Here is a 144,179-nt window from a genome sequence, read left to right on the forward strand (position 1 = left end):
GTGGGACCGCTCATTAGAGATATGAATAAGCGGCTCCACCTCCCATAGGGGCGGAGCCGCCTATTCATTTCTCTAATCAGCGGTGCCGGTGACCGCTGACAGGAAGATGCTGCAGCACAGAAGACGGGGAGGAAGGCAGGGACAGCGCGAGGATCGCTGGGACTAGGTAAGTATGTTATATTCACCTGTCCGCGTTCCAGCCGCCGGGCGTCGCTCCATCTTCCCGGCGCCTCCATCTTCCCGGCGTCTGCGCTCTGACTGTTCAGGCAGAGGGCGCGATGACGCATATAGTGTGCGCGGCGCCCTCTGCCTGATCAGTCAGAGCAGAGACGCCGGGAAGATGGAGGCGCCGGGACCGGACGCTGGGAGCTGCAATCAAGGGAGGTGAGTATGTGGTTTTTTTTTTTTATAGCAGCAGCGGCAGCACAGATTTATGTGCAGCATCTATGGGGGCAGTATGAACGGCACACAGCACTATATGGGGGCAGTATGAACGGCACACAGCACTATATAGGGGCAGTATGAACGGCACACAGCACTATATGGGGGCAGTATGAACGGCACACAGCACTATATGGGGGCAGTATGAACGGCACACAGCACTATATGGGGGCAGTATGAACGGCACACAGCACTATATGGGGGCAGTATGAACGGCACACAGCACTATATGGGGGCAGTATGAACGGCACACAGCACTATATGGGGGCAGTATGAACGGCACACAGCACTATATGGGGGCAGTATGAACGGCACACAGCACTATATGGGGGCAGTATGAACGGCACACAGCACTATATGAGGCATCTGTGCAGCATCTATGGGGGCAGTATGAACGGCACACAGCACTATATGGGGGCAGTATGAACGGCACACAGCACTATATGGGGCATCTGTGCAGCATCTATGGGGGCAGTATGAACGGCACACAGCACTATATGGGGCATCTGTGCAGCATCTATGGGGCAGTATGAACGGTGCAGAGCACTATATGGCACAGCTATGGGGAAATAATGATCTATTTTTATTTTTGAAATTCACCGGTAAATGCTACATTTCCACCCTAGGCTTATACTCGAGTCAATAAGTTTTCCCAGTTTTTTGTGGCAAAATTAGGGGGGTCGGCTTATACTCGAGTATATACGGTATATATATATATATATATATATATATATATGAATATATATAGAATATATATATATATATATATATATATATATATATCTAAGTGGTATAAAGATAATATGCTTTGAGTGGGATGCTAACGTTCATGCCATTGTGCTTTCATGTTGATACAAGAGGCTGCTCCGGGGGACTTCTGAATGTACAGAGGCCACTAACTGATTAATAGTGACCATGAATATTCATAGCTTTTCTGGAGATGAGTAACTGTATGCATGTATGTAATATGGAGAACATGTAGAAGAAGCATTATGTTTTGTGTATACATTATTCAGATATGTATCTAATTTGCAGTCTTGTTCCGGTGACTCAATATAAAGTGACTCATTTTATTTGCCTCCATTACCACATTATGTCACCCAGGAATGTGACAGCTGTGGAAGGTCAGATATACAACCATGCAATTGCAGTCCAATTATGCAATTTTTCTAATTTTCCGAGAAGTTTTCCAATACCTTTTCACCTGGCCTGAGCTGAATTATTATATATCATTAATACTAATGAGCCAAAAAAAGAGAGTGAGATTCTACTTTAAATGTCTCATTCACTCTGTGACTATATTTACGGATTATATCGTTGAGTACAGAAATTTTCTGTAAAAATTGGAATTTAAATGGATGCACAATGCAGACTATGAATTAATCCCAATTACAGTTTGTTTATATATATATAATCTTAGAATGGGTGAGGGGGCTGAAGGAGCAGGAACAGGATAGGGGCAAGGCAAGTATGATTTTTTTGAGTTTTTAACCATTTCCCAGACAATGTATTTATTATGTTTTGTGGTTTGGAGATCTTCATAGGATAAAAACTGGCTTTTTATGGCAAGATATAACCTGTTAGATGACATTCTCATAGATAGAACCAGACTCAGAGATGGAAAGCTTTGCAAAAAGTATGTGCAGTTCACAGTCAAATATTAGCCTGTGTTATGGGTAACTTTCTGTGTCTATCAAACTTTATATTTCAGCTCCTTACCAAACCAGAGTACTAATATGTATTGCTTCAGGATGTTGTACGCTTACAGCTCCATAAGATGATCCATGTCTAGTTAGATCAAAAATAGAGAAAAATTATGTATCAGCTCTCTCAAGGTCAGGTATAACTTCTGGATCCACAAATTCAAAGAGAGATGCACGGATGATGAAATCCCAGCTGGTCACTGGGTGGAATGCTTAAAAAGAAAAATGGAAATCCAGCAATCACAATGAAAGATTAAAAATTCACATTTATTCTAAAAATGTTTTAAAAGTTCTAGACATTATAAAGGGATGTGAATAAAATCACATGTAAGACGCGTTTCGAGCAACTCTGGTTCCTGATCATAGCCTTTTTCACTTCTACCGGTAAGCCAGGTAACCAGTGTGGTCTGAAACTTGTCATCCATGTGATTTTACCCCCCCCCCTACCTTTTTTTTTATTTCTAGTTCATTTTTAAAGTTTTTGGATTAAGTGTAAATTTTTTAAGCTTTTATTGCGATTGCTGGATTTCAATTTTTGCTTTAAATCTTGTCAGATGAGCATAGCGGCCTAGGGAAGTGAGTTTTTACACATCATGAGATGATTAGATGCATCTTAAACCTGTAACCTAAATGGATAAAGACAAGGTGAATACAGATCCTTAAAGGTGCTTACCTCCAACATATAGCAAAGAGGAACTTTATACCTGGCACTTGACTTCTGACCTTCTGTCTTCCATAGCATGGAAAACTTTGAGTCTCCATAAGGTTAGTAGAGGTTTCATATTCCCATTGTAACTTTGCTTTTGTAAATATTCTTGCAAAATATTTATAAAATGTTTTTCACTATATACATAACATTTCCTTTTCTTACCTATTGCCTAGAAGAATCAACGCTTTATTTGTATCATTTTGTACTCACGTAGTGTTCTCTGATCATGCTCCAACCAGTGACTCTACAAAATATGGAAACCATCGCAAGAATTAATACAGAAAAATAAATAACATATATTTGGATACCAGGCGCAAAACCGAGTTTAAGCAAAGCTGCAATCACAACCCCTCCAATCGCCTTTTAATTGTTATTCCGATGGCATTAAAGACAAATAAATTGCCGAGCATATGATTATTTGTGGACGTGAAAGCTTCTAGTTATAAAAAGGGAAAATGCATATTTTTGTGAAAGTGGAGAGATAATTTGTACTAAAAGAATGCATATCCAGCCAGAACCCTCCCATTGGAGAAGGGAAAATTTAATGAGCTTTTAATGGAATGCAATGCTTGGAGTGGTAAATTATTTGTTAGTTCACGATGCAATCAGCATGCTGATTAAGGGTGCTTGGTGTTTTTTTTTTTAACTAAACATTAACTGAATGAAGACAGTTAGTCCTTGTACTTCTGCTTGGGGGGCTTTTGTGAAACAAATGGACTTCAGAATCCAGACTGTCAATAAAGGTGAGTGCACTTCAAATGTCATTAAAATACTAGTGATAAATATTTAAAATCATATTTATATTTGCCCAGTGCTTTTCTTAAACCACATTTAAAGGAGCATTCCTCCTGGAGAGGCCTCCATATAATGCATGTCATTTTAGCTCTCTCCTCTTAGCCCTTTTATTGTGAGTTACAGCGGTTGCTTACATATAGAATACAATTTTACTTCATTACATCGGTGTTTGTTTGAGCCTCTGAATCTTACGTTTTACTCCCATTAAGACAATCATGGGCAACCTGCAGAAAGTAGTCAGCTATTAACGGTTCTCCTCTTCTGATTTATGTACCGATAAGGGCTGGAAAAAAAGAAATGGCAAACAACTTCTATTAAATAAGGAAAACGCATCTTTATACATTGCCCAAGCATATATCAAATCCTTTTTAAAACACTTCGGCAAAAGAAAAAAAAAGCTACATTAACATTAGAAAGGGAAGGAGAATCTGCGGGCAGCCTATTGTTCAGTCCTGTCTGTTGACTGTAAATAGCAAATCTTTACACGTTGCTTATTGTTACTTGGAAATGCAAAGACGAGAATCTTAATAAAGGGTGTTGTTTTCTCTCAGATCTGTTTTTACTTCATGTTTTCTTCCAAACATACCCCTAATTCCCAAGGCATGGGGGTGATCATCATCACTGCTGTGTAGTCGTTAGTAAGGACAGTACATAGGCACCCTTTAAAACCCAATGAATAACTTGCTTTCTTTTTACTACGTGTTCCTGTTTATGACCCAGGAGGTTAAAAGCCTCTGACTGGCATTTGACTTCTGACCTCCTATAAATGTTATGTTATCAGTTCCTGCTTGTTAACTTGTATTCACTGCGTCTCCCCGATGGCTGTCAGTTAGAGGATTTGATTATATTTCCTAATGGAGCTCCTCAGCCTTTTTCCTTTTGTTTTAGGGTGTGATGTGTCATTTTGCTTGTTAACCTGAGATTTTTTTTTCACCTATTGGGAATGGACAATTCATTTGAATCTTATCAAATTCATCTTAAATTGAGTATCATTTTATACATAGAAATATGTATTTACAATTAATTGCATGTTCATTTAATTGCATTACAGTAATAATAATTTCTATTCCTATATCGCCATCATATTCTGCAGATTTTTACATCTACACTACTAATATATATATATACATTTTATATCTATTATATCTAATACATATATCCAATTGTACGTGTGAATATATATTATATATGTATGTGTGTATATGCATGTATATATATTTATAGTTAATATATATTTAAGTGTACATGTATTTATATCTATATATACATATATGTGTGTGTATATATGCATATTATATTTATATTTAATATATATCTAATTGTACATGTGTGTGTATGTGTATGTGTACATGCACAAGTGCTTCTCACTAAATTAGAATATCCTCAAAAAGTTAATTTATTTCAGTTCAATACAAAAAGTGAAACTCATATATTATATAGAGTCATTACAAACAGAGTGATCTATCTCAAGTGTTTATCTCTGTTTATGTTGATGATTATGGCTTACAGCCAATGAAAGCCCAAAAGTCATTAACTCAGTAAATTAGAATAATTAACAAAAAACATCTGCAAAGGCTTCCTAAGCATATAAAAAGGTCCCTTAGTCTGTTTCAGTAGGCTCCATAATCATGGGGAAGACGGCTGACTTGACCGATGTCCAGAAGGCAGTCATTGACACACTCCACAAGGAGGGTAAGCCACAAAAGGTAATTGCTAAAGAAGCTGGCTGTTCACAGAGTGCTGTATCCAAGCATATTAATGGAAACTTGAGTGGAAGGAAAAATTGTGGTAGAAAAATGTGCACAAGCAACCGGGATAACCGCAACCTTGAAAGCATTGTTAAGAAAAGGCCATTCAAAACTTTGGGGGAGATTCACAAGGAGTGGACTGCTGCTGGAGTCATTGCTTCAAGAGCCACCACACACAGACGTATCCAGGACATGGGATACAAGTGTCGTATTCCTTGTGTCAAGTCACTCTTGACCAATAGACAACGACAGGAGCGTCTTACCTGGGCCAAGGAGAAAAAGAACTGGACTGTTGCTCAGTGGTCCAAGGTGTTATTTTCATATGAAAGTAAATTTTGCATTTCCTTTGGAAATCAATTTCCCAGAGCCTGGAGAAAGAGTGGAGAGGAACACAATCCAAGCTGCTGGAGGTCTAGTGTGAAGTTTCCACAATCAGTGATGGTTTGGGGAGCCATGTCATCTGCTGGTGTAGGTCCACTGTGTTTTATCAAGACTAAAGTTAGTGCAGCCATCTACCAAGAAATTTTAGAGCACTTCATGCTTCCCTTTGCTGACAAGCTTTTTGGAGATGGAAATGTCATTCTCCAGCAGGATTTGGCACCTATCCAAACTGCCAAAAGTACCAATACCTGGTTTAAAAACAACAATATCACTGTGCTTGATTGGCCAGCAAACTCGCCTGACCTTAACCCCATAGAGAATCTATGGGGTATTGTCAAGAGGAAGATGAGAGATACTAGACCCAACAATGTAGATGAGCTGGAGGCTGCTATCAAAGCAACCTGGGCTTCCATAACACCTCAGCAGTGCCACAGGCTGATCGCCTCCATGCCACGCCGCATTGATGCAGTAATTGATTCAAAAGGAGCCCCGACCAAGTATTGAGTGCATTTACTGAACATACATTTCAGTAGGCCAACATTTCTGATTTTAAAATCATTTTTCAAGCTGGTGTTATAAAGTACTCTAATTTACAAAGATAATGACTTTTGGGTTTTCATTGGCTATAAGACATAATCATCAACATTAACAGAAATAAACACTTGAATCAGATCACTCTGTTTTTAATGACTCTATGTAATATGAGTTTCACTTTTTTGTATTGAAGAACTGAAATAAAATAAATTTTTGATGATATTCTAATATAGTGAGAAGCACTTGTGTGTGTGTGTGTGTGTATATATATATATATATATATATATATGTATCATGTCTCAGTTCTTCTGTGCATTATATCATTACAATGCATTACAGTTCAACAGATTAAAAAGAGAATGATAAAATGTTTCAAATAAAATGCCCAGATTATAAAAAAAAGTATAATTAAAAAAATATGTTTGTAATTAAAAAACAGGTAATTTTTTTTTTTTTTTAACTGATAAAAGTCCATCTATATTCAGTGCTGTATCATCTCTTTACAAGACAGGTGTACTTTAGATTAGCTGAAATACCAATTTCTTTAATTCAGATTACCATTGCTACTTAAATGTTAATATGGAACAGAAACTGCAAAATTGAATAAAAAATATTAGATTTTGGCTTGTGTTTTGTTAAAAAAAATGTTTTTTTTTTCCAATACATATTGTGATCTGTTGAACTAGTAATTGAAAGCAAAATTAGTGATAGAGATCATTAATAAGGAAATAGTGCTGGCAACAATTAACACAATGATTTAAAAAGTATTATGCCTAGTGTTGACTTACAGTAATAAATGTGTAATTTCCGATAGTTCTGTTACTACATAATTTCTACATTTTTACATAAATCTGAGCTCCTTTTCTGATGTATACCATTGGTCTTTGTTTCATTTTAAATAGTTCATTCTTATGTTGAAATACATAAGTAATTAAGCAGGTTCAATCCAGAAGTAATTCAGTAAAGATGAATGGCTCCCATGCCTAAATGTTCATTTTGTGTGTTGCTTAGTTTAATGTACTTTTGTGTTTTAAAGTGAGTATTAATGTAATGTGAATACTACTAATGTTACTGTAGTATATACGAAATAGGTCTTTGATCATCTCCTGCAAATTCAGTAAAGTCTTTGACATCTATTAATTCATTGATTTGTATTTCTACAATAATATTTCTACTGTGATATATATAAACATGCATATGTTTATTTATATATATATATGTATGTGTGTGTATATATATATATATATATATATATATATGTATATACATATATATATGTATGTATAATTCATAAAATGCATACATGTATATATTATTACCATTCGTCTCATTATTATTATAGTAGTCCTCCTCTTCTTTACTACTGAAATTGCATGCACATTATTGTTATTTCTCTCTGATGTCAGTGTTGGGGATTAATTAGTATGCCGCATCCTTTCATCTTTTCTTTTACTTACCCAGAATGAAAACAGCACTTTCTAATAGAGCAATTTATTCCTAGAAGTGTCTTTAACTCTTTCCTGACATTTTCTCCCTATCTCTTTGCATTATTCACTTTTTAAGATTTCATTGCATTCCTGTTTATCATAAAAAAGGAAAATACAAGCATTGGCTAATATCCACTTGATATAAGCACATTATTTTCATCATTATATTTTACCTACTTTTTTTTATTAGCGTGTTTTTTGTTTTTTTTTAAATATCCTTGATTGTTTATGGATTTTGAAAGTTTTGTGCACCTCTTTCTTCAATATGCAAATTTTCTAAATCGGAGGCATGGGAAAAAATATATATAGTCTAGACCTAGACGGGGTGCTGTCTAGATTTTGACTGACATTTTATGACCTCTCTTCCTCACAGAAGGGGCAGAATGTTCCTTTTAAAACAAGAGCTTCTCCACATTCACAAAAAAAGTAATTATAATTAAACCTTATTTCTTTATTATTTATATAATTTTTTATAAAAGCTTGACTTTGTGGTGGGTTTTGCTGTCAGGCATTTTTCTTGAAATTGGTTTTTGGAAGTAGAGATTTAATCAGCAGACTCCCAATGACAATAAAACAGGGCGTGCAATAAATGATCAGACTGTCCTGGTATTTGCAGAGGAAAAGTGACAACTTATTGGAAGTTCTCAAGGAATCATTTATATTTTACACTCCACTTGGCAGCTGATTTGAGATTGTCTGTTAGCATAACAAAGGCTCCGAGCATGTGAACTTCTGAAACCTTTTGACCTCTTTGCTGCTAGCATGAATAGCTCCCAGTCTTGCCTATACAGATTTCCCAAAGCTCCCCTGTTCGTGGCTAAATTGTTAATCAGGGTAATTTAATATAGTTTTCAATATGCCTCATCTCTTATTAGGAACGGTATTCAGAGTTTTTCTCCCTCCCCTACCCAAAAAACAGCCCCCCTCGCCCTATTCAAATTATAAGAGGGGCAGCTGCAGACAAACCCCCATGAACTATATGTGAAGACAGGGCAGGAGAGGAAATTCTCACAACTAACACTTTTTCTCCTTGTACTTCAACGTAAACTCTGGATCCCAGACTATTTACCATAGCGCAAAACAACAAAAAACTGCATCTCAATGTCAAATAGCGCAAATAATAGGCCAGGCTGCCTCAGACACTACAACAGAATCTCCTCCTCTCTACACCACACACACACACTTTCCAGACATAAGGCCATTTTATTGTAATTTATCACACACAAAAACAACCTTGGATCAATTCAAATGCACATTAGTTTGGCTGAAAAGAGACTTTTTATAAATAAATTCATTTTAATCCAGTTAATACCTAAAAGCTCTCATAAGGAGACATTCGGTATGGTGAAAACATCCATAAGGTCCCGATTTTAGAGAAAAAAATTGATGACAAAAACAGTCAAAAGCGTATTTTTCATTTTTTTTTATGCTGAAATTAAGACCGCTCCAGGCAGATGTAGATCTTTAAGAAATGGATTTTTGGCATAAATCAGGTTTACTCTAAATACAATCAATTTAGAAAAGTCATTTTAGAAAACAAAATTTTGAAATGCCTGTTTGCATTGTATAAAAGTGGTAATCCTGGTTCCCTACTGTGTTGATGATCTAGAAACTAAACTGCATTCATAATGTTTGTTCACTTAGATGTTTTGGACGTAAGAGTTTAAATGCCTATTTTTATACCTTTTTTCTTTTTAGCTCTGCAGTTTCCCGTTTTGTCCCTTTGGATTAATTTAAAAGCAGCTTCTAGTTCCATTGGGTTGCATTAAAACTTGTACATTTTAAGTTTGTTTTCTTTGATATCTCACCATGTATAATAATTCTTGAGATTTGCCTAAGAAGGGAAAGATCTTAAAAGCTTAGGCTTCGTATTGACATAGTTTTTTTTATGTTTGGGCTAACTTGAAATATTTTTAATTCCTTCAGGGCTAACAAAATCTCTACAAAATATCCCTCTGGAGAAATATGTTGCTAGAATTTTATTTCTACATGGTTATAATCAACAGCTTTGATGCATGACCAGCCAGAAACACAAACAGTTTCTCGGAAAGTTACTACATATATTAAAATTACTATTAGCATATTTATTTGGATCCAACATTTTCCATATCCTTGTACATAGATGAAGAAATATGTATGGGTTTTGATATGAGAATTTTGCCTTCTGACTTGTTTTAACTACCGTATTTAAAAAAATGGTTATTATTCAGAGCATCGGATATCATATAGATTGGTATGAAATAAGACAATACATAATCCTAATACTCTATAATTCTTTGCACTCACACCACCTTGTCTGACTAATAACTATAAGCACAGAATACCTAACAAGAATGGAAGATATTAGTGAAAATGAGTTTAGAACATTTAAAAAAAGACCTCTTCATAGTGGTTGTGTGAGCCACGTATTAACAGTTTAAGCAATACTTGTATTATGTGGATATTGGATGTAGTCTTCATCAAAAACTGTCAAATTTCTCTATGCAATAAGTTATATAAGTAGAGAAGATACCAGAGATCATCAACTTACAGTCTACAAGAAAAGGGGTTTATACAATGAAAACATGGTATTGTGGCCCTACTGAACCAGCCAATATCAGCAAACAAGATTCATTTAATATCTATAGATAAGTGCAAACTTGGCTTAGCGGACCAGCATCCAATATTTCAGTTCTCTTAAATCATAATTGCTTTGAGTGGAGATATTTTAAGGTGAGGAGACTGAAAAAAAACATACACAAGAATGATCATTAGCTAATCATTTTGATTAACTTTCTCTAAGAACTAATTTTTTTTAGAACCCTCTTTAATTTTTGTCGGCTTGTATGGAATGAGTATACCAGATTGGTAGGTGGTTTCAGCAGATAAAAACAGTGGTTGGTACTTATCAAAGCGCAGCAAAATGCTAGGCTTTAGGGATGAGCAAAAAAGATTTACATGACCCTGGTCCAGTGACCACATCAATGGTCAATGGTGCCAGACCAGAGCCCCAAGAACCTTCTCCTATGTCAGCATACCCTAGTAACCCTTCTACTTAGTATTATTTTTTCCACATCAGGCATGCATCACGTCATATCCATGACATCGTGTCGTACCTACAAATCAGGTAGGAGGAGGTTTGTGGGGCTCTGGTCCAAGGACTTGCAAATGATTTTGCTCATCTCATAAAAAAAGAACACTAAATAATTACCATGGTGTACTTGCATAAGATCATTTAAGTTATTTGCATTTATGGGAAAAACTACATTTTGGTTGAATGTTCAGAAAAAAAAATTAGCTCCATTTCTCCTTAGTCAATGATTGTTATTTTTGGCAGGAGTGTTTGTAATGCTGTTTATTACACAGTTGTATACATCTGCTATTGACTCCTTTCAGAAATATGTATACAGATCAGATTTTTTATAAACGTGTATTAACCCCTTCATGACCAGGGGATTTTTCGTTTTTCCGTGTTCATTTTTCGCTCCCCTCCTTCCCAGAGCCATAACTTTTTTATTTTTCCGTCAATTTGGCCATGTGAGGGCTTATTTTTTGCGGGACGAGTTGTACTTTTGAACGACATCATTGGTTTTAGCATGTCGTGTACTAGAAAACGGGAAAAAAATTCCAAGTGCGGTGAAATTGCAAAAAAAGTGCAATCCCACATTGGTTTTTTGTTTGGCTTTTTTGCTAGGTTCACTAAATGCTAAAAATGACCTGCCATTATGATTCTCCAGGTCATTACGAGTTCATAGACACCAAACATGACTAGGTTATTTTTTATCTAAGTGGTGAAAAAAAATTCCAAACTTTGCTAAAAAAAAAAAAAAAAAAATTGCGCCATTTTCCGATACTCGTAGCGTCTCCATTTTTCGTGATCTGGGGTCAGTTGAGGGCTTATTTTTTGCGTGCCGAGATGACGTTTTTAATGATAGCATTTCGGTGCAGATACGTTCTTTTGATCGCCCGTTATTGCATTTTAATGCAATGTCGCGGCGACCAAAAAAACGTAATTCTGGCGTTTCGAGTTTTTTTCCCGCTACGCTGTTTAGCGATCAGGTTAATACTTTTTTTTATTTGATAGATCGGGCAATTCTGAGCGCGGCGATACCAAATATGCGTAGATTTGATATTTTTTTTATTGATTTATTTTGATTGGGGCGAAAGGGGGGTGATTTAAACTTTTATGTTTTTTTTATTTTTTTCACATTTTTTTAAACTTTTTTTTTTAACTTTTGCCATGCTTCAATAGCCTCCATGAGAGGCTAGAAGCAGGCACAAGCCGATCGGCTCTGCTACATAGCAGCGATCTGCTGATCGCTGCTATGTAGCAGAATTGCACGTGTGCTGTGAGCGCCGACCACAGGGTGGCGCTCACAGCGACGGGCAATCAGTAACCATAGAGGTCTCAAGGACCTCTATGGCTACAATGGAGACGCATCGCCGACCCCCGGACATGTGACGGGGGTCGGCGATAACGTCATTTCCGGCCGCCCGGCCGGAAGCGGTAGTTAAATGCCGCTGTCTGCGTTTGACAGCGGCATTTAACTAGTTAATAGGTGCGGGCAGATCGCGATTCTGCCAGCGCCTATTACGGGCACATGTCAGCTGTTCAAAACAGCTGACATGTCCCGGCTTTGGTGCGGGCTCACCGCGGAGCCCTGCATCAAAGCAGGGGAGCCGGCATCGGACGGTATAGTACGTCCGATGCCGGTAAGGGGTTAAAAGTATAGCCAACAGTACTTCTCAATACAGTGTAGTCCAACCTGGTAAAAGCCTAGCGTTTCACGTCAGCTTTAGCAGAAGCTTTCAATCTACCCACAGTCAGTTTAAAATTGTTGCATACTCATATGCACTCTGTCTCTCTACGTATATATATATATATATATATATATATATATATATATATATATATATATATTACGCTGGTAATGTATGGTATGCTTATAATATAACATAAATATCAGCATAATACCATGTAACAATAATAATGCCAGGTTTACTTTGCATTTGGAAGTTTGAAAGCTTTCTAAGTTTTTTATGTTTATTAATTGTTCCTACAGTGCTCATATTAATATTTGCCAATGATATATTTTAATCAGACTAGAATAGTTGCTATTTGCATTGATATTCTATTTAATGACCTAGTAGAGATTCTAAATAAGGCTTTGTATTTATAGGTTGGATCATTGATTGCTTTTTTTTGCATACATTTTCCTTTTGAGTTTTTTTTAAATATTTTGCTTTCTCTGAATGTCTTTTTCTCACGTAATGATCTTTCCAAGGCCTTTAAGAACATAAAGTACACATTTTGGGTTGGGCCGAGTATATTCAAATAGAGGGATGTATATTTAAAATACCATTTGACAAGGAGAATGAGCACAGATACCAGAGCAATTACACCACGATCCCTTTGGGACTGCCAGCGCCAAATTTAGCCAGACTGAGAGCACTGTCTAGACGTTCTCTTTTGTGTATCAGCTGTGTCTTTCTTTTTTATTGTCCCATCTGAATGTGACAGTTCAAACTGCATATGGAGACCAAACATCACTATCCTCGAAACCATATTTTACAATAAATATTAAAAACCTTGACAAGGTGATAATTAAAAGCTGTCACTTTAATTGTAAATTACTATGGAATTATTATAGGGAGATACAACTAGGAAGAACCAGTGAACCTTTTTTGCTGATAATTACCAAGTAGAGGGCCTCTGTTTAGTTTTTCATAATATATAAATTGACAAAGTATCTTGCAAATTATTTAGTAAACCTATACTTTATACCACATGTGACATATTTTTTCTATACTTAAATTGTCTTATGAATATTTTTTTCTATTAGTCATATTTCATTCATCACAGTCGTAATATCACATCACTATCAATATATAATTCCATATGTTGAAAAGTGGATATCTTTCATATCTTTGTTTAAGCTGTCAAGACATTATTACAAATCTTGAACTTGTATGAAAGTTATAACATATAAAATGTATAATTTCTTGATTTGGCAGTAGACTGGAATATCCTTAACATGAAAAATGAAATATCTTTAATGGAATTTAAAAAAAGTCATAATAACATAAAAAAGAACTGATACTCTTGTCTCTGATCCCCTGCTACTCAGAGATTGCCCAGTCTCTCAATTGTCTTTACTTCTCGCTATAGTAATGGTGCCCAACTCAAAGACATGTGATAAGCTGCAGCCAATATCTGCAGTTGCAGAACATTTATCCTCAGAACGTCCATGTATGACCATACCCTAAGAAATCTGACCTAGATTGGGGTCCTCTTTTAAATAGATTTCCCTGTGATCATGTGCGGAGAAGAAATTAGAAAAGCCTAAAAATATGTAAACACCTCTATTCAAGGACAGATTAACCTTGGTGAATCAAACATATCTTTTTACAGAGACTAAAATGATTTATAATAGAGAATATTCATAACTACTTGCATTTTTTCCCACACTAAATTGTGCTAAAGAAAAACACTAAGAACCCAAATACGTCACACCATATCCAGACGTCCATTTTTCACGTACATGTTCTAGCTGTTTTTTTTTCACAGATAGAACATATACTGTACCTATTATAATCCATGGGTCTGATCACATATTTGTGTTTTTTTGGGGACAGTATATCTTCCCAAAAATCACTGAGACATATTTGTTTTGTTTTTTATCTAACTCATGGATCAAAATTACCCATATATGTCTATGAATCACTAAAAATGGGCAGCACAATGGCGCAGTGGTTAGCACTGTTTGCAGCGCTGGTGTCCTGGGTTCAAATTCAGCCATGGACTACATCTGCAAAGAATGTGTATATTATTCCCATGTTTGTGTGGGTTCCTGGTAGGGATATGTGGGATACTGATAGGGAATGTAGACTGTGAGCCCCAATGGGCCCAGTGATGATGTCTGAAAAGTGCTGTGAAATTAATGGCACAATATAAGTAGACATAAATAAAAAAATTATGCCAACTGTGCAAAGTGAAACATGGATGGTAATAATTGGCACACTGAGAAAAATGTAAATCTAAAACAGGAGTGAAAATTAGTCTTTTTTTCTTCACATACGAATTAGGCCTTATTGTAATATTTTGTTTTTTAAGACTCAATGCACTCAATGTTTGTCATATGTTAACAGAAATATATAAGGGGCTTCCATGTTACTGATAGTACAAAAGCTCTGTACAAGTGCTATGGGTCCTCACCTCCCAAAAGAAATCCAACAAATTTTACTCTCCCAAATACAAATGCCACCCTCCCTCCCTTCTGAGTGCCACAATGTGCCCAATCCACATGTTTGGCATTTCTGTAGCAATGAGAGAATGCCTAATTTATTTGTCTCCAAAAGCATGAGCTGGGCATAATGTACTGGTCACTACAATGTACTGGTCACTGCAACATACTGGTCACTACAATGTACTGGTCACTACAATGTACTGGTCACTGCAGTGGCAGTTTGCATTTATCACTCAGCAGCATCCAAAGCACTTATGGAGTCTAAATCGTCATTACACCTGTAGATAAATTCCCAGAAGGGTGTAATTTCCAAAATGGTGTCACTTGAGGGGTAATCCTATTCTTCTGGCACTTAGTGGCTCTGTATATGGAGTCTGCAAACTACACTATAATAATTTGTTCTCCAAGAGTCAAACAGCACTCCTTCCCTCCCAAGTCACGCTGTGTGGCTATGCAATACTGTACAGTCACATCTGAGGTATTGCCACATTCAGCAAAAATTGTGAGAACGCTTTGTGAAAATGAAAAATCTGGGGCTTAAACAATTTTTTGTGGCAAAAAGGTAATTATTTTTTTCTTTCCTCCTTGCCCATTGGAATTAAATTCTGTGACACACCTGTGCTGTCAATATGATAAGTGCACTCCTAGATGAATTCATTAAGAGATTTATTTTGTAAAATTGGGTCACTTATGGGGGTTTCTGCTGCTCTGAAACTCCAACGGCTCTGCCAATGTGCCATGGCACCCTCAAACCAGTGCAGCAAAATCTGCACTATAATATGGCGTTCCTTCCTTTCTGAGCTTTGCACTGTGCATCAAAAGTAGTTTTTGACCACTTATGGGGTACTGATGGACCCAAGAGAAATTGCGTAACACATTGTACTGTTCATTTTCTCCTATTACCCTTTTTGAAAATTGCAAACTTGGGGTCAAAGCAACATTTTAGTGGAAAAAATAGTAAAAATGTTATACAAGTTTGTAAATCGCCTGAGGGTTAAAATTGCTCACTGCTTCACTAGATGAATTCATTGATAAGTATAGTTTCCAAAATGGGATCACTTGTAGGGATTTCTGCAGTTTTGGCACGTCAGGGGCTCTTCAAATATGACTTGGTATCCGCAACCTATTTCAGCCAAAATAATGCCCATTCCCTTTTCCAGCCCTGCCATGCGCCCAAGAAGACATTTTCCAACAAATTCTGGGTTTTCAGTGTACTCAGGAAATATAGCAGAACATTTTGGAATCCATTTTCTCCTGTTACGCTTGTGAAAATAAAAAAAAAAGGGCTCAAAACATTTTTGTGGGAAAAATTTGATTTTTTTTTTATTTTTACTGCTCAACATTAGAAAATTCATTGAGGGGTCTAGTTTCCAAAATGGGGTCACTTGTGAGGGTTTTCAACTGTTTAAGCACCTCAGGGACTCTCTAAATATGACATGGCATAAGCTATCGATTCCATCCGTTTTTGTATTCCATATGTCAAATGGCGCTTCTTCCGTTCTGAGCCCTGCGTGCGCCCAAACTCAAGAGAAATTGCACAACATATTTTTGACCATTTTTTTTACTACCCTTTTGAAAATCAAAAATGTAGGCTAAAATAACATTTTTGTGGGAAAAAGTTAAATGTTCATTATTTCTTCCACATTCCATTAATTCCTCTGAAGCACCAAAAGGGTTAATAAACTTCTTGAATGTGGTTTTGAGCACCTTTTGGGGTACAGTTTTTAGAATGGTGTTACTTTTGGGTATTTTTTGTCATACAGGCCCCTCAAAGTGACTTCAAATATGATGTGGTCCAAACAAGAATGGTTTTGTTACTTTTATGGAAACACGAGAAATTGCTGATCAACTTTTAACCCTTTCTAACTTCGTAACAAAAAAAAAATAGGTCTCAAAAATTGTGCTGATGCAAAGTAGACATGTGGTTAATGTTATTTATGAACTATTTTGTGTGGCATAACTCTCTGATTTAAGGGCATAAAAGTAAAAAGTTTGAAAATTGTGAAATTTTTACCAAATTTCCAATATTGTCAGAAATGAATGCAAGATATATCAAACAAATGTTACCACTATCATGAAATACAATATGTCACGAAAAGACAGTCTCAGAATCACTGAGATATGTTGAAGCATTCCAAAATTATTACCTCATAAAGTGACACTAATCAGAATTGTAAAAATTGTCCCAGTCATTAAAGCAAAAACAGGCTCTGGCGTGGAAGGGTTAAAGGGAACCAATCTTGCCTTGCGCAGGTGTGTACTACGGAAGACAGAGAATGAACTTCAATCCAATATTGCGGCCAGCATGCAGCCAGTGGGTAAGGAAAGGGTGAATCAACCACCTGAAAACTCCGCCCATATGACGAAAACAGGTCCCGCCAAATTCAGGTGACAGGTACCCTTTAAGTACTTATTTTCAATTATGAGAAATTACTTCTCTTTAATTCCTTTGACAAATGGGTATTACCAAACCCCTATATCAAAGAGATGTGGCCCTACATAGTCTGACATTGTCAGCAATATTTTGAAAGTGTGCAGACACACACCTTCCATACCTTTTAAGACTAAGTTGACTATTAATAAATTTCCTGGAGGAATAAAGTGGAAGCAGCTCAACTCTTAGTGGTATGAAAAGAGAATTTAAATACATGCTAAAATAGTCATACCAAGAGATCTGACAGGCTGTGTCGAAATTTGGTGCTTATGTGGTTTAATGCAAAATCTCCAACAAGTCTCCCAAATATCACAGGCCATTAAAGGAGTTTTCCGGAAATTTGCCTATTTTTCCCCATGTGACTAAGAACTTACAGGGAGATAGTTACTAACTACATGCTTTTTCTGCCCGGCATTAACCTCTCCAGTCTTAGAACCATCACAGACCGGTGACTCTGCTACTACATTTGACCTCTTATCAACAGAGCAGCCAATCCTTTTCTGGTTTTCTCTGTTGATGGGACATCACATCACTGATGATGACATGTGACATTGGCAATGACACCCTGTCAACAGAGAAGAGCAGAAGAGAAGAAGCTGCTCTGTCGAAGTGACATCACTGGAAGCTGCAGAACACCAGTAGGAGCGGTCATTGACAGCTCTGAGACGGAGGATATTAGCGCTGGCCAAAACAAACAGGTAGTTAGCTACATAGGAGAAAATATGCAAAGTCCTGGATAACCCTTTTAATAGAATTGGATTTCACAAATGGGCTCTAGAGCCCTAATGAGACTGCAACTTCTGCACCTACTATAGTTACCCCAATGCTGGTCCTCTTCAACCACTTTTGCTAAATGCTCTCAGATAATTGTTCAGAGGCTTCACTGATAAAGGTTAGCTTCCACCAATAAACTAAATCCATATTGGAACATGACTAATATTGATCGAAGAAATAGACAGTAAAGTAAGGAACAAAATTTATTTCAAATATTCAATTAGTATAATACACTGTATTTATGTGTAACTAATTAACAACTCAGCTCTTTTGGACCTTTAGAACGCAGCATTTTAATTTATGTTTGCTTCTTAAATCTCCACTTTTTATTTTTCTTTTATTACATATATATATGATTACAGCAATACCAAATATATTTTAATACTTTGCACAATTAATACTTTGGAAAACACAATTTATTTTGCAAGATTCTAAAATACACATCATCATTTTTCATTAACATATCTCTTTGAGTGCTTGTTACAGGACAAGATGAAATGTTGTTGCTACCTCTCAATGAAGTGATTTGTGAACGTTCTATGATGGATTTTTTTTTTGAGGCAGATAAAACCAGAATTAGAAATTGTAGCATTATTTTTTATTTTCTAACTTAGGACAGTAAATAACACAATTTAATACTTCATTTATTAGTGATGTGAGGATATTAATTATGTCTACTTTTCATTTCTATTTATCTCATAATTAAGGATTTTATGAAGAAAAAAACTTTTTTTTTACATGCAATTTTTTTTTCCTATAAACTTTATTGACCTTTTAGTTTACAGGTTTTTTGTAATCCTACTTTAAGACTTGAACGATAGATTGTTCGGTCACATATATATAAGGTTTTGATTTGGTTAGAGATTTCACAATCCATATAAATGTGCAAAAAAATAAAGATGCAATTAAAATGCAAAAAGATCAGAAGTAAACGCATTTAAATTAATTGTGAGGTATATGGAAATTCTAGTTTTTGCATCAGTAGTGTAACATTTGGGCAGTGTAATATTTTTTCTTACATACAGTAAGTGGTAACAAAAACAGCCTTTTTCAGTGCATCTTTACTGCAGCAGGTTGGTCTGCAAAGTTTACACAAGATGAGCAAGAGAAACTGGATTGACAATAAGTGCAATAGGGTCTTACCCAACAAAGAGCAGGGAGATAAAAGCCAGTTTTGCTCACCTGAGGGGGTTGTAAAGTCATTCTTGTTTGTCCAGATGAAGAAGTGTGTCACTTTCAAAAGCGTCCACCACTAAACCACATTTCTACATGTCTTGTCTCCTGCTCATCACTGGACTTCTGGCAGCACAGATATTAACCCACTAGTTCCCAGCCTCACTAGTAGTGTTGAGCATTCTGATACTGCAAATATCGGGTATCGGACGATATTCGCCGTATCGGATTTCCGATACTGAGTTCCGATACTTTTAAGATATCGAATACCGGAATCGGAAGTTCATATAATGCAATGATGCACTATAATGGTGTGGGCGGAGACTGTGTGTCTGTGTGTGTGGGTGGGGTCTGTGCATGACCATGGGGGGTGTGTGTGGGCCTGCCGGGGGTCTGTACGGGCCTGCCGGGGGTCTGTGCGGGCCTGCCGGGGGTCTGTGCGGGCCCGCCGGGGGTCTGTGCGGGCCTGCTGGGGGTCTGTGCAGGCTGCTGGGGGTCTGTGCGGGTCTGCCGGGGGTCTGTGCGGGCTGCTGGGGGTCTGTGCGGGCCTGCTGGGGGTCTATGTGGGCTGCCGGGGGCCTGTGCAAGCCTGACGAGGGTCTGTATGGGCCTGCCAGGGGTCTGTATGGGCCTGCCGGGGGTCTGTGCGGGCCTGCCGGGGGTCTGTATGGGCCTACCGAGGGTCTGTGCAGGCTGCCGGGGTCTGTGCGGGCCTGCTGGGGGTCTGTGCGGGCCTGCCGGGGATCTGTGCGGGCTGCCGGGGGTCTGTGCGGGCCTGACGGGGGTCTGCGGGCTGCCGGGGGTCTGGACGGGCCTACCTGGGTTTGTGTGTGTGTGTGCTGGCATCGTCCGATGGGACAACAAGTCCCATCGGGCTATGCCTGCTACAATGACAGTGATTGACACATTAGACAATGATGGGACAGTAGTAGTCCCATCATCCGGCTAATGTGTTGAATGTAAAAAAAACCCACACACATACATACTATATACAACATGCTACATACATACTACATACATACATACATACTACATACAAACATACTACATAAATGCTACATACAGTACATACATACCACCTACATACTACATGCATACTACATACATACATACAACATACATACTACATACAACATACATACTACATACATACTACATACACACAACATACATACCATACTACATACATACATACTACATTCATACATACTACATACATACAACATACATACCACATACATCATGCATACTACATACAACATACATACTACATACATACAACATACCGTATATATTCGAGTATAAGCCGAGATTTTCAGCCCAAATTTTTGGGCTGAAAGTGCCCCTCTCGGCTTATACTCGAGTCACGGTAGCGATGCGGTCGGCGGGTGAGGGGGTGAGGGCGCTGAGGCATACTTACCTAGTCCCAGCGATCCTCGCGCTGTCCCTGCCTTCCTCCCCGTCTTCTGTGCTGCAGCTTCTTCCCCTCTTCAGTGGTCACGTGGGACCGCTCATTACAGAAATGAATAGGCGGCTCCACCTCCCATAGGGGTGGAGCCGCGTATTCATTTCTCTAATCAGCGGTGCCGGTGACCGCTGACAGCTGACAGGAAGAGGCTGCAGCACAGAAGACGGGGAGGAAGGCAGGGACAGCGCGAGGATCGCTGGGACTAGGTGAGTATGTTATATTTACCTGTCCACGTTCCAGCCGCCGGGCGCCGCTCCATCTTCCCGGCGTCTGCGCTCTGACTGTTCAGGTCAGAGGGCGCGATGACGCATATAGTGTGCGCGGCACCCTCTGCCTGATCAGTCAGAGCGGGGAGACACCGGAACGAGACGCTGGGAGCTGCAATCAAGAGAGGTGAGTATGTGTTTTTTTTTTTATTGCAGCAGCAGCGGCCATGGCACAGATTTATGTGCAGCATCTATGGGGCACAATGAACGCTGCAGAGCACTATATGGGGCATCTGTGCAGCATCTATGGGGCAATATGAATGGCACACAGCACTATATGGAGCATCTGTGCAGCATCTATGGGGCAATATGAACGGCACACAGCACTATATGGGGCATCTGTGCAGCATCTATGGGGCAATATGAACGGCACACAGCACTATATGGGGCATCTGTGCAGCATCTATGGGGCAATATGAACGGCACACAGCACTATATGGGGCATCTGTGCAGCATCTATGGGGCAATATGAACGGCACACAGCACTATATGGGGCATCTGTGCAGCATCTATGGGCCACAATGAACGCTGCAGAGCAATATATGGGGCATCTGTGCAGCATCTATGGGGCACAATGAATGCTGCAGAGCAATATATGGGGCATCTGTGCAGCATCTATGGGGCACAATGAACGCTGCAGAGCACTATATGGGGCATATGTGCAGCATCTATTGGACAATATGAACGGCACACAGCACTATATGGGGCATCTGTGCAGCATCTATGGGGCACAATGAACGCTGCAGAGCAATATATGGGGCATCTGTGCAGCATCTATGGGGCACAATGAACGCTGCAGAGCAATATATGGGGCATCTGTGCAGCATCTATGGGGCACAATGAACGCTGCAGAGCAATATATGGGGCATCTGTGCAGCATCTATTGGGCACAATGAACGCTGCAGAGCACTATATGGGGCATCTGTGCAGCATCTATGGGGCAATATGAACAGTGCAGAGCACTGTATGGGGCACAGATATTGGGCAAAAATGAATGGTGCAGAGCATATATGGGGCACAGATATGGGGCAATATGAACGGTGCAGAGCACTATATGGCACAGCTATGGGGAAATAATGATCTATTTTTATTTTTGAAATTCACCGGTAAATGCTGCATTTCCACCCTAGGCTTATACTCGAGTCAATAAGTTTTCCCAGTTTTTTGTGGCAAAATTAGGGGGGTCGGCTTATACTCGGGTCGGCTTATACTCGAGTATATACAGTACATACATACTACATACATACAGACAACATACATACTACATACATACTTCATACATAGTACATACATACAGCATAAAACATACTACATATATACAACATACATACTACACACATACTACTTACATACAGTACAGACCAAAAGTTTGGACACACCTCATTTAAAGATTTTTCTGTATTTTCATGACAATGAAAACTGTAAATTCACACTGAAGGCATCAAAACTATGAATTAACACGAGGAATTATATACTTAACAAAAAAGTGTGAAACTGAAAATATGTCTTACATTCTAGGTTCTTCAAAGTAGCCACCTTTTGCTTTGATGACTGCTTTACACACTCTTGGCATTCTCTTGATAAGCTTCAAGAGGTAGTCATCGGAAATTGTCTTCTAACAATCTTGTACTTGTTGGCCCTTTTTTCTTCACTCTACGATCCAGCTCACCCCAAACCATCTCAATTGGGTTTAGGTCTGGTGACTGTGGAGGTCAGGTCATCTGGCATAGCACCCCATCACTCTCCTTCTTGGTCAAATAGCCCTTACACAGCCTAGAGGTGTGCTTGGGGTCATTGTTCTGTTGAAAAATAAATGATGGTCCAACTAAACGAAAACTGGATGAAATAGCATGCCGCTGCAAGATGCTGTGGTAGCCATGTTGGTTCAGTATGCCTTCAATTTTGAATAAATCCCCAACAGTGTCACCAGCAAAGCACCCCACACCATCACACCTCCTCCTCCAAGCTTCACGGTGGGAACCAGGCATGCAGAGTCCATCCGTTCACCTTTTCTGCATCGCACAAAGACAGTGGTTGGAACCAAAGATCTTAACTTTGGACTCATCAGACTAAAGCACAGATTTCCACTGGTCTAATGTCCATTCCTTGTGTTCTTTAGCCAAATCAAGTCTCTTCTGCTTGTTGCCTGTCCTTAGCAGTGGTTTCCTAGCAGCTATTTTACCATGAAGGCCTGCTGCACAAAGTCTCCTCTTAATAGTTGCTGTAGAGATGTGTCTGCTGCTAGAACTCTGTGTGGCATTGACCTGGTCTCTAATCTGAGCTGCTGTTAACCTGCGATTTCTGAAGCCAGATAAACTTATCCTCAGAAGCAGAGGTCACTCTTGGTCTTCCTTTCCTGGGGTGGTCCTCATGTGAGCCAGTTTCTTTGTATTGCTTGATGGTTTTTGCAATTGCACTTGGGAACACTTTCAAAGTTTTCCCAATTTTTTGGACTGACTGACCTTCATTTTCTTAAAGTAATGATGGCCACTCGTTTTTCTTTACAGTCTATTCAGTAGGACTATCAGCTGTGCATACACCAGACTTCTGCTCAACACAACTGATGGTTCCAACCCCATTTATAAGGCAAGAAATTCCACTTATTAAACCTGACAGGGCACACCTGTGAAGTGAAAACCATTTCCGGTGACTACCTCTTGAAGCTCATCAAGAAAATGCCAAGAGTGTGCAAAGCAGTCATCAAAGCAAAAGGTGGCTACTTTCAAAAACCTAGAATATAAGGCATATTTTCAGTTGTTTCACACTTTTTTGTTAAGTATATAATTCCACATGTGTTAATTCATAGTTTTTATGCCTTCAGTGTGAATTTACAATTTTCATAGTCATGAAAATACAGAAAAATCTTTAAATGAGAAGGTGTGCCCAAACTTTTGGTCTGTACTGTACATACTACATACATGCATACTACATACATACTACATACAATACATACATACATTACATACAATACATACATATAGACATAGAGTACATATAACATAGAGTACATACTCACCATCACTTGTCACTTTGATCCCCGAAGCCAGTGTCATCTGTAAAAAATATGAAAATAACAAACAAACAATATACTCCCTGATCCACAGAAATCCACGAGTGTCCCACGATGATCTCCTGTGGAGAACGGCAGCATCAGCTGATGCGACCGCTCTCTAGGGGCTCCAGGAATAAAATGACGGGAAGAATGTATCCTTCCGCACTGTATTCCACTGCCGCTGTAAAAAATTAGTCTCTAGTCTCACTTTTGGCAGCATACAGACATGTCATATGGAACTGACAACACAGCCTTAAAATCAGCTTTTCACATTTCTATCTGGCATACAATTTCATATGTTTCTCTATGCATTTGGCATATACATTTGGACCTCCTGCCAAATGGGCCCTGAGAGCACAATGGGTAAATGGCCTAAACCACACTTGCAGTTAAAATTTATTAGACCCACGTTGGTCTTAATTTTACACCATTGACAAATCTGCCATAGGCCAGACTAAATCTTCCTTAATATTGGTAATATGGCAATTGATTGATCAAATGCCTTATCTTTTGGGGCACAATATAGGCTGAGTTTTTCACACATCTCACAGTGCTAAAAGCATATGTGTATTTACCTACAGTGGGGGAAATAAGTATTTGATCCCTTGCTGATTTTGTAAGTTTGCCCACTGACAAAGACATAAACAGTCTATAATTTTAAGGGTAGGTTAATTTTAACATTGAGAGATAGAATACCAAAAATAAAATCCAGAAAATCAAATTGTATAAATTATATAAATTTACTTGCATTTTGCAGTGAAAAATAAGTATTTGATCCTCTACCAACCATTAAGAGTTCTGGCTCCTACAGACCAGTTGGACGCTCCTAATCAATTTGTTACCTGCATTAAAGACAGCTGTCTCACATAGTCACCTTTATAAAAGACTCCTGTTCACAGACTCAATTAATCAGTCAGACTCTAATCTCTACAACATGGGCAAGACCAAAGAGCTTTCTAAGGATGTCAGGGACAAGATCATAGACCTGCCCAAAGCTGGAATGGGCTACAAAACCATAAGCAAGATGCCGGAGAAAAATGTTGGTACAATAGTAAGAAAATGGAAGAAATACAAAATGACTGTCAATCGACATCGATCTGGGGCACCATGAAAAATATCACCTCATGGGGAATCCTTGATCATGAGGAAGGTGAGAGATCAGCCTAAAACTACAGAGTGGGAACTTGTTAATAATCTCAAGGAAGCTGGGACCACAGTTACCAAGAAAACCATTGGTAACTAGTGTTGAGCGATACCGTCCGATACTTGAAAGTATCGGTATCGGATAGTATCGGCCGATACCCGAAAAATATTGGATATCGCCGATACCGATATCCGATACCAATACAAGTCAATGGGACATCAAGTATCGGAAGGTATTCTCATGGTTCCCAGGGTCTGAAGGAGAGGAAACTCTCCTTCAGGCCCTGGGATCCATAGGGATGTGTAAAATAAAGAATTAAAATAAAAAATATTGATATGCTCACCTCTCCGGCGGCCCCTGGACATCACGCTGCTAACCGGGAGGCTTCTTTGTTTAAAATGCGCGCCTTTAGGACCTGCGAATGACGTCCCGGCTTCTGATTGGTCGCATGCCGCCCATGTGACCGGCACGCGACCAATCAGAAGCCGCGACGTCATTCGCAGGTCCTTAATTCCTAGAATTAGGAGTTTTTGTGAATGAGAATGACGTCGCGGCTTCTGATTGGTCGCGTGCCAGTCACATGGGCGGCACGCGACCAATCAGAAGCCTCGACGTCATTCTCATTCACTAAACTCCTAATTCTAGGAATTGAGGACCTGCGAATGACGTCACGGCTTCTGATTGGTCCCGTGCCGGTCACATGGGCGGCACGCGACCAATCAGAAGCCGTGACGTCATTCGCAGGTCCTAAAGGCGCGCATTTTAATCAAAGAAGCCTCCCGGTTAGCAGCGTGATGTCCAGGGGCCGCCGGAGAGGTGAGCATATCAATATTTTTTATTTTAATTCTTTATTTTACACATCCCTATTGATCCGATACCGATACCCGATATCACAAAAGTATCGGATCTCGGTTTCGGAATTCCGATACCGCAAGTATCGGCCGATACCCGATACTTGCGGTATCGGAATGCTCAACACTATTGGTAACCCATTATGCCGTGAAGGTTTAAAATCCTGCAGTGCCTACAAGGTTCCTCTGCTCAAGAAGGCACATGTGCAGGCCCGACCGAAATTTTCCATTGAACACCTGGATGATTCTGTGAGTGATTGGGAGAAGGTGCTGTGGTCAGTTGAGGCAAAAATTGAGGTATTTGGCATTAACTCAACTTATCGTATTTGAAGGGAGAGAAATGCTGCCTATGACCCAAAGAACACCATCCCCACTATCAAGCGTGGAGGTGGAAACATTATGTTTTAGGGATATTTCTCTGCTAAGGGCACAGGACTACTTCACTGCATCAATGGGAGAATGTACCGTAAAATCCTGAGTGACAACCTCCTTCTTTCTGCCAGGACACTAAAAATAGGTCATGGCTGGGTCTTCAGCCAGATAATGACCCAAAACATACAGCCAAGGCAACAAAGGAGTGGCTCAAAAAGAAGCACACTAATGTCATGGAGTGGCCTAGCCAGTCTCCAGACCTTAGTCCCATAGAAAGCTCCAAGTTGCCAAGCGACAGCCTCAAAATCTTAATGATTTAGAGATGATCTGCAAAGAGGAGTGGACCAAAATTCCTCCTGACATGTGCGCGCAAACCTCATTTTCAACTACAAAAACATCTGACTGCTGTGCTTGCCAGCAAGGGTTTTGCCACCAAGTATTACGTCTTGTTTGCCATATGGATTAAATACTTATTTTTCACTGCAAAATGTAAATAAATTTAATTAACTTATACAATGTGATTTTCTGGATTTTATGTTTGATATTCTAACTCTCAATGTTAAAATTAACCTACCCTTAACTCCATTACCCCCAAGGGTGGTTTGCATGTTAATGACCGGGCCAATTTTTACAATTCTGACCACTGTCCCTTTATGAGGTTATAACTCTGGAACGCTTCAGTGGATCCCGGTAATTCTGACATTTTTTTCTCGTGACATATTGTACTTCATGATAGTGATAAAATTTATTTCATATTACCTGCATTTCTTTGTGAAAAAAACAGAAATTTGGCGAAAATTTAGAAAATTTTCCAACTTTGAATTTTTATGCAATTAAATCACAGAGATATGTCACACAAATTACTTAATAAGTAACATGTCCCACATGTCTACTTTACATCAGCACAATTTTGTAACCAAAATTTTTTTTGTTAGGGAGTTATAAGGGTTAAAATTTGACCAGCAATTTCTCATTTTTACAACACCATTTTTTTTTTGGGACCACATCTCATTTGAAGTCATTTTGAGGGGTCTATATGATTGAAGAAAATTACCCAGTGTGACACCATTATAAAAACTGCACCCCTCAAGGTGCTCAAAACCACATTCAAGAAGTTTATTAACCCTTCAAGTATTTCACAGGAATTTTTGGAATGTTTAAATAAAAATGAACATTTAACTTTTTTTCACAAAAAATTTACTTCAGCTCCAATTTGTTTTATTTTACCAAGGGTAAAAGGAGAAATGGACCCCAAAAGTTGTTGAACAATTTGTCCTGAGTACACTGATACCTCATATGTGGGGGCAAATCACTGTTTGGGCGCATGGCAGAGCTCGGAAACGAAGGAGCGCCATTTGACTTTACAATGCAAAATTGGCTGGAATTGAGATGGGACGCCATGCTGCATTTGGAGAGCCCCTGATGTGCCTAAGCATTGAAACCCCCACAAGTGACACAATTTTGGAAAGTAGACCCCCTAATGAACTTATCTAGCTGTGTGGTGAGCACTTTGACCCATTAAGTGATTCACAGAAGTTTATAATGCAGAGCCGTAAAAATAAAAAATATTTTTTCACAAAAATGATTTTTCGCCCCTAATTTTTTATTTTCCCAAGGGTAAGAGAAGAAACTGGACACCAAAAGTTGTTGTACAATTTGTCCTGAGGAGTACACTAATACCCCATATGTGGGGGTAAACCACTGTTTGGGCACTTGGCAGAGCTCGGAAGGGAAGGAGCGCCATTTGACTTTTCAATGCAAAATTGACTGGAATTGAGATGGGGCGCCATGTTGCGTTTGGAGAGCCACTGATGTGCCTAAACATTGAAACCCCCCACAAGTGACACCATTTTGGAAACTAGACCCCCTAAGGAACTCATCTAGATGTGTTGTGAGAGCTTTGAACCCCCAAGTGTTTCACTACAGTTTATAACGCAGAGCCGTGAAAATAAAAATTCTTTTTTATTCCCACAAAAATTATTTTTTAGCCTCCAGTTTTGTATTTTCCCAAGGGTATCAGGAGAAATTGGACCCCAAATGATGTTGTCCAATTTGTCCTGAGTACGCTGATTCCCCATATGTTGGGGGCACCACCGTTTGGGCGCATGGGAGAGCTCGGAAGGGAAGGAATGCCATTTGGAATGCAGACTTAGATGGAATGGTCTGCAGGCGTCACATTGTGTTTACATGGCCCCTAATGTACCTAAACAGTAGAAACCCCCCACAACTGACCCCATATTGGAAACTAGACCCCCAAGGAACTTATCTAGATGTGTTGTGAGAACTTTGAACCCCCAAGTGTTTCACTACAGTTTATAATGCAGAGCCGTGAAAATAAAAAATTCTTTTTTTTCCACAAAAATTATTTTTTAGCCCCCAGTTTTGTATTTTTCCAAGGGTAACAGTTGAAATTGAACCCCAAACGTTGTTGTCCAATTTGTCGTGAGTACGCTGATACCCAATATGTGGGAGGGAACCACCGTTTGGGCACATGGCAGAGCTTGGAAGGGAAGGAGTGCCATTTGGAATGCAGAGTTAGTTGGATTGGTCTGCAGGCGTCACGTTTCATTTGCAGAGCCCCTGATGTAACTAAACAGTAGAAATCCCCCACAAGTGACCCCATATTGGAAACTAGACCCCCCAAGGAACCTATCTATATGTGTTGTGAGAACTTAGAACCCCCAAGTGTTTCACTACAGTTTATAATGCAGAGCCGTGAAAATAAAAAATCTTTTTTTTCCACAAAAATTATATTTTAGCCCCCAGTTTTGTATTTTCCCAAGGGTAACAGGAGAAATTGGACCCCAAACATTGTTGTCCATTTTGTCCTGAGTACGCTGATACCCGATATGTTGGGGTAAACCCCTGTTTGGGTGCACGGGAGAGCTTGGAAGGGAAGGAGCACTGTTTTGCTTTTTCAATGCAGAATTGGCTGGAATTGAGATCGGATGCCATGTCGCATTTGGAGAGCCCCTGATGTGCCTAAACAGTGGAAACCCCCCAATTATAACTGAAACCCTAATCCAAACACACCCCTAACCCTAATCTCAATGGTAACCCTAACCACACTCCTAACCCTGACACACCCCTAACCCTAATCCCAACCCTATTCCAAACCGTAAATGTAATCCAAACCCTAACTTTAGCCCCAACCCTAACTGTAGCCCTAACCCTAGCCCCAAAACTAACCCTAGCCCTAACCCTAGCTTTAACCCTAGCCCTAACCCTAGTCCTAACCCTAGCCCTAACTGGAAAATGGAAATAAATAAAAAAAAATATTTTAATTTTTTCCCTAACTAAGGGGCTGATGAAGGGGGGTTTGATTTATTATTTATACCGGGTTTTCTTGCGGATTTTTATGATTGGCAGCTGTCACACACTAAAAGACGCTTTTTATTGCAAAAAAATATTTTTTTCGTTACCACATTTTGAGAGCTATAATTTTTCCATATTTTGGTCCACAAAGTCATGTGAGGTCTTTGTTTTTTGCGGGACGAGTTGACGTTTTTATTGGTAACTTTTTCGGGCACGTGACATTTTTTGATTGCTTTTTATTCCGATTTTTGTGAGGCAGAATGACCAAAAACCAGCTATTCATGAATTTCTTTTGGGGGGGGTGTTTATATCGTTCCACGTTTGGTAAAATGGATAAAGTAGTTTTATTCTTCGGGTCAGTACGATTACAGCGATACCTCATTTATATCATTTTTTATGTTTTAGCGCTTCTATACGATAAAAACTATTTTATAGAAAAAATAATTATTTTTGCATCGCTTTATTCTGAGGGCTATAACTTTTTATTTTTTTGCTGATGATGCTGTATGGTGGCTCATTTTTTGCGGGACAAGATAATGTTTTCAGCGGTACCATGGTTATTTATATCCGTCTTTTTGATTGCGTGTTATTCCACTTTTTGTTCGGCGGTATGATAATAAAGAGTTTTTTGCCTTTTTTTTTTACGGTGTTCACTGAAGGGGTTAACTAGTGGGACACGTGAACAGCTCCAGGCTTACAGGTGCCTGCTCTGAGCAGTTGCCTGTAAGGCACCTCCCTGCAGGACCCGGATACAGCCCCGTGGCCATTTTGGATCCGGGCCTGCTGCAGGGTGGAAGGTAGGATCACATCGCGTTGCTCCGAGGGTCTCAGGGAAGCCTGCAGGGAGCCCTCTCCCTGCACGATGCTTCCCTATACCGCCAGAACACTGTGATCATGTTTGATCGCAGTGTGCCGGGGGTTAATGTGCCGGGGGCGGTCTGTGACTGCTCCTGGAACATAGTGCCAGATGTCAGCTGCGATAGTCAGCTGACACCCGGCCGCGATCGGCCGAGCTCCCCCCGTGAGCACGGCTGATCGCACTGGATGTACTATTTCGTCCTTGGGAAGTAAGGCTCACCCCACATGGACGGAATAGTACGTCCAATGGCAGAAAGGGGTTAATATTATAAACTCTTCATGTCTTTATCAGTGGGCAAACTTACAAAATCAGCAAGGGATCAAATACTTATTTCCCCCACTGTAGAAAAGCTGTGTATATCCAACTGTTCACTATTGATTCAGGATAAGCTTTCTCATAGAGCACTGAAAGAAAAAGAGATAAATTATTGTTGATTGTATGTCAATTTTAGTCTTTTTTCAAATTTTTATTAATTAAAAAAGTGTCAAAATATTATAAAAATCAATCCTTTCACACAAAAGTAAAAGGGATTTATGAAGTGACTATTCTACAACATGGTAAGGTGCCTGTGTTGAAAAAGAGCTTTATTGTTTTGTAAAAAAAAATATATATATGGAGCATTGTCCAGATTTCATGTTGTATAGAAGGAGGTAGATAGGGAGAGAATGGAGTTTTGGCCAGCTGATTGTTACTCAGGTGCGTTATTTTGAGCCTTTGATGTCTATCTAATATATACAGCTGAATGTGTGTATGTGTGTTTGTCCGGGATTGGCATCTGCTCCGTCGTAGCTACAACCACAAAATTTTGCACAGTCACACGTCTGGACCCTGAGAGCGTCATAGGCTATGTTGTGAGGTGAAATTTTAATCCCGCGCGTTCCAATTCACCAAACAATTTTGCCCCTATCTACATAATGGGGAAAAAGTGAAAGGAAAAGTGTTGGAGGCAAATTGACAGCTGCCAGATATGAACAAGGGGGACTTAAAGAGTGAGAGCGATGGCGCCAAAGAGTATATACTGTACAGTTGCTAAGATGGGGCCCCGACATGGGATACTCACCACACACGGGGATATGAACACACACACAAAATACGCCACACACTACCACGTGCTTGAACACATATACCACCCTCAGCACACATTTCACCACACATACACCAACCTCGCCACATAAAAGTCGAAACACAAAAGTCGCCGCTCAAAACTCGCCACGTGCAAAACTCGCCACATGCAAAACTAGGCTCACGCAAAACTCCACACGTGAAAAACTCACCTCATGGAAAACTCGCCGCACGCAAAACTTGCACATGTGGAATAATTGCCACATGCACAAAAGTTGCAACACATGCAAAAGTTGCCTCACACAAAACTTGCACATACTCAAAACGCACCACACATAAAACTCGCCACGAGCAAAATGCGCAAAACTTGCTGCACACAACTTGCTACATTAACCTGTCACATGCAACTCGACACACAAAAAGTTACTACATGCATGTCACCACATGCAACTCAACACACACAACTTGACACATGAAACTCACCCTAAAACATACACAAGTCTGGTATTATCCTTCAAAAACAAAAATGTGATTAATAACCAGACAAACTACAAGAGCAACAAATGTACCATATAGGACATACGGCAGCTGTCCGTCAGATGACCTGTCCATTATGTGTATGTGTGAGCTAATATATACTGCCAGAGGGGAGGGTGTTATGTTTGCTAATGACAGGTGTTATGAAGGCAATCCAGAAACACAGTGTGCTTAGCGATCAGAGCGCACAAAGTGATCTGACAAATACCCAAAAATACAAGAACGAGCTCTGAGACGTGGAAACTCTGTAGACTGCACACCTGATCCTATCCTAAACACAACTAAAAGCGGCTGTGGATTGCGCCTAACAACTACCTAGGCAACTCAGCACAGCCTAAGAAACTAGCTAGCCTGAAGATAGAAAAATAGGCCTGACTTGCCCCAGAGAAATTCCCCAAAGGAAAAGGCAGCCCCCCACATATAATGACTGTGAGTAAGATGAAAAGACAAAACGTAGGGATGAAATAGATTCAGCAAAGTGGGGCCCGATATTCTAGGACAGAGCGAGGACAGTAAAGCGAACTTTGCAGTCTACAAAAAACCCTAAAGCAAAACCACGCAAAGGGGGCAAAAAAAAACCCACCGTGCCGAACTAACGGCACGGCGGTACACCCTTTGCGTCTCAGAGCTTCCAGCAAAACAAAAGACAAGCTGGACAGAAAAAAAGCAACAAAAAAGCAAAAAGCACTTAGCTATAAAGAGCAGCAGGTCACAGGAACAATCAGGAGAAGCTCAGATCCAACACTGAAACATTGACAAGGAGCAAGGACAGCAGCATCAGGCGGAGTTAAGTAATGAAGCAGTTAACGAGCTCACCAGAACACCTGAGGGAGGAAGCTCAGAAGCTGCAGTACCACTTGTGACCACAGGAGTGAATTCAGCCACAGAATTCACAACAGTACCCCCCCCTTGAGGAGGGGTCACCGAACCCTCACCAGAGCCCCCAGGCCGACCAGGATGAGCCGCATGAAAGGCACGAACAAGATCGGAAGCATGAACATCAGAGGCAAAAACCCAGGAATTATCTTCCTGAGCATAACCCTTCCATTTAACCAGATACTGGAGTTTCCGTCTAGAAACACGAGAATCCAAAATCTTCTCCACAATATACTCCAATTCCCCCTCCACCAAAACCGGGGCAGGAGGCTCAACAGATGGAACCATAGGTGCCACGTATCTCCGCAACAACGACCTATGGAATACATTATGTATGGAAAAGGAGTCTGGGAGGGTCAAACGAAAAGACACAGGATTGAGAACCTCAGAAATCCTATACGGACCAATAAAACGAGGTTTAAATTTAGGAGAGGAAACCTTCATAGGAATATGACGAGAAGATAACCAAACCAGATCCCCAACACGAAGTCGGGGACCCACACGGCGTCTGCGATTAGCGAAAAGTTGAGCCTTCTCCTGGGACAAGATCAAATTGTCCACTACCTGAGTCCAGATCTGCTGCAACCTATCCACCACAGAATCCACACCAGGACAGTCCGAAGACTCAACCTGTCCTGAAGAGAAACGAGGATGGAACCCAGAATTGCAAAAAAAATGGAGAAACCAAGGTAGCCGAGCTGGCCCGATTATTAAGGGCGAACTCAGTCAACGGCAAAAAGGACACCCAATCATCCTGGTCTGCAGAAACAAAGCATCTCAGATATGTTTCCAAGGTCTGATTGGTTCGTTCGGTCTGGCCATTAGTCTGAGGATGGAAAGCCGAGGAAAAGGATAGGTCAATGCCCATCCTACCACAAAAGGCTCGCCAAAACCTTGAAACAAACTGGGAACCTCTGTCAGAAACAATATTCTCAGGAATGCCATGCAACCGAACCACATGCTGAAAGAACAAAGGTACCAAATCAGAGGAGGAAGGCAATTTAGCCAAGGGCACCAGATGGACCATTTTAGAAAAGCGATCACAGACCACCCAAATGACTGACATCTTTTGAGAAACGGGAAGGTCAGAAATGAAATCCATCGAAATATGTGTCCAAGGCCTCTTTGGGACCGGCAAGGGCAAAAGCAACCCACTGGCACGAGAACAGCAGGGCTTAGCCCTAGCACAAATCCCACAGGACTGCACAAAAGTACGTACATCCCGTGACAGAGATGGCCACCAGAAGGATCTAGCCACTAACTCTCTGGTACCAAAGATTCCAGGATGACCAGCCAACACCGAACAATGAAGTTCAGAGATAAGTTTATTAGTCCACCTATCAGGGACGAACAGTTTCTCTGCTGGACAACGATCAGGTTTATTCGCCTGAAATTTTTGCAGCACCCGCCGCAAATCAGGGGAGATGGCAGACACAATGACTCCTTCCTTGAGGATACCCGCTGGCTCAGATAAACCCGGAGAGTCGGGCACAAAACTCCTAGACAGAGCATCCGCCTTCACATTTTTAGAGCCCGGAAGGTACGAAATCACAAAGTCGAAGCGGGCAAAAAATAACGACCAACGGGCCTGTCTAGGATTCAAGCGCTTGGCAGACTCGAGATAAGTCAAGTTCTTATGATCAGTCAATACCACCACGCGATGCTTAGCTCCTTCAAGCCAATGACGCCACTCCTCGAATGCCCACTTCATGGCCAGCAACTCTCGATTGCCCACATCATAATTACGCTCAGCGGGCGAAAACTTCCTGGAAAAGAAAGCACATGGTTTCATCACTGAGCAATCAGAACCTCTCTGTGACAAAACCGCCCCTGCTCCAATCTCAGAAGCATCAACCTCGACCTGGAACGGAAGAGAAACATCTGGCTGACACAACACAGGGGCAGAACAAAAACGACGCTTCAACTCCTGAAAAGCTTCCACAGCAGCAGAAGACCAATTAACCAAATCAGCACCCTTCTTGGTCAAATCGGTCAATGGTTTGGCAATGCTAGAAAAATTACAGATGAAGCGACGATAAAAATTAGCAAAGCCCAGGAACTTTTGCAGACTTTTCAGAGATGTCGGCTGAATCCAATCCTGGATGGCTTGGACCTTAACTGGATCCATCTCGATAGTAGAAGGGGTAAAGATGAACCCCAAAAATGAAACTTTCTGCACACCGAAGAGACACTTTGATCCCTTCACAAACAAAGAGTTAGCACGCAGGACCTGAAAAACCATTCTGACCTGCTTCACATGAGACTCCCAATCATCTGAGAAGATCAAAATGTCATCCAAGTAAACAATCAGGAATTTATCCAGATACTCACGGAAGATGTCATGCATAAAAGACTGAAACACAGATGGAGCATTGGCAAGTCCGAACGGCATCACTAGATACTTAAAATGACCCTCGGGCGTATTGAATGCAGTTTTCCATTCATCTCCTTGCCTGATTCTCACCAGATTATACGCACCACGAAGATCTATCTTAGTGAACCAACTAGCCCCCTTAATCCGAGCAAACAAGTCAGATAACAATGGCAAGGGATACTGAAATTTAACAGTGATCTTATTAAGAAGGCGGTAATCAATACACGGTCTCAGCGAACCATCCTTCTTGGCTACAAAGAAGAACCCTGCTCCCAGTGGTGATGACGATGGGCGAATATGTCCCTTCTCCAGGGATTCCTTCACATAACTGCGCATAGCGGCGTGTTCGGGCACGGATAAATTAAATAATCGACCTTTAGGGAATTTACTACCAGGAATCAAATTGATAGCACAATCACAATCCCTATGCGGAGGTAGAGCATCGGACTTGGGCTCTTCAAATACATCCTGATAATCAGACAAGAACTCTGGGACCTCAGAAGGGGTGGATGACGAAATCGACAAAAATGGAACATCACCATGTACCCCCTGACAACCCCAGCTGGATACCGACATGGAATTCCAATCCAATACTGGATTATGGGTTTGTAGCCATGGCAACCCCAACACGACCACATCATGCAGATTATGCAACACCAGAAAGCGAATAACTTCCTGATGTGCAGGAGCCATGCACATGGTCAGCTGGGCCCAGTATTGAGGTTTATTCTTGGCCAAAGGTGTAGCATCAATTCCTCTCAATGGAATAGGACACCGCAAAGGCTCCAAGAAAAACCCACAACGTTTAGCATAATCCAAATCCATCAGATTCAAGGCAGCGCCCGAATCCACAAACGCCATGACAGAAAACGACGACAAAGAGCATATCAAGGTAATGGACAGAAGGAATTTGGACTGTACAGTACCAATGACGGCAGACCTAGCGGACCGCTTAGTGCGCTTAGGACAATCAGAAATAGCATGAGTGGAATCACCACAGTAGAAACACAGACCATTCAGACGTCTGTATTCCTGCCGTTCAACTCTAGTCATAGTCCTATCGCACTGCATAGGCTCAGGTTTAACCTCAGGCAGTACCGCCAAATGGTACACAGATTTACGCTCGCGCAAGCGTCGACCGATCTGAATGGCCAAAGACAAAGACTCATTCAAACCAGCAGGCATAGGAAATCCCACCATGACATCCTTAAGAGCCTCAGAGAGACCCTTTCTGAACAAAGCTGCCAGCGCAGATTCATTCCACTGAGTGAGTACTGACCATTTCCTAAATTTCTGACAATATACTTCTATATCATCCTGACCCTGGCACAAAGCCAGCAAATTTTTCTCAGCCTGATCCACTGAATTAGGCTCATCGTACAGCAATCCGAGCGCCAGGAAAAACGCATCGACACTACTCAATGCAGGGTCTCCTGGCGCAAGAGAAAATGCCCAGTCTTGAGGGTCGCCGCGCAAAAAATAAATAATAATCAAAACCTGTTGAATAGGATTACCAGAAGAATGAGGTTTCAAGGCCAGAAATAGCTTACAATTATTTTTGAAACTTAGAAACTTAGTTCTATCTCCAAAAAACAAATCAGGAATAGGAATTCTTGGTTCTAACATAGATTTCTGATCAATAGTATCTTGAATTTTTTGTACATTTATAACGAGATTATCCATTGAAGAGCACAGACCCTGAATATCCATGTCCACACCTGTGTCCAGAATCACCCAAATGTCTAGGGGAAAAAAAAAAAGTGAACACAGAGCAGAAAAAAAAAAAAAAATGATGTCAGAACTTTTTCTTTCCCTCTATTGAGAATCATTAGTTAGGCTCCTTGTACTGTTATGTTTGCTAATGACAGGTGTTATGAAGGCAATCCAGAAACACAGTGTGCTTAGCGATCAGAGCGCACACAGTGATTGACAAATACCCAAAAATACAAGAACGAGCTCTGAGACGTGGAAACTCTGTAGACTGCACACCTGATCCTATCCTAAACACAACTAAAAGCGGCTGTGGATTGCGCCTAACAACTACCTAGGCAACTCGGCACAGCCTAAGAAACTAGCTAGCCTGAAGATAGAAAAATAGGCCTGACTTGCCCCAGAGAAATTCCCCAAAGGAAAAGGCAGCCCCCCACATATAATGACTGTGAGTAAGATGAAAAGACAAAACGTAGGGATGAAATAGATTCAGCAAAGTGGGGCCCGATATTCTAGGACAGAGCGAGGACAGTAAAGCGAACTTTGCAGTCTACAAAAAACCCTAAAGCAAAACCATGCAAAGGGGGCAAAAAAAACCCCACCGTGCCGAACTAACGGCACGGCGGTACACCCTTTGCGTCTCAGAGCTTCCAGCAAAACAAAAGACAAGCTGGACAGAAAAAAAGCAACAAAAAAGCAAAAAGCACTTAGCTATAAAGAGCAGCAGGTCACAGGAACAATCAGGAGAAGCTCAGATTCAACACTGAAACATTGACAAGGAGCAAGGATAGCAGCATCAGGCGGAGTTAAGTAATGAAGCAGTTAACGAGCTCACCAGAACACCTGAGGGAGGAAGCTCAGAAGCTGCAGTACCACTTGTGATCACAGGAGTGAATTCAGCCACAGAATTCACAACAGGAGGGCTTCCTGTTGGCTTGGAATTTATCAGGCTGCCAATTTACTGAGGTTAAAAAAAATTCTGACCAAATAACGTGTGAATGCGGTCTAATACAGGAGGAGATGACATACAGATATATACTATATACAGGGGAGATGACACACAGATATATACTATATACAGGAGAGATGACACACAGGTATATACTATATACAGGAGGAGATGACACACAGGTATATACTATATACAGAAGGAGATGACACACACATATATATATATACAGGGGAGATGACACACAGGTATATACTATATACAGGGGAGATGACACACAGGTATATACTATATACAGGAGGAGAAGACATACAGGTATATACTATATACAAAAGGACATGACACACAGGTATCTATAATATAACGCTGGGAGCGTCACTCTGTCCGAAGCCTTTATAGACTGCGCAGGCGCAAGCGCCGGCGCAGTCTGGCCCCCACAGAGTGACGCTCCCAGGAGATCGCGGTATGCGTAAGCACTGAATGCATACCGCGATCTCCACCGGAGAGTCAGGGACCGCCAGGAGGGTAAGTATATTCACCTTTCCCCGTTCCAGCGCTGCGTGCGGCTCCGTCTCCCGGCTCCTCTGCTGTGACAGTTCAGAGGGCGCGATGACGCGCTTAATGCGCGCCTGTGCCGCCCTCTGACTTACCAGTCACAGGCAGAGGAGCCGGAGTGTGTCTTCAAGAAAATGGCACCGGAAAGCGCGGACTGCGTAGGCGCCGATTCCTGCTGCCGGAAGCGGCGCCTGCGCAGTCCGCGCTTTCCGGCGCCATTTTCTTGAAGACACACCTGCAGTGGAGCCGGACGATAGGTGAGTATGGTATTTTTTTTTGTATATGGCAGCAGCATACGGGGGCATACACACTGGAGCGTCTTATGGGGGGCATATAATACAATGGTGGCGCAGGATGGAAGCAGCACATGACAGAACGGGGGCAGGATGGCAGCAGCACATGACAGAATGGGCTCAGGATGGCAGCAGCACATGGCAGAACGGGTGCAGGATGGTAGCAGCACATGACAGAACGAGCGCAGGATGGCAGCAGCACATGACAGAACGGGCGCAGGATGGCAGCAGCACATGACAGAACGGGTGCAGAATGGCAGCAGCACATGACAGAACGGGCGCAGGATGGGAGCAGCACATGACAGACGGGCGCAGGATGTCAGCAGCACATGACAGAACGGGCGCAGGATGGGAGCAGCACATGACAGAACAGGGGAGCAGGATGGGAGCAGCACATGACAGAACGGGCGCAGGATGGCAGCAGCACATGTCAGAACGGGCGCAGGATGGCAGCAGAACATGACAGAACAGGTGCAGGATGGCAGCAGCACATGACAGAACGGGCGCAGGATGGGAGCAGCACATGACAGAACGGGCGCAGGATGGCAGCAGCACATGACAGAATGGGCGCAGGATGGGAGCAGAACATGACAGAACAGGGGAGCAGGAAGGGAGCTGCACATGACAGAACGGGGGCGCAGGATGGGAGCAGCACATGACAGAACGGGAGCGCAGGATGGGAGCAGCACATGACAGAACGGGGGCGCAGGATGGGAGCAGCACATGACAGGATGGGAGCAGCAAATAACAGAATGGAGGCGCAGGATGGGAGCAGCACATGACAGAAGGGGGGCGCAGGATGGGAGCAGCACATGACAGAACGGGGGCGCAGGATGGGAGCAGCACATGACAGAACGGGGGCGCAGGATGGGAGCAGCACATGACAGGATGGGAGCAGCAAATAACAGAATGGAGGCGCAGGATGGGAGCAGCACATGACAGAAGGGGGGCGCAGGATGGGAGCAGCACATGACAGAACGGGGGCGCAGGATGGAAGCAGCACATGACAGGATGGGGATGCAGGATGGAGCAGCACATGACAGAATGGGGGCACAGGATGGAGCAGCACATGACAGGATGGGGACACAGGATGGAGCAGCACATGACAGGCTGGGGACGCAGTATGGAGCAGCACATACCAGGATGGAGACCATATACCAATATAAATGCTCGCCACCCGGGCGTAGAACTGGTTCAATAGCTAGTATACTATATACAGGGGAGATGACATACAGGTACATACTATATAGAGGGGAGATGACACACAGGTATATACTATATACAGGGGAGATGACACACAGGTTTATACTATATACAGGGGAGATGACACACAGGTATATACTATATACAGGAGGAGATGACACACGGGTATATACTCTACAGGAGGAGATGACACACTGGTATATACTATATACAGGGGAGATGCCATACAGGTACATACTATATACAGGGGAGATGACACACAGGTATATACTATATACAGGGGCAATGACACAGGTATATACTATATACAGGGGAGATGACACACAGATATATACTATATACAGGAGGAGATGACACACAGGTATATACTATATATAGGAGGAGATGACACACAGGTATGTACTATATACAGGGGAGATGACACACATATATACTATATACAGGGGAGATGACACACAGGTATATACTATATACAGGAGGAGATGACATACAGGTATATACTATATACAGGAGGAGATGACACACAAATATATACTATATACAGGGGAGATGACACACAGGTATATACTATATACAGGAGGAGATGACACACAGGTATATATTATATACAGGAGGAGATGGCATACAGGTACATACTATATACAGGAGCAGATGACACACAGGTGTATACTATACAGGAGGAGATGACTTACAGGTATATACTATATACAAAGGGAGATGACACACGTATATACTATATACAGAAGGAGATGACATACAGGTATATACTATATAAAAGAGGAGATGTCACATAGGTATATAGAGGAGGAGATGACATACAGCAGGTAAATACTATATACAGGGGAGATGACATACAGGTATATACTATATACAGGAGATGACATACAGGTATATACTATATATAAGAGGAGATGACATACAGGTATATAGTATATACAGAAGAGATGACATACAGGTATATACTATATATATGAGCAGATGACATACAGGTATATAGTATATACAGAAGAGATGACATACAGGTATATACTATATACAGGAGGAGATGACACATAGGTATATATAAAATACAGGAGGAGATGACATACAGCAAGTATATACTATTTACAGGGGAGATGACATACAGGTATATACTCTATACAGGAGATGACATACAGGTGTACATTATATATAAGGGAGATGACAAACATGTATATACTGAGGGGAAAATGAGAGGTGTGAGGTGAAAATGAGGGGTGTGAGGTGAAAATGAAAAGGTGTGAGTGCAAAATGAGAGGAGTGAGGGAAAATAGTGGAGTGATCGGAAAATGACAGATGTGAGGTCGAAATGACAAGTGTTAGGGGGCAATGAGAGTAGTGAGGGGGAAAATAAGAGGAGTGAGGGGGAAAATGAGAGATGTGAGGGGGAAAATGAGAAGTGTGATGGGGAAAAAAAGTGAGGTGCTATAACTAACTGTTAGGGCTAGCGGAACGCACCAAATAATGAGACAGATAGAGTATGGTGCGTTCGCAGCCCGGGGTCCACCGTGCAGAGATGGAACCTGCTGCCAAGTAATGACGGACTATATGGCGGTACTCATAAGTATACACACGTGGGTTAGACTTCACCCAGCGTGAAGGAAGCAATCCTGTTGCGTCACAGGATCGCGGTACCGCACATAGAGCGCAAGCAAGTAGTCAGCGAACTCAACCCCAACTAGGATTGAAGTCCGATTAGACCCTTGCTGGCACAACACCGCAACTGGGTGTGTAAGGAAGCAGAATAACAATATTAGGGCACAAGAGTGCATGCGGTGCCGCACTGACGAATGCCACTAACCACCCAGGCTTGGGTAAGGAAAGCACAGAGGAAGTGCACGGCGCCGTACTGGCGGTCACAGCAACTGGACGCTGTAATGTGTGATTAGTGCTGTAGGATAAGTCGGGTGCTAGATAGCAACCATACACCTTCCGCGAACAGACATTCAATAGGGAAGGGGTATCCAAGGACGACTTGCACTCACAACAAACACACGTATGTAAATGTAAACTAGCGCATGGCCATGCGGTCATGCGCAGTTTATATAGTTGCAGCACAGGAAGTGGCCACAGAAACTTTGCCCTTTCAAGACCTGCCAAGAGGACCAATGGAATGTGCTGCAGGGCCTGAGCACATGACCCTCGATCTCCAACGGGAGATCTTGCCCTGGGCATGCTCAGTGTGTGCAGACAAGGACTTAGTCCCAGAGAAGTCTGCTCGCTGCTGACCAGCACTGGCTTTAATGGCAGAAGCTGAAGAAGCAGCAGTAACTCTCTGTACAGAGTGAGACTGAGCAAGACGCTGGGACCGACGTCCCTGCTGAGCAGACTCCACTGCGGCTGGATAAGAATGGGAGACCGCAGCGGAGATGGCTCGAGATTCCCCCTGTGCAGAAGCGGGAACTCGAGACCTAACATTACCCCCCCTCCTAGGGCCCCCCCCCCCTCCTTGGGCCTCGCTACGCTCGAAGGCAGCAATGAGCTGTGGGCCCGAATGTTTTCAGCAGGCTCCCATGACCTGTCCTCTGGGCCATAACCCTTCCAATCCACCAGATAGAACTTTTTGCCGCGTACCACCTTGCACCCCAAAGTAGCGTTCACCTCGTAATCGTCCGTAGATGAACCCTTTGTCCCGGCAGATGACTCGGAAAACCGGGACATGTATACGGGTTTCAAGAGGGACACATGAAAGGTGTCGGTGATACCCAAGCATGGAGGAAGAGCCAAACAGTAGACCACAGGATTAACCTGTTCGAGGACCTTGAAGGGACCCAAGTAGTGAGGAGCAAGCTTAGTGGACTCAACTCGCAGCCTGATGTTACGGGCGGAGAGCCACGCCAAGTCGCCAGGAGCAAAGGTCGGAGCGGGGCGCCGATGAACATCGGCGGAGGACCTCATTCTCTCCTTGGAGGCCCGAATGGCATCCTGCGTGCGGTCCCAAATGTCCCGTGCCTCCACAGCCCAGTCTGCCACCCTGGAGTCAGCAGAAGACACAGGCATGGGCACAGGAACACGCGGATGCTGGCCGTAATTTAGGAGGAATGGAGTCTGACCGGTGGAGTCGGCTACGGCATTGTTAAGTGCAAACTCTGCCCACGGTAGCAAGGATGCCCAGTCATCCTGCCTGGCAGAAACAAAATGTCGTAAATATGTGACCAAGGTCTGGTTGGCCCTCTCTACCAACCCATTCGTCTCGGGATGATATGCCGAAGAGAGATTCAACTCAATACTGAGTAGACGACAAAGCTCTCTCCAGAATCGAGACGCAAACTGGGGACCCCGGTCACTAACAATTTTGTCTGGCATACCGTGTAGGCGAAAGATATGCTTGACAAACAAGATAGCCAACGCCCGTGCAGAAGGTAGCCGTGGAAGAGGCACCAAGTGCACCATTTTGGAAAAATGGTCGGTGATCACCCAGATAATGGTGCAGTTACGAGACTTGGGTAAGCCCACCACAAAGTCCATCTTGACCATCTCCCAGGGCCTGTCCGCCACCGGCAGAGGATAAAGCAAACCAGCTGGCCGTTGCCGAAGAGTCTTGTTCTTGGCGCAAGAGACACACGCCTGAACATACTCTGCGACATCACGAGCCATATGCGGCCACCAGTATGTCCTCGCCAGTAACTCAGATGTCCTTTTGGTACCAAAATGTCCACCCACCCTGGACGAGTGTGCCCAAGAGAGGACCTCCGGTCGCAAACTGGATGGTACAAAAGTCTTGCCCGGAGGCACAGACTCTAGCGAAACCGGGGCCACAGTTCTCAAGCTCTCGGTGGGGACAATAAGCCGAGGCTCCTCCTCCTCCTCCGCAGATGACACAACGGAGCGAGAGAGAGCGGCGGCCCGAATGTTCTTCTCCCCAGAAAGAAAATGGAGGGTGAAATGAAACCAGGAGAAGAATAAGGACCATCTGGCCTGGCGAGAATTCAACCGCTGGGCTGTCTGCAGGTACACCAAAATTTTATGGTCTGTGAAGACTTGGAAGGGAAAACGTGCTCCCGCCAAGAGATGTCTCCACTCCGAGAAAGCCAACTTCATGGCTAGCAACTCCCTGTCCCCGATGGAATAATTCCTCTCTGCTGGTGAGAAGGTCTTGGAGAAAAAGAAGCAAGGATGCTTCCGACCTTGAGCATCCTTTTGGAAGAGGACTGCTCCAGCACCAACAGAAGAGGCATCCACCTCCATGATAAATGGCTTATCAACATCGGGGCGATGTAGGATGGGAGCGCTAGCGAAGTGTGACTTTATAGAGTTAAAGGCCTTGGAGACCTCCTCAGACCACAATTTGGGATTCGCCCCCTTCTTGGTGAGGGCAACCAAGGGAGCTACCAAAGTTGAGAAGTGCGGAATGAACTGGCGATAATAATTAATGAACCCCATAAAGCGCTGCACCGCTTTAAGAGAATGGGGTTCCTGCCAGTCCATCACAGCCTGTAGTTTGGCAGGATCCATAGCCAATCCCTGGGCAGAGATGATGTAGCCTAGGAAAGGTAAGGACTCCTGCTCAAACATACACTTCTCCAACTTGGCATAGAGGGAGTTTGCCCGTAGGAGGTTGAAGACTTTGCAAACATCTCTCCGGTGGGAGTCAATATCTGGACAGTAGATGAGAATATCATCCAGATAGACTACGACCGAGGTGGAAAGCATATCCCGGAAGATATCGTTCACAAAGTCTTGGAAAACGGCTGGGGCATTACAGAGCCCGAAGGGCATCACCAGATATTCATAGTGCCCATCCCTGGTGTTAAAAGCCGTCTTCCATTCGTCCCCCTCACGGATGCGAATCAGGTTGTAAGCACCCCGCAGATCTAGTTTAGTAAATACCCTTGCTCCCCGAAGCCTATCGAAGAGCTCAGATATCAAGGGCAAAGGATACTTATTTTTAACGGTGATGGCGTTAAGACCCCTGTAGTCTATGCATGGACGCAATTCCCCATTCTTCTTCTGCACGAAGAAGAACCCTGCCCCAGCAGGTGACACTGACTTCCTAATGAATCCTCTTGCCAGATTTTCCTGGATGTACTGTGACATTGCCTCCGTCTCCGGGAGAGATAGCGGATAGACTCGACCCCGGGGAGGCTCAGCACCAGGCAAGAGATCAATAGGACAGTCATAGGGGCGATGGGGCGGAAGGATCTCCGCTGCCTTTTTGGAGAACACGTCTGCATAAGACCAATACTGCTTGGGGAGAGAGGAAAGATCTGCGGGTACCTCTGTAGTAGCAACCTGAACGCACTCCCTCTGACACCTACCCCCACAAGATTCGCCCCATCCCAGGATTCTGCCAGAGGACCACTCGATATGAGGAGAGTGGTACCGTAGCCAAGGTATTCCCAACAGGACCTCATCAATTCCCTCAGGAATGACGAGCAGAAATATAATCTCCTGATGAGATGGCGACATGGACAGAGTAAAAGGGATGGTTTGGTGTGTTATCTGTGAGGGCAGTGTCGACCCATTCACCATTCGTACCGTTACTGGTTGAGCTAGCATAACCAGGGGTATTGCGTGACGTTGGGCGAAGGCAGAAGACATAAAATTGCCCTCCGCCCCAGAATCCACGCAGAGCTCTACCGAGTGGGAGAATGAGCCTATAGTAATTGTCCCCTTAAAGAACAATTTAGAGGCAAACGTCGCCGTGTCTAGTGTACCTCCACCTACTACCACTAGACGCTGACGTTTCCTCGACCGCTGAGAACATCTGGTGGCTAGATGTCCTGACTGCTGGCAAACATAACAGACCTTGAGTGCACAAGCGGTCCGGGACTTAGATCCCGCTTGTGACACTTCCCTGGCCTCATGTGACTCAGGAACCAGGACCGGAGATTCCAGAGGTTTGGCGAAGGTAGGAGCCAGCCGAAACCTCTGCCTACACTGGGCTCGCTCTAACCTCCGCTCGTTAAAACGGAGGTCAATTCGAGTGGAGACAGTTATTAACTCCTTCAGTGTGGCAGGAATCTCCCTAGTGGCCAGAGAGTCCTTAACGTGGTCAGCCAGGCCCCTCCAAAATATGAGGATAAGAGCTTTATCCGACCAATCCAGCTCAGAAGCTAAAGTGCGGAATTGGACGGCAAAATGACTGACCAAGGACTCACCCTGAGTTAATGCCAGCAGTTGCAGCGCAGTATCATGGGTGACTTGAGGTCCTAAAAAGACCTGTTTCAGAGTGCTCAGAAACAGCGGAGCACTCTGCACCACATGATCGCCACGCTCCCACAGCGGCGTAGCCCATTCCAACGCCCTGTCCGACAAGAGAGACACTATAAATCCCACCTTAGCCCGCTCTGTGGGAAAACGTGCAGCCAGGAGCTCGAGGTGAATAGAGCACTGACTCACAAATCCCCTACAAAATTTGCTATCACCAGAAAATTTTTCTGGCAGCGGGAGGCGAGAAAATGTCAGAGCAGGGGTGGCAATGGACAGGGTTGCTGCAGCCACGCTAGCAGCCTGTACAGCAACTGCGGTAACATCCACAGCTGAGGTTGCGCTCTCAAGAGCCGCCAACCTACCCTCCAGCTGCTGGATATACCGCAAGGATTGCTGTTTGTCCGTCATTACTAGCCAGACCCTGGCGCTAGTGTAATGTTAGGGCTAGCGGAACGCACCAAATAATGAGACAGATAGAGTATGGTGCGTTCGCAGCCCGGGGTCCACCGTGCAGAGATGGAACCTGCTGCCAAGTAATGACGGACTATATGGCGGTACTCATAAGTATACACACGTGGGTTAGACTTCACCCAGCGTGAAGGAAGCAATCCTGTTGCGTCACAGGATCGCGGTACCGCACATAGAGCGCGAGCAAGTAGTCAGCGAACTCAACCCCAACTAGGATTGAAGTCCGATTAGACCCTTGCTGGCACAACACCGCAACTGGGTGTGTAAGGAAAATAACAATATTTAGGGCACAAGAGTGCATGCGGTGCCGCACTGACGAATGCCACTAACCACCCAGGCTTGGGAAAGGAAAGTACAGAGGAAGTGCACGGTGCCGTACTGGCGGTCACAGCAACTGGACGCTGTAATGTGTGATTAGTGCTGTAGGATAAGTCGGGCGCTAGATAGCAACCATACACCTTCCGCGAACAGACATTCAATAGGGAAGGGGTATCCAAGGACGACTTGCACTCACAACAAACACACGTATGCAAATGTACACTAGCGCATGGCCGTGCGGTCATGCGCAGTTTATATAGTTGCAGCACAGGAAGTGGCCACAGAAACTTTGCCCTTCCAAAACCTGCCAAGAGGACCAATGGAATGTGCTGCAGGGCCTGAGCACATGACCCTCGATCTCCAACGGGAGATCTTGCCCTGGGCATGCTCAGTGTGTGCAGACAAGGACTTAGTCCCAGAGAAGTCCGCTCGCTGCTGACCAGCACTGGCTTTAATGGCAGAAACTGAAGAAACAGCAGTAACTCTCTGTACAGAGTGAGACTGAGCAAGACGCTGGGACCGATGTCCCTGCTGAGCAGACTCCACCGCGGCTGGATAAGAATGGGAGACCGCAGCAGAGATGGCTCGAGATTCCCCCTGTGCAGAAGCGGGAACTCGAGACCTAACACTAACCACAGATATTTACTATGCCCAGGCAACGCCGGGCTCTTCAGCTAGTCTATTTATATATCTGTTGTAGGGATAAGTATGTTACGTTCTTATGCATTCCTATTACTACAGTGTGTTACAGGTCATTGGGATTAATGGATATCTATTGAAAGTTACTGCAAAATAATAAGTAATTTTTATGGAGCACCACACTCGCTGAGGAAGCAACAGATGTGAATCGCGGGTTGGGGATTCGGGTCGAGGATCTAAGCAATGAGTACTTGTTATAATTTATGCATAGCACATAGTGTCTTTCACATTTGACTTGTATGAGGCATATGTATACTTCATTTTATTTGCAATATTCAGTAAACTACTAACGTCTGCTGGTTGTAATCTGTAGATAGCATGTTTCTGCCTTGTTTGCAATAGGCACTCAACTTCTGATGTCTATTGGCAAACGCCAGAAAGTGCATGCAGATACCCACCTAACTCATTCATATATATTGTGCCCCGTGCCATTTGGTGGAACATTTGTCATGTCAGAATACTCTACAATTAATTGACTACCATTTCTAGCTAGCATTCACAATGGCATATTGGCAATACAATTGGCCCAATTTTTTCGGGATCTTTTCACTGATACTGTAATTTGCTCTCTGAATCCAGTCATTATCACTTGCGTTACTTTGTTTTCATGTTTTTAATGTGTATTAAATAAAATTGATATTTTAACAGCTGCACCGACTCTTGCTCTGCTCTCATGCAAAATGACTAATAATATATCTTGTTGAGCTTTTACAAGTAATGTGGAGTAGAAAGTTATTTAAGTTATTTGTGCACAAGGTTGTAAAGGTTGTAGTAGTGTGGCAGAATACAGAGTCATTAACTTTCAGCAAAAAATTTGTAAATAAAGTTTTTTAAGTGATTTTGAATAGAAATAAGAAAAGTTATCAGGGATTGATTTGAGGGAAACCTTGCAATGGAATGGCAATACCAACTATAGTTTCCCTATAAATAAGTTCCAATGGGATAACTATAGACTCAGGATGCCTGGCTGACAAGAACAGATGCATACATGCCCACTGTACCATCCTGTAGTGATGCCCGCTCTAACACCCTTTGCTCATCACTGCTGGGCTCTCTTGCCTTATCATCCACCCAGTGAGGGCAAGAGTTCAGCAGTGATGAATGGGTTGGGCCTTATTCAAAAGTCTCCTGTGGGACCTGTTAGTGATCCTGTAATAGGTATAGATGCAGGACTTAGTAGTGCAATATCACCAAAATAATATCATAACAGTGCCAGTCTCTGGGTCACACAACAGTGCCTACCTTCAAACTGCACCTGTACATCAAAAGGAGAGGCATTGTGATTAAAACCCATGCTACTGCACTAATATGATCAGTGACAACTGGTGTGGTAATGTTAAAGTAAGAGGTTCCCCATAACTACTGTACTTCTATCTCTGGAATATTGTTTGGAAAGGTTACCTTTTATTGCAGCAGCAACCAAGGGCCTAAGGAAGGTTCCAAGAGTTGGGTAGTATTAATGTGTTGTAGGTTAATCCCATCCTGATATGACCAATTTCTGTTTTGGCATTTTCATTTTTTCCCATTAATTCTTCCAAGAATCATTACTTTTTTTTTTGTCCATATAGATGTTTGAAGGCTTGTTTTTTGAAAGACCGTGTGAACTTTTAACACTAGAACTACTGCAGGTTTCATAATACCTATAACTACTGCACCATTAAGGGTCATTTTGACCCCCATTCAAAAGTACTGACTCTGGAGTAAAAATAAGTTTTTTTTTGCCAACAAATTAAAGAACATTTATTTTAACTTAGTAGGAACAGTGTTAAGATCAAGAACAGCACACATTTTCCTTTTACATGGTCATAGCATGAAGCTGAAGAATGATCTCCCGTTTGCTAATTTTACTCCCAGTTGCTGTTTTATAGAGTATAGTTGCGTTTATCAAAACGCAAAACTGCTAAATCAAGTACATTACAAAACACCTGAACAGGCCATCGGCGGCTTCCAGATTTTGTGGTGTACTTTCGAGCCATCTGGTCTTCTGTGTCCACTCCAACCTTTGTTTTATTGTAAAATTGTACCGTTTCTGTTTTTTTTTTTGTCGTTTCCAACTGCTACATCTGGGTGAAGACTACTGAGCAAAATGACATTCTTATTTGGCTTACCTTGGTAAACTGTAAAAGTGCTGTCACCATTCTTCATCAGAGTAGTCTCATATGTATTTGTTATTAGAAGACTTGCCTACTACTACTTTTATGTATGGGGTCAAATTGACCCCTTCAGTACTTAAAGGTATGAATTGTAAAATCCGGGCCCCTGAAAAAGTTTCAATTCATTTTTGTGAATATACACTACCATTAATAAATAAAAGTCACAAAAAGTCAGAACTCATTTGTTAAAATTTTAGAAATTATAGGAAAAAGAAATAGCAAAAGGGTCAAAATGACCCCTCTGGTAGTTCTAGTGTTAAATGATACCATTCATTTTAGGGGGAGAACCAGGAGAATAAATGAGGTCTCATAGGTAATGAACCAAGAGAAAACAAACTATAAAATTTAGCTTTCATTGTATTTAATCTAAAAAGCTCAAACATTAATCTATATATATATATATATATATATATATATATATACATATATATATATATGTATATATATATATATATATATATATTTGTCTAAGGGGCACTTCCATCTGTTTGTCTGTCTGTCACGGAAATCCAACATCGCTGATTGGTCGCGGCCAGCAGTTAACACTGCTATTAACCCTGTGTGACCAACTTTTTACTATTGATGCTGCCTATGCAGCATCAATAGTAAAAAGATCTAATGTTAAAAATAAGAAAAAAAAAATCATTATATACTCACCTTCCGGCGCCTTTCCCGCTTATCGTGACGCTCCGGGCCATGCATTGCGGTCTCGCGAGATGATGACATTTTTATTTTCATTCTTTTTTTAACAGGGATATGGTGCCCACAGTGCTATATAGTACTTGGGCTGTGTTATATACTGTGAGGCTGCTATATACTACGTGGGCAGTGTTATATACTATGTGGGCAGTGTTATATACTACGTGGGCAATTTTATATACTACGTGGGCAATGTTAAATACTACATGGGCTGTGTTATATATTACGTGGATGCTATATACTATGTGGGCAGTGTTATATACTACGTGGGCTGTGTTATATACTACGTGGGCTGTTATATACTACGTGCACAGTGTTATATACTACGTGGGCAGTGTTATATACTACATGGGCAGTGTTATATACTATGTGAGCAGTGTTATATACTATGTGGGCAGTGTTATATACTACGTGCGCAGTGTTATATACTACGTGTGTAGTGTTATATACTACGTGGGTAGTGTTATATACTATGTGGGTAGTGTTATATACTACATTGGCAGTATTATATACTACGTGTGCAGTGTTATATACTATGTGTGCAGTGTTATATACTGCGTGGGCTGTGTTATATACTACGCGGGCTGCGTTATATAATACGTGGCTCCTATATACTACATGGCTGTGCTATATACTCCGTGGCTGTCTGTGTTACGTGGCCTCTGCTATATGCTATGTGGCTGCTATATATATATATACATGCATACATACATACATATTCTAGAATACCCGATGCATTAAAATCGGGCCATCATCTAGTAAAGATATAAGTGAGTAGGTTAGATTAGGGTCACAAATAGTCCCATATAAGGACAGAGAAATATATATTTATCAAAGAAAAATATCTAAGGGAACAGAAAATAATCCTTAGTTCCCTACCTGGCAGCAGAATATGGCACCCGAAGGGGAACATAATGGCGCCCACTCTCAACGTAAACTAACCTTGTCTGACCCTAGAAGGAAATCCCTCACCAAGCCATTACCAACACCCTTTAAAATGCTTAAGTGCATTACAAAGTCTCTGAACCTGACACTGTAATCTTTATATGATCAGTGGGTGCCAAGCTTACACATGTATCCAAGCAAAACAAAGGCCAATCCCAGCCAGACAAGACATATTTAGACTGGGAAAGCCTAAATGCTTCTTGGCTGCTTGGGATTGGCCTTTGCTATATGCAGCCATTAATAAGGAGAGATATTCTCTAATTTATCTAAACACATCTGTACTATACATTGAGCACTTTATTTGGATTCGTGTGTAATCTTGGCACCCACTGATCATATAAAGATTACAGTATCAGGTTCCGAGACTTTGTAATGTACTTAAGCACTTTAACCCCTTAGCGACCGCCGATACGCCTTTTAACGGCGGCCGCTAAGGGTACTTAAACCACAGCGCCGTTACGGCGCTGTGGAAAAAAGTGAATAGCGCCCCCCAGAGTCGGATTTTCTCCGGGGTCTCGGCTGCCGGGGGTAGCCGAGACCCCAGAGAACATGATTCGGGGTTTTTTTAACCCACCCCGCATTTGCGATCGGCGGTAATTAACCGTTTACCGGCGATCGCCAAAAAAAAACGCGATCTCTTTTTAATTTCTCTGTCCTCCGATGTGATCGGACATCGGAGGACAGAGAAAAGGGGTCCCAGGTAGCCCCCCAATACTCACCTATCTCCCCTGATGCTCCTCGTGTCTCCCGGTGGGCGCCGCCATCTTCAAAATGGCGGGCGCATGCGCAGTGCGCCCGCCGGCCGGCCCTGCGAGAATCTTTGGGGTCTCGGCTGCCGGGGGTAGCCGAGACCCCAAAGAGCATGATCGGGGTCGGTTTTACCGACCCCTGTTTTGCGATCGCCGGTAATTAACTGTTTACCGGCGATCGCAAAAAAAAAAGTAAAGTGTAATTCTTTGTCCTCTGATGTGATCGCACATCAGAGGACAGAGAAATAGGGGGATTCGGGGACCCTGCCATACTCACCTGTGTCCCTGGATCCTCTTGCTGCTCCTCCTGGCCGCCGGCAGAAGAAAATGGTGGGCGCATGCGCAGTGCGCCCGCCATCTGTCTCCATCTGCCGGCCGGCAGGAGAAGAGCAGTTGGGGCTAAAATCAGGGTTAGGGTTAGGGGTAGGGTTAGGGGTAGGGTTAGGGGTAGGGTTAGGGCTAGGGTTAGGGCTAGGGTTAGGGGTAGGGTTAGGGGTAAGGTTAGGGGTAGGGTTAGGGGTAGGGGTAGGGTTAGGGGTAGGGTTAGGTTTAGGGGTAGGGGTAGGGCTAGGGTTAGGGGTAGGGGTAGGGTTAGGGGTAGGGTTAGGGTTAGGGCTAGGGTTAGGGGTAGGGCTAGGAGTAGGGTTAGGGGTAGGGTAAGGGCTAGGGTTAGGGTTAGGGCTAGGGCTAGGGTTGGGGCTAAATTTAGGGTTAGGGTTGGGGCTAAATTTAGGGTTAGGGTTGGGGCTAAATTTAGGGTTAGGCTTCTTTCACACTTACGTCGGTACGGGGCCGTCGCAATGCGTCGGCCCGACATACCGACGCACGTTGTGAAAATTGTGCACAACGTGGGCAGCAGCTGTAGTTTTTCAACGCATCCGCTGCCCAATCTATGTCCTGGGGAGGAGGGGGCGGAGTTACAGCCACGCATGCGCGGTCAGAAATGGCGGATGCGACTTACAAAAAAAGTTTCATTGAACGTTTTTTTGTGCCGACGGTCCGCCAAAACACAACTGATCCAGTGCACGACGGACGCGACGTGTGGCCATCCGTCACGATCCGTCGGCAATACAAGTCTATGGGCAAAAAACGCATCCTGCGGGCACATTTGCAGGATCCGTTTCTTGTCCTAAATGACGGATTGCGACGGATGCCAAACGACACAAGTGTGAAAGTAGCCTTAGGGCTAGGGTTAGGGTTGGGGCTAAAGTTAGGGCTAGGGTTGGGGCTAAAGTTAGGGTTAGAGCTGGGATTAGGGTTAGGGTTTGGATTAGGGTTGGTATTAGGGTTAGGGTTGGCATTAGGGTTACGCTTGGGATTAGGGTTAGGTTTGGGACAAGGGTTAAGGTTAGGGTTGTGATTAGGGGTGTATTGGGATTAGGGTTAGGTTTGAGGTTAGGGTTGAGATTAGGATTAGGGGTGTGTTGGATTCAGGGTTTTGATTAGGGTTATGGTTAGGGTTGACATTTGGGTTGTTTTGGGGTAAGGGTTGTGATTATGGTTAGGGTTAGTGATTAGGATTATGGATCAGGTTGGGATTAGGGTTAGGGGTGTGTTGGGGTTAGGGTTGGAGCTAGAATTGGGGAGTTTCCACTGTTTAGGTACATCAGGGGGTCTCCAAACACGACAGCCAATTTTGCGCTCAAAAAGTCAAATGGTGCTCCCTCCCTTCTGAGCTCTGCCGTGCGCCCAAACAGTGGTTTACCCCCACATATGGCGCATCAGCGTACTCGGGATAAATTGGACAACAACTATTGCAGTCCAATTTCTCCTGTTACCCTTGTGAAAATAAAAACTTGGGGGCTACAATATCTTTTTTGTGGAAAAAAAAATATTTTTTATTTTCACGTCTCTGCATTATAAACTTCTGTGAAGCACTTGGGCATTCAAGGTTCACTTGTGGAGGGTTTCTACTGGTTAGGTACATCAGGGGCTCTGCAAACGCAACATAATACCCGCAGACCATTCTATCAAAGTCTGCATTCCAAAACGGCGCTCCTTCCTTCCGAGCTCTGCCGTGCGCCCAAACAGTGGTTTACCCCCACATATGGGGTACCAGCATACTCAGGACAAATTGGACAACAACTTTTGGGGTCCAATTTCTCTTGTTACCCTTGTGAAAATAAAAACTTGGGGGCTAAAAAATCTTTTTTGTGGAAAAAAAAAATATTTTTTATTTTCACGGCTCTGCATTATAAACTTCTGTGAAGCACTTGGGCATTCAAGGTTCTCACCACACATCTAGATAAGTTCCATGGGAGGTCCAGTTTCCAAAATGGGGTCACTTGTGGGGGATTTCTACTGTTTAGGCACATCAGGGGCTCTCCAAACGCGACATGGCGTCCGATCTCAATTCCAGCCAATTCTTCATTGAAAAAGTAAAACGGCACTCTTTCTCTTCCAAGCTCTGCGGTGCGCCCAAACAGTGGTTTACCCCCACATATTGGGTATCGACGTACTCAGGAGAAATTGCACAACAACTTTAGTGGTCTAATTTCTCCTGTTACCCTTGTGAAAATAAAAATTTATGGGCAAAAAGATCATTTTTGTAGAAAAAATGCAATTTTTTTTTCACGGCTCTACGTTATAAACTTCTGTGAAGCACATGGGGGTTCAAAGTGCTCACCACACATCTAGATAAGTTCCTTAAGGGGTCTAGTTTCCAAAATGGTATCACTTGTGGGGAGTTTCCACTGTTTAGGCACATCAGGGGCTCTCTAAACGTGACATGGCGTCCGATCTCAATTCCAGCCAATTCTGCATTGAAAAAGTCAAACGGCGCTCCTTCACTTCTAAGTTCTGCGGTGCGCCCAAAAAGTGGTTTACCCCCACATATGGGGTATTGGCGTATTCAGGAGAAATCGCATAACAAAATTTATGGTTATATTTCTGTTTTTACACTTGTGAAAATAAAAAAAATGGTTCTGAATTAAGATGTTTGCAAAAAAAAGTTAAATGTTCATTTTTTCCTTCCACATTGTTTCAGTTCCTGTGAAGCACGTAAAGGGTTAATAAACTTCTTGAATGTGGTTTTGAGAACCTTGAGGGGTGTAGTTTTTAGAATGGTGTCACACTTGGGTATTTTCTATCATATAGACCCCTCAAAATGACTTCAAATGTGATGTGGTCCCTAAAAAAAAATAGTGTTGTAAAAATGAGAAATTGCTGGTCAACTTTTAACCCTTATAACTCCCTAACAAAAAAAAATTTTGTTTCCAAAATTGTGCTGATGTAAAGTAGACATGTGGGAAATGTTATTTATTAACTATTTTTCATGACATATCTCTCTGATTTAAGGGCATAAAAATACAAATTTTAAAAATTGCAAAATTTTAAAAATTTTTGCCATATTTCCATTTTTTTCATAAATAATCGCAAGTAATATCGAAGAAATGTTACCACTAACATGAAGTACAATATGTCATGAAAAAACAATCTCAGAATCAGCGGGATCCGTTGAAGCGTTCCAGAGTTATAACCTCATAAAGTGACAGTGGTCAGAATTGCAAAAATTGGCCTGGTCATTAAGTACCAAATTGGCTCTGTCACTAAGGGGTTAAAGTGTTTTGGTGATGGCTTGGTGAGGGATTCTCTTATAAGGTTAGACAGGTTTAATCCACATTGAGTGGGGGTGTCATTATGCTCCCCTTAGGGTGCCAACCTCTGCTGCCAGGTAGGGAAACAAAGGATTGTTTTCTGTTCCCTTAGATATTTTCATTGTATAAATACAGTATATACTCGAGTATAAGCCGAGATTTTCAGCCCCAAAAATGGGCTGAAAGTGCCCCACTCGGCTTATACTCGAGTCATGGAAGGCGGGAGGGTTGGCGGGTGAGGGGGAGCGATGCCTGTCAAATACTTACCTGCTCCCAGCGCTCCTGACATGGTCCCCGCATGTCCCATGGTCTTCGGGCACGGCAGCTTCTTCCTCTGTTCAGCGGTCACTGGTACCGCTCATTAAAGTTATGAATATGGACTCGACTCCCATAGGGGTGGAGCCGCATATTCATTACTGTAATGAGCGGTGCCACATGACCACTCACTACAGGAAGAAGCTGCTGCTCCCGGAGACGTGGGACATGCAGGGACCGCGTCCGGAGTGCTGGGAGCAGGTGAGTATGTCATATTCACCCTTCCGCGTTCCACTGCCGCCTCGTCTTCCGCGTCGTCTGCACTGACTTCAGGTCAGAGGGTGCGATGACATATTAGTGCGCGTGCCGCCCTCTGCCTGAACAGTCAGGGCGGAGAGACGGGACGCTGAGGAGCAGAGGGCAGCGACGAGAGGTGAGTATGTCATTTTTTTTTTTAGTGCAGCAGCAGCATTACATGTGGCTATAGGGAGCGTCTATGTGGCCATAAAGAACTGCATGGAGCATTATATGGGGCATCTATGGGGCCATAACTGCATTGAGCATTATATGGGGCATTATATGGGGCCATAAAGAACTGCATGGAGCATCTATGGGGCCATAACTGCATGGAGCATTATATGGGGCATTTTATGGGGTCATAAAGAACTGCATGGAGCATTATATGGAGCATCTATGGGGGCATAACTGCATGGGGCATTATATGGGGCATCTAAGGGGCCATAAAGAACTGCATGGAGCATTATATGGGGCATCTATGGGGCCATAATGAACTGCATGGAGCATTATATGGAGCATTACATGGGGCCATAAAGAACTGCATGAAGCATTATATGGGGCATATTTGTATATGGAGCATCTTATGGGGCCATAATGAACTGTATGGAGCATTATATGGGGCCTATTTTGTATGGAGCATCTTATGGGGCCATAATGAAGTGTATGTAGCATTATATGGGGCCTGTTTTGTATGGAGCATCTTATGGGGTCATAATGAACTGTATAGAGCATTATATGGGGCCTATTTTGTATGGAGCATCTTAAGGGGCCATAATGAACAGTATTGAGCATTATATGGGGCTCCTGATTCAATATGGACATTCAAAAACACTTAACCTACTGATGTCTCAATTAATTTTACTTTTATTGGTATCTATTTTTATTTTTTTGACATTTACCCATAGCTGCTGCATTTTCCACCCTAGGCTTATACCCGAGTCAATAAGTTTTCCCAGTTTTTTGTTGCAAAATTAGGGGGGTCGGCTTATACTCAAGTCGGCTTATACTCGAGTATATACGGTATATGTATTTCTGTCCTTATATGTGACTATTTGTGACCCTGATCTGATCTACTCACCTATTTGTTTATTAATGTTTGAGCATTTTAGATTAAATACCATTCATTTTACCATGTAGTATACTGGAAAAAAAAATTCCAAGAGCTGTGAAGTTGTGAAAATAAGCACGCAATTGTGACAAGTCTTTTAAAAGTTATTATTATGGTGTACATTGTGTGATAGAAATGACTTGGCAACAAGTTTCTCCTCATCAATATGATTATGGTGATGCCAAACTTGTCTAGGTTTTTTATTATCGAAGTGGTGAAAAAATCATACATTTCCCCAAAAATAATTTTTTTTTAATTGCATTTTTTTCTGGGACCCATAAGGTTTTCCATTTTTGGTCAATAGAACTGTGTTAGGGCTTAAATTTTGTGAAGCAAACTTTCTTTCACCGTATTGCTGCATATAGTAAAATTCACAGTCTCATGATGACAGACACACAGTGGTCATCAACAGACCCCCACCTATTATACCAACCCATCACCCCTCCGCGATCTCTTTATGGGGGCACCGATGAGCACATAAAATGTTGATGTCAGATGTTCATGTCATGTTCATGTCAATATCAGAGTTTGACAGTATCTTTTAACAGGTTAACAGTCGTGGGTGGAGCATCATTCCACCCATGGTTGTTAGTGATAGCTCCTGTCTATGTGTCACAACCATTATCTACTGTGTATGGGTTGACTCACCCTGTGAGTCCGCTCCATACACCTGCTACCCAATTCCGCATGTGTACACCAGATGTCGGAAAGGGGTTAAGGCATACCTTAGGCCCTATCAGATGCTTATGACTTTTATATGCACAGGCAATAAGGCAATAATGAATAAAATGTGAAACTAAAGAATATTAAACAGTTAGCAGTTCAGTGAATTATTTTTGTAATATATGAAACTAGTAGAGGTGATTGAAATTTTGAAATTTAATTTCAACAATTTTTTTATTTGATTTGCCATGAATCTCAAATACTGCTAAGCTTATAATTGTTAAGAAAACGCGTAACACTCTGAGGTTTTCTAGGACTGTATTGAACTCCTTTTCATCTCCTTAAGGCAACCTCTGCCTAATAAATACCATAGTGACCTCAACCTGCTGTATTTAGCTAAAGGAAAATGGCTGGTAATGAGTAATAGCTAAGAGCCAATTTAACAACACACCACACTACAAATGTTTTAAAGGAAATCTGTCAGTAGGATCAACCTTCTCTTGTCGCACACGCTGGGTATTCGCCAAGAACCCCATTCCCACCCGCTCAATCCCTTTCATATCACACCCGCCTCCAACAGTCAGGTGCAAAGGTCTACTCTGGTCAGAAAGTCCTTCCCCCGATAACAATGGTGACAGTCCCGACAGTTCTGGCCCGGACGCGTAAGAGAGACCACTATTCTGATCCATCGTCCTACAGAGGAAGCTGAATAAAATGATACCTTGATATCTGCTGTTCAATGTCTTATTCCAGACAACTCCACATTTTTCTTATATGAAAATGAGCTGTTCTAGGCTATGGACTGGACACTGATCTTCCTGAGAATCAAACTCCAGAGCAGTTACTAGAGTGACATATGTAACTAACGCAGAACAGTAGAGCTGAACTTTGAATTTTTTTTGTAGTCCTTATGGTTCTCTGCATAGCAACAATACTAGAACAGCCGATTTATGACCTAGCTGTACAGCTGGTGCATCTCTGTTTGCAAAAAACTTCAGGTTGGCACAGAGGCAGATAAAATATTCATCATGTCAAATATACATGTAGTTGTTGCTGCTGCCTCGGCTACTTGTTGCAGCCTTAGAGCTGGCACAGCGTTAGTTCTGTTGGGAGCAAGAGTGGCATTTCCTGGTCAGTCATGCTGTTGGAAGGCATTACCTCTATAAAACTTTATTGAGCAGAGAACACAGCTTATCATGGTAATGTGCCAATTTGTACTTTCTTTTAGAAACCAGAAAAAAAATCTCATTTTGCTTTTATACCTAGGGTCTAAAAGTATGTTTATTCAATAGTTATCCCTTTTTCTTGTAGGTAACAAACAACAATATGCTAACAATATGCATATCATCATAAAATCATTCAACCATACAACTTTCCATGTTCCCCAGCATGACCAAGAGCATCATTGGTTCACTTCTCACACCCTACTGTGACTTTGCTCATGGCACATGTCATGTTAGCTTTATCCCCTGTCTGTCACATCTCAAAGTACACCTCGCTATCCACCAACTGCTGCTCCTCCTCACCTTTTTCATCCTCCTCCACATTGTCCACTTCTTGCTGCATGTAACATTGACCTCAAGGGTCCCAAAGAACCACAGGGTGGTCATGAACATATGCAAATTGCTGTTGTTCATTCCATTTTGTACTAAGGTAAGTGATCTTGACAGGATAAATATGAAGGGGATGATATAGTTGATGCCACAGTTGTTTTTACTCACAAATTTTGTCACCTCTTTGAAAATCTTCAGTATGGGACCCATATCCATCATCAGCTACATAATATAGTGTGTTACTGCTTTACACTGCTCGTACAGACTCTTCAAAATAAGCGGCATCTAAATTGAGCAGTGTGTGATTTTTTTACAAAGCTAGCAGATCGTGCTTCACGTTGTAAGAATGGTTGAAATGAAAATACACATTCCTGATAAAAGCCACTACCTTACTCAAGAGTGTATATTTCTTAAGGAACTGTACAACTAGATTCAGGACATGGATGCACAGCGGAAACTTTTATGGCTGTTTTTTTCGCCTATGCTTTCATACTTTAAAATGCATATCAATGCTTTACTCTTCATGAGGAAAAAGAATGAGGAAAAATAATGAGGGATATGTGTGTAATCAACGCTCCGCCTAGTTGCTGTTGGGGGTGGGGTTATATTTTTTGAGTGGGATGTGAAAGTAATTTGGGAAACAGATAATCACAACTTGGTGATGGATACAGACATTGCTTTTAGTTATGGAGGCTTAACCACCTGTTCCGTTTTGTGGTTTTCATCTCTGAAAACATTCATCCAGTGAACTGGGAAACTTAAGTTTTGTCCATGCCCATATTTACTGCCCCAGAAAGGCAAAACTTAAACACTGGACCCCCAAAACAATAAGTATATAATTACTATTTTCATGTATTTCATCATGCAAAGGTCACATTATAAAATGCTAATTTTTTTACCGAATGGTGCCTTAAAAAGTGAAACTTTTCTTTCCAAAATAGGATTTCAAATCGCTATACAGATAAAATAAAAACAGTAATGGCTGACAGAAAGCATTGAGAAATAAATGGATTGCTTCATGAAGACAGTGAGACCACCTCACTTTCCCCCATTCATTTGCCCTCTTAGGGCAAGTGGACATTCTGCAAAGGAAATTCCTGCTTGGCAATCTCTCTCAATCAGAATAGAAAGAGTCTACAGCAACTGAAAAATGATTTAATTATAAGAAAAATGTTTCTTCAATTTTTTGAAATTTTTGGTTTACCATAAATTGGAATATTATGAAATTCAGTTGGCAAATTGAAAAAAAATAAATTGAAAAAAACCTACATCTCCCACACTGCTGGAGCATTAGAGAGTGAAAGAATGTCATTCTGCCTTGCGGCATTGTGCTCCCCTTAATACCCTGCAACTATGACAACTTAAGGATGACATAATTTGTGGCATAAGGGGGTCAGTACCTGGACAAACACAGTCATTTTCCATCACTGGGTAAATTTCTCTTTCCTATAGAGTGTAAGCCGTTATGGTCATCGGAATCTTCTCTCTACTCTGACCTTTTTAGAGCAATTACAAGCTTTCCAGCATTGAGATTCGTTCAAATTTATTTGAACGTTGGAATAAGGCAAAATGGCCGGCACAATTCCCTCCCAGCACCCCTCTGAACTCCCTGCGTACCCTGTCCATGTCCTGATATACGGAATAAAGGACTTCATTTTAATCGACTTAATGAGTGCCGCTTTCCTTTTTCTCTTGTCAGCAGTGTTTCATGATTGTTTCAGCTGAGCACTATACACCTGTCCATAAACCAACTTTATCTCTTGAATCTGGCTGTCATACAAATGCATAAAACACCACAGTCAATAGGGCCATGGTATTTCTTCTTACTTCATTGTTCAAATTTATTTGCCTCAAATTGAATATTTAAGGAAAATTTGGCAAAATCAGCAAATTCACATTTCAAAAGATCATGCTTCATCTCTAACTTTGTCCTTGAGAATATTCAAATTTTAAAATAGTAAAGCTTGGGACCTATATTGCAACACAGACTCATTGTGGGTCTTTTCATAGACCTTTAGGCACTTTATCTGTTTCCATATCATTTATTTGTAAAAAAAAAAAAAGTTCCTGTGAACACTGTTTTCTGGGTTCACAACAGCCCTTAAGTTGGCCATATGCATGAGATAACTGTCAGCCTAAAAGGTACCGTCACATTAAGCGACGCTGCAGCGATCTAGACAACGATGCCGATCGCTGCAGCGTCACTGTTTGGTCACTGGAGAGTCATCACACAGACAGCTCTCCAGCGACCAACGATCCCGAAGTCCCCGGGTAACCAGGGTAAACATCGGGTTACTAAGCGCAGGGCCGCGCTTAATAACCCGATGTTTACCCTGGTTACCATTGTAAAAAGTAAAAAAAAAAACACTACATACTTACATTCCTGTCGCGTCCCCTGGCCTCAGCTTCCCTGCACTGTGTAAGCGCGCTGGCCGGAAAGCAGAGTGGTGACGTCACCGTTGTGCTTTGCTTTACGGCTGGCCGGCGCTGACGCTGGGGGACGCAGGGAAGCTGACGCTGAAGAACGTGACAGGAATGTGAGTATGTAGTGTGTTTTTTTTACTTTTACAATGGTAACCAGGGTAAACATCGGGTTACTAAGCGCGGCCCTGCGCTTAGTAACCCGATGTTTACCCTGGTTACTAGTGAAGACATCGCTGAATCAGCGTCACACACGCCGATTCAGCGATGTCAGCGGGTGATCCAGCGATGAAATAAAGTCCTGGACTTTCCCCAGCGACCAACGATCTCCCAGCAGGGGCTTGATTGTTGGTCGCTGTCACGCATAACGATTTCGTTAACGATATCGTTGCTACATCACAAAAAGCAACGATATCGTTAACGATATCGTTATGTGTGACGGTACCTTAATGTTCCTCTTTCAGATAGCTATCTCTTTTGACCTTTCATACATGTGCAAGCTCAGCCAAGTAACAGTGAGAGGAGAAAACCTCTACCAGTCTTCACTGGCAGCAAATTATCTTCTCTGAAAACAAATGGAATTGAAATTCTCATGGTCCGAAGGTCTCAAAGTACATTAGATGGTCAGCCGGTAACATTGAAATCAGCAGGTTTGGCCAACATTTTCATCTAATAGATTTTTTTCGCTATATAATCTAAACATAGTAAAGAAACATGAGAGATTCAATTTGCCATTTTTTTGGGGGGTAGATTACTGTAAAGTATTCTTAAAGAAAAACATTCCTATACCTGGCAAATGAGGAAATATTCTGGGAAGCAAATTGTCAGATCATAAAAAGATACTCTGTACAATCACATCTTAGATTTTTTTGAACTTTTAAATCAAATTCTTTAAAAATGTATTGCCTGGTTTGTGGACATTTAGGAAATTTATATTTTGTACATTGATAAATTTTGAGTATATTTTCATTTAATTTACATTTTCTGTAGACATGCCATTTGTCAAAGAAGACACTTCTGAATTCATCTGTGATTGCAATAGTGCATACAATGTTAAAGCCATTTGTCAAAAATGTTATAAGCATTGATACTTAGCATGGGTACCCACATAGAGAAGTTTCACAGAGGTCACATTACTCGAAATCAGTCATTTTCTGTAAATCCACTATTATTATTGCCAATCTATGTAATAGTTACAGTAGGAAAGCATCCTGCAAGTAAACAGTTAAATGGTCAATTGAGTTAGGTTTTAATCGTAAAATTAAAAATTAGCATATTATTTATGTTTAAATATAATTTCTAGAATGCTTATTTTATTTATTTATTCATTGCAGAACATTTATACTAGCGCTGTACAAGAGAAGTGGAGACTTCATTGCACAAAAGATCCAAACACTGTTATAGTTTTCTGTTAGTTGTCCATTTTTCATGTATGAGATCTAGGCACATGTTTCACTGGTAGAACATGTCCCCATGATAATCTAGAGTGCTGTTCATGGGTCAATGGGAAGATGAACTGTGGATGTTTGATTGCTGAGAATACAACTACGGGGGTGTTCAGTGACCACGGAAGGTAAATACAGAGTTGGAAAGGTGTATTCAAGAGGGTTGCTTTAGGACTTTTTTTCCCTCTCTCGCCACATTTCAAAAAATAAAAAAATGGAGCAAATCTATGCTTATATTTGTCATAAAACCATTTTTAACATGCACAGAATTTAGAAATGTTGTCTCCTTTAAATAAATTTGGAATACATCTCAACACCTACCCTTTTTGATGTAAAAGAAGAGATATTAATAACTCTTTATCTATGTTTTTTTTTTTATACTTGCTTTTGCCCTAGTGATATTTTTTTAGAATTTGGTGTTTTTTCTTTTCCTGACCCATATAAACAGCTAATTTTATGACTAGAACACTTTTAGGGCTCAATCAGACATCAGTTTTTCATGTAAGCATGTGTTCTATCTGTGGTTTTCATATTCGAGCTTGATGTTTGATCAAACTTGCCAATGCAAGGTTATAAATCTGTGAAAAATCGTCCAGCACTTGAATGCCATCCGTTTGCTGTTGTTTTTCACAAACTGCTTGATACCAAGAGCTTGAGAAAAAACTCTGATGAAACGCTGACAAAAATACTGATAACATTCCAACAATTTTTGTGTAAAGAAAAATCACTGATTTCTGTATGAGACCTTAAGCTTAAGGTGCTTTTCCCATTGGCTTAAATGAGGTGAAGAAAATCCGCAGGTAAAAAAACACAGCAAAAATCCATTAGAAACTCATGTAATCTGTACATGACAATAATACTTTATCAAAGCTAAGTAGCAGGAGGGTATCCAAAACAAAGAAATTTAATTTAAAACATGACATACCAAGAAGAGACAAACACTAAAGCTGAAAAAATGCAATAAAACATTTGTAAATAAATACACTCAAAAAAGCAATGAAAAAGCAAGAAATGTAATTACATAAAAAATGCAATAAGTACTCACGGGGAAACTTAGCATTTCCCGTAAAATAAATGCATATGTGTATTAAAGAAGCCACAAACAACCATGAAAATATGAAATTCATGGGGTCCAATTTGTAAAGCACTTTATGCAAGTTTTCTAATGTAACATTTTTCTACATTTCAAGTTTATGTGCAATTCATAGAAAAAATATCGCAAAAATATCTGAGTAAAATAAATCTAAGGCTACATGCCCATGATGAATTTTTGATGCTGAAGATTTTCTGCACCATTTCTGCACTTGTTATGTAAATTTTGTTGCTTTTCACTTTTTCATTGCGTGTTTTAAGTGCATTCTTTTATATGCAGTTTTGTCGCGTTTTTGACACTGTGATTTTGTATATTGTTGGTGTGTCATGTTATAAATAAAACTGCTTAGATTTTTTTGATACCTCCCGGTATTTGGCCTCAACAAAACTTTATTGCTACAGTCATGTACGAATTACATTTGCATTTGATGCGTTTCCTCCTCAGAAACGCACTAAAGCCGCATATGCATTTTTTTACCCCGGCCTAAGGGTATGTTCACACTTCATTTTTCCACGTTTGAGTGACTTCACCTGAAAAATTGCTCAAAAGAATTGTCCTATTTTTTGCTGTTCATGTGATGATGCCTTTGAGCCTCTTTTAACCCCTTAGCGACTACCGATACGCCTTTTAACGGCGGCCGCTAAGGGTACTTAAAGCACAGCGCCGTTAATTAACGGCGCTGTGGAAAAAGTCAATAGCGCCCCCCAGAGGCCGATTTTCTCCGGGGTCTCGGCTGCCGGGGGTAGCCGAGACCCCAGAGAACATGATTCAGGGGGTTTTTAACCCACCCCGCATTTGCGATCGCCGGTAATTAACCATTTACCGGCGATCGCAAAAAAAAACAAAAAAAAAAACGCGATCTCTTTTTAATTTCTCTGTCCTCCGATGTGATCGGACATCGGAGGACAGAGAAAAAGGGTCCCAGGTGGCCCCCCAATACTCACCTAGCTCCCCCGATGCTCCTCGTGTCTCCCGGTGGGCGCCGCCATCTTCAAAATGGCGGGCGCATGCGCAGTGCGCCCGCCGGCCGGCACCGGGAGAATCTTTGGGGTCTCGGCTGCCGGGGGTAGCCGAGACCCCAAAGAGCATGATCGGGGTCGGTTTTACCGACCCCTGTTTTGCGATCGCCGTTAATTAACTGTTTACCGGCGACCGCAAAAAAAAAAAAAAAAAGTAAAGTGTAATTCTCTGTCCTCTTGCTGCTCCTCCTGGCCGCCGGCAGAAGAACATGGCGGATGCATGCCCAGTGCGCCCGCCATCTGTCTCCATCTGCCGGCCGGCAGGAGAACAGCAGTTGGGGCTAAAATTAGGGTTAGGGGTAGGGTTAGGGGTAGGGTTAGGGGTAGGGTTAGGGTTAGGGGTAGGGTTAGGGGTAGGGTTAGGGGTAGGGGTAGGGGTAGGGTTAGGGGTAGGGTTAGGGGTAGGGTTAGGGCTAAATTTAGGGTTAGGGTTGGGGCTAAATTTAGGGTTAGGCTTCTTTCACACTTACGTCGGTACGGGGCCGTCGCAATGCGTCGGCCCGACATACCGACGCACGTTGTGAAAATTGTGCACAACGTGGGCAGCAGCTGTAGTTTTTCAATGCATCCGCTGCCCAATCTATGTCCTGGGGACGAGGGGGCGGAGTTACGGCCACGCATGCGCGGTCAGAAATGGCGGATGCGACTTACAAAAAAACGTTTCATTGAACGTTTTTTTGTGCCGACGGTCCGCCAAAACACAACTGATCTAGTGCACGACGGACGCGACGTGTGGCCATCCGTCACGATCCGTCGGCAATACAAGTCTATGGGCAAAAAACGCATCCTGCGGGCACATTTGCAGGATCCGTTTCTTGTTCAAAACGACGGATTGCGACGGAATGCCAAACGACGCAAGTGTGAAAGTAGCCTTAGGGCTAGGGTTAGGGTTGGGGCTAAAGTTAGGGCTAGGGTTGGGGCTAAAGTTAGGGTTAGAGCTGGGATTAGGGTTAGGGTTTGGATTAGGGTTGGTATTAGGGTTAGGGTTGGCATTAGGGTTACACTTGGGATTAGGGTTAGGTTTGGGATTAGGGTTAAGGTTAGGGTTGTGATTAGGGGTGTATTGGGATTAGGGTTAGGTTTGAGGTTAGGGTTGAGATTAGGATTAGGGGTGTGTTGGATTTAGGGTTTTGATTAGGGTTATGGTTAGAGTTGACATTAGGGTTGTTTTGGGGTAAGGGTTGTGATTATGGTTAGGGTTAGTGATTAGGATTATGGATCAGGTTGGGATTAGGGTTAGGGGTGTGTTGGGGTTAGGGTTGGAGCTAGAATTGGGGGGTTTCCACTGTTTAGGTATATCAGGGGGTCTCCAAACACGACAGCCAATTTTGCGCTCAAAAAGTCAAATGGTGCTCCCTCCCTTCTGAGCTCTGCCGTGCGCCCAAACAGTGGGTTACCCCCACATATGGGGCATCAGCGTATTCGGGATAAATTGGACAACAACTTCTGGGGTCCAATTTCTCGTTACCCTTGTGAAAATAAAAACTTGGGGGCTACAATATCTTTTTTGTGAAAAAAAAAATATTTTTTATTTTCACGACTCTGCATTCTAAACTTCTGTGAAGCACTTGGGCATTCAAAGTTCTCACCACACATCTAGATAAGTTCCATGGGGGGTCTAGTTTCCAAAATGGGGTCACTTGTGGGGGGTTACTACAGTTTAGGTACATCAGGGGCTCTGCAATCGCAACATAATGCCCACAGACCATTCTATCAAAGTCTGCATTCCAAAAAGGCGCTCCTTCCCTTCCGAGCTCTGCCGTGCGCCCAAACAGTGGTTTACCCCCACATATGGGGTACCAGCATACTCAGAACAAATTGGACAACAACTTTTGGGGTCCAATTTCTCTTGTTACCCTTGTGAAAATAAAAACTTGGGGGCTAAAAAATCTTTTTTGTGGAAAAAAAAATATTTTTTATTTTCACTGCTCTGCATTATAAACTTCTGTGAAGCACTTGGGCATTCAAGGTTCTCACCACACATCTAGATAAGTTCCATGGGGGGTCTAGTTTCCAAAATGGGGTCACTTGTGGGGGATTTCTACTGTTTAGGCACATCAGGGGCTCTCCAAACGCGACATGGCGTTCGATCTCAATTCCAGCGAATTCTACATTGAAAAAGTAAAACGGCACTCTTTCTCTTCCAAGCTCTGCGGTGCGCCCAAACAGTGGTTTACCTCCACATATTGGGTATCGACATACTCAGGAGAAATTGCACAACAACGTTAGTGGTCTAATTTCTCCTGTTACCCTTGTGAAAATAAAAATTTGTGGGCAAAAAATCATTTTTGTAGAAAAAAATGCAATTTTTTTTTTCACGGCTCTACGTTATAAACTTCTGTGAAGCACATGGGGGTTCAAAGTGCTCGCCACACATCTAGATAAGTTCCTTAAGGGGTCTAGTTTCCAAAATGGTGTCACTTGTGGGGGGTTTCCACTGTTTAGGCACATCAGGGGCTCTCCAAACGCGACATGGTGTCCGATCTCAATTCCAGCCAATTCTACATTGAAAAAGTAAAACGGCACTCCTTCTCTTCCAAGCTCTGCGGTGCGCCCTAACAGTGGTTTACCCCCACATATTTGGTATCAGCGTACTCAGGAGAAATTGCACAACAACTTTTGTGGTCTAATTTCTCCTGTTACCCTTGTGAAAATAAAAATTTGTGGGCAAAAAGATCATTTTTGTAGAAAAAATGTGATTTTTTTTTTTTCACGGCTCTACATTATAAACTTCTGTGAAGCACATGGGGGTTCAAAGTGCTCACCACACATCTAGATATGTTCCTTAAGGGGTCTAGTTTCCAAAATGGGGTCACTTGTGGGGGGTTTCCACTGTTTAGGCACATCAGAGGCTCTCCAAACGCGACATGGCGTCCAATCTCAATTCCAGCCAATTCTACATTGAAAAAGTAAATCGGCGCTCCTTCTCTTCCAAGCTCTGCGGTGCGCCCAAACAGTGGTTTATCCTCACATATGGGGTATCGACGTATTCAGGAGAAATCGCACAACAACTTTTGTGGTCTAATTTCTCCTGTTACCCTTGTGAAAATAAGAATTTGTGGGCGAAAAGATCATTTTTGTGTAAACAAAAGCGATTTTTTATTTTCACGGCTCTACATTATAAACTTCTGTGAAGCACTTGGGGGTTCAAAGTGCTCACCACACATCTATATAAGTTCCTTAAGGGGTCTAGTTTCCAAAATGGTGTCACTTGTGGGGAGTTTCCACTGTTTAGGCACATCAGGGGCTCTCTAAACGTGACATGGCGTCCGATCTCAATTCCAGCCAATTCTGCATTGAAAAAGTCAAACGGCGCTCCTTCACTTCTAAGTTCTGCGGTGCGCCCAAAAAGTGGTTTACCCCCACATATGGGGTATTGGCGTATTCAGGAGAAATTGCATAACAAAGTTTATGGTTACATTTCTGTTTTTACACTTGTGAAAATAAAAAAAATGGTTCTGAATTAAGATGTTTGCAAAAAAAAGTTAAATGTTCATTTTTTCCTTCCACATTTTTTCAGTTCCTGTGAAGCACGTAAAGGGTTAATAAACTTCTTGAATGTGGTTTTGAGAACCTTGAGGGGTGTAGCTTTTAGAATGGTGTCACACTTGGGTATTTTCTATCATATAGACCCCTCAAAATGACTTCAAATGTGATGTGGTCCCTAAAAAAAAATGGTGTTGTAAAAATGAGAAATTGCTGGTCAACTTTTAACCCTTATAACTCCCTAACAAAAAAAAAATTTGTTTCCAAAATTGTGCTGATGTAAAGTAGACATGTGGGAAATGTTATTTATTAACTATTTTTCGTGACATATCTCTCTGATTTAAGGGCATAAAAATACAAAGTTTGAAAATTGCAAAATTTTAAAAATTTTCGCCATATTTCCGTTTTTTTCATAAATAATCGCAAGTAATATCGAAGAAATGTTACCACTAACATGAAGTACAATATGTCACGAAAAAACAATCTCAGAATCAGCGGGATCCGTTGAAGCGTTCCAGAGTTATAACCTCATAAAGTGACAGTGGTCAGAATTGCAAAAATTGGCTCGGTCATTAAGTACCAAATTGGCTCTGTCACTAAGGGGTTAAACTCTTCAGACTTTCAAAGTCAGTTGTTTACCTCTTTAATGATGGGTATTTCCATTTTTGCATTTTCATTTTTTGTTCCCCTTCTTCCCAGAGCCATAACTTTTTTATTTTTCTGTCAAATGGCCATGTGGGGGCTTGTGTTTTGCTGGACAAGATTTACACCATTGGTTTTACTACAGGGTGTGCCATTTATATGGATACACCTAAATAAAATGGGAATGGTTGGTGATATCAACTTCCTGTTTGTGGCACATTAGTATATGTGAGGGGGTAAACTTTTCAAGATGGGTATGACCATGGTGGCCATTTTGAATTCTGCCATTTTGGATCCAACTTTATCTTTTCCAATGAGAAGAGGGTCATGTGACACCTTAAACTTATTGAGACTTTCACAAGAAAAACAATGGCGTGCTTGCTTTTAACATAACTTTATTCTTTCATGAGTTATTTACAAGTTTATGACAACTTATAAAATGTGTTCAAAGTGTTGCCCATTGTGTTGGATTGTCAATGTAACCCTCTTCTCCCACTCTTGACACACAGATGGCAACACCGCAGAAGAAGTGCTAGCACAGGCTTCCAGTATCCCTTGTTTCAGATGCTGCACATCTCGTATCTTCACAGCATAGACAATTGCCATCAGATGACCCTAAAGATAAAAGTCTAAGGGGGTCAAATCCGGAGACCTTGGTAGCCTGGAAAGTGGATTGGTCGTCATGGGCCAGTTGAATGTTTATACAGTATGTTTTTAATTTTTTTAATATTTGTTAAAACTTTATTTTCTTATTTTTTACTTGCTACGTGGGAGGCTAGAGGCTGTGATCATCTGATCACCTGTGCTACAGATAGCAGGGCTGAAGTCTTGCTGTGTGTAACAAAAATGCTCATCTGCGCCGGGCAGTGCTCATAGCAGTTCAGCAATGACAACCACAGGGGTCTCCTGCAGACCCCAGTTTGTCATGCCAGCCAATCGGCGAACCACGATCATGTGACGGGGTGCCGTTAAAATGCACATCCGGTTTACGCTAGCTAAATGCCACTGTCAGAGATTGAATGCAGCATTTACCTAGTTTACAACCGCAGATGGAATTGTGATCGCTATTAGGGGCACATGATAGCTGATCAGATTAGTTGTCATGCGCTGGAAAAGGTGCGGGCTCAGTGTCAGAGGCCACACCAAAGAGGAAGAGGCGACCAATGATGTATACACATGTTACAAGTCGCTAAAGAGTTAAAAGAAGTTAGGTCCATTCTTCTGGTGTTTTCCACTAGGAAGGCTTTACATACTATGCAAAAGAAGTAAATCGAAAGATTCCTGAGCATCTTCATTGCTTTTTGCATTTAAAACAATGAATGAAAAATGGCAATGCAAAACGCTGGAAAGATGTTAACCAAAAATTCTGGCAAAGAAAAATGTTGATAGACTGCTTCAGGAAAATAAATGACCCCCTCCAAAATAACAAAATAATATTCAGGCTTATAAAACACAGAGAAAACATCAGAAAAAAAAACAAGCAATTCCTGAAGCATTTTCCACTTGAAAGCTGATATTTTTTCGAGAAAAAAATTGGAAAGTTAAAATTTCCTACATATGCATACTACATATTTTTCATCCAGATTTCACCTGAAAACGCCTGAAAAAAAGATCAATAAACATAATAAATTGTTAACATATGCACAGCAATATTGTTTTACGTAGCTGTGCATATGTTCATAATACTTGATGTTTTGCAATTAATTGCAACCATTTTAGGCCTCAGAAGCCATGAAAAGAACTAACCAGAGCAATAAAAAAAAAAGAAAAATGTTGATGGCAAAGCCGCCACAAAAACTACAAAAAAGATGACAAATAAAAGACACTTAAGGAAAGTAACAGCTAGTGTTTTCCTGAAGTGCCTTCTATTTAAAATATGCTGTGGGTATGCATCTAAAAAATACCATGTGCACATATCCTGAGTGGTTTCACAAACTGCATTTTCACAAAACATCACTTTTTTTGTGGCAGTATTTGGTGCAGTTTTTTTAAATCATTGTAGAAGCATGTTCACAAACAATTGCAGAGATAAAGAACAAATTATACATTTCTTTTGTCCTGGTCACACTTCTGACTTTTTTGTTAAAAACCTGCTTTTAACCCCTTCACAAGGCGGCCAATTTCGTTTTTTCTTCTGCTTCCTCCCTCCCAGAACCATTTTTTTTATTCCACATAGACTTATGAGGGCTTATTTTCTGCAGGACAAGTTGTACTTTTAAATGAAACCATTCATTTTACTACATAGTATACTGGAAAACAAGAAAAAAAATCCAAGTGAGGAGAAAGTGTGAAAAAAATGCAATTCTGACATTGTTTTTTAAGACTTGTTTTGATGGTATACATTTTGTGGTAAAAATGACCTCACATTATGATTCTGCTCATCAGTATCATTACGGCAATACCAAACATGTCCAGGTGTTTAATTATTTTAGGGGTGAAAAAAAATCAGAAGTGTGCAAAAAAACAACATTTTGGAGTTATGTTGCCATTTTCTAAGACCATAACTTTTTTTTTCTGTCGATGGAGCTGTGTGATGACTTTTTCATTGATACCATTTTGAGATTGATGTGATGTTTTGATCGCTTTTTACAGCATTTTTTATGGAATTACAGTGACCAAAATACTGTAATTTTGGCATTCTTGATTTTTGTTTGTTTACAGTGTTTACCGATCCTGTTTATTATTTTTATATTTTGATAGATCGGCCTTTCTTAACCCGTCAATACTACATATGTGCTAATTTTTTTAAATATCTTTACTTTTAACTAGCTGAAGAGCCCGGCTTTGCCCAGGCATAGTAACTAACTGTGGTTACTTATAACAAATTATAATGATTATACAGGTCCTTCTCAAAAAATTAGCATATAGTGTTAAATTTCATTATTTACCATAATGTAATGATTACAATTAAACTTTCATATATTATAGATTCATTATCCACCAACTGAAATTTGTCAGGTCTTTTATTGTTTTAATACTGATGATTTTGGCATACAACTCCTGATAACCCAAAAAACCTGTCTCAATAAATTAGCATATTTCACCCATCCAATCAAATAAAAGTGTTTTTTAATAACAAACAAAAAAACCAACAAATAATAATGTTCAGTTATGCACTCAATACTTGGTCGGGAATCCTTTGGCAGAAATGACTGCTTCAATGCGGCGTGGCATGGAGGCAATCAGCCTGTGACACTGCTGAGATGTTATGGAGGCACAGGATGCTTCAATAGCGGCCTTAAGCTCATCCAGAGTGTTGGGTCTTGCGTCTCTCAACTTTCTCTTTACAATATCCCACAGATTCTCTATGGGGTTCAGGTCAGGAGAGTTGGCAGGCCAATTGAGCACAGTAATACCATGGTCAGTAAACCATTTACCAGTGGTTTTGGCACTGTGAGCAGGTGCCAGGTCGTGCTGAAAAATGAAATCTTCATCTCCATAAAGCATTTCAGCCGATGGAAGCATGAAGTGCTCCAAAATCTCCTGATAGCTAGCTGCATTGACCCTGCCCTTGATGAAACACAGTGGACCAACACCAGCAGCTGACATGGCACCCCACACCATCACTGACTGTGGGTACTTGACACTGGACTTCAGGCATTTTGGCATTTCCTTCTCCCCAGTCTTCCTCCAGACTCTGGCACCTTGATTTCCGAATGACATGCAAAATTTGCTTTCATCAGAAAAAAGTACTTGGGACCACTTAGCAACAGTCCAGTGCTGCTTCTCTGTAGCTCAAAAGTGGCTTTACCTGGGGAATGCGGCACCTGTAGCCCATTTCCTGCACACGCCTGTGCACAGTGGCTCTGGATGTTTCCACACCGGACTCAGTCCACTGCTTCCTCAGGTTCCCCAAGGTCTGGAATCGGTCCTTCTCCACAATCTTCCTCAGGGTCCGGTCTCCTCTTCTCGTTGTACAGCGTTTCCTGCCACATTGTTTCCTTCCAACAGACTTACCATTGAGGTGCCTTGATACAGCACTCTGGGAACAGCCTATTTGTTGAGAAATTTCTTTCTGGGTCTTACCCTCTTGCTTGAGGGTGTCAATGATGGCCTTCTTGACATCTGTCAGGTCGCTAGTCTTACCCATGATGGGGGTTTTGAGTAATGAACCAGGCAGGGAGTTTATAAAAGCCTCAGGTATCTTTTGCATGTGTTTAGAGTTAATTAGTTGATTCAGAAGATTAGGGTAATAGGTCGTTTAGAGAACCTTTTCTTGATATGCTAATTTATTGAGACAGGTTTTTTGGGTTATCAGGAGTTGTATGCCAAAATCATCAGTATTAAAACAATAAAAGACCTGACAAATTTCAGTTGGTGGATAATGAATCTATAATATATGAAAGTTTAATTGTAATCATTACATTATGGTAAATAATGAAATTTAACACTATATGCTAATTTTTTGAGAAGGACCTGTATTGCACATAAAAACATTTCACATCATATATTCACCACTACAGATTTGCAACACAAATTAACTAAACGATTACCTAAGTATTGAAAGTATTTTATTTTCAACTCATTCAAGAGCCTTTTGATAAACAACATTTTTGGTTTTTCCTTCCAGTGCAAAGATGAACAGATTTTTGGCAGTTCCAACTCTTGAACAGGCCACGTAAAGTTCACCATAAGAAAAGCATGGAGATTACAAATCGATCCCTACTACTTTCAAGGACTGTCCCTGAGCCATGTTAATGGACATTGCAAAAGCCAGTCGAAGTGGAAACTGGAGGCGTTTAAAATCAAAAGGCAAATTAGATGAAATGAGTGGAATTCTTGGAATGAAAAGGTCCTCTACTTTGGCACATCCTGTTGCTGAGCTGTGTATCTAATCCTATCCTGTGTGATACTGTCTGCTGAGCTGTGTACCTAATCCTATCCTGTGTGATACTGTCTGCTGAGCTGTGTATCTAATCCTCTCGTGTGTGATATTGTGTGCTGAGGCGTGTATCTAATCCTATTCTGTGTGATACTGTGCTGTGTATCTAATCCTATCCTGTGTGATACTATATGCTGATGCGTGAATCTAATGGTATCCTGTGTGATACTGGGCTGTGTATCTAATCCTATCCTGTGTAATGCAGTCTGCTGAGCAGTGCATCTAATCCTATCCTGTGTGATACTGGGCTCCCCCTGCAGTCTGTGTCAGAAGGTGGTCTGTGTCGACACGGTAATAAATTATGTTATTTCCAGCTTTACAAAAGGGCGGTCACACCATAGAAATGATAAGACTAATAGGCTTCAGTTACCACAACTGTCTACAAGGAAAACTGTTGCTCATAGCAACCAATCACAGCTCAGCTTCTTGAAAGATGCTTAGTGATTGGTTGCCGATATATACACACACACACACACATACATACATACACCCATTTTTATATATATATATATATATATATATATATATATATATATATATATATATATACTTTATATATATTCTGCGTGCAGAATTATTAGGCAAGTTGTTTTTTGGATCACATGATACTCTTTATACATATTGTCCTACTCCAGCTGTTCGAGCTTGAGAGCCAACTACCAATTAAGTAAATCAGGTGACGTGCATCTCTATAATGAGGAGGGGTGTTATCTAATGACATCAGAACCCTATATAAGGTGTGCGTAATTATTAGACAACTTCCTTCCCCTTGGCAAAATGGGTCAGAAAAGAGATTTGACGGGCACTGAATAGTCCAAAATTGTGAGATATCATGCACAGGGATGCAGCAGTGTTGAAATTGCCAAACATTTGAAGCATGATCACCGAACAATCAAGCGTTTCATGGCAAATAGCCAACAGGGTCGCAAGAAGCGTATTGGGCAAAAAAAGGCGCAAAATAACTGCCCATGAATTGAGTAAAATCAAGCATGAAGCTGCCAAGATGCCATTTGCCACCAGTTGTGCCATATTTCAGAGCTGCAATGTTACTGGAGTATCAAAAAGCACAAGGTGTGCAATACTCCGGGTCATGGCCAATGTAAGGAAGGCTGAAAAACGACCACCTTTGAACAAGAAACATAAGATAAAACGTCAAGACTGGGCCAAGAAATATCTTTAGACTGACTTTTCAAAGGTTTTATGGACTGATGAAATGAGAGTGACTCTTGATGGGCCAGATGGATGGGCCAGAGGCTGGATCAGTAAAGGGCAGAGAGCTCCACTCCGACTCAGACACCAGCAAGGTGGAGGTGGGGTACTGGTATGGGCTGGTATCATCAAAGATGAACTTGTGGGACCTTTTCAGGTTGGGGATGGAGTGAAGCTCAACTCCCAGACCTACTGCCAGTTTCTGGAAGACAACTTCTTCAAGCAGTGGTACAGGAAGAAGTTGGTATCATTCAAGAAAAACATGATTTTCCTGCTGGACAATGCTCCATCACATGCCTCCAACTACTCCACAGCGTGGCTGGCCAGTAAAGGTCTCAAAGAAGAACACAATGACATGGCCCCCTTGTTCACTTGATCTGAACCCCATAGAGAACCTGTGGTCCCTCATAAAATGTGAGATCTACAGGGAAGGAAAACAGTACCTCTCGGAACAGTGTCTGGAAGGCTGTGGTGGCTGAGTGTCATCATAAAGAAAGGTGGCTATATGGTCACTTATTTTGGGGGGTTTGTTTTTGCATGTTAGAAATGTTTATTTCTAAATTTTGTGCAGTTATATTGGTTTACATGGTGAAAATAAACAAGTGAGATGAGATTATATTTGGTTTTTATTAAGTTGCCTAATAATTCTGCACAGTAATAGTTACCTGCACAAACATATCCTCCTAAGATAGCCAAATCTAAAAAAACCACTCCAACTTACAAAATTATTAAGCTTTGATATTTCTGAGTCTTATTGGCTGATTGAGAATATAGTTGTTGATCAATAATAAAATTAATCCTCTAAAATACAATTTGCCTAATAATTCTGCACGCAGTGTATATTATATATATATATATATATATATATATATATATATATATATGTACAGTTAGGGCCAGAAATATTTGGACAGTGACACAATTTTCGTGAGTTGGGCTCTGCATGCCACCACATTGGATTTGAAATGAAACCTCTACAACAGAATTCAAGTGCAGATTGTAACGTTTAATTTGAAGGGTTGAACAAAAATATCTGATAGAAAATGTAGGAATTGTACACATTTCTTTACAAACACTCCACATTTTAGGAGGTCAAAAGTAATTGGACAAATAAACATAACCCAAACAAAATATTTTTATTTTCAATATTTTGTTGCAAATCCTTTGGAGGCAATCACTGCCTTAAGTCTGGAACCCATGGACATCACCAAACGCTGGGTTTCCTCCTTCTTAATGCTTTGCCAGGCCTTTACAGCTGCAGCCTTCAGGTCTTGCTTGTTTGTGGGTCTTTCCGTCTTAAGTCTGGATTTGAGCAAGTGAAATGCATGCTCAATTGGGTTTAGATCTGGAGATTGACTTGGCCATTGCAGAATGTTCCACTTTTTGGCACTCATGAACTCCTGGGTAGCTTTGGCTGTATGCTTGGGGTCATTGTCCATCTGTACTATGAAGCGCCGTCCAATCAACTTTGCAGCATTTGGCTGAATCTGGGCTGAAAGTATATCCCGGTACACTTCAGAATTCATCCGGCTACTCTTGTCTGCTCTTATGTCATCAATAAACACAAGTGACCCAGTGCCATTGAAAGCCATGCATGCCCATGCCATCACGTTGCCTCCACCATGTTTTACAGAGGATGTGGTGTGCCTTGGATCATGTGCCGTTCCCTTTCTTCTCCAAACTTTTTTCTTCCCATCATTCTGGTACAGGTTGATCTTTGTCTCATCTGTCCATAGATACTTTTCCAGAACTGAGCTGGCTTCTTGAGGTGTTTTTCTGCAAATTTAACTCTGGCCTGTCTATTTTTGGTATTGATGAATGGTTTGCATCTAGATGTGAACCCTTTGTATTTACTGTCATGGAGTCTTCTCTTTACTGTTGACTTAGAGACAGATACACCTACTTCACTGAGAGTGTTCTGGACTTCAGTTGATGTTGTGAACGGGTTCTTCTTCACCAAATTAAGTATGCGGCGATCATCCACCACTAAAATCCTGCAGAAAACTTATATTATCTGGTAATAAAATGTATTTTATGGATAAATAAGACAGTACAAAGTTATATAACAAGTTGCCAGTGACATTAAATTAAATCCTAACATTTTTTTATAAATATATTAATGCAAAAAAGAAAAAAATAGATGGTATCGGCCCATTACAAGATGACAATAACAAGATAATTACAGAGGATAAAGGAAAGGCTAGGATATTAAACAAGCACATTTCGTCCATGTTCACCAATAAACTGCCTATTACAGGGATCATTCAACAAGGCAAAAATCTAAATTCACAGCCTGATAAGACTAATGTAGTTTAGCACAAAAAGAAGTGCATCTACGATTGAGCAGTTTAAACATTGACAAATCCCCTGGCCCAGATGGCATTCATCGACAGATACTGAGGGAAATGAGCTTAATAATTTACAGACCATAGTATCTCATATTCTTAGACTCTCCTGTACAGGGTTGGTGCCACAGGATTGGAGGATGGCTCACGTGTTACCAATATTTAAGAAAGGTAAGAAGGTGGATCCGGGCAACTACCATCTGGTAAGCCTGTTATCAGTAGTGTTCCAAATGTTTGAGGGCATTACATGAGATAACCTGCAGAGATATATTGCAGAGAATAACAAAATAACCGAAAACCAGCATGAATTCATAAAGAATAAGTCATCTAACATTTCTATGAAGAGGTAAGTTCAAATCTGGATGTTGGTAATGCGGCTGATATGATGTACAGTGGGGCAAAAAAGTATTTAGTCAGTCAGCAATAGTGCAAGTTCCACCACTTAAAAAGATGAGAGGCGTCTGTAATTTACATCATAGGTAGACCTCAACTATGGGAGACAAACTGAGAAAAAAAAATCCAGAAAATCACATTGTCTGTTTTTTTAACATTTTATTTGCATATTATGGTGGAAAATAAGTATTTGGTCAGAAACAAAATTTAATCTCAATACTTTGTAATATATCCTTTGTTGGCAATGACAGAGGTCAAACGTTTTCTGTAAGTCTTCACAAGGTTGTCACACACTGTTGTTGGTATGTTGGCCCATTCCTCCATGCAGATCTCCTCTAGAGCAGTGATGTTTTTGGCTTTTCGCTTGGCAACACGGACTTTCAACTCCCTCCAAAGGTTTTCTATAGGGTTGAGATCTGGAGACTGGCTAGGCCACTCCAGGACCTTGAAATGCTTCTTACGAAGCCACTCCTTCGTTGCCCTGGCGGTGTGCTTTGGATCATTGTCATGTTGAAAGACCCAGCCACGTTTCATCTTCAATGCCCTTGCTGATGGAAGGAGGTTTGCACTCAAAATCTCACGATACATGGCCCCATTCATTCTTTCATGTACCCAGATCAGTCGTCCTGGCCCCTTTGCAGAGAAACAGCCCCAAAGCATGATGTTTCCACCACCATGCTTTACAGTAGGTATGGTGTTTGATGGATGCAACTCAGTATTCTTTTTCCTCCAAACACGACAAGTTGTGTTTCTACCAAACAGTTCCAGTTTGGTTTCATCAGACCATAGGACATTCTCCCAAATCTCCTCTGGATCATCCAAATGCTCTCTAGCAAACTTCAGACGGGCCCGGACATGTACTGGCTTAAGCAGTGGGACACGTCTGGCACTGCAGGATCTGAGTCCATGGTGGCGTAGTGTGTAACTTATGGTAGGCCTTGTTACATTGGTCCCAAATCTTTGCAGTTCATTCACTAGGTTCTGGGATTTTTGCTCACTGTTCTTGTCATCATTCTGACCCCACGGGGTGGGATTTTGCGTGGAGCCCCAGATCGAGGGAGATTATCAGTGGTCTTGTATGTCTTCCATTTTCTAATTATTGCTCCCACTGTTGATTTCTTCACTACAAGCTGGTTGGCTATTGCAGATTCAGTCTTCCCAGCCTGGTGCAGGGCTACAATTTTGTTTCTGGTGTCCTTTGACAGCTCTTTGGTCTTCACCATAGTGGAGTTTGGAGTCAGACTGTTTGAGGGTGTGCACAGGTGTGTTTTTATACTGATAACAAGTTTAAACAGGTGCCATTACTACAGGTAATGAGTGGAGGAAAGAGGAGACTCTTAAAGAAGAAGTTACAGGTCTGTGAGAGCCAGAAATCTTGATTGTTTGTTTCTGACCAAATACTTATTTTCCACCATAATATGCAAAAAAAATGTTAAAAAAACAGACAATGTGATTTTCTGGATTTATTTTTCTCAGTTTATCTCCCATAGTTGAGGTCTACCTATGATGTAAATTACAGACGCCTCTCATCTTTTTAAGTGGTGGAACTTGCACTATTGCTGACTGACTAAATACTTTTTTGCCCCACTGTATCTGGACTTTGCAAAGGCATTTGATACTGTTCCACATAACAGTCTTATACTGAAGCTACAGAAGCAAGTAGTGGGGGAAACTATATGCAGATGGGTAAGGAATTGGCTAAATGACAGGAAATAAAGAGTCGTTGTAAATGGTACAGTCTGAAAAAGGGATATAGTCAGCAGTGGGGACCGCAGGGATCTGTGCTAGGACTGATTCTTTTTAACCTCTTTATTAATAACCTTGTGGACAGGAATGAGAGTAAAGTGTCAATCTTTGCTGACGACACCAAGCTATGTAGGATACTAAATCCGACCTTGACAATACAATATTGCAAAGCGATCTGAATAAGATGTCTGGGCAAACACTTGGCAAATGAGGTTTAATGTAGATAAATGTAAAGCAATGCACCTAGGATGGAGTAATCCTATTGCTGCATATACATTAAATGTGAGTATACTCGGGACTACAGATCAGGAGAAGGACTTGGGTATTCTGGTTACAAGTAAGCTGAGCAGCAGTACTCAATGTCAAGCAGCAGCTGCAAAAGCAAACAAGATTTTAGGATGTATGAAAAGAGATATAAAATCCCGCGCTCCTAACATATTTTAATCCTTAATAAATCACTGGTGAGGCCACATTTAGAATACAGGATACAGATTTCAGCTTCACATTTTAAAAAGGATTTTCAGAAGTTAGAATCAGTTCAAAGACGTACAACTAGATTATTACAAGGGATGGAAGGCCTCTCATATGGTGAAAGGTTGGAAAAGTTGGGCTTGTTTAGCTTAGAAAAAAGACTCCTCAGAGGAGATCTCATTTACATGTATGTATGTGTTTTGTATGTGTGGCCAGTACAAAACAGTAGCACATGACTTATTCCTTCCAAAGACCATACTAAGGACTAGAGGGCACTCATTATGGGTGGAAGAAATGCGATTCCCGCAGCTAAACAGGAAAGGGTTCTTTACAGTTAGAGCAGTCAAACTATGGAATGCCCTACCACAAGAGGTAGCAATGGCAGACACTATAACAGCTTTTAAAAAAGAGCTGGAAGATTTCCTTGATACACATAACATTGCTGGTTATAGTTAAATTAGTGACAAAATGTACAGTTGTTGGAAAAAGGTTGAACTTGATGGAACTAGGTCTTTTTTCAACCTATGTAACTATGAAATAAAAGAAAATTCTAATGTTGGGACGTGCTTACAGCTGATGCCCACAATGCTGTGAGCGGAGACTGCAGTCATGTTGATACACCAGTATGATGGAAAGCTGGTGACTTGGAGGAATAAAGGTCATTTTCTCCAGGTTGCAGCACTTCCAGTACAGCAAAAAAACACAAAAATTGAGCTTGAATTTAGTTGGTATACATGCAGCACATAAACGCATGTTCACATTGGCCATAAAGCACACAATGGTTTTGTATGCTCTCAGTACAGCGGCCTGGCACTTTTCTAACCCTTTTAACTTGCAGAGTAACCCTATAGCTGCACTTTAAAAGTGTTATCTGACGTGATAAGTTTCCTTAAGTTTGAAGTTTTGTACAACAGTTTTAATGAAGGAAGCATGAGTAAGATGTTCTAAATCATTAAAAAGTATGTGCCTCTTAATGAATTTGGCGTACCTTTCAACTGACCGACATTTTTTTCTAGAAATATTACTCCATACAGGGGCAGGTGTACATTTCTGATGGAATTGTAGCTTAAGGAATGATGAATTTTCCAAGTGGACACTGCCATGCCCTGTCCTGCCCCAACTCCTCTAAAACTCGCAAAATTTAATTTTCACTTGTATAAACATGTTGCGATTAGGGTTGAGCGAAACGGGTCGAACATTTTCAAAAGTCGCCGACTTTTGGCTAAGTCGGGGTTTCATGAAACCCGATCCGACCCCTGTGCGGGGTCGGCCATGCGGTACGCGACTTTCGCGCCAAAGTCGCGTTTCAATGACGCGAAAAGCGCCATTTCTCAGCCAATGAAGGTAAACGCAGAGTGTGGGCAGCGTGATGACATAGGTCCTGGTCCCCACCATCTTAGAGAAGGGCATTGCAGTGATTGGCTTGCTGTCTGCGACGTCACAGGGGCTATAAAGAGGCGTTCCCGCCGACCGCCATCTTACTGCTGCTGATCTGAGCTTAGGGAGAGGTTGCTGCCGCTTTGTCAGAAGCAGGGATAGCGTTAGGCAGGGTCCATTAACCACAAAACCGCTTGTGCTGCAGCGATTTGCACTGTCCAACACCACCCTCGGTGTGCAGGGACAGTGGAAGTTTTTTTTTTTTTTTTTTTCCCCTCAGCGCTGTAGCTCATTGGGCTGCCCTAGAAGGCTCCCTGATAGCTGCATTGCTGTGTGTACGCCGCTGTGCAAACCAACTGCTTTTTTCAAAGCACAAATCCTCTTGTTCCTTCCTTTCTGCACAGCTATCTTTTTTGTTTGTCCACACTTTTTATTTCATTTGTGCATCAGTCCACTCCTTATTGCTGCCTGCCATACCTGGCTGAGATTACTGCAGGCAGGGAGATAGTAGCTGCCTGCCATACCTGGCTGAGATTACTGCAGGCAGGGAGATAGTAATTGTAGGACATTCCCTGTTTTTTTTTTTTTTTTTTTTTTTGGTGGGAGATTAAGATTGGCAATTTGGCATTTCTGCTAGAGTGCCATCCCTGTGTGTGCCATCTCTCTCACATAGTGGGCCATAGAAAGCCTTTTCATTTTTCTGTATTTTTTTTTGTGGGGTGTATAAATTCTCCCTGATAAAAATACAGTGGGAGATTAATATTGGCCTTTGGGCTTGTGTGCCAGTCCTGAGTGTGCCATCTCTCTCACAAATAGTGGGCCATAGAAAGCCTATTTTATTTTTTTTTGGGTTTTATAAATTCTCCCTGAAAAAAAGGGAGATTAATATTGGCCTCTGGGCTTGTGTGCCAGTCCTGAGCGTGCCATCTGTGCCAGCCCTGAGCGTGCCATCTCTCTCACAAATAGTGGGCCATAGAAAGCCTATTTAATTTTTTTTTTGGTTTTATAAATTCTCCCTGAAAAAAAGGGAGATTAATATTGGCCTCTGGGCTTGTGTGCCAGTTGTGAGCGTGCCATCTGTGCCAGTCCTGAGCGTGCCATCTCTCTCACAAATAGTGGGCCATAGAAAGCCTATTTAATTTTTTTTTTTGTTTTATAAATTTTCCCTGAAAAAAGGGAGATTAATATTGGCCTCTGGGCTTGTGTGCCAGTTGTGAGCGTGCCATCTGTGCCAGTCCTGAGCGTGCCATCTCTCTCACAAATAGTGGGCCATAGAAAGCCTATTTAATTTTTTTTTTGGTTTTATAAATTCTCCCTGAAAAAAAGGGAGATTAATATTGGCCTCTGGGCTTGTGTGCCAGTTGTGAGCGTGCCATCTGTGCCAGTCCTGAGCGTCCCATCTCTCTCACAAATAGTGGGCCATAGAAAGCCTATTTTTTTTTTTTTTTGGGTTTTAGAAATTCTCCCTGGAAAAAAAAAGGGAGATTAATATTGCCCTTTGGGCTTGTGTGCCAGTACTAAGCGTTCCATCTCTCTCTCTCTCTCTCTCTCAGTCAGTGGGCCATAGAACGCCTATTTTTGGTTTTATTTGTTTTCTAAATTCTCCCTGAAAAAATCATTTTATTTTATTTGGTTTCTAAATTCTTCCTGATAAAATCATATTTTTTTTATTATTTTTTTTTCTAAAGTCTCCCTGAAAAAAAAAAAAAAAAAAAACAGTGGGAGATTAATATTGGCCTTTCTGCTTGTGTGCCAGTCTTGACTCCTGGGTGTGCCCTCTCTCTCTCTCTCTCTCCAATTGTGGTCCATAGAAAGCCTATATTTTTTTTCCTTGATTTGGGTTCCAAAATCTACCAGAGAAAATAACTACATCAATCATTGGTAGAAAAATATTGGCCTCTGGGCTTGTGTGCCACTCCTGACTCCTGTGTGCGTCATCTCTCAGTCAGTGGGCCATAGAACGCCTATTTTTGTTTTTATTTGTTTTATAAATTCTCCCTGAAAAAATAATTTTATTTTATTTGGTTTCTAAATTCTTCCTGATAAAATCATATTTTTTTTATTATTTTTTTTTCTAAAGTCTCCCTGAAAAAAAAAAAAAAAAAAAAAAAAAAAACAAACCCCCCAAAAAAATGGGAGATTAATATTGGCCTTTCTGCTTGTGTGCCAGTCTTGACTCCTGGGTGTGCCATCTCTCTCTCTCTCTCTCTCTCTCTCTCTCTCTCCAATTGTGGTCCATAGAAAGCCTATATTTTTTTTCCTTGATTTGGGTTCCAAAATCTACCAGAGAAAATAACTCCATCAATCATTGGTAGAAAAATATTGGCCTCTGGGCTTGTGTGCCACTCCTGATTCCTGTGTGCGTCATCTCTCACTCAGTGGCCCATAGAAAGCATATAGTTTGTTACATTTGTTTTCTAAATTCTCCCTGCAAAAATCTATTTTTTTTTTTTTGGGGGGTTTCTAAAGTGTTCCTGAAAAAAATAAAAATAAAAAAAAAATAATAGTGTGACATTAATATTAACATTTGTGCTTCAGTGACAGTCCTGCGTGTGGGGCATCTCTCTAATTTGCAGCCACCAAAAAAAGAGTGTGTAACATTGGGCCTGATTTTCGCTGTGGTCTCACCAACCTGTAAAGGGGTAGCAAAATCATACTGAAGTTATAGCTCACCGTGTAAGTTGTGTGACTGCAACAAATAACGTTAGTTTGGTTACGTTTTTAAAACAATGAGGAAGTCTAGTGGAAGAGGTCGTGGCCGGGGGCGTTCATTGTCAGCTGGTAATGAGGGTAGTGGTAGTGGTGGAGCATCAGGTGGTCGTGGGGAAAAAAATATTGCACCTAAGTCTGGAGCTGTGGAGCCAGGTTCATCGTCCGGCTACACAAGGCCTCGAACGCTCCCTTTTCTGGGATTAGGAAAACCGCTTTTAAAGCCGGAGCAGCAAGAGCAAGTTTTGGCTTATCTTGCTGACTCAGCCTCTAGCTCTTTTGCCTCCTCTCGTGAAACTGGTAAAAGTAAAAGCAGCGCGTCGTTAGTGGATGTTCACGGTCAGGGACAAGTCACTTCCTTGTCCTCTTCAGCAAAAACAACAACAGAGAAGAATGCAGCAGGCGACACAACGGGTTACTCCATGGAGCTCTTTACACATACCGTCCCTGGCTTAGAAAGTGAAGCAGTTAACAGTCCATGCCCATTATAAATTGAATCTGACATGGAGTGCACTGACGCACAGCCACAGCCAGACTACTATGCTGGTCCTTTGACTCAGGCCACAACATTGCCCTCGCAGGGTGCTGATCAAGAATCAGACCCTGATGAGACTATGTTGCCCCATCACGAACGCTATACCACCGAACGACACGGTGACACAGACGAAGTTGCGCAGGAGGTACAAGAAGAGTTATTAGATGACCCAGTTCTTGACCCCGATTGGCAGCCATTGGGGGAACAGGGTGCAGGCGGCAGCAGTTCTGAAGCAGAGGAGGAGGAGGGGCCGCAGCAGGCATCAACATCGCCACAGGTTCCATCTGCCGGGCCCGTATCTTGCCCAAAACGCGTGGCAAAGCCAAAACCTGGTGGAGGACAGCGTGGCCATCCGGTTAAAGCTCAGTCTGCAATGCCTGAAAAGGTATCCGATGCTAGAAAGAGTGCAGTCTGGCATTTTTTTAAACAACATCCAATTGATCAGCGCAAAGTCATCTGTCAAAAATGTTCTACTTCCTTAAGCAGAGGTCAGAATCTGAAAAGTCTCAATACTAGTTGCATGCATAGACATTTAACCACCATGCATTTGAAAGCTTGGACTAACTACCAAACGTCCCTTAAGGTTGTTGCACCCTCGGCCAATGAAGCTAGTCATCAACGCAACATCCCTTCCGGCAGTGTAGGACCACCATTTAGCGCACCACCTGCTGTATCTGTGCAGGTATCTTTGCCAGGCCAAAGCAGTCAGGGTCAGGGAATCACCAGTTTCGTAGTAGGAAACACTGCATCTAGGGCACCGGCGGCAACAATACCATCTCCCACCGTCTCTCAGTCTGCCATGTCCACCGGCACCCCCGCTAGTTCCACGATCTCCAGCTCTCCAGTCCAGCTCACCCTACATGAGACTATGGTTAGAAAAAGGAAATACTTAGCCTCGCATCCGCGTACACAGGGTTTGAACGCCCACATAGCTAGACTAATCTCGTTAGAGATGATGCCCTACCGGTTAGTTGAAAGCGAAGCTTTCAAAGACCTGATGGACTACGCTGTACCACGCTACGAGCTACCCAGTCGACACTTTTTTTCCAGAAAAGCCATCCCAGCCCTCCACCAGCATGTTAAAGAGCGCATCGTCCATGCACTCAGGCAATCTGTGAGCACAAAGGTGCACCTGACAACAGATGCATGGACCAGTAGGCATGGCCAGGGACGTTACGTGTCCATCACGGCACACTGGGTAAATGTGGTGGATTCAGGGTCCACAGGGGACAGCAAGTTTGGGACAGTTCTGCCTAGCCCACGGTCTAGTAAACAGTTGTCTGTAGCCGTTCGCACCCCCTCCTCCTCCTCCTCCTCCTCGTCCTCCTGCAGAAGCAAGAGCTCGTCCACAGACCGCAGTCGCACAAACACTCCATCCGCACCTGCCACTGTTGCACACCAGGTCTCCCATTATGGGGCAGCTACTGGCATACGTCAGCAGGCTGTATTGGCTATGAAGTGTTTGGGCGACAATAGACACACCGCGGAAGTTCTGTCCGAGTTCTTGCAGCAAGAAACGCAGTCGTGGCTGGGCACTGTAGATCTTGAGGCAGGCAAGGTAGTGAGTGATAACGGAAGGAATTTCATGGCTGCCATCTCCCTTTCCCAACTGAAACACATTCCTTGCCTGGCTCACACCTTAAACCTGGTGGTGCAGTGCTTCCTGAAAAGTTATCCGGGGTTATCCGACCTGCTCCTCAAAGTGCGTGGACTTTGCGCACATATCCGCCGTTCGCCTGTACACTCCAGCCGTATGCAGACCTATCAGCGTTCTTTGAACCTTCCCCAGCATCGCCTAATCATAGACGTTGCAACAAGGTGGAACTCAACACTGCACATGCTTCAGAGACTGTGCGAACAGAGGCGGGCTGTTATGTTTTTGTGGGAGGATACACATACACGGGCAGGCAGTAGGATGGCAGACATGGAGTTGTCAGGTGTGCAGTGGTCGAAGATTCAAGACATGTGTCAAGTCCTTCAGTGTTTTGAGGAATGCACACGGCTGGTTAGTGCAGACAACGCCATAATAAGCATGAGCATCCCCCTAATGCGTCTGCTGATGCAAAGTTTGACGCACATAAAGGATCAGGCGTCTGCACCAGAGGAAGAGGAAAGCCTTGATGACAGTCAGCGATTGTCTGGTCAGGGCAGTGTACATGACGAGGTACCGGGCGAAGAGGAGGTGGAGGATGAGGAGGATGATGGGGATGAGTATATTTTTAATGAGGAAGCTTTCCCGGGGGCACGGGAAATTGGTGGCGTGGCAAGGCCGGGTTCTGGTTTTTTGAGGGACACAAGTGACGTAGATTTGCCTGCAACTGCCCCTCAACCAAGCACAACCGCAGATTTGACAACGGGAACTTTGGCCCACATGGCGGATTATGCCTTGCGTATCCTCAAAAGGGACACACGCATTACAAAAATGATGAACGATGACGATTACTGGTTGGCCTGCCTCCTTGATCCTCGCTATAAAGGCAAATTGCAAAATATTATGCCACATGAGAACTTGGAACTAATATTAGCAACAAAACAATCAACTCTTGTTGACCGTTTGCTTCTGGCATTCCCTGCACACAGCGCCCGTGATCGTTCTCACACGAGCTCCAGGGGCCAGCAGACCAGAGGTGTTAGAGGGGCAGAAATCAGAAGTGGCGTTGGCCAGAGGGGTTTTCTGACCAGGTTGTGGAGTGATTTTTCTATGACCGCAGACAGGACAGGTACTGCAGCATCAATTCAAAGTGACAGGAGACAACATTTGTCCAGTATGGTTACAAACTATTTTTCATCCCTTATCGACGTTCTCCCTCAACCGTCATTCCCATTTGATTACTGGGCATCCAAATTAGACACCTGGCCAGAATTGGCAGAATATGCATTGCAGGAGCTTGCTTGCCCGGCAGCTAGTGTCCTATCAGAAAGAGTATTCAGTGCTGCAGGTTCAATACTAACAGAAAAAAGGACTCGTCTGGCTACCCAAAATGTAGATGATCTAACCTTCATTAAAATGAACCACAACTGGATTTCAAAATCTTTTGCCCCACCCTGCCCGGCTGACACCTAGCTTTCCTATGAAAAGGTCTTGCCTGTGGACTATTCTGAATGACTTTTCCAATCTCGTAATTTTCTTCACCTGATTGTCCAGCATACGACATGTTTCCACCTCACGAAATGGCCAAACTCCCCACACGGGGCCGTGCTATCGCCACTTTGCGCTTGGACCCTTGAGAGTGCTGTTTGTCTGAAGAGGTGGGTGTGGCCGCTTTTGGTCGACGGCACTGCCACTGGGTCCCTCATAGTACAATAAAGTGTCTCTGGCGGTGGTGGTGCGCACCCAACGTCAGACACACCGTTGTAATATGAGGGGCCCTGTGCCTGTACCGCCGGCCACAAGACAGTTCCCCCCCCAGCTCAAACAGTGCTCTACCACTAGCAAAATTATCTCTCACAGCTTCACCAATGTGTAGTCTAGGCGCTGACATCCTTCAATGCCTGGCACTGACAATACCATTGTTTTGACATTTTTGTTATGTTAGGCCTTCGAAGCCTGTCTGCGGTCCCTTCTTTCTACAACTACTACACTGACCAGGCCACTGCTGGCCGTGTTACCCTGGAACCAATTTAAAAGTGCCTACAGTCAGCCCAATTTTGTTATGTTAGGCCTTCGAAGCCTGTCTGCGGTCACTCCTTCCACTAGACTTCCACTGACCAGACCACTGCTGCCCGTGTACCCCTGGAACCAATTTAAAAGTGCCTACAGCCAGCCCAAGTTTGTTATGTTAGGCCTTCGAAGCCTGTCTGCGGTCACTCCTTCCACTAGACTTCCACTGACCAGACCACTGCTGCCCGTGTACCCCTGCAACCAATTTAAAAGTGCCTACAGCCAGCCCAAGTTTGTTATGTTAGGCCTTGGAAGCCTGTCTGCGGTCACTCCTTCCACTAGACTTCCACTGACCAGACCACTGCTGCCCGTGTACCCCTGGAACCAATTTAAAAGTGCCTACAGCCAGCCCAAGTTTGTTATGTTAGGCCTTCGAAGCCTGTCTGCGGTCACTCCTTCCACTAGACTTCCACTGACCAGACCACTGCTGCCCGTGTACCCCTGCAACCAATTTAAAAGTGCCTACAGCCAGCCCAAGTTTGTTATGTTAGGCCTTGGAAGCCTGTCTGCGGTCACTCCTTCCACTAGACTTCCACTGACCAGACCACTGCTGCCCGTGTACCCCTGGAACCAATTTAAAAGTGCCTACAGCCAGCCCAAGTTTGTTATGTTAGGCCTTCGAAGCCTGTCTGCGGTCACTCCTTCCACTAGACTTCCACAGACCAGACCACTGCTGCCCGTGTACCCCTGGAACCAATTTAAAAGTGCCTACAGCCAGCCCAAGTTTGTTATGTTAGGCCTTCGAAGCCTGTCTGCGGTCACTCCTTCCACTAGACTTCCACTGACCAGACCACTGCTGCCCGTGTACCCCTAGAACCAATTTAAAAGTGCCTACAGCCAGCCCAAGTTTGTTATGTTAGGCCTTGGAAGCCTGTCTGCGGTCACTCCTTCCACTAGACTTCCACTGACCAGACCACTGCTGCCCGTGTACCCCTGGAACCAATTTAAAAGTGCCTACAGCCAGCCCAAGTTTGTTATGTTAGGCCTTCGAAGCCTGTCTGCGGTCACTCCTTCCACTAGACTTCCACAGACCAGACCACTGCTGCCCGTGTACCCCTGGAACCAATTTAAAAGTGCCTACAGCCAGCCCAAGTTTGTTATGTTAGGCCTTCGAAGCCTGTCTGCGGTCACTCCTTCCACTAGACTTCCACTGACCAGACCACTGCTGCCCGTGTACCCCTGGAACCAATTTAAAAGTGCCTACAGCCAGCCCAAGTTTGTTATGTTAGGCCTTGGAAGCCTGTCTGCGGTCACTCCTTCCACTAGACTTCCACTGACCAGACCACTGCTGCCCGTGTACCCCTGCAACCAATTTAAAAGTGCCTACAGCCAGCCCAAGTTTGTTATGTTAGGCCTTCGAAGCCTGTCTGCGGTCACTCCTTCCACTAGACTTCCACAGACCAGACCACTGCTGCCCGTGTACCCCTGGAACCAATTTAAAAGTGCCTACAGCCAGCCCAAGTTTGTTATGTTAGGCCTTGGAAGCCTGTCTGCGGTCACTCCTTCCACTAGACTTCCACTGACCAGACCACTGCTGCCCGTGTACCCCTGGAACCAATTTAAAAGTGCCTACAGCCAGCCCAAGTTTGTTATGTTAGGCCTTGGAAGCCTGTCTGCGGTCACTCCTTCCACTAGACTTCCACTGACCATACACTGCTGCCCATGTACCCCTGGAACAAATTTAAAAGTGCCTACAGCCAGCCCAAGTTTGTTATGTTAGGCCTTCGAAGCCTGTCTGCGTCCCGTTCTTTCAACTACAACTACACTGACCAGGCCACTGATGGCCGTGTTCCCTTGGAACCAATTTTAACTTGCCTACAGCCAGCCCTATGTTATTATGTTAGGCCTTCGAAGCCTGTCTGCGTCCCGTTCTTTCAACTACAACTACACTGACCAGGCCACTGATGGCCGTGTTCCCCTGGAACCAATTTTAACTTGCCTACAGCCAGCCCAATGTTAGGCCTTTGATGCCTGTCTGCCGTCACTCCTTCCACTAGGCCTCCAGTGACCTGTCTATTGCTGCCCGTGTACCCCTTGAACCAACATCATTAAATATAAAAAAAATTAATTTGATTAGAAAAAATAAGATCGTGTTGAGATCTCAAATGCAGACATTTTAACAATCAAAACAAACACACAACAAATATCTGGAACTGTACTACAAAGGTCCAACAGCTACAATTTCTTTCTCCTGCAAGAAGTTAACTGAAAGTTTTTTGGAGTTGTTAACACAGATATGGCATCCACCGAGTGTTGTCCTGTCGCGTCTCCTTTAAATTATTTCCAATAAGATGTTAAACTATTAATTTAATAAAATCAATAATTAAAAAAATAATTGAGTAAGTCAAAAGCACATTGCAAATAAACATTAATTACAAATCAAGAAGCATGGCGCGTCCGAGGGTGAGTAGATACCGAATAAGAATATAATCACCCTCGGACGCGCAATGCTTATTTACAACAGCCTTCCTTCCTAAGAATCAGCCCTTCCGTGGTGTAGAGAGAGGTTGTGTTACACTCCAAGGTGTTCCCCAGGTTGCCTTTCCTGAGCTTCGATCTTCCGGCTCTCGTTTAGTAGCTGTTCGAAACTACGCTGCATTAGGCCTACTAATTGTGTATGGGTGAAACAGTGGCGCATCTGCGGTCCCTCCTTCCACTAGGCCTCCACTGACCTGTCTACTGCGGCCCGTGTACCCCTTGAACCAACCTAATAAAATATTTAAAAAATTAATTTGATTATAAAAAATAAGATCGTGTTGAGATCTCAAATGCAGACATTTTAACAATCAAAACAAACACACAACAAATATCTGGAACTGTACTACAAAGGTCCAACAGCTACAATTTCTTTCTCCTGCAAGAAGTTAACTGAAAGTTTTTTGGAGTTGTTAACACAGATATGGCATCCACCGAGTGTTGTCCTGTCGCGTCTCCTTTAAATTATTTCCAATAAGATGTTAAACTATTAATTTAATAAAATCAATAATTAAAAAAATAATTGAGTAAGTCAAAAGCACATTGCAAATAAACATTAATTACAAATCAAGAAGCATGGCGCGTCCGAGGGTGAGTAGATACCGAATAAGAATATAATCACCCTCGGACGCGCAATGCTTATTTACAACAGCCTTCCTTCCTAAGAATCAGCCCTTCCGTGGTGTAGAGAGAGGTTGTGTTACACTCCAAGGTGTTCCCCAGGTTGCCTTTCCTGAGCTTCGATCTTCCGGCTCTCGTTTAGTAGCTGTTGGAAACTACGCTGCATTAGGCCTACTAATTGTGTATGGGTGAAACAGTGGCGCATCTGCGGTCCCTCCTTCCACTAGGCCTCCACTGACCTGTCTACTGCGGCCCGTGTACCCCTTGAACCAACCTAATAAAATATTTAAAAAATTAATTTGATTATAAAAAATAAGATCGTGTTGAGATCTCAAATGCAGACATTTTAACAATCAAAACAAACACACAACAAATATCTGGAACTGTACTACAAAGGTCCAACAGCTACAATTTCTTTCTCCTGCAAGAAGTTAACTGAAAGTTTTTTGGAGTTGTTAACACAGATATGGCATCCACCGAGTGTTGTCCTGTCGCGTCTCCTTTAAATTATTTCCAATAAGATGTTAAACTATTAATTTAATAAAATCAATAATTAAAAAAATAATTGAGTAAGTCAAAAGCACATTGCAAATAAACATTAATTACAAATCAAGAAGCATGGCGCGTCCGAGGGTGAGTAGATACCGAATAAGAATATAATCACCCTCGGACGCGCAATGCTTATTTACAACAGCCTTCCTTCCTAAGAATCAGCCCTTCCGTGGTGTAGAGAGAGGTTGTGTTACACTCCAAGGTGTTCCCCAGGTTGCCTTTCCTGAGCTTCGATCTTCCGGCTCTCGTTTAGTAGCTGTTGGAAACTACGCTGCATTAGGCCTACTAATTGTGTATGGGTGAAACAGTGGCGCATCTGCGGTCCCTCCTTCCACTAGGCCTCCACTGACCTGTCTACTGCGGCCCATGTACCCCTTGAACCAACCTAATAAAATATTTAAAAAATTAATTTGATTATAAAAAATAAGATCGTGTTGAGATCTCAAATGCAGACATTTTAACAATTAAAACAAACACACAACAAATATCTGGAACTGTACTACAAAGGTCCAACAGCTACAATTTCTTTCTCCTGCAAGAAGTTAACTGAAAGTTTTTTGGAGTTGTTAACACAGATATGGCATCCACCGAGTGTTGTCCTGTCGCGTCTCCTTTAAATTATTTCCAATAAGATGTTAAACTATTAATTTAATAAAATCAATAATTAAAAAAATAATTGAGTAAGTCAAAAGCACATTGCAAATAAACATTAATTACAAATCAAGAAGCATGGCGCGTCCGAGGGTGAGTAGATACCGAATAAGAATATAATCACCCTCGGACGCGCAATGCTTATTTACAACAGCCTTCCTTCCTAAGAATCAGCCCTTCCGTGGTGTAGAGAGAGGTTGTGTTACACTCCAAGGTGTTCCCCAGGTTGCCTTTCCTGAGCTTCGATCTTCCGGCTCTCGTTTAGTAGCTGTTGGAAACTACGCTGCATTAGGCCTACTAATTGTGTATGGGTGAAACAGTGGCGCATCTGCGGTCCCTCCTTCCACTAGGCCTCCACTGACCTGTCTACTGCGGCCCGTGTACCCCTTGAACCAACCTAATAAAATATTTAAAAAATTAATTTGATTATAAAAAATAAGATCGTGTTGAGATCTCAAATGCAGACATTTTAACAATCAAAACAAACACACAACAAATATCTGGAACTGTACTACAAAGGTCCAACAGCTACAATTTCTTTCTCCTGCAAGAAGTTAACTGAAAGTTTTTTGGAGTTGTTAACACAGATATGGCATCCACCGAGTGTTGTCCTGTCGCGTCTCCTTTAAATTATTTCCAATAAGATGTTAAACTATTAATTTAATAAAATCAATAATTAAAAAAATAATTGAGTAAGTCAAAAGCACATTGCAAATAAACATTAATTACAAATCAAGAAGCATGGCGCGTCCGAGGGTGAGTAGATACCGAATAAGAATATAATCACCCTCGGACGCGCAATGCTTATTTACAACAGCCTTCCTTCCTAAGAATCAGCCCTTTCGTGGTGTAGAGAGAGGTTGTGTTACACTCCAAGGTGTTCCCCGGGTTGCCTTTCATGAGCTTCGATCTTCCGGCTCTCGTTTAGTAGTTGGTGGAAACTACGCTGCATTAGGCCTACAAATTTGGTATGGGGTGTAGAGACAGGTTGTGTTACACTCCAAGGTTTTCACCAGGTTGCCTTTCCTGAGCTTCGATCTTCATGCTCTCGTTTAGTAGGTGTCGGAAAGTAGGCTGCATTAGGCCTACAAATTGGGTATGGGGTGGAGAGAGATGGTGTGTTACACTCCAAGGTGTTCCCCAGGTTTCCTTGCCATTGCTTCGGTCTTCCGACTCTCGTTTAGTAGTTGTAGAAAAGTACACAGCATTAGGCCTACAAAATGGGTATGGGGTGGAGAGAGATGGTGTGTTACACTCCAAGGTGTTCCCCAGGTTGCCTTTCCTGAGCTTCGATCTTCATGCTCTCGTTTAGTAGGTGTCGGAAAGTAGGCTGCATTAGGCCTAAAAAATGGGGAATGGGGTGGAGAGAGATGGTGTGTTACACTCCAAGGTGTTCCCCAGGTTTCCTTGCCATTGCTTCGGTCTTCCGACTCTCGTTTAGTAGTTGTAGAAAAGTACACTGCATTAGGCCTAAAAAATGGGTATGGGGTGGAGAGAGATGGTGTGTTACACTCCAAGGTGTTCCCCAGGTTGCCTTTCCTGAGCTTCGATCTTCATGCTCTCGTTTAGTAGGTGTCGGAAAGTAGGCTGCATTAGGCCTACAAATTGGGTATGGGGTGGAGAGAGATGGTGTGTTACACTCCAAGGTGTTCCCCAGGTTTCCTTGCCATTGCTTCGGTCTTCCGACTCTCGTTTAGTAGTTGTAGAAAAGTACACAGCATTAGGCCTACAAAATGGGTATGGGGTGGAGAGAGATAGTGTGTTACACTCCAAGGTGTTCCCCAGGTTGCCTTTCCTGAGCTTCTATCTTCAGGCTCTCATTAAATTGTGGTTAAATGGAACAACTGCATTTGGCGTACTAGTTGGTTTGGGGCCTACTATCGGTGTCTGCCACTCCTTGCTGTTCTCCTGGTTTCCTGTCCTGAAATACCATTTTCAGCCTCTCGTTAAGTAGTTGTTAATGTTAGACTGCATTTGGCCTACTAGTTGGGTTGGGGCCTACTATCGGTGTCTGCCACTCCTTGCTGTTCTCCTCCACTGAACAAAGCTGTGCCGCCTGTTTACTACGGTTGCCAATTTTGAACTGCATTTCGACTACTTACTGATTTGGCCCTACTCTCTGTGTCAGCCTCTCATTCCAGTTGTCCTCCACTGCAATGCCCCCTGGTTATTCCTGTGTTACCAATTTTGAACTGCATTTAGCCCACTTTCTTCTTTGGGCCTATATCTGTGTTTCCACTTCATCGTGCCCATTGCCCAGCCAGTGATAGATGAGTCTGCTGGTACATTGACCCATAACGCAACATTCCCCGTGCACGCTACACAACAACATTGTGACCCTGCTGAAAGTCAGGTTGCTCTTCCCGCATACCATACCACCTTACACGGGGACAAAGAGGAAGGTGCAGATGAAAGTGCAGGTTCCTTCATCAGGTGGGGGGAGGAATACTAGTTGGCGACGTCACTGGCACAGGGCCTCTCATAGTACGCAAAAGTGTTGCTGCCGGTGGGAGGCGCCCCCGCCGTGCAAACACACCGCTGTACTTTGAGGGGCCCTGTGCCAGTGCCAATGCCAACGAGTGGGCCCCCCCTGCTTGCTCAGGTTCACAGCACTTGCAAAGTTGAAATACTTACCTCTCCCTGCTCCACTGCCGTGACGTGGTCCAGATTTCCTGGGCCCACTAATTACTTGAACCAGCCCTACCCCCCACAACTTTAGCCAAATGACCCCCAATTTCAAATGCCTTCCAATTATTATAAGGTAAATTACGCTTGACAAGCTTCATTAAGAAGAATGGATGGTTTTGACATTAAAATGGGCACTCTAGGTGTTTTCCTGGCCCCCACTCACTGCCGACTATGCTGCCCCATTGACTTGCATTGGGTTTCGTGTTTCGGTCGATCCCGACTTTACGTCATAATCGGCCGATTTCACTCGACCCGACTTTGGACATAGTCGGGTTTCGCAAAACCCGGCTCGACTCTAAAAAGGTCAAGGTCGATCAACTCTAGTTGCGATATTTCAAAGCATTTTATGCCAGAATTCTGAAAAAAAAAACACCTTGATCAATTGGGCCTAAGGTGTTTACAACCGGCTGTCACTGAAGTAAACCACACATGACAGATGATCGATGAGGGGTTTGGGTGTCGGACCTAGAGGTGTATCCAGGTTTTCTGGCACCCGGGGCAAGAATTCAGTTTGCCCCTCACCCCAAGCACATATGGGATTTGTCACATGCCGACGAGCTGCTCGCCCTAATTCCTTGTTCAGTGAAAACTGAGAGAAGCAGGAAGAGAAGCTAGTTGTCACATCAATGTAAGTAGGAAAATCGCATATGAGTTAAGTGGCCATGTGATAACTCCTGGAACCTGCAAGGCTGAATCCTGACAGTGAGTATATTACACACTGTTAGGATTGGCTACAGTGCTTAATTTTTATAATTAAAGGGTTTGTCCAGGTTTAAGATGAAAGTCTCCAGTTACTATAGGTGACTGTAGGCTTGTAAATTTTCATAGCACACTTTTAGGATTCTCCCTTGCAAGTATGTGATTTGTATACTTCTGGCCACATTCAATCTAGACGTGTCAGACATTGCTCAACTCATTTTTATTGAGTGAGGCCAAACATGTCTAGTTGGCACGTGACCACATGTATGCAAATTGCTGGTACGAGACAATCCTGACAGCTTGCAGAGCGCACTGTGAGAATGTGACTGAAGACAAACCCGGACAACCCCTTTAACATAAATAAAAATATGAGAATTAGTCAGCAATGCAAAAAACATTTATCCAGGTACCTGATAGATGAATAAAAATATCTGCCCTGCGCTGAGACCCTGAATAAATAATAAACCCTCACTATATTCCCTGCAAACAATATGACCCACACACTGTCCCTCTTATGGTACATGCTTTCCACACTACCCCCTCCTTTCCATACTGGGCCCACTCTTCACACTATGTCCCTCCTATAGGTTCTAGTCTCTATACTATGCCCCCTCACCACACTCCCCCACCTTAGTATGCTGAGCTCTTACACTATTCTTCCATGCTATCCCCCACACTACTAAGTGTCTATTCTGTGCCCACTCACACTTTTCTTCCTCACATACTGTCTCATTGTACTATTCCTCTAAATAGTCTCACACGTTTCCCCCTCCCTTCTCATAAATTTATCCTCTCATTTTTCATACTGCCTCCTCAGACATTCCTCCAACTCCCCATACTGTGTCCGCACCCATCCCATCACCCTCACTCCCCATACTATGTCCTCATACATTTTCCTCTCACTCCTCATACTGTGTCCGCGCCCATAGCCCCATCTCACTCCTTGCTACTCTTCAAATATCTCCAGCTCCCCATATTGCGTCTGCACCTGTCACTTCTGTGCTGTCTAAACTTGTGTCCTCAAATCATCCCCCTGTTACACTAAATCTTCCCTAAGCCCATTACACTAAATTTCCCATCACAGAATCTTCCCCAGGCCATTTCACTAAATACCCCCATCACAGTAATTCTTCCATAGGCCCATTACACTAAATACCATAAATACCCTCATACACACAGTAAATACCTCCCACACACACATTAATACCCTACACAAAATAAATACAAGCACACAAATACTCCCACACATTAAACACACACACATAGTAAATACCACAAACACACAAACAATACTTGACACACAAACACAACAATCACACCCCCCGGCAGTAAATACCCCCAATCTTTGGTGTCTTACCACCAATGCCCTCTGAATGCTTTCCGTACCGATGAGTGAGGTTAGCAGTGTGATCACATGACCTGATCACCCTGATGGCATCGCTCTGACCTGGTGGTCAGAGCTTTAATTGTACTCACGTCTGAAAGTGCAATTGAATACTGGGAGCTGGCACCTTGCAGCTTCTCTGTGCTAGCTGTGATCTTGATAGCATGCTTAGAGAACTACCAACTCCCAGTACGGAATGCAGCTGCTGGGGGAGATGCTGCGAATGGGGCACATGCCCGGCTGCCCCCCTAGATACACCTCTGGTCGGACCCCCACTAATATCATATTGATGATCTATCCTACATGTAGGTCATCAGTGTGCTATAATTGGACATCTCCTTTAACTTATTGGAAGTGTGTATACAACAATACATACAGTAACTGTGCAGATGATTGCACTATATCTTATCCTAATACATATTGAGGAATTTCCTTGTATAATGAAAAACCTCCTTTGTGTAATTATAAGGAAAATCAAAGGTCATGTTCATAGCTTTATCCTGGCTAAATGCAATCTCTGAGCTGTAATAATCTGCCTATCTGCATATAGGACCACACTGACAAAGAGCGAGGAATACAGCATCAAGAAGGATCCAGTGCCATGGGATAAGATCTTCTTTATTGGTGAATGAATTTCAGTTAGATGGTGAGATTAACCCTTTCATGACCTTGGGATTTTCCATTTTTCCGTGTTCGTTTTTCCCTCCCCTCTTTCCCAGAGCCATAACTTTTTTTATTTTTCCATAAATATGGCCATGTGAGGGCTTATTTTTTTGCGGGACGAGTTTTACTTTTGAATGACATCATTGGTTTTACCATGACATGTACTAGAAAATGGGAAAAAAATTCCAAGTGCGGTGAAGTTGCAAAAAAAGTGCAATCCCATGCGTGTTTTTTGTTTGGCTTTCTTGCTAGGTTCACTAAATGCTAAAACTGACCTGCCGTTACGATTCTCCAGGTCATTACGAGTTCATAAACACTAAACATGTTTAGGTTATTTTTTTATCTAAGTGGTGAAAAAAAATTCCAAACTTTGCTAAAAAAAAAACTGCGCCATTTTCCGATACCCGTAGCGTCTCCATTTTTCATGATCTGGGGTCGGGTGAGGGTTTATTTTTTGCATGCTGCGCTGACGTTTTTAGCGATACCATTTTGGTGCAGATACGTTCTTTTGATCGACTGGTATTGCATTTTAATGGAATGTCACGGCGACCAAAAAAAACAATTTTGGCGTTTCAAATTTTTTTCTCGCTATGACGTTTAGTGATCAGGTTAATTCTTTTTTTATTGATAGATTGGACGATTCTGAACACCGCGATACCAAATATGTGTATATTTGATTTTATTTTTATTATTTTATTTTGAATGGGGCGAAAGGGGGGGTGATTTAAACTTTTACATTTTTTTTATTTTTTTCATATTTTTTTAAACATTTTTTTACTTTTACCATGCTTCAATAGCCTCCATGGGAGGCTAGAAGCTGGCATAGCCTGATCGGCTCTGCTACATAGCAGCGGTCATCAGATCGCTCCTATGTAGCTTAATTACAGGCTTGCTATAAGCGCCAACCACAGGGTGGCGCTCACAGCAAGCCACTATCAGCAACCATAGAGGTCTCAAGCAGACCTCTGGTTGCTATGCCGAATCATCACTGATCATGTGATGGGGTCAACGATGAGCTCATTTCCTTCCCCCGTGCGAAAAGCGGTAGTTTAATGCCGTTTTCAGCATTTGACAGCGGCATTTAACTAGATAATCGCGGCCGGTGGATCGCAATTCCACTCGCCGCTATTGCGTGTACATGTCAGCTGTTCAAAACAGCTGACATGTTGCAGCTTTGATGTGGGCTCACCGCTGGAGCCCACATCAAAGCAGGGGATCTGACCTCGGACGTACTATCCCATCCGAGGTCAGAAAGCAGTTAAAAACATGTCATAACCAAGTTATAAGACATATGCATAGTCCATGACTGCCTGAGACCGACCCGACTTTTGGCTTTCTAGAGTTTCCACCCTTAATGCTTTATTATAACCTATTTACAAAGGGCTTTTCTTCTAGAGGCACTCTAGAATGTCATGATCTTACAGATACACCACATGGCATCAGATGGTATCACAAGTTGGCAAATGACATGTTTATGGCTCTATAGAACAGAACTGTAAGGATGGACTTAAGCTGAACAGGCTTTATTTGGAAAGATGCCAAACACAAGGTTTGTTCCCAAAATTGGGGATCAAAACAATCAAAGTGACTACAATATAAGTTTAAAAACACATATTTATTAAGTAATTACTTTAAAATACATGAGTATATTAACAGGAAAAGGCGGGGGGGGGGGGGGTACTGGAATGTAGAGGGGTATAGAGTCCAAATATGTTAATATAGCAGCATGTATACATTTACAAATCTACCAATAATAATGGCTACATACTGTGTTAATTCGTAGGTACAGTTGCCCAAATCCAAGAATATATGTAATAAATAAATAAATTAGACCTATGTATATATACATAAAGGCTATCAATGATACCCATGAAATGAATGAAATAATATCCAGCTTGCTATTGCATACATAGCCACAGGGTGTGTAATTAAATTCATGCTTAAACAAGGTGCCAGTGTCCAACCTTGAGAGTAAACAGCAAAAGATCCACTGAACGTATACAGGCCATATCACTAGGACATTAATGCCGTGGTTTGAGATGCCTCCAGTGTAAACTTATAGCCATAATGATAAGATTAGCGCACGATATCTCAATCTTGCAGCTTAAAACACAAGGTGCTCTCAGGACTTTAACCTCTTAGCCCCGACACGCGTTTCACCCCCGAAGATATCAGTCCCACTGCTATCAAATAATCATGAGCAGGTCTTCTTCAGGGTCCTGTTAATATTGTAATTCCCTAATATAGCCTATAGATCAAATTTACATGTGGAGTCATATAGCTAATAGTGATTAAGGAAATGATTGTTAGTAATAAAAATGCATTTTTTATATGTTGTGTGATTGGATCATCATTTTTCTGTGTGTTGCTTTTCATATCACATATTGCACAACAGGGAAGGACAGATTGAATTTTCAGATTGTTCACCCCTATATATCAAATACAAAGTGGATATTTCTCGTAGCTCTCTGCAAAAGTCTTGGTGATAGTAATTCAGAGGAATAGTGTACAAATTGTAGAATTGGTTACCATACTATAAAACCACATAAAAGACCAATAAAGAGCACAGAAATGAGCAGGAAATCAATTCAAGGCTTAAAATATAAGACATCTGGAAGCAACATTTTAAGAACTTGATATTGTTTTTAGAGTAGACAATGGAGCATATGTAATCTGATGTGCAAATATGTAAATATAGCAAGCAAAACAAGTGTTCAGACAAAATAACTCGATGTAGAAGACAGCAGCGAGAAATGTGAATGTTATAACAAATACTGTAAATGTACAGTATTATATTGTTGCGATGTTTCCGTTTAAACATATATTTTATTAGGATACAAATACTGCATGAAATATTCAGTCTGTTCACTAGTGGTTCAATCAGATGGAAAGACTTAAAGCTCATTCATACTTCCAAATCTCTCGTACTAGTGCTATGTGCTTTTCACGGATAGCACTCATAGTTGTGAGTCTACTAGGCCATTCACATGTACATGATTTTTCGCCGACAGAGAGGTCAGTGGAAAATTATGGAGACATGTTTGATTTTGATCCGAAGGTCGGATCACAATCAGCAATTCAAGTCAATATGTCCATTAAAAAAAAATCGGATCACACTCGTGTAACATCCCAGTGCGGTCCGATTTTCGTGGACTGTCAGGATAGAGAAACTTTTTTTTAACCCCTTCATTTACCCCCTAGCCATTTTCCATTTTGGCATTTCAATATTTTGCACCCCTTCTTCCCAGAGCCATAGCTTTTTTTATTTTTCAGTCAATATGTTCATGTTGCGCTTGCTTTTTGCAGGACGAGTTGTATTTTTGAACGACCCAATTGGTTTTGCCAAATAGGGTACTGGAAAGCAGGAAACAAATTCCAAGTGTGGTGAAATTGCAAAAAAGTGCAATTCCACAATTATTTATTGGATTTTTTTACCCTATTCACCAGATACTAAAACTGACCTGCTATCATGATTGTCCAGGGCATTACAAGTTTGTGGATACCAAACATGTCTAGCTTAATTTTTATTCAAATGGTGTAAAAAATTCCAAAGTTTTGAAAAAAAAAAGTGTCATTTTCCGCGACCCATAACGTCTCCAATTTTTGTGAGCTGGGGCTGGCAGAGGGCTTCTTTTTTGTGTGTGCCAAGCTCACATTTTATTGACACTATTTTGGTGTAGATACAATGTTTTGATCACCCGTTATTGCATTTTGATGTAATGTTGCGGCGAAAACAAAACCATAATTCTGGGCTTTTAGTTTTCTTTCTCGTTACGCTGTTTACCAATCAGATTCATTCTTTTTATATACAGGAGAAATATTTAGAATTGAGAGTCCTCAGTGGTTGATACCTTTTAATGACTAACTGAAATGATGGTAACAAATTGCAAGCTTTCGAGACTACACAGGTCTCTTCATCAGGAGCTCCTGTCCCCCTGCCTCCCTTCTGAATGTTGCAATTATGCTCGATCGCAGCATCTAGGGGGTTAACAGCCAGGGGCAACGCTGACACCTCTCCTATCTGTTAGTGCAGACAGCATGGGTCCCAACACCCAGAGCGCTGTAATTGGTCAGTCATCTGTATGACCAATCACAACATGATCACACAGGAGATGCTGAAATACCAGCACCTCCTGCCCGATGAGTGCAGCGCTCAGCTTTGACTTTTGCTGAACATCTGCACTAACAGCCAAGAGAGGTGTCAGTGCTGCCCCTGGCTGTTAACCCCCTAAATTATGTGATCGAGTGCGATGGCAACAATCAGAAGGGAGGCAGATGGATAGGAGTTCCCTCTGCCTTCAGATCAGTGTTCTCGTGTTGACCATGGTGACCCGGGGCAGTCATGACGACCCCTGGGCCACCAAGCTATGGAAAGCTTCTAATACCATGCTCACAGCAGTTTCAGAAGCTTTCAGTATAGGTGTAATGCAATGCAATGCTACTGCATTGCAATCCATTATGCCTGCAATCCAAGTAAAAAAAAGTGACTAAGTAAAAAAGTTAAAAAAAATCTAAAATAAAATAAATAAATTACAAAAAAAAATTACACTAATAAATACAAATTTTATTTAAAGAATATTAAATAACAAAAAAAGTACACGTTTGGTATAGCCGAGTCCAGAACACCCTGTTCTATAAAAGTGTCACACTAGTTAACCCCTTCAGTGAACGCCGTAAAAAAACGCAAAAAAGTAGCAAACTGTGTGTTAGGACTGGCGGAACGCACCAAGACAGATGATATAGATGCGTTCGCAGTCCGGGGTCCACCGTGCAGGTGAAAACCTGCTGCTAGCAATTTGCAGACTATATGGCGGTACACTAAAGTATACACACGTGGGTTAAACCTCACCCAGCGTGAAAGAAGCAATCCTGTTAAGTCACAGGACCGCGGTTCCGCACCTAAAGCGCGAGCAAGTAGTCAGCGTACTCAACCCCAGCCGGGATTGAAGTCCGATTAGACCCTTGCTGGCACTACACCGCAACTGGGCATGAAAGGAAACCAAATAGAAATATATAAATGCACAGGAGTGCGAGCAATGCCGCACTGACAGACGCCACCAACCACCCAGGCTTGGGTATGGAAAGCGCAAGGCAAGCGCTAGGCGCCGTACAGGCGGACACAGCAAGAGGACGCTGTAATGTGTGTATCGTGCAGATGATTAGTCGGGCGCTAGATAGCTACCAACATCCGCGAGCAGACAACAACTCTAGGGAGGGATATTTAGGAGTTTTCATCCATCGACATACATCCATCTACACACACACATATAGCATTATAAGACAATACTAGCGCATGGCCGTGCGGTCATGCGCAGTTTATATATACTTGCAGCACAGGAAGTGGCTACAGCACTTTTGCCCTTCCAAGACCTGCCAAGAGGACCAATGGAATGTGCTGCAGAGCCTGAGCACATGACCCTCGATCTCCAACGGGAGATCTTACCCTGGGCATGCTCAGTACGTGCAGACAAGGACTTAGTCCCAGAGAAGTCCGCTCGCTGCTGACCAGCACTGACTTTAATGGCAGAGACTGGAGAAGCAGCAGTAACTCTCAGAACAGAGTGAGAATGAGCAAGACGCTGGGACCGACGTCTTTGCTGAGCAGACTCCACTGCGGCTGGACAAGAATGGGAGACCGCAGCGGAGGTGGTTCGAGATTCCCCCTGTGCAGAAGCGGGAACTCGACCCCTAACATTACCCCCCCTCCTAGGGCACCCCCCTCCTTGGGCCTCGCTACGTTCGAAAGCAGCAATGAGCTGCAGAGCCCAAATGTGCTCAGCAGGCTCCCAGGATCTATCCTCAGGGCCGTAACCCCTCCAGTCCACCAAATAAATTTTTTTGCCACGAACCACCTTGTACCCCAAGATAGCGTTCACCTCGTAATCGTCTGTAGACGAACCCGACGTCCCAGTAGATGACTCAGAAAACCGGGACATGTAGACGGGCTTAAGGAGGGACACATGAAAGGTGTCGGTGATACCTAGGCGTGGAGGAAGGGCCAGACGGTAAACCACAGGATTAACCTGTTCGAGGACCTTAAAAGGACCTAAGTAGCGAGGTGCAAACTTGGTAGACTTAACTCGCAGCCTGATGTTACGGGCGGAGAGCCACACTAAGTCGCCAGGAGCAAAGGTTGGAGCGGGGCGCCGATGTGCGTCGGCGGAGGACCTCATTCTCTCCTTGGAAGCCTGAATGGCTTCCTGAGTGCGATCCCAAATGTCCCGTGCCTCCACAGCCCAGTCTGCCACCCTGGAATCGGCGGAAGACACGGGCATGGGCACAGGTACCCGCGGATGCTGACCATAGTTAAGGAGGAATGGAGTCTGTCCAGTGGAATCAGCGACAGCATTGTTAAGAGCAAACTCCGCCCACGGTAGCAAAGATGCCCAGTCATCCTGCTTAGCAGAAACAAAATGTCGCAGATATGTGACCAAGGTCTGGTTGGCTCTCTCTACCAACCCATTCGTCTCGGGATGATAAGCCGAAGAGAGATTCAACTCGATACTGAGAAGATGACAAAGCTCTCTCCAGAACCGAGACGCAAACTGGGGACCTCGGTCACTGACAATTTTGTCTTTGCATACCGTGAAGGCGGAAGATGTGTTTGACAAACAACACTGCCAAGGCCCGTGCAGAAGGTAACTGGGGAAGCGGCACCAAATGCACCATTTTAGAAAAATGGTCGGTGATTACCCAAATAATGGTACAGCCACGAGACTTGGGCAGACCCACAACAAAATCCATCCCGACCATCTCCCAGGGCCTGTCTGCCACCGGCAGAGAGTATAACAAACCAGCTGGCCGTTGTCGGGAAGACTTATTCTTGGCACAAGAGACACATGCCTGAACGTAGTCTCCGACGTCACGAACCATATGTGGCCACCAGTACATTCTCGCCAGTAACTCAGATGTCCTTTTTGCCCCAAAGTGTCCACCCACTCTGGACGAATGAGCCCAAGAGAGAACCTCCAGACGCAAATTGATGGGAACAAAAGTCTTGCCCGGGGGCACAGACTCTAGCGAAACCAGAGCTACAGTTCTCAGACTCTCCGAAGGGACAATGAGCCGAGGCTCGTCCTCCTCCTCCTCAGCTGACACGAAGGAGCGAGAGAGAGCGTCAGCACGAATGTTCTTCTCCCCGGCGAGATAATGTAGGGTAAAGTGGAACCGGGAGAAAAACAAGGATCATCTGGCCTGACGAGAATTCAGCCGCTGGGCTGTTTGTAAATAGACCAAATTCTTGTGATCCGTGAAAACTTGGAATGGGAACCGAGCACCCTCCAAGAGATGTCTCCACTCCGAAAAGGCCAACTTCATTGCCAGCAACTCCCTATCCCCGATGGAGTAATTTCTCTCCGCTGGTGTGAAGGTCTTAGAGAAAAAGAAGCATGGGTGCTTCCGACCCTGAGCATCCTTTTGATAGAGGACTGCTCCAGCACCAACGGATGAGGCATCCACTTCCAAAAGGAATGGCTTACCCACATCGGGACGATGTAAGATGGGAGCGCTAGCAAAATGGGACTTTATAGAAGTGAAGGCCTTGGAGACCCCTTCGGACCACGATTTGGGATTCGCTCCCTTCTTGGTGAGGGATACCAAGGGAGCTACCAAAGTTGAGAAGTGGGGAATGAACTGGCGATAGTAATTTATGAACCCCATAAAGCGCTGCACCGCTTTAAGAGAATGGGGTTCCTGCCAGTCCATCACTGCTTGTAGTTTGGCAGGATCCATAGCCAATCCCTGGGCCGAGATGATATAGCCCAGGAAAGGCAAGGACTTCTGCTCAAACACACACTTCTCCAACTTTGCATATAAGGAATTCGCCCGTAAGAGTTCGAAGACTCTGCCAACATCTCTCCGGTGGGAGTCAATATCTGGAGAGAAGATGAGAATATCATCCAGATAGACTACGACCGAGGTAGAAAGCATATCCCGGAAGATATCATTGACAAAGTCTTGAAAAACGGCTGGGGCATTACAGAGCCCGAAAGGCATCACCAGGTACTCATAGTGCCCATCCCTGATATTGAAAGCCGTTTTCCATTCGTCCCCCTCACGGATGCGAATCAGATTGTAGGCACCCCGCAGATCTAATTTGGTGAATATTTTAGCTCCCCTTAATCTGACAAAGAGCTCCGATATCAGGGGCAACGGGTATTTGTTCTTAATAGTGATAGCATTGAGACCCCTGTAATCGATGCAAGGACGTAACTCCCCGTTCTTCTTCTGCACGAAGAAGATTCCCGCCCCTGCCGGAGACACTGACTTCCTTATAAACCCTCTAGCCAAATTCTCCTGAATGTATTGAGACATAGCCTCCGTCTCAGGGAGAGAGAGGGGATATACCCTTCCCCGAGGAGGTTTCGGCTCCAGGCAAGAGGTCGATAGGAGAGTCGTAAGGGCGATGGGGCGGTAGAGTCTCAGCAGCCTTTTTAGAGAACACGTCTGCATAACACCAATAATACCTGGGAAGTGATGAAAGATCTGCGGGTACCTTGGTAGAAGAGACCTGTACACACTCACTCACACACCTGCCCAAACAAGACTTACTCCAACCCAATATTCTCCCTGAGGACCACTCAATATGTGGGGAGTGGAAACGGAGCCAGGGTATTCCCAGCAAAATCTCATCCATTCCCTCAGGAAGGACAAGAAGGGAAATAATTTCCTGGTGGGAAGGAGACATGGACAGCGAGAACGGAACTGTCTGGTGTGTGATTTGCAGTGGGAGTGTCGCCCCATTCACAACTCTAACCGTTACTGGTTTGGCGAGCATGACTAGTGGTATAGCATGACGTGTAGCAAAAGCAGAGGCCATGAAGTTTCCCTCTGCTCCAGAATCCACACAAAGCTCGACTGTTAGAGTAGAGGAGCCTAACAGGATTGTCCCTTTAAAGGACAGTTTGGAGGAGAATGCAGCTGTGTCTAGTGAACCTCCCCCAATGGTTACTAGATGCGATCGTTTCCCGACCGCCGCGGACATTTATTGGCGTAATGTCCATGTTGTTGACAGTTATTACAAACCACGGGTACTCGAGCGGCTAGAGATTTAGGTCCCACTCGAGAAACCTCCATGGCCTCATGGGAATCTGACGCCAAGACAGGAGATTCCAGAGGTCTGGCGAAAGTTGGAGCCAGCCGAAACCTCTGCCTACACTGGGTCCGCTCCAACCTCCGCTCGTGAAAACGGAGGTCGATGCGGGTAGACACAGAAATAAGTTCCTCCAGTGTGGCCGGTATCTCCCTAGTGGCCAAGGCGTCCTTCACATGGTCTGCCAGCCCCCTCCAGAACACCGGAATAAGAACTTTGTCTGGCCACTCCAACTCTGAAGCTAGAGTCCGGAACTGGATGGCAAACTGGCTGACCACGGACGTACCCTGTGTAATAGACAACAATTGGAGTGCGGTGTCGTGGGTAACCCGAGGCCCTAAAAAGACCTGCTTCAGAGTGTCCAAGAAGAGAGGAGCACTCTGTACCACACGATCATCTCGCTCCCAGAGTGGCGTTGCCCACTCCAACGCCCTGCCCGACAAGAGAGATAGGATAAATCCCACTCTCGCCCGCTCCGTAGGAAAACGTGACGCCAGGAGCTCAAGATGTATAGAGCACTGGCTCACAAATCCGCGACAATGTTTACTGTCGCCAGCAAACTTGTCAGGAAGCGGGAGACGGGATAAAGTCGGAGCAGGGGTGGCAGCGGACAAACTGGCTGCGGCTACACTTGCAGCCTGAACAGCTACAGAAGTGACATCCACAGCTGAGGCTGTACGCTCAAGAGCCGCCAACCTTCCCTCCAGCTGCTGGATGTACCTCTGTAAACGCTGGTCGTCCGCCATTTTACTAGCCAGACCCTGGCGCTAGTATTCTGTTAGGACTGGCGGAACGCACCAAGACAGATGATATAGATGCGTTCGCAGTCCAGGGTCCACCGTGCAGGTGAAAACCTGCTGCTAGCAATTTGCAGACTATATGGCGGTACACTAAAGTATACACACGTGGGTTAAACCTCACCCAGCGTGAAAGAAGCAATCCTGTTAAGTCACAGGACCGCGGTACCGCACCTAAAGCGCGAGCAAGTAGTCAGCGTACTCAACCCCAGCCGGGATTGAAGTCCGATTAGACCCTTGCTGGCACTACACCGCAACTGGGCGTGAAAGGAAACCAAATAGAAATATATAAATGCACAGGAGTGCGAGCAATGCCGCACTGACAGACGCCACCAACCACCCAGGCTTGGGTATGGAAAGCGCAAGGCAAGCGCTAGGCGCCGTACAGGCGGACACAGCAAGAGGACGCTGTAATGTGTGTATCGTGCAGATGATTAGTCGGGCGCTAGATAGCTACCAACATCCGCGAGCAGACAACAACTCTAGGGAGGGATATTTAGGAGTTTTCATCCATCGACATACATCCATCTACACACACACATATAGCATTATAAGACAATACTAGCGCATGGCCGTGCGGTCATGCGCAGTTTATATATACTTGCAGCACAGGAAGTGGCTACAGCACTTTTGCCCTTCCAAGACCTGCCAAGAGGACCAATGGAATGTGCTGCAGAGCCTGAGCACATGACCCTCGATCTCCAACGGGAGATCTTACCCTGGGCATGCTCAGTACGTGCAGACAAGGACTTAGTCCCAGAGAAGTCCGCTCGCTGCTGACCAGCACTGACTTTAATGGCAGAGACTGGAGAAGCAGCAGTAACTCTCAGAACAGAGTGAGAATGAGCAAGACGCTGGGACCGATGTCTTTGCTGAGCAGACTCCACTGCGGCTGGACAAGAATGGGAGACCGCAGCGGAGGTGGTTCGAGATTCCCCCTGTGCAGAAGCGGGAACTCGACCCCTAACATTACCCCCCCTCCTAGGGCACCCCCCTCCTTGGGCCTCGCTACGTTCGAAAGCAGCAATGAGCTGCGGAGCCCGAATGTGCTCAGCAGGCTCCCAGGATCTATCCTCAGGGCCGTAACCCCTCCAGTCCACCAAATAAATTTTTTTGCCACGAACCACCTTGTACCCCAAGATAGCGTTCACCTTGTAATCGTCTGTAGACGAACCCGACGTCCCAGTAGATGACTCAGAAAACCGGGACATGTAGACGGGCTTAAGGAGGGACACATGAAAGGTGTCGGTGATACCTAGGCGTGGAGGAAGGGCCAGACGGTAAACCACAGGATTAACCTGTTCGAGGACCTTAAAAGGACCTAAGTAGCGAGGTGCAAACTTGGTAGACTCAACTCGCAGCCTGATGTTACGGGCGGAGAGCCACACTAAGTCGCCAGGAGCAAAGGTTGGAGCGGGGCGCCGATGTGCGTCGGCGGAGGACCTCATTCTCTCCTTGGAAGCCTGAATGGCTTCCTGAGTGCGATCCCAAATGTCCCGTGCCTCCACAGCCCAGTCTGCCACCCTGGAATCGGCGGAAGACACGGGCATGGGCACAGGTACCCGCGGATGCTGACCATAGTTAAGGAGGAATGGAGTCTGTCCAGTGGAATCAGCGACAGCATTGTTAAGAGCAAACTCCGCCCACGGTAGCAAAGATGCCCAGTCATCCTGCTTAGCAGAAACAAAATGTCGCAGATATGTGACCAAGGTCTGGTTGGCTCTCTCTACCAACCCATTCGTCTCGGATGATAAGCCGAAGAGAGATTCAACTCGATACTGAGAAGACGACAAAGCTCTCTCCAGAACCGAGACGCAAACTGGGGACCTCGGTCACTGACAATTTTGTCTTTGCATACCGTGAAGGTGGAAGATGTGTTTGACAAACAACACTGCCAAGGCCCGTGCAGAAGGTAACCGGGGAAGCGGCACCAAATGCACCATTTTAGAAAAATGGTCGGTGATTACCCAAATAATGGTACAGCCACGAGACTTGGGCAGACCCACAACAAAATCCATCCCGACCATCTCCCAGGGCCTGTCTGCCACCGGCAGAGAGTATAACAAACCAGCTGGCCGTTGTCGGGAAGACTTATTCTTGGCACAAGAGACACATGCCTGAACGTAGTCTCCGACGTCACGAACCATATGTGGCCACCAGTACATTCTCGCCAGTAACTCAGATGTCCTTTTTGCCCCAAAGTGTCCACCCACTCTGGACGAATGAGCCCAAGAGAGAACCTCCGGACGCAAATTGATGGGAACAAAAGTCTTGCCCGGGGGCACAGACTCTAGCGAAACCAGAGCTACAGTTCTCAGACTCTCCGAAGGGACAATGAGCCGAGGCTCGTCCTCCTCCTCCTCAGCTGACACGAAGGAGCGAGAGAGAGCGTCAGCACGAATGTTCTTCTCCCCGGCGAGATAATGTAGGGTAAAGTGGAACCGGGAGAAAAACAAGGATCATCTGGCCTGACGAGAATTCAGCCGCTGGGCTGTTTGTAAATAGACCAAATTCTTGTGATCCGTTAAAACTTGGAATGGGAACCGAGCACCCTCCAAGAGATGTCTCCACTCCGAAAAGGCCAACTTCATTGCCAGCAACTCCCTATCCCCGATGGAGTAATTTCTCTCCGCTGGTGTGAAGGTCTTAGAGAAAAAGAAGCATGGGTGCTTCCGACCCTGAGCATCCTTTTGATAGAGGACTGCTCCAGCACCAACGGATGAGGCATCCACTTCCAAAAGGAATGGCTTACCCACATCGGGACGATGTAAGATGGGAGCGCTAGCAAAATGGGACTTTATAGAAGTGAAGGCCTTGGAGACCCCTTCGGACCACGATTTGGGATTCGCTCCCTTCTTGGTGAGGGATACCAAGGGAGCTACCAAAGTTGAGAAGTGGGGAATGAACTGGCGATAGTAATTTATGAACCCTGTAAAGCGCTGCACCGCTTAAAGAGAATGGGGTTTCTGCCAGTCCATCACTGCTTGTAGTTTGGCAGGATCCATAACCAATCCCTGGGCCGAGATGATATAGCCCAGGAAAGGCAAGGACTTCTGCTCAAACACACACTTCTCCAACTTTGCATATAAGGAATTCGCCCGTAAGAGTTCGAAGACTCTGCCAACATCTCTCCGGTGGGAGTCAATATCTGGAGAGAAGATGAGAATATCATCCAGATAGACTACGACCGAGGTAGAAAGCATATCCCGGAAGATATCATTGACAAAGTCTTGAAAAACGGCTGGGGCATTACAGAGCCCGAAAGGCATCACCAGGTACTCATAGTGCCCATTCCTGGTATTGAAAGCCGTTTTCCATTTGTCCCCCTCACGGATGCGAATCAGATTGTAGGCATCCCGCAGATCTAATTTGGTGAATATTTTAGCTCCCCTTAATCTGTCAAAGAGCTCCGATATCAGGGGCAACGGGTATTTGTTCTTAATAGTGATAGCATTGAGACCCCTGTAATCGATGCAAGGACGTAACTCCCCGTTCTTCTTCTGCACGAAGAAGAATCCCGCCCCTGCCGGAGACACTGACTTCCTTATAAACCCTCTAGCCAAATTCTCCTGAATGTATTGAGACATAGCCTCCGTCTCAGGGAGAGAGAGGGGATATACCCTTCCCCGAGGAGGTTTCGGCTCCAGACAAGAGGTCGATAGGACAGTCGTAAGGGCGATGGGGCGGTAGAGTCTCAGCAGCCTTTTTAGAGAACACGTCTGCATAACACCAATAATACCTGGGAAGTGATGAAAGATCTGCGGGTACCTCGGTAGAAGAGACCTGTACACACTCACTCACACACCTGCCCAAACAAGACTTACTCCAACCCAATATTCTCCCTGAGGACCACTCAATATGTGGGGAGTGGAAACGGAGCCAGGGTATTCCCAGCAAAATCTCATCCATTCCCTCAGGAAGGACAAGAAGGGAAATAATTTCCTGGTGGGAAGGAGACATGGACAGCGAGAACGGAACTGTCTGGTGTGTGATTTGCAGTGGGAGTGTCGCCCCATTCACAACTCTAACCGTTACTGGTTTGGCGAGCATGACTAGTGGTATAGCATGATGTGTAGCAAAAGCAGAGGACATGAAGTTTCCCTCTGCTCCAGAATCCACACAAAGCTCGACTGTTAGAGTAGAGGAGCCTAACAGGATTGTCCCTTTAAAGGACAGTTTGGAGGAGAATGCAGCTGTGTCTAGTGAACCTCCCCCAATGGTTACTAGACGCGATCGTTTCCCGACCGCCGCGGACATTTATTGGTGTAATGTCCATGTTGTTGACAGTTATTACAAACCACGGGTACTCGAGCGGCTAGAGATTTAGGTCCCACTCGAGAAACCTCCATGGCCTCATGGGAATCTGACGCCAAGACAGGAGATTCCAGAGGTCTGGCGAAAGTTGGAGCCAGCCGAAACCTCTGCCTACACTGGGTCCGCTCCAACCTCCGCTCGTGAAAACGGAGGTCGATGCGGGTAGACACAGAAATAAGTTCCTCCAGTGTGGCCGGTATCTCCCTAGTGGCCAAGGCGTCCTTCACATGGTCTGCCAGCCCCCTCCAGAACACCGGAATAAGAACTTTGTCTGGCCACTCCAACTCTGAAGCTAGAGTCCGGAACTGGATGGCAAACTGGCTGACCACGGACGTACCCTGTGTAATAGACAACAATTGGAGTGCGGTGTCGTGGGTAACCCGAGGCCCTAAAAAGACCTGCTTCAGAGTGTCCAAGAAGAGAGGAGCACTCTGTACCACATGATCATCTCGCTCCCAGAGTGGCGTTGCCCACTCCAACGCCCTGCCCGACAAGAGAGATAGGATAAATCCCACTCTCGCCCGCTCCGTAGGAAAACGTGATGCCAGGAGCTCAAGATGTATAGAGCACTGGCTCACAAATCCGCGACAATGTTTACTGTCGCCAGCAAACTTGTCAGGAAGCGGGAGACGGGATAAAGTCGGAGCAGGGGTGGCAGCGGACAAACTGGCTGCGGCTACACTTGCAGCCTGAACAGCTACAGAAGTGACATCCACAGCTGAGGCTGTACGCTCAAGAGCCGCCAACCTTCCCTCCAGCTGCTGGATGTACCTCTGTAAACGCTGGTCGTCCGCCATTTTACTAGCCAGACCCTGGCGCTAGTATTCTGTTAGGACTGGCGGAACGCACCAAGACAGATGATATAGATGCGTTCGCAGTCCAGGGTCCACCGTGCAGGTGAAAACCTGCTGCTAGCAATTTGCAGACTATATGGCGGTACACTAAAGTATACACACGTGGGTTAAACCTCACCCAGCGTGAAAGAAGCAATCCTGTTAAGTCACAGGACCGCGGTACCGCACCTAAACCGCGAGCAAGTAGTCAGCGTACTCAACCCCAGCCGGGATTGAAGTCCGATTAGACCCTTGCTGGCACTACACCGCAACTGGGCGTGAAAGGAAACCAAATAGAAATATATAAATGCACAGGAGTGCGAGCAATGCCGCACTGACAGACGCCACCAACCACCCAGGCTTGGGTATGGAAAGCGCAAGGCAAGCGCTAGGCGCCGTACAGGCGGACACAGCAAGAGGACGCTGTAATGTGTGTATCGTGCAGATGATTAGTCGGGCGCTAGATAGCTACCAACATCCGCGAGCAGGCAACAACTCTAGGGAGGGATATTTAGGAGCTTTCATCCATCGACATACATCCATCTACACACACACACATATAGCATTATAAGACAATACTAGCGCATGGCCGTGCGGTCATGCGCAGTTTATATAGTTGCAGCACAGGAAGTAGCTACAGCACTTTTGCCCTTCCAAGACCTGCCAAGAGGACCAATGGAATGTGCTGCAGAGCCTGAGCACATGACCCTCGATCTCCAACGGGAGATCTTACCCTGGGCATGCTCAGTACGTGCAGACAAGGACTTAGTCCCAGAGAAGTCCGCTCACTGCTGACCAGCACTGACTTTAATGGCAGAGACTGGAGAAGCAGCAGTAACTCTCAGAACAGAGTGAGAATGAGCAAGACGCTGGGACCGACGTCTTTGCTGAGCAGACTCCACTGCGGCTGGACAAGAATGGGAGACCACAGCAGAGGTGGTTCGAGATTCCCCCTGTGCAGAAGCGGGAACTCGACCCCTAACACTGTGCATTATCATTATACCGCTTGGAAAAAGTGGTATAAAACGGAATAAAAAACACGAGTATAAATTAAAATTGTATCGCTTAAAACATCATCTTGTCCTGCAAAAAACAAACCACCAAAGAGTTGCATTAGTGAAAATTAAAAAAGTTATAGCTCTCAGAATAAAGAAAATAAGAATTATTTTCTATAAAAGTTTTTATTGCGTAAAAGCATCAAAACATTTAAAAATTATATAAATGTTGTATCACTGTAATCGTACTGACCCAAAGAATAAAACTGCTTTATCAATTTTACTATATACAGAACAGGGAAAAAAACAATTCCTGAAATGCTGGATTTTGTTCATTCTGCCTCCACAAAAATCATAATAGCAATCAAAAAACGTCATATGACTGAAAGTGCTACCAATAGAAACGTCAACCCGCCCTACAAAAAAACAAGCTGTCACATGACTTTGTGAGCCAAAATATGGAAAAATTATAGCTCTCAATATATGGAGATGCGCAATAAAAGCGTCTTTTAGTGTGTGACATCAGCCAAGCATAAAAAATGGATATAAACCTGGTATCGCTGTAATCACACTGACCAGAAGAATGAAGTTGCCTAATTACTTATACCACACAAGACATGGCATAAAAAATAGAAAAAAACTATTCTTCACCTGCTGTTGATTTGTTCATTCTGTCTCCCAAAGATCGCTTACACGGGGTTTTCCAGCTAAATATCTGAAATATGTGATTCACACAGAACCTCAGGTGACAGATCCCCTATAATGTGGCAGATGGAGGCACTGTAGATGCCGTCTGGCTTATGATTCAGCGGTCATTTTAGGCTAGCATAAAAATGCGGTCAGCCACAGTTTTATGCACCTCAGAAAAGAATGACAACTCTGAACAGAGACCAGACAGTCCTGTTACCTTTATGAAAATAAAAAGTTTGGTGCTAAAAGATAATGGAGTCTCCAAATGCAACATGGTGTCTGCTCTCGGTTCCAGCCAATTTTACGTTCAAACAGTCATACTTTCCTTCCGAGCCCTGCTGCACGCCCAAGCAGTGGTCTTCCTCCACACATGGGGTATTGGCGTACTCAGGAGAAATTGCACAAGTTTTGGCATCCATTTTCTCCTGGTATCCTTGCTAAAATGAAAAAAATTGGGGCTAGGAGATGATTTTTGTGGAAAAAATGTGATTTTTAATTTTCAAGTCTACATTATAAACTTATGTGAAGCACCTGGCAACTGAAGGTGCTCACCAAACAACTATCTAAGTTCCTTGAGGGATGTAGTTTCTAAAATGGGGTCACTTATGGGGAGTTTCCACTGTTTAGGCACATCATGGGCTCTCCAAACGCGACATTGCGTCCACTCTCGATTCCAGCCAATTTTACGTTCAAAACATCAAATGGTGCTCTGTCCATTCTGAGGCCTGCCATGAGCCCAAACAGTGTTCTTCTTCCACACATGGTGTATCGTCGTACTCAGGAGAAATTGTACAATGAATATTAGGGTTTATTTTTTCCTGTTACCCTTGTAAAAATAAAACAAAATTGGATCCGAAGTAAAATTTTTGTGAAAAATAGTTAAAAGTTTTTAGAATGGTGCCACTTTTGAGTATTTTCTGTCACATAGACCTCTCAAAGTCACTTCAAATGTGATGGTCCCTAAAAAAACAGTAAGAAAAGAAACTATAGAGAGGCTGTAGAGTTCTGAGGTGCGCAAATAAACTTGAGAATATACTTTTAAGGTTTTTTTTTCCAGTTTTAGGTTACTCTCCACTATTGTTCAGAGCTGTGTTTGGCCTCATTTAGAAGTCAGTTATTTTTCACTCATGCAAAAATATGATACGAGTGTCAATCTTTAGTCAGTGTTTAATTTTTTTCCATCAGTTTCATCAGTGATTTTCATGAATGAAAAAATAAATAAGTAAATTGCAAAGCTTCTTCTATTCATTGCATGTTCATCCCTGACAGCACAGCACACAGATAGAATATTGATGCCATCCATGTACAGACACTTAGACTTGTATGGGAGATTTTCATCCATTATGCTGATAAAAAACATACATGTCTCTGTGATTTTTTTGTGGACACAGTCAGCAAAGAAATACAGACATGTGAGCAGCCCCACTGATTATGATGAGTATGTGATCTATCCGAGAAAACCACAGATAGAACTCACATGTGAACAACAGATGTCGGAATGAGCCCTTAAATAACAAAATACCATGGTGTAAACCGTATCCCTATATAATGCCAGTTCTCTGCCATTGCTCCAGTTTCTGTCTCCTGGCACAACTACATTGATAGAGCTGCTGAGCTCAATAACTAGCTGTGGCAGTGACATCACAGTTGCAGCCAATACACTGCGACCGATGCAGGGGCAGAGTGCCGGAGCTGGACCTGGACTGGGTGAATACTATGTGATTTCAATATTTTAACACAGTGCTGGCTAAAAGAGACCAGAAACATAAAAGATGAAAACCAATAAAGAAATGGAAATGCTGTCTTAATTGTTATGACCTAGTGGTCAGGACAATAATGGACCTGGTGGTTAAGAGCACACGGAATGACCTGATAGTTACTGATAATAAAGGACGAGCTCTGGGACGTGGGAACTCTGCTGACCGCAAACCCTAATCCTATCAAACACACTAGAAATAGCCATGGATTGCGCCTAACGCTCCCTATGCAACTCGGCACAGCCTAAGGAACTAGCTAGCCCTGAAGATAGAAAAATAAAGCCTACCTTGCCTCAGAGAAATTCCCCAAAGGAAAAGGCAGCCCCCAGATATAATGACTGTGAGTAAAGATGAAAATACAAACACAGAGATGAAATAGATTTAGCAAAGTGAGGCCCGACTTACTGAACAGACCGAGGATAGGAAAGGTTACTTTGCGGTCAGCACAAAAACGTACAAAAAGACCACGCAGAGGGCGCAAAAAGACCCTCCGCACCGACTCACGGTGCGGAGGCGCTCCCTCTGCGTCCCAGAGCTTCCAGCAAGCAAGACAACAATAAAAATAGCAAGCTGGACAGAAAAATAGCAAACCAAAGAAATACAAGCTGGAACTTAGCTTCTGCTGGGAAGACAGGTCACAAGAACGATCCAGGAGTGAACTAGACCAATACTGGAACATTGACAGGTGGCATGGAGCAAAGATCTAAGTGGAGTTAAATAGAGCAGCCAGCTAACGAATTAACCCCGTCACCTGTGGAAGGAAACTCAGAAAAACCCACCAGAGGAAGTCCATGGACAGAACCAGCCGAAGTACCATTCATGACCACAGGAGGGAGCCCGACAACAGAATTCACAACACTTAATGTTATTAGTATTCCAGTAAAGATGAAAGATGCAATGAACATGTACAGATAAATGCAGTATTAAAAGAATATATAAAAGAGAATAAGTAATAACTATGCAATAAAGTGCCATGTGCAGAGTCACACAGGAAAATTGTCTCACAGAAAAAAGTATCATATGTGAATAAAGACTCCAGCTGTATCGCCACATGAGGTGGCTTCATCAGGGGTTACCTTAGGTTATACATAGAAGTAAGAGAAATAAACACTGGTGACAAAGCTAACACAAGATTGGTTGTCAAAATTGACTATTACATCCATGGAGAAAAAGAAAAAAAATGATAAGGACATAACTGTAGAAAAAGACAGACTACAGATGGGAATGTTATACATTGATCTACTGAGGATATTGACAAAGTATACATTTACTGTATTTCCAGCAATCGACATCCTGAGCTTGGAAAACTTATGTGATTCAAATACAAGTAGCTATATTCATTTTGCCATTTTTACCTTATATTTATGCAGTGTAAGATTTAACTATTGGAACTGAATGCATCCAGCATGTCTTTAAGGAAGCTACATAAAGATAGCTATATACAAAAAGTACATTACCCTCAGGAAGATATATTTCTGTCAGTGTTCAACATGAAAAGTGCTTTCAAACCTGTGCAAATGCATTTTCAAAAGTTTTACACTTTCTTTGCACAGCAGGGTACCCACCAATTGTGCATGGAACTGCAGATGGCACCATACACCTGAATAGGGCCATACTGCCATTTTCCACATATCTGAGTTCCTTGGAGCCTATCTACACCAGCACTGCAGCCTATTTATGATTGGTGGAATTTCAAGAGGTTGTATTCCCACTATTCAGTAAATATGATAGCACTATGCCATCGCTATATCAGATGGATAAAACTCTAATTAAATGAACGACTCTCTTCCATTTCTGACAGCGATACATCCTTGCAAGGCATATACAGTACAGACCAAAGGTTTGGACACACCTTCTCATTTAAAGATTTTTCTGTATTTTCATGACTATGAAAATTGAACATTCACACTGAAGGCATCAAAACTATGAATTAACACATGTGGAATTATATACTTATCAGAAAAGTGTGAAACAACTGAAATTATGTCTTATATTTTAGGTTCTTCACAGTAGCCACCTTTTGCTTTGATGACTGCTTTGCACACTCTTGGCATTCTTTTGATGAGTTTCAAGAGGTAGTCACCGGAAATGGTTTTCACTTCACAGGTGTGCCTTGTTACGTTTAAAAAGTGGGATTTCATGCCTTATAAATGGTGTTGGAACAATCAGTTGTGTTGTGCAGAAGTCTGGTGGATACACAGCTGATAGTCCTACTGAATAGACTGTTAGAATTTGTATTATGGCAAGAAAAAAGCAGCTAAGTAAAGAAAAACGAGTGGCCATCATTACTTTAAGAAATGAAGATCAGCCAGTCCGAAAAATTGGGAAAACTTTGAAAGTGTCCCCAAATGCAGTGGCAAAAAAAATCAAGTGCTACAAAGAAACTGGCTCACATGAGGACCGCCCCAGGAAAGGAAGACCAAGAGTCACCTCTGCTTCTGAGGATAAGTTTATCCAAGTCACTAGTATCAGAAATTGCAGGTTAAGAGCAGCTCAGATTAGAGACCAGATCAATGCCACACAGAGTTCTAGCAGCAGACACATCTATACAACAATTGTTAAGAGGAGACTTTGTGCAGCAGGCCTTCATGGTAAAATAGCTGCTAGGAAACCACTGCTAAGGACAGGCAACAAGAAGAAGAGACTTGTTTGGGCTAAATAACACAAGGAAAGGACATTAGACCAGTGCAAATTTGTCGTTTGGTCTGATGAGTCCAAATTTGAGCTCTTTGATTCCAACCACCGTGTCTTTGTGCGACACAGAAAAGGTGACCAAATGGACTCTACATGCTTGGTTCCCACTGTGAAGCATGGAGGAGGAGGTGTAATGGTGTGGTGGTGCTTTTCTGGTGACAATGTTGGGGATTTATTCAAAATTGAAGGCATACTGATCTAGCATGGCTACCACAGCATCTTGCAGCGGCATGCTATTCCATTCGGTTTGCTTTTAGTTGGACCATCATTTATTTTTCAACAGGACAATGACCCCAAACACACCTCCAGGCTGTGTTAGGGCTATTTGTCCAAGAAGGAGAGTGATGGGGTGCTATGCCAGATGACCTGGCCTCCACAGTCACCAGACCTGAACCCAATCGAGATGGTTTGGGGTGAGCTGGACCGCAGAGTGAAGGCAAAAGGGCCAACAAGTGCTAAGGATCTCTGGAAACTCCTTCAAAATTGTTGGAAGACCATTCCCGGTGACTACCTCTTGAAGCTCATCAAGAGAATGCCAACAGTGTGCAAAGCAGTCATCAAAGCAAAAGGTGGCTACTTTGAAGAACCTAGAATATAAGACATAATTTTAGTTGTTTCACACTTTTTTGTTAAGTATATAATTCCACATGTGTTAATTCATACTTGTGATGCCTTTAGTGTGAATGTACAAACTTTTGGTCTGTACTGTACATAGGAGTAGACAAGAAACTTCATACTATTTCTTGAACTTTCGAAAAAAAAAACAATGGCCCCTATTTCATTAAGACTGGAGGGACGAGAGTAACATTTCTATCATCCTCCCCAACTTTGCCTTTTTTAGCGCGGTTGATTGAAAGTACACTACTCTACTTTTCTAAAAAATGTTACGACTATGCAAAGTATTTTACAACAGATTTCTTGGTGTAAACAATTTGATGTTTCAGCCTCAACTTTTGGTTCTAGCCTACCAAATTAGCCAGTTTCTCAGTTCAGATTAATAATTTATGTGATTCTCCAGTTTAAACAGGTATCACATATAAGTAAATACAATTGTATAACATTGGTTTCCTATGTGACACACTGTTAATATCTATTCTGAATGTATACTATTAGTCCTTTAAAGCCAAATGTAGAATACTTTTTCCATTTGGGGCAAATTGTCAACTTATAGCAATAGTTATTATATGACACAAACATATTGTAGAACTCCAAAAAAGTGACATTTTTGGTGACTGGCAGAAGGCAACAGATAATTATTCTGTTTTACTTAATGCATCTTGTCGGCAGATTCCAATTCATGAGCTTTAGTTTGTTGGACATAGCCCATGGTGTTAATGGATTGGCATTCCCCCAAGGGATGTGTGAGAAGACTATTAAAGATTGGTAACTACTTTTTTTTTCAGGGGAAGTTGTTAAAATGTCACATTAATCTTAAAGGTTTAACATGAGATTTCACGTAAAAAGCTTTTTGCATGATAAGAAAACACCTTCCACGCCTTTGATTACCAACATAGAACAACTGATACTATGGATGAAGTCAGATAAGCACTATATTTCTAATAATTTCCATTATCATATCTTTCACACATCAGACATGTTGTTTAGCTATCCATAAATGGTACTGGTCTGGATCTGTGTAAATCCATTAGTTACGGGTCTTGTCATTCAGCGATCATGGTAATCTCTGTAAGAGACTGTTTACATTATGATCCCTAATGCCTTGGTATTTCCTAAAGTAAAAACATATCCACACAATGTCTCTAAGGCAGCGTTTTTAGATTATGTATTAGAAAAATCACTCTGACGCTGATGATAAGCCGCAGATAAAAGCCTCTGTTTCAGGGGAATTTTCGTTTTTTTGTCTGTGCGCTTTCAGATAAGATGCTAAATATTGTACAATAATATTTTATTAAATCTCCCTTAGTATATAATACTTAATAAATTCATGTAAAGAAGACAAAATCATCTGGACAGTGACAGGAGTTATAAAAAAACAATGGATCCAGAAATATGATTATGATTATTATCATTTCTGCTAATGTGACATCTGTTGCTGTTACCACTAATATTGTATTAATCACAGTGTAATTATGCAAGAAAATGGTAAAATATTATTTGAATCATTTTACAGTAATATTATTATATCAAAAGTCGAATGGAGATTTATTATTATTAATTACTAATAATAAATGTTAGCAATATTTATAAATACATACAGTCGTAGTCGAATGTGATGGCATACTTGAAATTGTTCCAGAAAATGAAGTATTTCTCCCAGAAAATGATTGCAATTACATATGTTTTGTGTTACACGTTTATTTTGTTTCTGTGTATGGGAAAAACACAAAAAAGGCAAATTGGCCATAGCACTTTCCCCCCCCCAAATTCAGGAAGTAAAATATTTGATTCAGATTGAATAACTTCGATGCAAATGTAATTTTGATACCAGATTTGAGAAAACGTCCGAAGCCAAATTTCGGGAGGTTCACTACTACTGCTACAAAGTGTCCTACTACTTTTACATTGACTATGTGCTGAAAGTATACAAGTACAGGTGCATCTAAAAAAATTAGAATATCATCAAAAAGTTAATTTATTTCAGTTATTCAATACAAAAAGTGAAACTCATATATTATATAGAGTCATTACAAACAGAGTGATCTATTTCAAGTGTTTATTTCTGTTAATGTCATTATCTCAGTTAACTAGAATACTTTATAACAACAGCTTGAAAAAATGATTTTAAAATCCAAAATGTGGGCCTACTGAAATATATATTCAGTAAATGCAGTGGCATGGAGACGATCAGCCTGTGGCTCAGCTGAGGTATTATGGAAGCTCAGGTTGCTTTGATAGCAGCCTTCAGCTAGTCTGTGTTGTTGGCTCTGACAATACCCCATAGATTCTTTATGGGGTTAAGATCAGGTGAGTTTGCTGTCCAATCAAGCACAGTGATATTGTTGATTTTAAACCAGATATTGGTACATTTGGCAGAGTGGACAGGTGCCAAGTCCTGCTGGAGAATGACATTTCCATCTCCAAAAAGCTTGTCGACAGAGGGAAGCATGAAGTGCTCTAAAATTTCCTGGTAGACGGCTGCGCTGACTTTGGTCTTGATAAATCTCGGTGTACCCACACCAGCAGATGACATGGCTCCCCAAAGCATCACTGATTGTGTAAACTTCATGATGTCACAACATGCACCATGGCTTGAGCGTACTTGTGCAGAACCGTCTCAGGCATTATCAGAGCCAGAAACACCCATCTAACATGAGTCCCAAAGATTTCAGTGCACATTGTGACATTAAGATGTGAACAGGACTAGATGGGGGACAGTGAAGAGCAGAGTGGTCGGAGAGGTGAGTATTTTTTAACATTATGATGGCCCATTATGGTTTAGGAAAATGATGGCTAGTGGCCGCCATTTACTATGTCCACGTAAGCAAAATTACAAAAGATCTGCATTTTACTGGATGCAAATTTTTGTAATATTCCATTAGATTTATATTCCACTGGGATATGTTTGCACATCTCTTGTGAACATACTTATAGCAGATTGGTGTAATTTAATAAGTCCAGAGCCTATAGGTGAGGTATTGTAATTGATGCTTAGCTGGTCTTGTAAAATATTCTACAACTTGCAACTCTGCAAATGAAATATTGACTAACTCACAAATTGTGTTTTGCATTTTTGTATGCAATATTTTCATTTAAATTTTATTTGATATTACTTTTGCTAGAAAGAAAGCAAAAATGGATTACGCTTATGAGGAAATTTCTTCAAATTATTAACTTCAATATGTTTTTCTTAATTAAAATGATTATCACTGACTATTTCAATATTATAATTACTGTATAAACAATGTTGGTATTTTCACTAACTTCACATTGTTCTCTTTTCTTTTGTAGGATGTTGACATTAATGTTCTTTATTTGGATTATATCAGCTTTTCATAGTGTTGCCAAGTAAGAATTTGTTGTATTTTACGATTTCATTCAATATGAAGAATTCAAAATTTTATGCAGCAAATAAAAAAAAACAATGGTACATACTTGTTAAGTATTTCGTTAGGTTAGTTATTTTAGACTGTTTTTTTAACGAGTTACATTGTTGGTGTTGCTGTTAACATTTTGGGTTAAATACAAGCTGATGTACACATTAGTGGAAATTTCTTTCATCTAAACTGATCCAATGCCGTTACAAAATATTGAATGGTGAGTATGACAGTCACTTACATCCTGCTGAACTTTTTGCTTTTGGACCCTTTTATATCGCAATCAGAAAATTCTTCTCCCACATATTTTTTTTTAGATTAAAGAGAGGATCGGATTACATCGCAAAGAAGAAGGAAAAAAAAATCTCTAAAGTTTCATTGGAAATGTTTTTGCGCTCTCATAATCTGTGCTCAGTTTCTCATTTTTGGCCTAAAATGATGTATGGAAGGAGGGATTTTGTAAACACATTGTAAAAGTGGTAAAACAGTAGAAATCTGAAACAGACACATATAAACCTACTGTATAGATAGTGGCTGCATACTGTCTGAGTATTTCTGTTAAATGTATGGACACACACTGTGAGCTGTATGAACAGATTTTGGGTTCTTAAAAAGCTGTCATGATTATGAAATTATTGTCCAGTGGTATCCCCATTCACATCGCATGATCTTAAAGGGACTCTGTCACCTGAATTTGGCGGGACTGGTTTTGGGTCATATGGGCGGAGTTTTTGGGTGTTTGATTCACCCTTTCCTTACCCGCTGACTGCATGCTGGCTGCAATATTGGATTGAAGTTCATTCTCTTTCCTCTGTAGTACACGCCTGCGCAAAGCAATCTTGCCTTGTGCAGGCGTGTACTATGGAGGACAGAGAATGAACTTCAATCCAATATTGCAGCCAGCATGCAGCCAGCGGGTAAGGAAAGGGTGAATCAAACACCCAAAAACTCCGCCCATATGACCCAAAACCAGTCCCGCCAAATTCAGGTGACAGGTTCCCTTTAACAATATAGTAAAAGAAGAGAAAAAATAGTTAATAAAACTTCACTTTCAATGAAGAAAATGAAGAATGAAGAAAATTAACAGCAACTATACTTACTAATAAATATAATAAAATAATGTGATTATTTTTTTGTATGAATTCTGTGTAAAAAGTTTTGAAAAGTCACAAAGCTTTGGCACAATGCCAGGTTGCGTTAAAATGTTGCAGTTCATGCTCAGCTCTGACAAAGTGGGCCCAGCTGGGGTATGACAATACACACTCGTCAAATTCATGACAAGTGAAAGTTTTTGTTAAGCCACAAATCTTACTCCAGTCTCCTGACTGGAGTAAAGGTACTTTCACACTAAACGACGCTGCAGCGATCCAGAAAACGATCCGGATCGCTGCAGCGTCGCTGTTTGGTCGCTGGAGAGCTGTCACACAGACAGCTCTCCAGCGACCAACGATGCCGGTAACCAGGGTAAACATCAGGTTACTAAGCGCAGGGCCATGCTTAGTAACCCGATGTTTACCCTGGATACCATCCTAAAAGTAAAAAAAACAAACGCTTCATACTTACCTTCCGCTGTTTGTCCTCGGCGCTGTGCTTCTCTGTACTGGCTGTGAGCACAGCGGCCGGAAAGCAGAGCGGTGACGTCACTGTGCTTTCCGGCTGGCCGGCGCTCACAGCCAGAGCAGAGAAGCAGAGCGACGAGGACAGACAGCGGAAGGTAAGTATGAAGCGTTTGTTTTTTTTACTTTTAGGATGGTATCCAGGGTAAACATCGGGTTACTAAGCGCGGCTCTGCGCTTAGTAACCCGATGTTTACCCTGGTTACCAGCGAAGACATCGCTGAATCGGTGTCACACACGCCGATTCAGCGATGTCAGCGGGAGAGCCAGCGACCAAAGAAAGTGCAGGCCCTCTAGCCCGGACCAATGACATCACAGCAGGATTCTGATCGCTGCTGCCTGTCACACTGAACGATATCGCTAGCCAGGACGCTGCAACGTCACGGATCGCTAGCGATATCGTTTAGTGTGAAGGTACCTTTAGATTTATAGGGGACTGGAGTAAGATTTGTGGCAAGGCGCACACAGCTTGTCACACAACTATTGATTCTTTAAGAAAAATAAAGTAGTTATGGCTATTGAAAAAGGGAGAGGTATAAACAAATGCACAAAGCAAAAAAAAAAATTTATTGACTGGAACATTTTAAAATAATTACTTATTAATATAAATACAGATAAACACCTGATTTTGACGTTCTGAGCCTCCTGTAAAAATATAAAATGCAGGAGTTTCAATTAGACCGTATCTCTCGTCTTTGAACTCCACAATAGAAAACACTGGTAGCAATCTGACTGCACTACCTTTTGCCTGCACTAATCTTTAATGCCCAAGAGTCTCTTTGTTCAAATCAATTTAAAAAATATCACTTCTGATTTCTTTGTCTATCTTTAAAATGCAGGTCTGTCCTCCCTCACCTTTTTAAATTTGCTAAGGGAAATCATTTTAAAAGATATATTAATTCAATACAACATCTAAACATCCTTACAAAACCAGTAACAGGCTGCAATTCACGTGAAATTCAAGTAGACATGTAGAGCAAAGTCATCTCATAAATGAGGATCACAAAATCTTTTTTTTTCTGTTAACCCTTTTGTGCCCAACCCTGTTTTTACGTTCGTGACCGGGCCAGTTTTTCACAATTCTGACCACTGTCCCTTTATGAGGTCATAACTCTTGAACGCTTCAATGGATCCCGGTGATTCTGAGATTCTTTTCTCATGAGATATTGTACTTTATGATAGTGGTAAAATTTATTCAATATGACTTGCATTTATTTGTGAAAAAAACAGAAATTTGGTGAAAAGCTTGAAAAGTCCACAATTTTCAAACTTTTAATTTTTATGCTCTTAAATCAGAGAGTCATATATCACACAAAATATTTAATAAGTAACATTTCCCACATGTCTACTTTACATCAGCACAATTTTCTAACCAAATTTTTTTTGTTAGGACGTTATAAGGGTTAAAAGTTGACATTTGGAGAGCACCTGACGTGCATAAACAGTGGAAACCCCCAACAAGTGACCCCATTTAGTAAATTAGACTCCTCAAGGAATTTATCTAGATGTCTGGTGAGCACCTTTAACCTCCAGGAGCTTCACAGAATATTATAACATTGAGCCGTAAAAATTAAAATTTGTGCCACAAAAATGCAATTTTAGCCCCCACCTTTTATTTTCACAAGGGTAGCAAGAAAAAATGGACCCCAAAGTTTGTTGTGCAATTTCTCACAAGTATGCCAATACCCAGTATGTGGTAGAAAACTGTCTGGGAGCACAGCAGGGCATGAAAGGGAAGGAGCGCCATATTTCAGTGCAGGGTTTGCTGTATTGCTTTGAGGGGGCCGTGTCACATTGGCAGAGCCCCTGAGGTGTCAGAACAGCAGAAACTCCCATAAGTGACCCAATATTGCAAACTACACCTCTCAATGAGTTCTAGGGGTGCAGTGATCATATTGACCCCACAAGTGTGTCACAGAATTTGATACCATTGGGCAGTGAAGAAAAAATGTTTTAGGCCCAGATTTTACATTTTCACACTGGGAAATTGGTAAAAATGGTGCCAAAATGTGTTACACAGTTTCTTCTGAACTTGGCAATAGCCCATATGTGGCCATACAGTACTGCTTAGCCACACAGCAAGACTCTGGAGGGATGGAGCACTATTTGACTCTTGGAGAACAAATTATTATAGAATAGTTTCCAGACTCTATATAAAGAGGCCCTAAATGCCATAAAAGCAGAATCCCCCCTCCAGTGACCCCAGTTTGGAAATTATACCCCTTTAGGAATTTATCTACAAGTGTCTTGATTTTGACTCCATAAGTGTTTTCCAGAAACAGGCAGCAGTGGATGTTGCTGAGTGAAAAATGCAAACTGCCGTTGTAGTGACCAGTATGTTGCAGTCACAGTACGTTATGCCCAGCCCGTGCTTCTGGATACATGCACCCATAAATTAGGCGGGCTCTCATCACTACAGAAATGCCAAACATGTGGATAATATATGTGAATTAGGTACACTGTGGGGCTCAGAAGGGAGGGGGGGGCATTTGAATTTGTGAGCGCAGAATTTTTTTTAGGGGGGTGAGTAGCCATAACACTTTTCCAGAGCCTTTGTATTAGCAGTAACGTGGAAGCCCCCTATATTTCCGTTAACAGATGATAGATCTGAGTGAGGACTTGTTTTTTTGTGGATTGAGTGGAAAACTTTTATAAGGAACATTTTACATAACGTTTGGGATCACATTTATAAGGCGTTCTATGCTGAGCACTTACTTTGGGGTTTCTATTTAAATCTCTGAGTGACATGACAGATGAAACCCCAGATCCATTCAATATGATGAGGCAGCAGAGTTACTCTGGACTCCATCAGGCCTCTGTTCAGCATTGTCCTTCTTTTCAGCAGTGCACAAAATTGGCTGACTGCACTTTTATGTATGACTAAAAAAGATGGACACCACCAGATCACGGAAACCCCGGCATAAGCGCTCAGTGCAGTGTGCGGGATAAATGTGTGCCGAGCCTTACTGCGATCTTTGGGAGGCAGAATGAAAAAATCAACAGCAGATGAGGAATTGGTTTTAGTTATTTAACGGACTGCTAAAACACTATGTGGGAGCTTACTGGGGGGAGTATGAAGGGGGCACTCACTGGACGAGAGTAGGGAGCGGCCATTTCACGGCCAGCTGGCCGTGACCAATCAGCGACTTGGGATTTCCGTGCCAGACAATCAGACCGACAAACAGATGGAAAGCATCGGGTATTCTAGAATATGTATGTAGTTAATTTATGAAGTTTTCAGAATAATGCAATTTATACACTGGATTCGGCTGGCCGGGGTGCGACCAATTAGCCAAGCATGATTCAAATTCCGTGCCAATTTGCGGCCGGACAGCGCCTGCCGCTGATTGGTCACACCCGGCCACGAACAATCAGTGAAGCCAGGGCCTGCTTCAGGTTTTTGAGGGCCCCAGGCAAAAGAGCCTCAGTGGGCCCCCCTCTTTAACACATACAGTACCACAATTCGTGATGCATAGATACAGCAGAGAAATATAGCACAGCCAAGTATCATACAGCCCACGTAGTATATAACACAGCCCACGTAGTATATAACACAGCCCACGTAGTATATAACACAGCCCACGTAATATATAACACAGCCCACGTAGTATATAACACAGCCCACATAGTATATAGCACAGCCCACATAGTATATAGCACAGCCCACGTAGTATATTGCCCAGCCACGTAGTATATAGCACAGCCCCCGTAGTATATAGCACAGACAGATAGTATGTTGCCCAGCCACGTAATATATTGCACTGCCACATAATATATTGCACAGCCATGTAATGTATTGCGCAGCCACATAGTATATAGCACAGCCACGTAGTATATAGCACAGAGACGTAGTATATAACACAGGCCACGCAGTATATAACACAGCCCATGCAGTATATAACAGGCCACTTAGTATAGAGCACAGCGATGTAGTATATTGCCCATGGGGGTCCAGAGCGCTGCGAGACCACCAACCATAGAGAAACATCGGTGCTGCACAAAGCCTTGCTAGCACCACCATTTATCTACTGTGGGCGGTCATGAATTGGTTAAATAGTCATCTTGCTTCACACATTTTGGGCAGAAATGGTAAAGATGGACATATTTGGACATATTGTATTTTTCCTCTTGGTTAATTTTGATTACTGTGATAGATCCTATCACAGTGATCAAAATAAAAAAGTAGTAAATCAAACCTTCCTTTATCAACCCCTTAGTTAGGTTAAAATAAAAAAAATGTATTTTTTCCTTTCTTTGCAGTTAGGATTGGGGCTAGGGTTAGGGTTGTGGCTAGAGTTAGGGTTGTGTTGGGGTTAGGGCTGTTTTGGGGTTACAGTTGGGGTTACGGTTGTGATGTTAGGGTTACAGTTGTGTGTTGGGGTTAGGGTTGTGTTGTTGTTCGGGTTGTGTTTGGGATACGGTTGTGTTGGCGCTACAGTTGTGTTTAGGTTTTGGGGATAGAGTGGTGTTGGAGTTGGGGTTAGGGTTGTGGTTATGGCTAGGGTTGGGATTAGGGTCAGGGGTAGGGCTGTGTTAGGGTTGGAGTTAAAATTGGAGGTTTCCACTGTTTATATGCATCAGGGAGTCTCCAAATGTGACATGGCGCCAGCCATTGATTCCAGCCAATTTTGCGTTCAAAACGTCAAGCAGTGCTCCCTCCCTTCTGAGCCCTGCCATGCTCCCAAACAGTGGCTTTCCCCCACATACAGGGTATCGGTGTACTCTGGAGAAATTGAACAACAAATTGTGTGGTCCATTTTCTCCTGATACCCTTGTGAAAATGAAAAAGTTTTGGTCTAAGTTAAATTTTTTGTGAAAAAAGTAAAGTGTACATTTTTTCCTTCCACATTGCTTTAGTTCTCGTGAAGCACTTGAAGGGTTAATAAACTTCTTGAATGTGGTTTTGAGTACCTTGAGGGGTGCAGTTTTTAGAATGGTGTCACTTTGGGGTATGTTCTGTCATATTGACCCCCCAAACTCACTTCAAATGTGAGGTGTCCCTAAAAAAATGGGTTTCTAAATTTTGTTGTTGGAAAAATGAGAAATTGCTGGTTAACTTGTAACAATTATAACTTCCTTTCAGTATTTGTTTGCTTTATTTCCAAAATTGTGCTGATGTAAAGTAAACATGTGGGAAATGTTATTTTTTTTAACTATTTTATGCTATATGACTCTCTGATTTAAGGGCACAAAAATTAAAACTTTGAAAATTGCAAATTTTTCAAAAAGTTTTGCCACATTTTCATTTTTTTCATAAAAAACGCAAGTCATATCAAAGAAATTTTACCACTAACATGAAGTACGATATGTCACGAAAAAACATTCTCAGAATCAGTGGGATCCGTTTCCAGAGCTATAACCTCACAAATTGACAGTGGTTAGAATTGTAATAATTGGTTTGGTGATTAAGGGCAAAATTGGCTCTGTGACTAAGGGGTTAAATATATGCTCGTGCTCCAGAGCGGGACTATTGGGGGGGGGGCTTCATGTGGTGCCCTGATTACGCATTCATACTGCAAACTGCTGACAAGTCACTGATCCCTCAGTGACCTGCCACCAAGTTTGCATAATGAATATATGTAAATACTGCAAAAAAAAACCTTCTGCACCTGACCTGCAGCATGATCACATGGTTACTGTGTTGTCAAAAAATGTGCTTGAGGTTATTCTGAGTATAAAAAAAACATCAATTTTAACATGGCGCCTGCCGCACCTGAGCAATAGCAGCTATCGGTGTCTATTGAGATGATCCAATAGCTGCTACTGCACAGGTGCTTGCGGCACCATCTTGTTAGAGATGAATAAAAAAATTCTTCCTCCAAGATGTTGCCGCCTGCGTCTGCAAAGTAGCAGCTCTCGGCGATCGCCTGCCTGCAGAAGGGTTTTTTTTTTCAGTAAGTACATATATTCATTATGTAAACTAGGGGGCTGGTCACTGAGGGATCACTGACCAGTCAGAAGTTTGCATTATGAATACCTAAGCAGAACACCACATGAAGACAGCTCACAGGCCGCCCCGGAGCACAAGCTTATCATTAACTCAAAACTGAAAATAAAGATTAAACAACAACCACAAGACGGATTTAATCAACCAAGGTCTCATTTTAATCAGTATAACGGCGCCGACCTGACGGTGTCTGTAGGTTACTGTGCGCAATCCTGCTGACAGGTTCCCTTTAACTACTGTCCATTCACTCTTTATCATAAAATACTTGAGATACCAGTGGTGCTGAGGTAAGAAGAGACTTTTCGTACTGCAGAAGCAAAACTCTACAGTCCCTTTAAGTCAAGTACAATTGTGGACCAGAATATATATTCAACACCATCATCATTTACTTACACAGTTTAGATGGCAACTAATATGTGAAGGAAACAATATATTAGTTAGCCATACAAAACAAATCAGAATTAATTCATGCTTATAACAGTTTGACAGATTGACAGATGTATGTCATTAGTCTAAGCAATAAGATTTATTTGTGCTTAATATTATATTTCAAAAATATCATAGTAACTAACCCCTGTCAGCAGGATCACTATTACATCCTATCACTTGCTAATAAACATTTTTAAATTCAATTGAACAATGCCAATGCTAATTTATTCTATGTGTTTTCTATATTTTTTTTAGAATAGCGTGAACCTCAGTGATTTTCCTTTCCCTACATGTTTCTAAATGATGCTGTTTTAGATCAGAGGTATTTATATTACAGATTCTTTTTGTCACTGTATTAAACTGCTATTGAACGGAAATGGAAAAAGTTAATGTATGTTATTAAACTTGATTCTTACTAAGACATTTATTATTTTTCCCACAAAACATATAATGTTTGTCAAGCAAGTGAAGCATTATAATTTTAAATTTTATGGTAAATTTGCAAAATTATAAATAAATTGCCTTGACCAGCACGTCTGTGTGTTTTAATCTCTGTCTCTCACACTCTTTCTCCATCACCCACATCCGCATGCAGTAAACTTCTACAGGCACCCACTTTGACTCCATGCAAGTTCAAATTGGTAATGAAAAAACACAAAAATTGAGCTTGATTTAAGTTGGTACACATGCAGCACATAAACGCATGTTCACATTGGCCATAAAACATATAAAACCTACAAGAGAAAAAATGAGCAAAAACCCTGCTGTAAAAAGCAAAAAGTGCATCTAAATAACACAGAGTTCTTAGTAACACTGTTTTTGATCAAAAATAGCATAAAAGCCATCCCACCATGACAAGTTAACTCTGATCGGGACAATACTACACTGTCTAATATTAAAAACCTTACCATGTGTCAATGTTGACTTCAGTGTGAATGAGGTCAGACAACAGGACTGGGCCCAACCAGTAGAACACCAGCCTGGGGGAGGTTTATATGCAATCTCCAGCTCAGAAAAGGGTGGCCACACCCCGGCTTCCACAGAATACAATAATACAAAGAGAAAACACAAAAATTAGTTATGAACCTGTTTATATGAGCCCTACATAGGAAAAACAAGGTTGAAGAAAGGTGTGAAAATAATGATATGTGAGCCAGACGTCATGTAAAATAAAATAAATTAGATGTTTCTCCACAGAGGTCTACCAAGTCTAAGGCCGGGATCACACATGCGAGAAACACGTCCGTCTCTTGCATGTGAAAACCAAGCTCTGGTGCCGGCACTTGGGAGCGGAGCGTGCAGCTCCATGTGTTGCAATGCAGCCGCACGCTCCGCTCCGGAGTGCCGGCGCCACAGCTTGGTTTTCACATGTGAGACACGGACGTGTTTCTTGCATGTGTGATCCCGGCCTAACATTCCATTAACCCCTTTCTGACATTAGACGTACTATCCCGTCGAGGTGGGGTGGGCCCATATGCTGACCGATGGGATAGTACGTCATAGCGATCGGCCGCGCTCACGGGGGGAATAAATAAAAATTCCTAAATAAATAAAAAAAAAAAAATATTGTCCCAATACATTCATTCCTTTATCGAAATAAAAAAAACAATAAATGTACACATATTTAGTATCGCTGGATCCATAACAACCTGACCTATAAAACTGTCCCACTAGTTAACCCCTACAACACCGTAAAATTTTAAAAAAAAAAAGGCAAAAAAACCCTTTTATTATCATACCGCCAAACAAAAAGTGGAATAGCAAAAAGACAGATATAAATAACCATGGTACCACTGAAAACGTCATCTTGTCCTACAAAAATGGAGCTGCCATACAGCGTCATCAGTGAAAAAATAAAAAAGTTATAATCCTCAGAATTAGAGTTGAGCAACTTTTACTTTTTTAGAATCGAGTCGGGTATCGCGAAACCTGACTTTGTCAAAAGTCGGGTCGGGTGAAACTGGCCGATTATTTTGAAAAGTCGGGGGCCGACCGAAACACAAAATCTAATGCAAGTCAATGGGGAATCAAAGTCGGCAATGAGTGGAGAACAGAAAAACACCTACAGTGCCCATTTTAATGCCAAAAACATAAATTCTTATTTCTTAAGCTTGTCAATCTTAATTTACTTTATAATAATAGTTAGGTATTGAAAACAGGGGGTCATTTGGCTAAAGTTGTGGGGGGTAGGGCTGGCTCAAGATTTTCGTGGGCCAAGGAAACGTGGAATATGTCACGGCAGTGGAGCAGGGAGAGGTAAGTATTTCAACTTTGCAAGTGCTGTGATCCTGAGCAAGCAGAGAGGGCCCACTCGTTGGCACTTGGCACTGGCACAGGGCCCCTCATAGTATGGCGGTGTGTTTGATGGCGGGTGGCGCCTCCCACTGCCAGAGACACTTTTGTGTACTATGAGGGGCCCTGTGCCAGTGACGTCGACAACGAGTATGCCCCCCCACCTGATGAAGGAAGCTGCTCTTTCATCTGCACCTTCCTCTTTGTCCCCGTGTAAGGTGGTATAGTATGCCGGAAGGGGAACCTGACTTTCAGCAGGGTCAGATTCTGGCTGTGTAGAGTGCAAGGGGAATGTAGTGGTCTGGGTCAATGTACCAGCAGACTCATCTAGCAGTGGCTGGGCAATGGGCAGGATGAGGAGGAAACACAGATATAGGCCCAAATAAGGCAGCATTGCTTTGTTCAGTGGAGGACAACTGTAATGAGTGGCGCAGACACAGTTAGTAGGCCCAAAATAAAAAAGTAGGCTAAAAGCAGTTCAAAATTGGTAACAGGACTAAACAGGCGGCATTGCTTTGTTCACTGGAGGACAACTGTAATGAGTGGCGCAGACACAGTTAGTATGCCCAAAATAAAAAAGTAGGCTAAATGCAGTTCAAAATTGGTAACAGGACTAAACAGGTGGCATTGCTTTGTTCAGTTGAGGACAACTGTAATGAGTGGCAGACTCAGTTAGTAGGCCCAAATAATAAAGTAGGCTAAATGCAGTTCAAAATTGGTAACAGGACTAAATGGGCGGCATTGCTTTGTTCAGTGGAGGACAACTGTAATGAGTGGCAGACATAGTTAGTAGGCCCAAATAATAAAGTAGGCTAAATGCAGTTCAAAATTGGTAACAGGACTAAACAGGCAGCATAGCTTTGTTCAGTGGAGGACAACTGTAATGAGTGGCACAGACACAGTTTGTAGGCCCACAATAAAAAAGTAGACTAAATGCAGTTCAAAATTGGTAACAGGACTAAACAGGTGGCATAGCTTTGTTCAGTGGAGGACAACTGTAATGAGTGGCGCAGACACAGTTAGTAGGCCCAAATACAAAATTAGGCTAAATGCAGTTCAAAATTGGTAACAGGACTAAACAGGCAGTATAGCTTTGTTCAGTGGAGGTCAACTGTAATGAGTGGCACAGACACAGTTAGTAGGCACAAATACAAAAGTAGGCTAAATTCAGTTCATAATTGGTAACAGGACTAAACAGGCGGCATTGCTTTGTTCAGTGGAGGACAACTGTAATGAGTGGCGCAGACACAGTTTGTAGGCCCACAATAAAAAAGTAGGCTAAATGCAGTTTAAAATTGGTAACAGGACTAAACAGGCGGCATTGCTCTGTTCAGTGGAGGACAACTGTAATGAGTGGCGCAGACACAGTTAGCAGGCCCACATAATAAAGTAGGCTAAATGTAGTTCAAAATTGGTAACAGGACTAAACAGGCGGCATAGCTAGGTACTGGGGTGGGCTCTCTGCTGAGTAGCAGACAGTGGTAGTAGGCGCAAAGTATTAACTGGTCTAAATGGAGGCCAGGGCCCCTGTATATTTTATCTATCATCTATCATTTCAACAAATTTGTATTGGCAGTGCCATTGAAGGATTTAACAGCACAGACTACACAGTGGTGGAGCAGGGAGAGGTAAGTACTCGTATTGCAAGTGGTAGAGCACTGTTGGAGCTGGGGGGGAACACTCTCTCATGGGCGGCGGTTCTGACACAGGGCCCCTCATATTACGACGGAATGTCTGACATTGGTTGTGCACCACCACCATCAGAGACACTTCATTGTACTATGAGGGACCCTGTGCCAGTGCCATCGCCCAAGAGTGGGCGCACCCAACTGTCCAGGCAAAGGGCACTCGCACAGGTGCTTGTGTCAGGTGGTGACCAAGGCCCTGTGGAGAGGAGGCCAAAAGCAAGACATTTTTCAGGCAAGCTACATGTCAGCAGGAGAAGGTGGGGCAAAATAATTTGAAATCCATGATTGGTTCATTTTAATGAAGGCTAGATCATCAACATTCTGGGTAGCCAGACGTGTCCTTTTTTCGGTCAGTATTGAACCAGCAGCACTGAAGACTCTTTCTGATAGCACACTAGAAGCAGGGCAAGCGAACTCCTGTAATGCATATTCTGCCAATTCAGGCCAGGTGTCTATTTTAGATGCCCAGTAATCATAGGGGAATGACCTGTGAGGGAGAACATCGATAAGGGATGAAAAGTAGTTCGTAACCATACTGGACAAATGCTGTCTCCTGTCACTTTGAATCGATGCAGCAGTACCTGTCGTTTCAGCAGTCATTGCGAAATCACTCCACAACTTGGTCATGAAACCCCTCTGTCCAACGCCACTTCAGATTTGTGCACCTCTAACACTTCTGCCATGTTGCCCTCTATGGCTCGTGTGAGAACCATCACCGCCGCTGTGTGCTGGGAATGCCTGAACCAAACGGTCTACAAGAGTTTCTTGTTTGGTAGCCAATATTTGCTCAAGGTTCTCATGTGGCATGATATTTTGTAATTTTCCTTTATATCGTGGATCCAGGAGGCAGGCCAACCAGTAATCGTCATAGGTCATCATTTTGATAATGCGGGGGTCCCTTTTTAGGATACGCAAGGCATACTCAGCCATCTGGGCCAATGTTCCAGGTGTCAATTCACTGCTTGTGCTGGGTTGAGGAGCACTTTCTTACAAATCAACATCAATTGTGTCCCGCAAAAACCCTGTACCTGACCTTGCAACGCCACCAGTGTGTTATGGACCTGGTGGTTAGGAGCACCCGGAACGACCTGATGGTTAAACTCACACAGGACAAGCTCTGGGAAGTGGGAGCTCTGCTGACCGCAACCCCTAATCCTATCACACAACTAGAAATAGCCGTGGAGCGTACCTAACTCTACCTAGATGCCTCTTCACAGCCTAAGAGCTAACTAGCCCTAGAGATAGAAAATAAAGCCTACCTTGCCTCAGAGAAATTCCCCAAAGGAAAAGGCAGCCCCCCACATATATTGACTGTGAGTAAAGATGAAAGTCACAAACACAGAAATGAAACAGGTTACAGCAAAGGGAGGCCAGACTTACTAAACAGACTGAGGATAGGAAAGGTATCTTTGCGGTCAGCACAAAAAACTACAAAAAGACCACGCAGAGTGTGCAAAAAGACCTCCGCACCGACTCATGGTGCGGAGGTGCCACTCTGCATCCCAGAGCTTCCAGCTAGCAAGGCAAAATCATGATAGCAAGCTGGACAAATAATTAACTAGCAGGGACTTAGCTTCTGCTGGAGTAGACAGGTCACCTGAAAGATCCAAGAGCGAACTGAACCAGTACAAGAACATTGACAGCTGGCATGGAGTAACGATCAGAGTGGAGTTAAATAGAGCAGCCAGCCTAAGACTAAACTAGGTCACCTGTGGAAGGAACCTCAGAACCAGCAGCTCCACTCACAGCCACCAGAGGGAGTCCATGGACAGAACTCGCCGAAGTACCATTCATGACCACAGGAGGGAGTTCGATAACAGAATTCACAACACCAGTGTCTATTTCCCCCTGTGAAGCATCCTCCTCCCATAAATATTCATCCCCATCATCCTCCTCCTCCTCCTCCACTTCGTCCGCCACCTCATCCAGGAGAGTTCCCTGAGCAGACAATGGATGACTGTCATCAAGGCTTCCCTCCTCCTCAGCAGCAGACACCAGCTCCTTAATGTGCATCAAACTTTGCATCAGCCGATGCATTAGTGGGATGCTCATGCTTATGATGGCGTCGTCTGCACTTACCAGCCGTGTGCATTCCTCAAAGCACTGAAGGACTTGACAGAGGTCTTGGAGCTTCGACCACTGCACACCAGACAACTCCATGTCTGCCATCCAACTGCCTGCCGTGTATGTGTATCCTCCCACAAATTAATTACAGCACGCCTCTGTTCGCACAGCCTCTGAACCATGTGCAGTGTGGAGTTCTACCTTGTTGCAATGTCGATTGTTAGGCGGTGCTGGGGAAGATTCAGCGATCGCTGATGGTTCAGCATACGGCTGGAGTGTACGGGCGACCGGCAGATGTGCGAGCAAAGTCTTCGCACCTTCATGAGCAGGGCTGGTAACTCCGGATAATTTTTGAGGAAGCACTGCACCACCAGGTTCAAAGTGTGAGCCAGGCAAGGTATGTGTTTAAGTTCTGAAAGGGCTATGGCAGCCATAAAATTCCTTCCATTATCACAGACTACCTTGCCTGCCTCAAGATGTACACTGCCAGTACTTCCGCGGTGTGTCTGTTGTCGCCCAAACACTTCATTTGTAACACAGCCTGCTGACGCTTACCACTAGCTGTTCGAAAATGGGACACCTCGTGTGCAACACTGGCAGCTGCGGATGGAGTGGTCGTGCGACTGCGCTCTGTGGACGAGCTTTCGCTTCTGGAGGAGCAGGAGGAGGAGGGGTGGTGAACGCCTACAGCCAACTGTTTCCTAGACCTTGGGCTAGGCAAAACTGTCCCACTATGGCTGTCCCCTGTGGACCCTGCATCCACCACATTACCCCAGTGTGCCATGATGGACATGTAACGTCCCTGGCCATGCCTACTGGTCCATGCATCTGTTGTGAGGTGCACCTTTCTACTGACTGATTGCCTCAGTGCATGAACAATGCGGTCTTTGACATGCTGGTGGAGGGCTGGGATGGCTTTTCTCGCAAAGAAGTGTTGACTGGGTAGGTCATAGCTTGGTACTGCGTAGGCCATCAGGGCTTTGAAAGCTTCACTTTCAACCAACCGGTAGGGCATCAGGTCTAACGAGATTAGTATAGCAATGTGGGCGTTCAAACACTGTGTACGCGGATGAGAGGATGAGTACTTTCATTTCCTAATAAGAGTCTCTTGTAGGGTGAGCTGAACTGGAGAGGTGCATATGGTGGAACTAGCGGTGGTGGTGATGGTGGACATGGCGGATTGAGAGAGGGTTGGTGATGGTATTCTCGATGTTGGCCTACATACAGTGTTTCCTACCAATAACCTTGTGATTCCCTGAATGCTTTGGCCTTGCGGCGATACCTCCACATTTGCTGCTGGTGGTGTCGTAACCGGTAGGCTTACAGTGAGGGAAGCAATGTAGCGTTGCTGACTACCTTCATTCTGAGCAGGTGCACCAATGGTACGGGACATTTGGTAGTTAGTCCAGGCTTGCAAGTGCATGCTGGTTAAATGTCTAAGCATTATTATTATTATTATTATTTATTATTATAGCGCCATTTATTCCATGGCGCTTTACATGTGAGGAGGGGTATACATAATAAAACAAGTACAATAATCTTGAACAATACAAGTCACAATTGGTACAGGAGGAGAGAGGACCCTGCCCGCGAGGGCTCACAATCTACAAGGGATGGGTGAGGATACAGTAGGTGAGGGTAGAGCTGGCCATGCAGCGGTTTGGTCAATCGGTGGTTACTGCAGGTTGTAGGCTTGTCGGAAGAGGAGGGTCTTCAGGTTCTTTTTGAAGGATGCACATTGAAGCATGCACATTGTATTTAAATTTTGAAGATTCTTCCCTCTGCTAAAGGTCTTTGAGCTTTTTTGACAGATAACTTTTGACTGACCATTCGGATCTTGGTTAAAAAATTGCTACACTGCATTCTTCCTACTATGGAATACCTTTTCAGGCATTGCACGCTGTGCTACTTTCACCGGATGGCCAAACTGTCCTAAAACTGTTTTTGTTTTTGACAAACGTTTTTGGCCTTATATGTGCCTGCCAGATGACAGCTGTTGCGATGTAGATGGCTGCTGCGGATCATCCTCCTCCGCTTCTGAGCTACTGGCAGCGGCACCCTCTTCCCCCAATGGCTGCCAATCTGGGTCAACAACTGGGTCATCTATCACCTCCTCTTCAATGTCATGTGCACCTTCCTCTGTGTCACCGTGTAAGGTGCTATAGCGTTCGGGATGGGCACCATAGTCTCATCAGGGTCAGATTCTGGCTCAGTACACTGTGAGGGCAATGTAGTGATGTGAGTTAATGGAAAAGCATTATAATCTAGCTGTGGCTGTGCATCAGTGCACTCCATGTCCGATTCATCTTGTAATGGGCAGGTAACAATTTCCCGTTCTAACCCAGGCACGGTATGTGTAAAGAGCTCCATGGAGTAACCTGTAGTGTCGCCTGACGCATCCTTCACTTTTGGTTTGGGTGAAGGACACAAGGAAACGTCTTGTTCCTGACCGGGAGCATCCACTGATGACTCGCTGCTTTTAACTTGGAACTTTCTGAAGAGGAGGCGAAAGAGCTAGAGGCTGAGTCAGCAAGGAAAGCCAAATCTTTTTCCTGCTGCTCTGGCTTTAAAAGCCGTTTTCCTACTCCCAGATAAGGGAGCCTTTGAGGCCTTGTGTAGCCAGACGACGAGGCTGGCTCAACACCTCCAGCCTTAGGTGCTATTGTGCTTTTGCCACTACCACCAGATGCACCACCACCACCATCATCAGTACCAGCTCGCAAGCACCGCCCAGGGCCTCTTCCACCTGACTTCCTCATTTTTTGGAAAATCTAATCAAAATAACAACCGTTATATGGTACTGTAAAACAAGGTAGAAGGTGTATATAAACGTGCTGAGATTTTAAATCTCCCTTTTTTTGGGGGAGACTGAACAAAAAATCAGGCCCTGTGCAAAAAACAACACAATGTAAGTGGCTGAAAGAGGCTGGCTGATATACCACAAACTAACAGGACTGCAGTGTATCCACTTTGTGATAATTTGAATCTCACTTTTTTTGGGGGGAGACTAAACCAAACCTCAGGCCCTGTGCATAAAACAACACAATGTAAGTGGCAGAAAGTGGCAGAATACAAGGACTGTAGGACAATTTCAATCTCCTTACAATGATCTCAGGACAAGTATGGCAGCAATAAAAAGGACTGCTGCACACAAAAGTGTGGACAAATAAACAAGATAACTGTGCAGAAAGGAGCAACAGGATTTTTGCTTTTAAAAAAGCAGTTGGTTTGCACAGCGGCGTGCAAACAGCAATGCAGCTATTAGGGAGCCTTGTAAGGCAGCCTAATAAGCTACAGAGCTGATGCACAAAAATATAGCCTCCACTGTCCCTGCAAACAAATGATGGTGTTGGACAGTGGACATTGCTACAGCACAAGCAGTTTTGGGCTTAATCTATCTCCCTAACTTTATCCCTTCTTCTGATGAAGCTGCGGCAACCTCTCCCTATGTTACGATCAGCAGAAGTAAGATGGCGGTCGGCGTGCATGCCCCTTTAAAGCCCCTGTGACGCCGCAGAAAGCAAGCCAATCACTGTCATGCCCTTCTCTAAGATGGTGGGGACCTCCTTCATTGGCTGAAAAATGGCACTGAACGCGTCATACGAAACGCGACTTTGGCGCGAAGATCGCCAATCTCATGGCCGATCCCACACTAGGATCGGGTCGGGTTTCATGAAACCCGACTTTGCCAAAAGTCGGCGATTTTTTTATTTGTCCGATCCGTTTTGCTCCACCCTACTCAGAATAAAGAGATGCAAAAATAATTATTTTTTCTATAAAATAGTTTTTATCGCAAAAAAGTGCCAAAACATAAAAAAATAATCTAAATGAGGTATCATTGTAATCGTACTGACCTGAAAAATAAAACTGCTTTATCCATTTTACCAAACGCGGAACGGTATAAACTTCCTCCCCAAAAGAAATTCATGAATAGCTGGTTTTTGGTCATACTGCCTCACGAAAATTGGAATAAAAAGCGATCAAAAAATGTCACGTGCCCGAAAATGTTACCAATGAAAACGTCAACTCGTCCCACAAAAAACCAGACCTCACATGACCAAAACATGGCAAAATTATAGCTCTCAAAAAGCGTTTTTTAGTGTGTGACGGCTGCCAGTCATAAAAATCCGCTAAAAACTCGCTATAAAAGTAAATCAAACCCCTCTTCATCACCCCCTTAGTTAGGGAAAAGTAAAAAAATAAAAAAAGGTTAGGGTTGGGGGCTAGGGTTGGGGTTAGGGTTAGGGTTAGGTTTAGGGTTAGGGCTACGGTTGGGGTTAGGGTTAGGGCTGGGGATAGGGTTGGGGCTAGGGTTAGGGTTTGGATTACATTTACAGTTGGGATTAGGGTTAGGAGTGTATCAGGGTTAGGGGTGTGGTTAGGGTTATGGTTGGGATTAGGGTTAGGGGTGTGTTGGAGTTAGGGGTGTGATTAGGGTTGGGTTTAGGGGTGTGGTTGGGATTATGGGTGTGTTTGGGTTAGGGTTTCAGTTAGAATTGGTGGTTTCCACTGTTTAGGCACATCCGGGCTCTCCAAACGCGACATGGCGTCCGATCTCTATTCCAGCCAATTCTGTGTTGAAAAAGTAAAACAGTGCTCCTTCCCTTCCGAGCTCTCCCGTGCACCCAAGCAGGGGTTTACCCCAACATATGTGGTATCAGCGTGCTCAGGACAAATTGTACAACAAATTTTGAGGTCCAATTTCTCTTGTTACCCTTGGGAAAATAAAAATTTGGGGGGCTAAAAAAACATTTTTGTGGGACAAAAAGGATTTTTTATTTTCACAGCTCTGTGTTATTAACTGCAGTGAAACATTTGAGGGTTCAAAGTTCTCACAACACAGCTAGATAAGTTCCATGGGGGGTCTTGTTTGCAATATGGGGTCACTTGTGGGGGGGTTTCTACTGTTTAGGTACATCAGGGGCTCTGCAAATGCAACATGACGCCTGCAGACCAGTCCATCTAAGTATGCATTCCAAATGTCACTCCTTCCCTTCCAAGCTCTGCCATGCGCCCAAGCGGTTGTTTTCCCCCACATATGGGGTACCAGCGTACTCAGGACAAATTGGACAACAACTTCTGGGGTCCAATTTCTCTTGTTACCCTTGGGAAAATAAAAATTTGGGGGGCTAAAAAAACATTTTTGTGGGACAAAAATGATTTTTTATTTTCACGGCTCTGCGTTATTAACTGTAGTGAAACACTTGGGGATTCAAAGTTCTCACAACACATCTAGATAAGTTCATTGGGGGGTCTAGATTTCAATATGGGGTCACTTGTGGGGGTTTCTACTGTTTAGGTACATTAGGGGCCCTGCAAACGCAATGTGACGCCTGCAGACCATTCCATCTAAGTCTGCATTCCAAATGGCGCTCCTGCCCTTCCGAGCTCTGCCATGCGCCCAACCGGTGGTTACCCCCCACATATGGGGTATCAGCATACTCAGGACAAATTGCACAACAGCTTTTGGGGTCCAATTTCTCATGTTACTCTTGGGAAAATACAAAACTGGGGGCTATAAAATAATTTTTGTGGAAAAAAAAGGATTTTTTTTCATGGCTCTGCGTTATAAACTGTAGAGAAACACTTGGGGGTTCAAAGCTCTCACAACACATCTAGATAAGATTCTTAGGGGGTCTACTTTCGAAAATGGTGTCACTTGTGGGGGTTTCAATGTTTAGGCACATCAGGGGCTCTCCAAACGCAACATGGCGTCCCATCTCAATTCCAGCCAATTTTGCATTGAAAAGTCAAACGGCGCTCCTTCCCTTCCGAGCTCTGCCATGCACCCAAACAGTGGTTTACCCCCACAATTGGGGTATCAGCATACTCAGGACAAATTGCA

At 42.9% G+C, this 144,179-nt stretch overlaps 1 long non-coding RNA gene across 1 annotated transcript; it reads left to right on the forward strand.

Moving 5' to 3' along the window:
- The first annotated feature begins 2,655 nt into the window (after positions 1-2,655).
- LOC138657652 (uncharacterized) lies at positions 2,656-75,463 on the forward strand. Its single transcript, XR_011317111.1, has 3 exons — positions 2,656-3,596; positions 70,581-70,777; positions 74,642-75,463. It is a non-coding gene; the product is annotated as an uncharacterized lncRNA (long non-coding RNA).
- Positions 75,464-144,179: the final 68,716 nt, after the last annotated feature.

The sequence above is a fragment of the Ranitomeya imitator genome, chromosome 1 (assembly GCF_032444005.1).
Source record: "Ranitomeya imitator isolate aRanImi1 chromosome 1, aRanImi1.pri, whole genome shotgun sequence".
In the NCBI taxonomy this organism is placed as follows: Eukaryota; Metazoa; Chordata; class Amphibia; order Anura; family Dendrobatidae; genus Ranitomeya; species Ranitomeya imitator.